General features: G+C 49.9%; 3 protein-coding genes and 2 long non-coding RNA genes across 16 annotated transcripts; 3 read left to right on the top strand and 2 right to left on the bottom strand.

Moving 5' to 3' along the window:
• Positions 1–634: 634 nt before the first annotated feature.
• CARHSP1 (calcium regulated heat stable protein 1) lies at positions 635–11974 on the bottom strand. 5 transcript variants are annotated; one of them, XM_081559314.1, is made up of 4 exons: positions 11932–11974; positions 3900–4064; positions 3116–3238; positions 635–1057 (listed from the first exon to the last, which is right to left on the bottom strand). In XM_081559314.1, the coding sequence occupies exons 2-4, from the start codon at positions 4055–4057 to the stop codon at positions 895–897; spliced, it is 444 nt and encodes a 147-aa protein (XP_081415440.1). In that variant the 5' UTR covers positions 4058–4064; positions 11932–11974; the 3' UTR covers positions 635–894. The 5 variants fall into 5 exon arrangements, with proteins under 5 accessions (XP_081415440.1, XP_081415442.1, XP_081415438.1 ...); XM_081559316.1 differs by lacking the exon at positions 11932–11974 and adding an exon at positions 5732–5960; XM_081559312.1 differs by lacking the exon at positions 11932–11974 and adding an exon at positions 5792–5960.
• LOC145533001 (uncharacterized) lies at positions 6027–8675 on the top strand. Its single transcript, XR_014073753.1, has 3 exons — positions 6027–6077; positions 6201–6297; positions 7000–8675. It is a non-coding gene; the product is annotated as an uncharacterized LOC145533001 (long non-coding RNA).
• Positions 11975–22676: 10702 nt separating the features above from the next.
• Positions 22677–29944, top strand: LITAFD (LITAF domain containing). Of its 3 annotated transcripts, none has more exons than XM_081559294.1 (4): positions 22677–22881; positions 24932–25009; positions 26994–27135; positions 27341–27469. In XM_081559294.1, exons 1-4 carry the CDS (start codon positions 22770–22772, stop codon positions 27447–27449), a joined length of 441 nt encoding a protein of 146 aa, XP_081415420.1. In that variant the 5' UTR covers positions 22677–22769; the 3' UTR covers positions 27450–27469. The 3 variants fall into 3 exon arrangements, with proteins under 3 accessions (XP_081415420.1, XP_081415421.1, XP_081415419.1); XM_081559295.1 differs by lacking the exon at positions 27341–27469 and adding an exon at positions 29803–29944 and having other exon boundaries at positions 22679–22881; XM_081559293.1 differs by having other exon boundaries at positions 22679–22881; positions 27334–27469.
• A 5428-nt stretch (positions 29945–35372) lies between these two features.
• Positions 35373–88334, bottom strand: USP7 (ubiquitin specific peptidase 7). 6 transcript variants are annotated; one of them, XM_081559287.1, is made up of 31 exons: positions 88069–88334; positions 63363–63467; positions 58296–58494; positions 56652–56790; positions 55890–55978; positions 53942–54050; positions 52999–53129; positions 52515–52569; positions 51559–51639; positions 51368–51458; positions 49125–49207; positions 47335–47444; positions 45832–45988; positions 44982–45126; positions 44606–44736; positions 43840–43974; positions 43497–43598; positions 43222–43327; positions 42376–42468; positions 42219–42286; positions 41827–41927; positions 40791–40944; positions 40124–40191; positions 39574–39682; positions 39406–39483; positions 38364–38464; positions 37450–37549; positions 36700–36819; positions 36501–36572; positions 36283–36373; positions 35373–35946 (listed from the first exon to the last, which is right to left on the bottom strand). In XM_081559287.1, exons 1-31 carry the CDS (start codon positions 88151–88153, stop codon positions 35840–35842), a joined length of 3315 nt encoding a protein of 1104 aa, XP_081415413.1. In that variant the 5' UTR covers positions 88154–88334; the 3' UTR covers positions 35373–35839. The 6 variants fall into 6 exon arrangements, with proteins under 6 accessions (XP_081415413.1, XP_081415415.1, XP_081415414.1 ...); XM_081559289.1 differs by lacking the exon at positions 88069–88334 and adding an exon at positions 67386–67430 and having other exon boundaries at positions 55890–55974; positions 56648–56790; XM_081559288.1 differs by lacking the exon at positions 88069–88334 and adding an exon at positions 67386–67430.
• Positions 66839–75039, top strand: LOC145532994 (uncharacterized). The gene is made up of 5 exons (XR_014073746.1): positions 66839–67188; positions 67676–67778; positions 68448–68538; positions 69635–70432; positions 74258–75039. It is a non-coding gene; the product is annotated as an uncharacterized LOC145532994 (long non-coding RNA).
• Positions 88335–130010: the final 41676 nt, after the last annotated feature.

Below are 130010 nucleotides of genomic sequence, written 5' to 3'. Positions count from 1 at the left end.
ACACTAGTTTTCCAGAAAATTCCACCAAAGGCATATTCTCCTTCAACTTGTGACTTCGCCAGGCTCCCAGGAAGCAAACCACCTGCTCTTTTCTAGATGGATCCTGAGAAAGGTCCGTTTGGAAACAAAGACCCTCCCCCTCTCCACCGCTCCCCACCACCTCCCGGATGGGTTGCTGAGCCAGGATCGCTCAACCAAAGGCAGACAGACAGGGCCAGGCTTCAGTGAGGACGAGGACTTGCCTCTGAGCACATGGAGGGCTCAGGGCTCCCAGACGCCCAGCTGTTTCACCTCCTGCTGCAGAGGCGCCAAGACCCCAGCCCTACCCGCCCCCAACCCCTTGGAACAACCAGCTGAGAACGGGAAAAGTCTGCTCTGCCCAGGGCCAAGGAGAGACTCACCTCACACGTGAGGGGGGCAGGGTGGTGCACACACTTGGGTGGGAATTCCCCCTGGGAAATCATGCAGGGTCCATGTCACTACCCAGAGGACCAATCTGGGGATTCTCAGCCTTCAATTCCGGGGCAAGGGTGTGGGTGGGGTTGTGGGAGGGACTGCGGGCCAGGGAAGATGCCCAACCCAGCCCCAGGGAGGGGCTCAGACCCTCCACTCAGCCACCAGGGAGCGCCTGTCCTTTTTCAATGCTTTTAATGTTTTTCAGATGGTGAGATGTTGGTTGCGGTGGTCGGAGGCTGTGCTGGTAGCCGAGGGCACCCCCGGGTCTGCCCCCGTCTCCAACCCCTTCCTCCAGGAGACACTTGACAGGGGTCACGCTCCCCCCCCTTTCGGACGCCCCATCTCAAGCGGTACAGTTGTCCTCTCCCGCCTGGTCCTGCATCCTCCTGCCCCGGGGGTCTCCCCAGAGCCCGGGAGCCGGGGTGCCTCCAGCCGCTCCTAGGAACTGACGACGTGGCCGGACCAGGTCTCGTGCTTGGTGCCCGGCGCCAGATGGGTGATGACCACCTCCACGGCCTGCAGCTTCTCGTTCTTGGGCGGGATGGAGCACATCTTATAGGTGACCTCGTCGCCTTCCATGGGGACGTACTCCCCTTCCACGCTGTGGGGCGAGGAGAGACACTGAGGGCTGGCCCTGGGAGAAGCTGGGACACCGGCCCTGGGGGAGGAGTTACCCCACCCACCCACCCACACACACACATACACACACCGACCAGGCGGAGACACCGGAGCCCTCGGTCGTGACTGAGGGTCCCCTGACCCAATCAGCTCCTTTCCTGGGACCTCCGCTGCGGAGACAGAGATGGAGCCCCGCCCCCGGGGATGCTCACAGGGCAGTTACACGTGGGCACTCTGGAACTTATGGATGGAAGAGTCAGGAGAGACAGTCTTGAGCCCGGAGAATCTGAGTTGGGGGATGGCCCCTGCGGGGGTTTCCTGAGCTGCACCCCACCCCACCCCGCCCGGTCCAGGAGTCCTGGAAACCAGGCTGCACCTCTGCTGTTCAGCTCCTCAGAATCCCAAGGAGCCTTCCAGAAAGTCCTTTTCCCTCTCTTTCTACAGGACATGAGTCACCATCTCACTGGGGATGAAGAGGTCCCCATCTTGATGACCCCTTGGCTTTACCCCCCACCCCCCACCAAGGGGAATATCCCCTTCAGATCCTGAAGGCCAAGTCCAGTCAAGTCTCCCCTGGGACTATATGGTCTTGATTGAAGAATCACATTGCAAATCGCGCTACCCTCTTTGCTGTGGCCACCAGGAAGCTCAGGAGTAAAGGTGCAGCCCACTACTAGCAGTGAAACCGAAAGTCAGCTTTCTTCTCTGCCCCAACCCCCTGCTTTCCTTACTAATTGGCACATTGTGTGTTTCCTTGTCAACCACTACAACTTCTTCCGGAATAAGAGACAATACAGATACATATTTCTACATCCAAGTATGATTCATACGTACATCAAAAGGCGTTGCTTTAGCACCGTCCTCATGTCTACACTGTATAGGGGGTCTATGAAGACCAGGCTTGTAGGAATGTTAGAGAAGAGTAAGAAAGGGTAACTCTCCCATCTCAGCAGACATTTGCAAAAGGAGCCAAATTTCAAAACATGGTTTCTACATATTGTCAGCCCTGCTGTGTGGGGTACTTTGCCTGCCACCAACAAAAAGATTGGGGGTGGGTGTTGCTCAGGTCAAAGATGGGGATGGGGTAGGGGGGCCGATCAAGTCCCCACAAATCTGCAGGCTGCTTAGAAGACCAGAGGTGGAGCCCAGCCTGCAGGGCGCCCTCCAGCCCCAAGGCCGAGGATGTGTGGGCTCCACCCTGGGCGCCCCCTCCCTCCTCTCCCCACCAGGGTTTCCAGACACTCAGGAAGGAAGGACATCAGTAAGCAAGTGGCAGGAGAGAGGGTCCAGCCCCACACTTCCTTCCTGGAGCAGAGTTCAGTCAGCCCCCAGCCTTACCAGGACAGGGCCCCCGGGGAAGTGCAGGCACCCACCCCCAGGCCAAACACAGGCTCACAGGACTCACAGGGACACCCAGACCTGCCCACCAGACACACACAGGCACTCAGACCCACCCCAAAGTGAAAGTGAAAGTCGCTCAGTCGTGTCTGACTCTTTGCAACCCCATGGACTATACAGTCCATGGAATTCTCCAGGTCAGAATACTGGAGTGGGTAGCTGTTCTCTTCTCCAGGGGATCTTCCCAACCCAGGACTCGAACCCAGGTCTCCCACATTGCAGGCAGATTCTTTACCAGCTGAGCCACCAGGGAAGCCCAAAGGAGGTTCTCAACTCACACGCACGTACACACAGAGACATACACATGCGCATACACACACATACAGAGACACATGTGCACAGACATATACACACAGAGAGACACACACATAGAGACACATGTGCACAGACATATACACACACACAGAGACACACACATATGCACACACACAGACACACACACAGAGTCACCTGCAGTGTCTCACACACTGCCACCACCATGTACAGGCTCATACCTCCAGCCCTGAACACTGTCACACAAGCCTGGCCCCACAACATCATCACACTTGGCACCCACCCAGCAGAGTTCACACACTCCCCCTGCCTCCTCCAGGCCACGGTGCCCACCCCAGCCCCAGAGCACCCAGATCAGCCGCTCACTCACTCGGAGATATGCAGGAAGATGTCGGGGCCACCGTCAGCTGGGGTGATGAAGCCGTGGCCCTTGGACCGACAGAAGCATTTGCAGACTCCTTTGTAGACCGGGCCCTGGGAAGCCCGCACCGTCCTGACAGAGGGTGGGGAGAGCATGAGGGGCTCCCACCAGCCCTCCAGGACAGTCCCCCGCCCTCAGGGGCACACCCAGCTCATCCCAGTTCCCACCCACAGCTGTGCCCCAGGGCGTTCTGGGCAGGGCCACCATGTACAGTTGTGCAGGTTGTGCACTGCACAACTCTGGGAGCCATTCACAGAGGCCCTGGTGACAGTGACTCTCTGAATGATGCTGGCAAACTTTTCTCAGGCCTCAGTTTCCCTGTCTGAGTAAAACCCCCCTGAGCATCCCTCCCTCTGAAGGCTAACTTAGAATCAGCCTTCACGTGTTGGCCTGAGCTCTACACCTGCCAGGCACTGTGTGGGTCCCCTGCAGCACAGTGGCCACCCTGCTACTGTCCCCGTTTTGCAGCTGATGAGGTCAGGGGTTCCTGAGGAAAAGGGGCTTATGTGTGGTTAAAGCCTGATGATCTAAGACCCCAGCGATCGCCCATCCCTGGCCACCCTCATCCCTCACCCGCAGCTCACGACAGGCTCAAGGGGACCTGGGGGCAGCACGGTGCAGAGTTTACGAGGCGCCTGCCCAGCTTCCCACCATCAGCCCTTTCCCAGTCCAAGTTTCCCATGTGATAGACAGGGACGCGGAGGCAACCTGTCTGGGGAAGCCCGAGACTCACGCTGAGAAGGTCCTGGTGCGGCGAGTGGGCAGTGGGCTTGGCACCACGTTGCCCCGAAGCGGGGATGGCGAGCGATCCCGGGCCTGTTGGGTGTCCAGCAGCCCAGCCGAAGACTGGTGGGTGGGGGGCTGGGATGGAGGAGGAGGCTCAGATGACATGGCTGACCTGGAGAGAGATGGGGGGCTCTCAGGGGCTCGCGCCTTGCTAGCGGGGCTCTCCAGATGCCTGCCCACGCTCACGCTGGACAGTCTGCCATCTGAGGCTCGAATATTCCTCTGGCTGTGGAATGCAGGCTCCAGGCTCACTCAGCGTGGATGTCACCAGCTCCAGAAACGCACCCGCTCGTCCCCGTCAGCGCAGGTGTCTGGTCTGGGCTCCTGTTGCAGCCGTGCACCTCCCTCTATGACAGCTCCGCACAGAAACACCACGAGGACACCACTGGCCCCCTCTGTATCCCCAGGACCCACAGCACAGGCTCTGGCACACTCGGCGTGCATGCGAGCTAAGCTGCTTCAGTTGTGCCCGACTCTTTGCAACCCTATGGACTATAGCCCACCTGGCTCCTTTGTCCATGGGATTCTCCAGGCAAGAATACTGGAGTGGGTAGCTATTCCCTTTTCCAAGGGATCTTCCCGACCCAGGGAACCAACCCGAGTCTCTTATATCTCCTGCATCGGCAGGCGAGTTCTTTACCACCAGCGCCACCTGGGAAGCCCTGGCACACTCAGGCACTTGATAAATTCTTGTGAAAGGGAGGGAGGGAGAGAGAGAAAAAGGAAGGAGAGAGGGAGGGAGGCAGACAGGACAGGCAGGAATGCTTCAATGCCAACCGCCTGGATGAGGACTCCAGCCACTCATCAAACATTTCCTGACCCTGCTGAGTGCTGGGCACTATGGGGAAGGGGAAGCAAAAAAGGGACAAACACTCCGTGCTCCTTCAGGAAACTCGGGGACACAAATCAAAAAGGGCTCGGACCCCAAGTCAAGTCTGCATCCAGGAGGAACCCCGGGGGGCAGGGGGAGTGAGCCGGGGCATTTCAAAGGCAGCATCTCCATCCACTAGGCCCCTGACTCAGATCCAGGACTTGAAGTTCATTTCCACCCAGCCCGAGTCTCCGATCGCTGCTGAGAAATGGAATTCCCTCTGTGACCCCTAACACACATCCGAGGCCAGGGGCAGACCCAGCTGGACAGAGAGGACTCTAGAGCAGCACATGGCCGCTGAACCCAACTCGCTGGTGGCCTTGGCTCAAGGCCATGAAGAAAGAGCAAAAGACCAGGAGCCAAAGGACCTTGGCTGAGTCCTTTCTGCTGTCTGGGATCAACTGTGCACATTGGTACCGCTGGGTGGGCCTCACGCAGCATCTGCTCAGGGCTGGTGGTGGGGGCTCAGCTGGGGCAGGTGCAGGCCCCCTGGCCCTGGGAAGGAGAGGAGCCTGACTCAAATATCACCTCCCCTTCATTCCCAGGATGTCACCCCCCCATTCACAGGGCATGGTGGGGCAGGAGTAGCCCAGCTGGGTTCTGCGAGGTTCACAGGAGGTTTTCACATTTAAAACATGAGTTATCTTTTAAACATCCCGAGGTTTGCACCCCCTCCAAGCGAGGTTTCCAGCTAGGTTTGAGAAAACTAGCAGCTCTGACAACCAGAGCCTCCAGTCCACCTCCCCACCACCACCCCTATCCCCCGCCAGTGCCCTGGCTTTCCTGGTCTGCAGGCATTTATGCGGCCCAGGTCACTAGTTTTCAACTTGCATCGCCCAGCAATGCCCCTCTGCCCCCAACCCAAACCATCTGAGAGCCAGGCCTGATTCCTCGGGGGACAGGCCCACCTCTGCCCCCCAAGAGGATGAATTGGCTCCCTCCATGTGGCCCCGCAGCCCCCTACACACTCCCCTTTCAGGACTCAGCTCCATCTGGCTGGGAGGGGAGACAGCCAGCTGGCTTCCTGGAGGAAGTGACATAGTACCTCCTGACCCTTCTCTCAGCTGCGGCCGGGGCCAGGGAGGACCGCGAGTCCCGGGAGCCCCCACCTCAGAAAGGCCCTGGCAGCTGGGGGTCAAGACTCCAGCATGACCTACCCGCACAGGTCATAGAGTCCTAGAATGTTCCAATGCCTGGGGTTCTGGGAAGGGGGCCAGTCCAGAAAAAGGGAGGGCCTCACACCCAGGACAGCAGGTAGGAGCCACTGAGGCCTGGGGACACCAGGGTGAGATGGGCAACAGCCCTCCCCACCCCACCCAAAATCTCCCTCTTTCCCCTGCTGTCAGGCACTTCTGACTTTAAATCCCACCCTTCCAGCTGTGTGATCTTGGGCAAGTTTCTTGACCTCTCTGGACCTTGGTTTCTGTATCTGGAACCTGGAGGTGTTTTTTAACAGTCCTGACTTCACACCAGCGTAAGTTGAAATGACATAATACATGTTTTAAGCATGTTGCACACCCTCCGCCCAGAACAAGTGAGCATTTAAGGATCAGCTATGATTGTTGTTATAACCGTCATCATAAAGTCATTTAAAAAACACGCGCCTGATGGCAGGCCCTGTTTATGGCAGTAGAGACACAGACAGTGGGGTTCCCTCGTGGTCCAGTGGTTAAGAATCCACCTGCCAGTGCAGGAGACACGGGTTCGATCCCTGGTCCGGGAAGATTCCACATGCTGTGGGGCAACCAAGCCCATGAGCCACAGCTACTGAGCCCATGCTCTGAAACAAGAGAAGCCAATGCAACAAGAAGCCCATGCACTACAAAAATAATAAACAAACAAAAAAGAGTGGGCCATTTGTAAAACAGAGGGAGGCTCTTCCAGTGTGATAAACAGCCTGTGCAAAGGCCCTGAGGTTGGCAGGGGCAGGTGTGACCAAAGGCCAGCAAGGAGACTGGGGGTGGGGGTGGGGGTCACTGGGGAAGGAAGGGTAAGAGGCAGGAGATGGGTGGGCAGAGGGGCAGGCCAGCTCAGGAATTAGGGCATCATTATCATCCCCACGGGTCTCCACTCTTCTTGCCCAAGTCCATTTGTCTGACTGTCCCCACATCCCCTGCCATGCCCGCCTTCCCCTAAAGCAGGCCTCAACTGGGGCCCCCTTCTCTCTCCTCCCCAGCCCCTTTGACTCTCCCAGGTCACCCAGTCCCCAGGAGATGCCAGTGGAAGCCCCCGACTTGGGGACGGAGCAACCTGAGGGCAACACGGGGTCCCTCCACGTCCTGGGCCCCAACACTGGGGCTGGGACAGAGCAGGGTCTCCCTGACCAGCCTCGGGACTGGGAGCCCCCAACTGGCGTTCAGGTGCACTCGCGTCCTAGGCGCCCGGCACAGTCGCGCTGCAGGTGGGGCTGTGTGCATGCGCAATTGGCAGTGGGAGAAACTGAGGCACGGAGGGCCACAGAGCCTCCAGGAGGGAGTCAGGGAAGGGAGCTGCCGGCCTGGGAGACACAGGGGCTTCAACCACCACCCTGCCCGCCTCCATAGGGCCTCCATAGGCCCATCCGTGCAGAGCACAGCTAAGGCGGGGCTAGACCTGGACAGGAGCCAGCCACCCCCAAAGGCCTGTGGGAGTGGGGGGCGGGGACAGGGAGAAGGAGTGACGGGGCTCTGTGTGGGGAGGCCTGGGTTAAAGTCCAGCTGTAAGGAAACCAGCTGGCGGAGGGGGGAGCCAGTCACCCAGAAGCCAGCTCTGGGGTCGGCTGCTGCCCCCAACTCCCCCACAAACACAGATGCGGGGTGCTGGGTGTGCGGCAGCTCCTCCACACACACACTCTCACACTTCCAACCAGCAACTGCTCTCCCAGCAATGCCAGGGGGGCCTTGAAGCTGGCCCTGGAGGAGGCAGGGCCCACCCTCTGCCACTGGCCCCTGCTCCGGGACCTCTCACCTCCCTACAGCTTCATCAACTCCCTACAGCTTCGGGCAGTGTGGAGAGGGTCGCCTGAGGCTGAGGCTCTAGGCCAGACCTGAGATGGGCTTCAGGCCTGCAGCAAATTCAGACCAGGTGTCATGCCCAAGGCCTGTCACCGCTGCTGAGCTGTGCGCACACATGTCTGCATGAGAGCATGCACATGTGTATATGTGTGTGGCTGTGTGTGTGGTGCATGTGTATGTGTGCACATACACATGTGTGTGTGAAGCCAGGCACACAAGTGCATGCATACATGTGAACACCAATGGACTGGGCAGGGAGGGGTGGAGGGAGCCACCCCGCCCCCGGCACCAGCAAGGCCTTTACCCTGGGAAAGGGCAGGAAGGGGGCCTCAGCCCAAAATAGCCTGGAAATTTTCCACAGGCCCTGTGGGTCCTCCAGGAAGGTTCACAGAGCTCAGCTGGGCACCAGGCTCTGGTCTTCCCAACCCCTCTTCCACCAACCCACACATCCAGAGACTAGACACCCACCCAGTCATGCAGAGCCCCTGCCTTCCTGCCCTCTAGGCCTCAAGCCTCACCAGTCATATCAAGGGCTCAGTGGATAAGAGTCTGCCTGCCAGTGCAGGAGACACAGGTTCGATGCCTGGTCCAGAGGAGCAACTAAGCCCGTGCACCAGAACTATTGAGCCTGTGCTCTAGAGCCCAGGAGCCACAACCTCTGAAGCTCCAGTCCCCTAGAGCCTGTGCTCCACAACAAGAGAAGCTAAGCAACAATGAGAATGAGAATTCCTTGCACCACAACCAAAGAGTAGCCCCCTCTCACCTCAATGAGAGAAAAGCCCGTGCAGCAACCAAGACACAACACAGCCAAAATAAAAGAAATAAATAAGGACAAGTCTGTCTTAAGCCACATAACCAATTGCTGACTCCAGGAAGCGATCCTTGGCAGTGCTAACGATCATTTACACTTTAGTGAGACCTTAGCAGTTCATTTCACAAGCCTCCTCCATTCTTGGTAGCTTTCAGGCCCTTGAAGGCAGGAAGATAGGGGTGGGAGAAAGAATCCAGCTTCATTCTCAGCCTGGCAGCAAAGCCAGATCTCATCAAGCCTACTCTGAAAAATGGGGTGTGGAGGCTTCCCTGGGTTTCTGGATGGGGGAGGCCAGGGCAGGGTACCATGTTCAGATACCTCCTAGCCAGGGGGCCAGGCCCCTGCTGGCAGGTGGGAATGAGTTCCAACCCACACCATGGGAACAGGACAGAACACTTTCTTAAGACAGGTATGGGGTCCCACATTCTGCATTTCTAAGGAGCTCCCCCCAGCAAGGCAAGACTGACACCGAGTAGTACTGGTTATGGGGTTACTGGCCCGGTCTCCCTCTCAGCCAGCATAAGAGGGCCACCAGATGAGTCACAAAGTCACCCTAGTCCACCCAGGTGCCTCACCTGTAAACTGAGGCAGAGACACCGCCCTTTCCCTCTCCACCTCCAGCCCCACTGAGCCCCAATCCCGCAGACTGGGGGCAATTGGGCCGAGGGGCCGGACGGGTCAGCGGGACAGCGAGGTCCCAGGAATCAGGAAGAGGTTCACGAAAAAAGCCCCGAGGCGGGCTTGGGTCGCATTCTCCTCGCATTCCCCTCCGCATTCCCCTCGCTGCGCGGGGGAGAGCGGGGGTTCAGATCGGGGAGAGAGGGGCCAGGAGGGAGGGGGAAAGAGAGAAGGGAAGGGGCGCGGCCAGGGAGAAGAGCAGTGCCAGGGAGAGGGGCGGGGGGGCTCGAGGCCAGGAAGGGCGGGGCCAGGGAGAGGGGCGGGGCCAGGGAGAGAGGTGGGGAGTTGGGAGGGGGCAGCGGAGCCTGGCAACGAGAGGTGGGGGGGTCGAGGGGAGGTGGGGGTGCTCAGGGCAGGGAGCGCGAGGGAGAGGTGGCCTGGCTGGAGCTGGCCGCGCCCGCAGCAGACAAGGCTCGGAGGTGCATCTGAGATGGCCGTGCCCGGGGTGGGGGTGGGGGGCGAGCCCAGCCGGGAACGGCTCGGCCGCCCCGGAGTGCTGGGAAGAGGCCGGAAACCCGAGGACCAGCGACCGGGAAGCCGAGGCGCCCCTCCGGCACAGCCCCGCCGTTAGCGCGCCCGGCCCGGCCCGGCCGGCTCCCGGCCTGGGAGGCGCCCAAGCCCGTGTGGAGTTCTGCATCCCCATCCCATCGCCCCCACTTCCAGCCTTCCTGTATTCCATCCTCGCCTCCATCCGGGGCTTCGATCAGATCTGAGTCTCCGGCCTAATTGTGCTCTCCGCTCCCTCTGTGACCCCCCTGGCAAGCGACCTCCCCGCTCCCTGCCTCAGTCTCCCCATCTGTCAAATGGGACGGTCCTTGTGTAGCCTCCCAGCCCGGCGGACGGAGGGTGTTGTACAGGAGGGTGCCAGATACAACGGCTTCGGGAAACAATAGTCGAGCCGCTAATGGTAGCACTGCCAGCCTCTGGCCGTCTAGAATAATCCCTCCCACGTCCGTCTCTGCTGATGGGACACAAACCGAATGCCCTGACTTTGCCACTCGGTGAGACAAAGACCGTTCCCCTCCGAGGGGGCCTCCCTCTTCCCCGCCCAGGCCCCAGAGCCCGGCGATGGGCCTGGCCTAGCTCTTTCTGAGCCTCTACTCGGGCCGGGCTTCGCGATGCTACAGGCCCTGTTTCTGCTATGTTGGGGCTCCGGGGAGGGGGTGATAGAGACCGCAGCATTGAGAACCCACGGTCATCAAGGCCGCCCGGGAAAGGGGAGCATAGAGGGGGTTTGGAGAAGGTCCCTGGCCCCGAGGAAGGGGCGCCTGCTTCAAGCCCTACAGGGGCCGTGGGGAAGTCATTCCTGGCAGAGGAGTCTGCAGGGGCAAAGGCTCAGGGACAGGGAGGGAGGGCGGGTGCCAGAAAGAGGCTGGGACGGTCTGGCTGGGGGAGGGAGATAACAGAAAACTCTGGTGAAAAGTTTGGGACTTAAACAACAACGAGGACATCAATAGGCGATTTTAAGCCCAGGGTTGATTTGAACCTGTTTTTACAAGTTCCCGCTTCGTTCAGGGTAGAGAAAAATATTGGAGGGGCAAGACTGGGAAGGAAGAGACCAAGAAATATTAAAAAAAAAAAAAAAAAAGCAAGTAAAAAATGTAACAGTAGCTAAAGCTCCCCCACCCCAGTCCTGGGTCAGCTATCTCCTTTTATTCCCATACACCCCGTTATGGTAGGGAAACTTACATCCCCAGCCTACGGATGGGGAAGCGGAGGCTCAGAGAAGCCTTCTATGTTGCAGTGAGACCCTCCCGCCTGTGGGAACGGAGATCGTGCCTGGTGGGGGCTGAAATGCGGCCCTCCACCTCACTTCCAATACATACATCCACTCCAACCCCAGATAAGCTGTTGGGGGCTTCCTTTTTAGAAATCAAAACAAAAAACCGTTGCATTTCCGGCCTGAAAACTTGGGCTGCCAATGAGGCCGGCAGGGAGGGAGCCCGTGAGCGCGGGTGAAGTTTTTCTGCACGGCCTCGGGGGCCCCCCCCATCCAGACGCAAACACCCCGGGTGAGCGCCCGGCGGCTCCTCCTCCCTAGAGGCGGCCAATCGCAAGGCGCCAGGATGTCCCTGTTCCCTCCCCAACCTCCTCGCCAGGCCTGGCAGCGGTCCCACCGCCGAGCCCGTAGCTGGCGCGGCAAGGCCTGGCTGGGGGCTGGCTCCACCTCCCAGAGCGGCGCCCCCGCCCCGCGCGCCTTGCACCAGCGCCTCGAGAGTCACACCATCCAGCTCCATCCAGCGAAAGCAAGGGGAGAGTATAAGGGGTGGGAGGGGGTCCTGGAGGAGGAGAAGAGGTGTTTTTTTTTTCTGCACCAAGAAAACAGGTGGCCAGGCGGGAAATGCAACCAGACGTCTGTCCCAAATCCCTCGGGCTGCTGCCACACCCACCATCCTCCAGGCGGGGATGAGTAACCCGCGCTGCCCAAACAGGCCACTGCCGCCCGGCCATTTCCAAGGGGCCCAGAGACCCAGCCGGCGAGCTGGAAGACCCTCCAGAGTGGGGGTGAATGGGGGGCAGCGGGGGCAGAAGAGGCCGAGGTCCCATGCCGGAGGTTCTTGGGCCTCCCTCGGGGCGAGGGCACCCCCACCACGCCCTTTCTGGGGTCCCCAGAGAAGCTCCCTACCTGGCTATCCGCTCCGCTCCACCAGGCGCTCAGCTCCAACTGCGGGGAATTGAGCTGGGGAGGGGGCGTGGTTCGCGGGGCGGGCTCGCCGCGCCCCGCCCCTGACCCCACCCCCTGGGGCTCTCGGCCAATGGGGCCGCGGCCTCGAAGAGGGGCGGGGCGGGCGGGACCAGTCCCTACGGGACCTTTGTGTCCGCGCGCGGGACTGGCGGGAGCGCGGGGCGCATGGCCTGCGGCGAGTGGGTGGGTAGGGGGTGGCCCGGGCCCTCGTCTGTGCTGCACACCCCCGGCCGGAAGTCTCCCGTGAAAAAAGGAGAGCATCTGGTCGTCGCGCCCGAGCGAATCCCTCCCCAAGCCGACGGCGTCGGATTTGGTCCCCAACTTGACCTTCGCTCCAGAATCCGGATGGGCCCCGGGCACCTCCTCCGTTTTAGCAGAAAGAAAAAGATACAGAAATGACGAGAAGGGATGAAGAGAGTGGCCGAAGGGAGAAAAAGCAAACTAAAAAAATGCAAAGAAAGAAAGAACAACAAGAAAACGGGGAGACCTGATTTCGTTCCTTTTTAGTTTCTGCTCCTTGAGTCCTCTGTGTCTGCAGGTAAATGAACTTAACTCCCATCTTACAGGAGAGAAAACCGAGTCACAGACCGATGACCCACCTCCTCACACCCAGCAAATCAGAGCAGCCGCTGAAAGGAAGGTCAACCCTGGATGGAGGCTCCGGCTGGTAGTTGAGGGGCGGGATGCGGGGAGGGATACTCTTAAGTGTCTAAGACAACAGGGCCCAGGAACTGGAGTGGCACAGGGGTCCTTTCTGGAACCCACCAACTCTCCCTGCCTCTCTTGTATGGTCAAGTTAGGGGTTCCCTGGAGAAGAACACAGGCATGGCTTCCTTGACATAAAGAGAAGCCAGTTTTGGCCTAAGCTGTTTTGTGATCTGAAGCCTAGCCACAGTGTCCTTGAACCCGGCTCGGTAATTAATGATTTTAAGGGAAGTGAGGGAACACAGGAACGAGGGAAAAAACGGTCAAGAAACAATAGTTAAGCCATAAAACAGAGCCCTCCTCAGAGATATGAAGATGTTGCCTTTTCTGATATCTATCAACTAAAACATGGCTTCTGTTGACCTTTGCCTGAATTCGATGCAGTACTCTCCTCTGCTCAAGCCCCTTCATGAATAGGCACGTACCCTTAGCTTAAAATTTCCCCAGGACTTCCCAGGTTGTCCAGTGATTACGACTCCAATCTTCCAGAAGGTCAGGAATTGATGAGAGCATGTGCAAAGTCCCTGAGGTGCGAAGCAGTGTGGTGGGGCTGAGAGAGAGAAAAGGGAGCATGGGGTCAGAATGCACTAAATTCAAGGGTCTTGATTAGGGACTGATGGCACCCAGGAAAGAGCTTAAGGCAGGTGTGAATGGAGACTCCTCCCTCCAAAGTGTGCCTCATGTCCGCCCACTTGTACCTATTTCTTCCCCCCATGACTTGAGCCTCTCCCATCTCACCAGGAGCAGCAGCCTCCACCCAATTGCTCTACCTTCCCCCTAACATCCATGCCCACGCTCCAATTTTCTTTGCAGCAGGCAGAATGAGCTTTCTAAAGCATTTATAAAGCCATCCATTGTTAAAGAAAAGATCACTCATCGTGACACTTGTTAAAACGGTAAGGCAGGCTTTGTTCAGGACTATCGGGATAAGTTAGGGACCACCAAAAAGCGAGGATGGTTTTGGCACAGATTGGGTTCAACTCCAAATGCAACAAGGAAAAGTGGAAAGTTATAGCCAAAGTGGGTTGGAAGCACTATGGATGGAAAATTACTAAAGAGAAAAAAACATCACGGGTCAAGGACAGTTCTGGATAAACTAGCTAGCTAGGATTCTTGCTGAAGGCAGGTCAAGGTGATCAGAAATCTACCCCCACACAGCCACATCTCCCCCACTAGCAACATCTGCTCTAGTGACATTTACTGGTTACAACTGACAACTGACATATCATTATCACCTCCAGCCATGGGAGGGCCCACCAGCTCCACGTGGTCAAATTCAGCGAAATTTTTTTTTGCTGCTTCTGGGGATTTTGCCCAGCTGATAAGGTTACACAAATATTCTGTGGCATTTCCTGTTTCCTTCTAATTCTTCCATCATTTGGAAGAGCCACTTTATATCTTCGGGATGTTTTGGTGAGTGGGGCAAGTGACCCCAGCCAGCTGTGCTGGGCTAGGATTGCAGTCTCTGGGGCCAGATGGTGGGTGAACTTAGCTCCACCAGCATCTGGATCTGGGGACACTTTCTTCCCCTGCATCTTCTGAGGCTGCCTCATTGTGGTCATTACAGCTCTCTGAAGGGACCGTCCACCCACCCTGAACTAAGTGCATGCCCCCCACCAGTCTGTCCCATCACCCATGGTTACCATTCACCCTTCACCCCATGTGAATGTTGTTAACTACAAATTGGCAGCAGCCATCTAGCTATCTCATGTCTGATTCAATGGACTTGAGTTTGAGCAAGCTCCGGGAGTTGGTGATAGGGAAGCCTGGCGTGCTGCAGCCCATGAGGTCAGAAAGAGTTGGACACAACTGAGCGACTGAACTGAACTGATCTACCTATCTACCCCTACAACGAGTTAAATCACATGCTGCCACAGCTGCTGACCTTCAAGACCCCCTAAAAGGAGCTCAGGGTGGAGAGCAGGAAGGAGGTGCACTATGCTCTGGGAAAAAGTGGCAGAACAGGTCTTCAGATAATTAAATATTTTCAGGAGCTGATTTTAGAAGCCCAATTCTTGCATCTCCTTGTATCTAGAAAAGCACTAAAATCCTTTATGGTGAGGACTGATCCTTGTGACTACCAAAAGCCTTAGGAGACCAGTAGAAAGTTTTTGGAAACATATGTGTTTGATTGCATGTATTCCCCCTTCACCAAAATCGCATATATCCTGACCTTCCCCCCTGCTTCTTTGGAGCAGTTTCTCAGAGCTCTCTCTCAGGCTTCAGTCCTCATTTTGCCCCAGATAAAACTTAACTTACAGCTCTCACGTTCTGCACTTTTTTAAGTCGACAACGAGGTATTGATGCACACACACACACACACACACCACACACAACACCCATATCCCCTCCCCCCACACACACACATGTCACCCATGCAAACACACACAGATGAAAACATGCAAAACTTCACACTCTCCCACCACATAGTTTTCTGGGTTCTCCCCAAACTCCAGACCCCAAAGGTTTTCTGGATCTAGAGACAGTCCCCCTTCCTCCTCCTCCAGGCAGACCTCAGGGTTCAGTCTCAGAGTTCTGAGGGCAAAGAATGGAAAGTAGTCATTAGGAAGAAGTCACCCCTATCTGGGATACCCTCTCTTCAGAGAGTGGGCCTCTAGTGGTGCCCAGGGGACAAGAATTCCTCCCTCTCAACCCCCTGCCCAGGAAGCGATGGAACTTGGAGTGGAAGCACCTACAGCGGACTTCCCATGTGGCGCCAGTGGTAAACAGCCTGCCAGGCAATGCAGGTGACATAAGAGATGTGGGTTCGATCCCTGTGTTGGGAAATCCCCTGGAGGAGGGACTGACAACCCACTCCAGTATTCTTGCCTGGAGAATCCCACAGACAGAGGAGCCTGGCGGGCTACAGTACATGGGGTCACAAAGAGTCGGACACGACTGAAGCAACTTGGCAAGCATGCACCTACAGCAGCCCGTCTACCTCCCATGCCTCTTGCCCCCAGCTCACCACAAGCTGGGAGGAAGAGAAAGCAGACATGGGCTGGAAGTGCAGCCCAGACACATTAGGTGACATCCCAGTATAACCCAGCATATCCCACCCAGGGCTCCGGGCTCTCCTTGCTGACCGATGACCCCTCTGATGGGCAGGAGGAGACGGACAAGAGGACTAGGCGAAGCACAACCCCTCCCTAGACTAGAGCTTCTCCAGCTGCCCCCTGCCCCCACCCACACCCCCCAGCCCCTTGGGAACCCAGCCCGGCTTCCATCAATTGCACAATAATTACAGTCACCACTCCTTCCTCCGGATTCCTTCTTCCTTATCTCATCACTTCCCTGCAAGAGCTGGGCCCTTCTGGGAAGAAAATGAGCAGGAAGGAAAAACAGGTCCCATCTCCCTTTCCCCTTGAGCAACCCTGGCTGTCAGAGTCTTTCTGCAGAGCGCAGAGAGGGTGAGTGAGGTGTCGAGGGTCACAAGCAGGAGAGGACCAGGGCCCCCCCAGGAGTCCCAGCTGCCAGAACTCCAGGCTCACTCCATTCCCAGGACAGCCTGTCCACCCCCCGCCCCCGTCTTGGCTTTTGGGACTCTGCTTATTTCATGTATTATTGTCCTGATCTTTGTTGTTCAGTCGCTCAGTCATGTCTGAGTCTTTGCAACTCCGTGAACTGCAGCACACCAGGCTTCCCTGTCCTTCACTGTCTCCCAGAGTTTGCTCAAACTCATGTCCATTGCAGAGAAGACAATGGCACCCCACTCCAGTACTTTTGCCTGGAAAGTCCCATGGACAGAGGAGCCTGAAAGGCTGCAGTCCATGGGGTCGAGATGAGTCGGACACGACTGAGCGACTTCACTTTCACGCATTGGAGAAGGAAATGGCAACCCACTCCAGTGTTCTTGCCTGGAGAATCCCAGGGATGGGGGAGCCTGGTGGGCTGCCGACTATGGGGTCGCACAGAGTCAGACATGACTGAAGCGACTTAGCAGCAGCAGCAGCAGCATGTCCATTGAGTCAGTGATGCCATCCAACTATCTTATCCTCTGTTGTCTCCTTCTCCTTCTGCCCTCAATCTTTCCCAGCATCAGGGTCTTTTCCAATGAATCAACTCTTCACATCAGATGGCCAAAGTAATGGAATAGAAGGTAGGCATGGATGAAGGGTCAGCCAGCAAGGTAAAACTGTCTCCTTGAATCTTCTTAAGACCCTTGTGTGCATGCTAAGTCGCTTCAGTCGTGTCCAACTCTATGCAATCCCATGGACTGTAGCCGGCCAGGCTCCTCTGTCCATGGGATTCTCCAGCAAGAATACTGGAGTGGATTGCCCTCCTCTAGAGAATCTTTCCAACCCGGGGATCAAACCCACATCTCCTATGTCTCCTGAATTGGCAGGCAGGGTCTTTACCACCTGTGCCACATGGGAAGCCCTCCTAAGACTCTTAGCAATAAGTAATTATTATTATTACTTTTGATGCTTTTGAACTGTAGTGTTGGAGAAGACTCTTGAGAGTGCCTTGGACTGCAAGGAACTCAAACCAGTCAATCCTAAAGGAAATCAGTCCTGAATATTCATTGGAAGGACTGATGCTGAAGCTGAAACTCCAGTCCTTTGGCCACCTGATGGGAAAAATTGACTCCTTGGAAAAGACTCTGATGCTGGGAAAGATTGAAGGCAGGAGGAGAAGGGGATGACAGAGGATGAGATGGTTGGATGGCATCACCGACTCGATGGACATAAGTTTGAGCAAGCTCCAGGAGTTGGTGATGGACAGGGAAGTCTGGTGTGCTGCAGTCTGTGGGGTTGCAAAGAGTTGGACACGACTGAGCGACTGAACTGAACTGAACTGATACCCATTTTACAGAGGAGGAATCTGAGGCTCAGAGAAGTGAAGACTCCTGCCCTGAGTCACACAGCTGAGAAAGACAGAGCCCATGCTTTAACTATCTTCTTCCTCCTCCCTGCCAGATCTTATAAAGGGGAAGCAAAGGTAAAATAACAAACAACAACAGCAATAAAAGGGCTCCTCCAGGAGCCCTGAACTTGCCCTCACAGAGCTGAAGTTTTAGGGTCAACAATGACCAAGCCAACTAAACAGGAATGAGACAAGCCCAGGCAGAGGTAAGTGCTGTCAAAACTGAAACAAGCGGCCTAATGCAGAGTGGCTGGGTGATCACAGAGAACTCATCCTCAAGAAAAAGGCCCAGGAGGAGCTCAGCCAGGCCTCAGGCCCGCCCCCTGCGGCCCCAGATCTGGGTGCGGAGGGACTGGGGTCTAAGGGGCCACATGGCCTGGGGCTGGCCTCAAGCCCTCTTGCAGGCCTCTTTGCTCGTTGCAGCTTGGCCTGAGGGGGGACGAGGTGGGACGGAAGTCTTCAACCTCATGGCGATATAAAAGCACCAGGCCAGCCCTAAAGGGACGGTGGCAGGGGCGGCTTGGCATCCTGGGCTTCCCTGCGCGGGACGGGGGACCTTCCGCCGGCGGAGCCCCGAGGGAGGAAGCGAGGCTAGCTCGCGCAGCCTGGTGCTGCCCCCTCGTGGCGATGACTGGGATGGCCAGTCATCGAGAGCAAGGCGCATCTTCATTTCCCTCTCAAGAGTGTCCGAGCTCAGATGCACCAGCCCGGGGTCTCAACCCTGCTTTATGGGGACCATCGTCCCCAAAATCCCCAGAGAAGGAGGCAGTCCTCAACTCCATCCCGAGATGTATAACCTCAAGCTTATGCAAAGCCCCCTGCTCCCTGGGCCGTAAAATCGGAAGGATTTTAAGCTAAATGGGGTGGGCAGCTCATTCACTCATTCATTCATTCACACAATCTTTATTAGTGCAGCTCCTACTCTAGATGCGAACTGGGGCATGCAGAGGGCAGAAAGCAGGCATCAAACCGCAGACCGCAATGCACACAGAGATATAACGCGGTCCAAAGGAGACGGGGGCGGGGGGCGGGGCGGAGCAGGGGACGGAGTGAAAAGAGGGAGTGGCAACGCATCACCACGTGGCAGCAGAAAGGCCTGAGCAGGAACCCCTCGCTGGCTGTTTCAAGACTCTCCGGTGTGAAAACCATGGAATCGGTAAAACAGCTACAGAGAGAGGGGGTCAGAGGGTCCCCCATAGGGGAGGGGGTGCTGGAAGAGGCGCTCCAGACCACAAAGGAGATACCTTTTTTCCAGGAAGACAACATCTCTGTGGGAATCAGGAAAGGGCTTCCTTAAGACGCTTTTTCTCCATCAGCTGAATAACGTTTGTAACAAGTCACAAATCTAACGTGTCTGTGATGTAAGTGGCTCTGATATGCCAGGCACAACTACCTTGATGCCCATATTCTCTGCCTTCGCAGGCGGCACCTCCACGTTTACTGCCTCTCACAGCTTGGCCTGTTTCAGAACTTCAAATATATAGGCTCATAGGAGACACGCTCTTCTGAGTCAGGCTTCTTGTGCTCAAAATCATTTTTTGAGACACATTCATCTTGCTGAGTATACCAATAGTTCATTCCTTTCACTGCTGTGCAGAATTCCTTGGAATAAATATACATGACGTGATGATCCACCCACCTGTTGACAAATATTTGGTTGTTTCTAGATTTTTGGCTATTAAGAATCAAGTTACTATGAATTTTCTCATACAGGCCTTTTTTCTTTTTTTTTTGAACATGGGTTTTGTATTTCTCCTGGGTAAAAACCTGGGAGTGGAGGGAATTCCCTGGCGGTCCAGTAGTTAGGACTCTGCACTTTCACTGCTGAGGACCAGGGTTCAATTCCTGGCCAAGGAACTAAGATCACACAAGCCATGCAGCATGGCCAAAAGAAAAATAAAGACCTAGGAGTGGAATTCCTGGTCCCAGGTGTGTGGATGTTTGCCTTCAGGAGAAACTGCTGGTTTTTTCAAAATGATGAAGCATTTTACACTCACACTAGCAGCGCAGGAGAGCTCTAGTTATCCTGCGTGCTTGTCAACACTGACGATTGTCTGTTTTTAAAATTTTAACCAGTGAAGGGACTTCCCTGGTGGTCCAGTAGTTAAGACTCCGTGCTTCCACTGCAGAGGGAGCAGGTTCAATCCCTGATAGGTAACTAAGATCCTGTATGATGCACGGCCAAAAATCAACCGATCAATCAATAACTAAGTAAAAAGACTCCACTTCCCTCCAACGTATTTATAAATAAAAAATAAATCTTACCCATTGGTAACTCTGCCTTTTAACTTGCATCTCCTAGATGAATAGGGATGCTGAGAATCTTTTAATGTGTATGTTGGTCATTTCTTTATCTTCTTTTGTGAAGTGTCTGTTCAGGTCTTTTGCCCACTTTTAGTATTGTGAGTTTTTTTTAGTTATTGAGTTGAAGGAGTTCTTTTATACTCTGTGTACTTGTCCTTTGCCCTGTAAATATTTTCTCCTGACCTGTAGCTTGCCTTTTTATTGTATCTACAGATGGTATCTTTTAGAAGCAGGTGCTTTGATGAACTAGTCTTTCAAGTTTTTCTTTTATAGCATGTGCTTCATGCCTCATGGTGTGTAAGAAATCTTGATACATGATCACATTTGTTAGCTTTCAGTTGCTTTCCGTTTTTTGGTGTTGCTTTTTTCTTTTTGATGTACTTCCTTTTTAATTATTAAAAATAATGATGTGGTTCCAAAGTCAAACCGATGAACAAGGTATATTTAGTGAGAACTGGCTTCCATTTTTAACATTAACCATTTTAGTTCTTAATTAATCCTTCTTTTATTTCTTCTTGGAAATTATTTATCTCCCTCTCCGTTTGCTTACATTGAAAGTAGTGCTATATATAGGGAATTCCCTGGTGGCCCAGTGGTTAGGACTCAACACTTTCACTGCTGTTGCCTTGGTTTAATCCCTGGTTGGGAAACTAAGATCCCACAAGCCACATGGCAATGACCAAAAAAAAAAGGAGTACTATATATACATAAAAACACATATCTTCTTGTTTGTTTTTGGACAAGATATCCTGGAGAGATTGCTCCATAGTAATATATAAAGATTTTCCTCTTTTTTCTCTCTTTTCCCCTTTCTCTCCTTCCTCTCCCTTTATTTTGGGTAGCTGAAGAGTCGCTATATGGATGGACATTTGGGTTACTTCTAGTTTTTTGTTGCTACCCTGAATAGCCTGGTACCTACCTCACTTGATATTTTTGCTAGTCTATCTTTAGCAGTCCATTGGGGTCACAAAGAGTCAGACGCGACTGAGCGACTGAACAAAACAACAAATCTTTAGGATGGATTTCTAGAAATAGTATTGCATGGTCAAAGGGTCACCCATCTGTAATTCTATTATGTACATGTGCTCAGTTGCTCAGTCGCATCCAAAATATTTGCCACCCCATGAACTGTAGCCTGCCGGGCTCCTCTGCCCATGGAATTCTCCAAGCAAGAATACTGGAGTGAGTGGCCATTCTCTTCTCCAGGGGATCTTTCTGACCCAGAGATCAAATCTGAGTCTCTTATGTCTCTTCTGCTTTGGCAGGTGGATTCTTTACCACTGTGCCACCTGGGCATGCTGTTGGATATCATCAATACCCCCTTCTAGTTCTTGTATGGGAAAACTTGTTACCCGCCCCTTCCCATTCACCACAACTTTTGGTTTCTGCCAATCAGATAGAAGCAGGGCTATCTTAGACTATCTTGGACATCCTGGAGGCGTAATGAGAGGCCGTGGAGTATACAGGTCAAGCACAGCGTCATCAATTCGTGCCTTAACCTCAGCTATGAGCTTCCTGGCTGTGACCCTAGGTGGAGCTCGGAGCCAGCCCCAGTGTGGAGATTGCCCTCTACAGTCAGGACCATCTCTTCCAGCTGTTTCATGTCACTGATCATCTCCCAATAAAAATGCTGGCTTTACTCCCTGCGCCGAACCTGTTACCTGGGTTACGGCATTTGATCCCATAACAACCCCATGAGGTAGCTATCTTACCCCCATTTTACAGATAGGGAAGGCGCGGGATAGAGGGTTAGAGAGAGTTAGGGTTTTGCCCAAACTGACAGCTAAACAAGCAGGAGAGGTAGCTAGACTGTGAGGTGTCATATAGGCTGACACGTCTGTGTGCATATATACCTGCGTGTTTACCCACACAACTGTTTGCCTGTATTCATACACACGTGTATGTGTGTACTTGGGTCTCTGTGTGTATATACATATGTGTGTGTATTCCCAGGTGGCGCTAGTGATAAAGACCCCACCTGCCAGGGCAGGAGAAAGAGACGCAGGTTCGATCCCTGGGTAGGGAATTTTCCCTAGAGAAGGAAATGGCAACCCACTCCAGTATTCTTGCCTGGAGAATCCCACGGAGAGAGGAGCCTAGCGAGCTGCAGTCCACAGGGTTGCAAAGAGTTGGACACAACTGAAGTGACTCAGCACACACACACACACACACATACACACACATACACACACACACACATATATATATATACACACATACACGTGTGTGCTTGTGTACATACACATACCTGCATTTCTAAAGAAGACGTGAACATCCTCACAGCTACATCTCTGTGTCCATGGGATGAATGAATGAATTGCTCACGACATAATAACTAGCTCTTTCTTCTTTGATGGTGCCATGCACCATCAAACCAAAGAACAAAACTGCCACCCTCCAATAGAAGCACGAGTCTTAACCACTGGACCACCAGGGGAGTTCCCGGATTTATATTTTTTAAAAATATTTATTTATTTGGCTGCATTGGGTCTTAATTGTGGTGCACGGGCTCAGAAGTTTCACGGCATGTGGGGTCTTAGTTCCTTGATCAGGGATTGAACTCATGTCCCCTGCATTAGAAGGCAGATTCTTAACCACTGGACCACCAGGGGAGTCCCCCGGATTCTCATTTTTAAGGCTCCCACCCTGCCCTCTGACCCTGGCCAGTTTCTGATGGGCCTGCAGTGTGGGAAGGGGGCGTCATCTGATCTCTAAAGATTTCTCAAGCTGGGCCTGTGGAGACTCCGCCCCCTCCCACAGGGAATGGGGACAAAGCCCCCCCGCCCCACCCCCGGCCACTGTAAGGACACACATCACAATGGCTGTTCCACCTGAGCCAAGTCCAGCAAGAGGCCCTGGGGGTGACCTGCCCTCCCGCCCCCTGCGGACAGCCAGGCCGCAGGATGGGGGCCTCCCCAGGCCAGTACCGGGCCGCTCCGAGCTTGGAACCCAAAGCTGCCCCGACACCACTGCTGGAACAGACCTCCTGGGCCCCAGGAGGGTACTACGCCCAGGGTGAGGGTCTCTTCATTCAGGTGACGCGCTGACTGCAGGGCCCCCAGGCAGGGGCAGGGAGGCTATGGGTCCCCTTGCTGAACTGGGCCTGATTCGCATCCTCACCCCACAAGTCACATTGCCCCTGCCCACCCAGGGACCACAACACCTGATGGGGACAAGGTGGGGCCCCCACGGCCTGTACCCTCAAACTATCCATAGACTGATGACGCCCCCATATCAGGTATGACGTGCCCCTCCACCCACAGCCCACCCAGGGGCCAGAGGCAACCTAGAATGCCCTGGGGGCGGGGGAGCGAGGGAGGAGGGTCCTGGCCACGCTGCCATGGCCTCAGGTAAGTCCCCCAACCTCTTTTCTCATCTGAGAAAGGGTTGGAAGTGTTAAAAGAGATGATGGATGTTGGGCCAGACAGTCGGTAACCAGGTCTAAGCTCAGAAGGACTTTCCAGCCAGTGGTCCTTGGCCAGGTATTTAATTCCTGACCTTTAGTTTCTACATCTGTAAAATGGGTACAAGTTCCAGCCCAGGCAGGGCTGCAGGGACCAGATGGGCGGGAAACCACCCCCAGTCCCACAGAGCCTAGACTGAGTGGTGGGAAGTGAGGAGGGGCTTCCTGTTCTCCGGTTGCCCCCACTCTGGCAGGAGGCATGGGTGCAGAACAGCCCAGGTGCCCTCCTCAAGCATTGAGACTCCTTTCCCAAGAGGACCAGGTCCCCACGCAAAGCCCTGGAGAGGTTTTCAGTAAAAACACACAGGGTCCCCACCCATCGCCCACACTGGTTAAGATTCGGGGGCTCCCCTCCTCCCCTCCAGACCCCCCTCTGGATATCAGGGATGCCAGAATTTCCTCCCCCAAACAGCCTCACACCTGCTTCCCGGGCCTGGGCGAGGAGGCTTCCCAAGGTCCCCAGGGTAGGCCGAGGGGCGACTCCTAGGAGGTGAGGGGCTGAGCCTCCTGTAGGTCAGGAGGGAGACAAGGCTGAAGAACGGAGGCCGGCCTGGGGCCCAGACAGTTCTTCTTGGAAGGAGCAGATGGAATGCTGCATCTTCTGGAGCCGTCCTGACCAGAGGCAAGGGACATGGCACTTAGGATCCTGTGCTCAGGAAGCAGAACTTCAGTTCCATCCTTGACTCTGACGTTTGTGCTGGGTGACCTCAGGCAAGCTGCTTAACCTCTCTGAGCCTAGCTTCCACATCTGCAACATTGGAATAATGCCACAATCTATCTTATTGGTATTTCGGTGAGAGTAAACGAAGTAAGACATGTGAAGTGTTCAGCACAGAGTCTGGCACATAATAAAGGCTTGTGAAAGTGTGTTAGTCACTCAGTCATGTCTGACTCTTTGCAGCCCCCATGGACTGTAGCCAGCCAAGCTCCTCTGTCCATGAGATTCTCCAGGCAAGAATACTGGAGTGGGTTGCCATTTCCTTCTCCTGCTGCTGCTGCTGCTAAGTCGCTTCAGTCATGTCCGACTCTGTGCGACCCCACAGATGGCAGCCCACCAGGCTCCACCGTCCCTGGGATTCTCCAGGCAAGAATACTGGAGTGGGTTGCCATTTCCTTCTGCAATGCGTGAAAATGAAAAGTGAAAGTGAAGTCGCTCAGTCATCCGACTCTTAGCGACCCCATGGACTGTAGCCTACCAGGCTCCTCCGTCCATGGGATTTTCCAGGCAAAAGTACTGGAGTGGGGTGCCATTGCCTTCTCCGACTTCCTTCTCCAGGGATCACAAAAAGAAGGAAGGAAAGGGTAGATTATGGGGTCTGTGTTATTTCTGCAGCCTTAAGCCCCTGGCATTGCCTCCAAGAAGAGCTTGCATCTTAGGACACCCAGAGCACAATGGAGTCAGAAATGCTTGGGTTCAAATCCAAGCTCTTCCATCTGCTGGCTGAAATACCGCTGGCAACTTGATCCATCCTTCCAGGCCTCAGCTTCCTCTCCTGTAAAATGGGTCCCTGCCTCAGACCAGCCAAGTTTTCAGCTCAGCACCTGGCACACAGTCAGCCTTCTAAGGGTCTAAGGGTGTTTTTCCTTCTTTTGTCCTCCAAGGGCCTCCTCCTCCTTATTCTCCTTCGCCTCCAGGACTTGGAGCACCTCCGCCTCCTCCCCCGAAGTCTGTTTACCCAGGTGAGTGTTCCAGCTGTACCCCCATCGCCTTCCCCAGGCTTTCCCTGTCTCACACTCAGCACTGCCCTGACCAAGACTGTCCAAACACCACCTCCTCTGGGAAGCCCGACGTCCTGCTCCCAGAGAGGTGTGACCCCTCCCTCCACAGCTGTGACCCCCACCCTGCCCACGGCCAGGAGCCCTTCTCTCTAATGTGCAGTCATTGGTGGAGGGGGCTGGGACACAGTAGGTACTCAGGAAATGTCTGTAAAAAGAAGCCCTGTTCTCGACTCTGCGAATCCATCGCTCTTGAAACCAAAGAGGAGAGGAATTCAGACCCCACCCACCCACCCAACCCTATAGGGTCTGGGCTTTAGGGAGATTTTTTTTTTTTTTTTTGCTGCACTGCGCAGAGGCTTGTGGGATCTTAGTTCCCTGACCAAGGATCGAACCTGTGCCCCTAGCAATGGAGGCGTGGAGTCCCAACCACTGGACCACCAGGGAAATCCAGAGGTAGGGGAGGGATGTTTAAATAAAGAAAAAGCTTGAGAGCTGCTGGGCTGGGTTGTCAAGCGCAGTGGGGGAGAGTGAGCTTTAAACCATGGGTCACCCCCATCTAGCCAAACGTGGTTCTTTCCCTTGATTTCCTGACAAACTAGGGGTGGGAGTGGCACCCCCACATTAGATCCCAGCTCTCCAAACCCCAGCATCTCCTCCCCTCGGCCCCACGGGAACCCAAAGTCTGTAACAGTCATGGGCCACTTCTCACACCTCGACAGTCCACCCAGACCAGATGCAGAGCCTTCCGTCTAGAGCATGAAAACTCCCCGGAATCCTAGTTTCTTAACAAAATATTGAACCACCACCAAAGGCCTCACCTCTCTGCACACCCAAGATTGCGCAAATGGTTGTTGTGTTTAAAAAAGCTAAATACAGTTCAGCTTTTTTTTTTTTTTCTGGAACTCCCACCGCAGAAAAACGCTGTGCCTGGGTAAGAAGAAGAGGCAAGCATACCAAAAGGAAGGGTTTGGGGGGGGGTTGTTGTTGTCTTCAAGCTACTGTTTCCCCAAGGGTGTCACTTAGAGTTGTTGCTTTTTTTTTTTAATTGGAGTATAGTTGCTTTTGTGGCAGCTTCCTAGGTAGCCCACGTGGTAAAGAACCTGCCTGCCAAGTAAGAGATGCGGGTTCGATCCCCAGGACTGGAAGATCCCCTGGAGGAGGGCATGGCAACCCACTCCAGTATTCTTGCCAAGTCTTGCATGGACAGAGGAGCCTGGCAGGCTACAGTCCATGGGGTCCCAAAGAGTCGGACATGACTGAGTGACTGAGTGTGCCTGCACGCTTTATCGTGATCATTGTTTCATGCCCGCACACAGAGCTGCTTTACAACGCTTGTTTCAGATGCACAGCAAAGCGAATCAGTCATACGTGCACTCTTTTGATTTACATTCTCTTCCCATATAAACCATCACAGAGTATTTGAATAGAGTTCCCTGTGCTGCACAGGAGGTCCCTATGAATTATTTTATACAGAGTAGAGTGTATATGTCAAGCCCCCTCTCCCAGTTTATCCCTCCCCCAACTTAGAGCTTGCAGAGTCAAAAGCACAATTGAACTTAGAACAATTTAGAACAAACTGCGAACAATTGCAGAGTCAGAAGCAGACACTGGCTAACTTAAATGAATGCACCCAAAGGGGAATATATGGGTGGGAACTCACAGAGCTGAAGGGCCTCGGTTCAGACCCAGAGACACCCCCAAATTCCCCAGTGCTTAGGGGTGGGAGGGCTGGAGGTCTTAACTGAGTGAGGCCCCAGAGCCCTGGAGGCTGGAGGGTAGGGGGTGGTGCAAGGGGGAAGCTGGGCCCTTCGGGATGGCCTGGGGGGTTCAGGGGAGCACAGAGAACTGCAGGTGGGGGCGGGCCCCCCCATGGTGGATACAACATGAGGGGGAACAGGGGTGGGGCATGGGGTCTGACAGGTCCCTTCCCTCCCCCTGCCCCAAGAACTGTTCAGGGTGCCGAGGCTGCTGTCCCCAGATCCGGTACAGTTCACGTGTCCATACTGTATGAACCATATTGTCACTGTGACCACACCGGTCCCGGGCGTGCTCACCTGGCTCCTGTGCACTGGCATCTTTGTGGCTGGGTGAGTGGCCCCCACTCGCCTCCACTGGGGCCCTGGGCATCCGTGCTGGGAGCCTGCTGGTTTGGGGCGGGGGGCTGGCATGGGGCGCGGAGGGAGGGGTGGTTTCCTAGCCCACCTTGCTGGCCGAGCAGCCCCAGGGACAGGGTGGGGGGCTCGCAGGCTTGGCTTGGCCCCTGGTGAGTCCCCGCTGCTTCCGAGGCTTCAGGTGCTTCTTGGGCTGCTGCCTCGTCCCCTTCTGTGTGGACAGCTTGATGGACGTGAGGCACACGTGCCCCGTGTGTCAGCAGGAGCTCTTCCTCTACAAACGCCTGTGAAATAAATGCTGACTAAGTGACTGTTATCTGCCCACGTCTGTCTGCAGGGGGAGGCTGGGTGAGCGCTGGCACACAGAAGGTGCCCGGTGCTGACTGAGCACTGGGGGGCTGACCGATGGTGCGAAGTGGCCCTCCCTTCTTGGGCTCCACCCTCTTCTTTCCTTCCTGACTCTTTCCCATCAGACTTCCCTGGTGGCTCAGATGGTAAAGAATCTGCCTGCAGTGTGGGAGACCTGGGCTCGATCCCTGGGTTGGGGAGATTCCCCTGGAGAAGGGAATGGCGATCCACTCCAGTATTTTTGCCTGGAGCATTCCATGGACAGAGAAGCCTGGTTCGGGCTACACTCCATGGGGTCGTGAAGAGTTGGACACGATTGAGCGACTAACACTTCTTCCATCAGTCAAGCTTTGTCGTCTTTTCGACAATGTCTCTGCAACTCCCGCCAGGGAACCTACAGGGCCACACCTGCCCTCCATGCTGGCAGAGAGCCTGTGAGCTCCCGCGGCTAAATCCCTCATCCTCCGGGCACTTTGCCCTCTTCCCTACCTGCCTGGGTACCCTTGGGGCTCAGGGCTTCCCTTGTGGCTCAGCGGTAAACTATCTGGATACATTGCAGGAGACCTGGGTTCAATAACTGGATTGGGAAGCTCCACTAGAGAAGGGAATGGCTACCCACTTCATTATTCTTGGGCTTCCCTTGTGGTTCAGCTGGTAAAGAATCCACTTGCAATGCAGGAGACCAGGGTTGGATCCCTGGGTTGGGAAGATCCCCTGGAGAAGGGAACGGCTACCCACTCTAGTATTCTGGCCTGGAGAATTCTGTGGACTGTAGTCCATGGGGTTGCAAAGAGTTGGACACGACTGAGCGACTTTCACTTCCCATCCTGCCTGGACCCTCCCTGCCATCTCCCCTGTCTGGCAGTGATGCTCTGGCCACGTCTTGTGCATCCTCTCAGCACACCCTGTTGGCCTGCTGCCCCCCTGTCCAGGGTCCTGTCTTGAGCCCTTTCCCTACTCAAGCCATTCCTGAGGTTGCCATTCTCACCTCCTCTACCCCACAGCCCTCCCCGGATGCCCAGGGCCCCCGAAACCCATCAGGTCTCCAGGTCACTCCTCTTCCCACCTCCTCAGCTGCCCCTGGTGGCTGCAGCTGGCACGGCCACCTCTCTGCTTCACCTCCCCTTATCCCAGAGCCCTCAGCCCCTCTGCACAAGCCCTGGGTCCTGTCCCTTCTGCCCTGCCATGTTTTCTTTACCTCCCCGCTCCCCTACCCCTCTCTTCCTTAAAGGAGGTGAGAGCCTCAGATGGCATCTCCCAGCTCCCAAGCCTTGACCACTCCTTCAAGTCCTCACCTGTGACGGGTGGCTGGCACAGAGTAATGATCACAAGCAAGAGAATTCCCTCGAGGCTACAGAAGAGCAGCTTTTCTGTCCTTCGAGGAAGCTATCTATGCAGGAATCTGGCAAATGCTTAGGATGTAAAAAGGTCCCAAGTTGGCTTCTGAGCGGGACCCCTCCTGGGTACCGTGTTGCTGGCCTAGGGGGCAAGGCCAAGTGAGGGATGGGCTGAACGTCACAATGAAGGGATTTTTTTCAAAAGGAATTTCTATCGTAGCATGGAAACATATACATCGCGCATGCATGCGTGCTCAGTCGATTCAGTCGTATCCGACTCTGTGCGACCCCATGGATTGTAGCCTGCCAGGCACCTCTGTCCATGGAATTCTCCAGGCAAGAATACTGGAGTGTGGGTTGCCATGCCCTCCTCCAGGGGATCTTCCCGACTCAGGAACAGATAGCCAGTGGGAAATTGCTGCATGACTCAGGGAGCTCAAACCGGTGCTCTGTGACAATGAAGAAGGGTGGGATGGGGTGGGAGGTGGGAGGGAGGTTCAAGAGGGAGGGGACATATATATACCCATGGCTGATTCATGGTGATGTATGGCAGAATATTGTAAAGAATATTGTAAATATTGTGTACAACAAAATATTGTAAAGCAATTATCCTTCAATTAAAAATAAATTTAAAAAACAATTTGTATCATAGGGCATCTCCCCTCTGTCTTTATTATTATTACTCTAAAATTTTTGGCCACATAGCACAGCTTATGAGATTTTTAGTTCCCTAACCGGGGATCGAACCAGGGCCTCCAGCCCTGAGAGCTCAGAATCCTAAACAAATCCCCTGAAGGGATATTTTCAGTTTTGCAAAATGTAACAAATATTACTTCTCTTTTCAATTAAAAGGAATTTGCTAGAGAAGGGGCAGACGTGGGAGAATTAAGAGGCAGAGGAGGATGAGTAGTTGGTGGGATGGTCGCTGAGCTCTGGTTTATTCACCGAAATGTGGCAGCTACTTCCGTCTCTGCTCAGCACCGTCTGGGAAGGCAGATGCAGAAGCTGAGGCCGAGAGATGGCCAGTCTGGATCCAGTGACCAGACGGGCAGCTGGAACCTCGGCTCTGCCAGCCCGAGGCTCCTGCACAGGCAGAAAAGGTACGAGGGTGGGATGGCATGTGTGGAGAGCGGAGACGTGGCAGGGGAGTTGGTGTGGAAGCACCACGCGTCCTTCAGGTGGTTGGCCCTGCTGGGATGGCACTGGCGGTGTCACACCAGCAGGGGGAAAGGACCAGTAGGGGGATGGATCTGGGTGTCAGCCTCCCCAGAGATGCTGGCGACCGCCCCTCTGCCCTCTCCCCTCAAGATGCCCCAGAAGACCCAGGAGAGCACTGAACTCCGGGGGTGGCACCAGCTGCCGGACGGGAAGCCGGTTTCCATACCCAATGGGGACCCATCTTTTTACGAGCACTTTCCCGACCGGGGATGGAACCCGTGACCCCGGCCCCGCAGAGGAAGCACAGAGTCTTAACCACTGGACCGCCAGGGAAGCCCCTGGGACTTAAGATGTTTAGGGTTAGAAGATGAAGCATCTGGGCTTCCCTGGTGGCTCAGTGATGAAGAATGCACCTGCCTATGCAGGAGACACAGGGGATCCCTGATCCGAGAAGACCCCACGTGCTGAGGAGCAGCTAAGCCCAAGCGTCTGCCTCAACTACTGAGCCTATGCCCTGAAGTCTGGGGGCCACAACTGCTGAGCCCACGTGCTGCAGATACGGAAGCTCACTCGCCCCAGAGCCTACACTCTGCAACAAGAGAAGCCGTTGCAACTAGAAGCCCACACATCCCAGCTGGAGAGTAGCCCCCTCCTCACTGCAACTAGAGAAAAGCCTGTGTAGCAATGAAGACACAATGCAGCCAAAAAATAAACAAATAAATAAAAGTATATATACATGAAAAGATGAAGATGAAGCATCTGCCACAAACTAGGCATCCAGCCCTGAGAACCAACTTCTCATTCGTAATAAATCAGGACAGGGGGCACCAAGGGGACCACCTGTGTGTACTGAGCACTGGGGAGGCCAGGCTGGCTCATGGCCACCATGACCCCGAGGAAGGGGTGTGGACCTGGGACTTGGTCAGTCTGTGGTTTGGAGGCCCACAGCCCCACCGAGGCACCTAGGCCAGGCGGGCCAGAGTCACCGGGCCTGCCTGGCTCTCCCAGAACCGGGCCAGGACCCGGACCCGTCTGCAGAGCTCCAGCCGGCGGTCTGATCCTGCGCCCATCAGGCAACCTGCCAGGTTTTGTTCGGATCTTCAGAGAGGTCCATGGGCAGGAGCGTTCGGCCTCACGGCCAACACAGTGCCAGCTGTGGGTGGTGTCCCGGACCCTTCTCTATCTGCCTGCTTCAGTCGCCACGGCCCACCCGCGAGGCTCTGCCTAGCTCCCCAGCAGTGCTCTGTGAGCCCAGGGAGCCACTCCAGGCCTCTCTGACTCAGACTGCCCAGTGTCAACTTAAAAAAAAAATCCATATTTTTTGGCTTCAAAATCTGCACAGGATGTGGGTTCAGCGGGTTTCAAGCTGTCCCCTTGGCCCAGACCCTGAAGTCCTCATCATCCTAGGACCTCCTCACTTGCTGCCTTGAACGACTTGACCTAGACCACCATTCTCACTTCTTAGTCTTTTTTTTTTTTTTGCTTTTTAAAGAATATTTATTTGGCTGCGTTGGGTCTTAGTTGCAGTGTGTGGGCTTATCTGCTCCAAGGAATGTGGCATCTTAGTCCCCAAACCAGGAATCGAACCTGCATCCTCAGCACTGCAAGGTGGATTCCTGACCACTGGACCACCAGGGAAGTCCCACCCCTTGATGTCCAAGGCCTCGGTTCTGACCTCACTGTAGACCCAGGCTGGGAGGCATAGGACCCCATTCTCTCCCTGAGGCTTCCCCAGACTCCTTCTTCAACTGAACCGACCTCCGGGGCTGGCCAGGAGGGGCCAGGGCTCGGGCCGGGGGAGGGGGCGGCCTTGCGCCTCTTTCTCCCAAAGCTCTCATCTTAAAGTAGGGACCCCTTCTTCCCGCAGGGAGGCCGGCACTCAGAAAGGGGTGGCAGTGAGTGTGGCCCTGCGTGCCCAGCCCGGAGGCTTCCCTCACTCCCTGTCCTGGTCACTCGGGGCGGCCAGACGTCTCCCTGCTGGCCAGTTGCACATGTGTGCTCAGTGGTGACAGCCGTTATCAGGACCCTTACTCCGGTTTTCCCAGCCACATGGCCCCCAGGGACGAGACAAAGAACACCCCCACCCCAACACAGGGGCAGACTGAGGGACACAGTGTGGCTTGAGGGGTGGGGGGCGCTGGGGACACCTTCTGCAGCTTCCTGCCAGAGGCAGGAGATGCCAGAGGCGCCGCAGGGTCAGGAGAGCCAAGCGCGGCCACACCGTCATCCCTTATATCCACTGCCTGCCCAGCACGGGGTGGAACGAACCAGCCCAACAGCAGCCCCAACCCGCGCGGCACTGGGTCTGAACGGACAAGGGGCCTCCTCTCTGCCGTGGGGCAGGGGCAGGGCGAGGCTCCACGGGGCTCTGAGTGCGGGTTCTCTCCCACAGTGTCTCATGAACTCCGCATGTGAGCTGACTTGCTTCAGTTGGGCCTGACTCTTCGCGACCCTGTGGAGCCCGCCAGGCTCCTCTATCTATGGGATTCTCTAGGGAAGGATACTGAAGTGGGCACACATATCAAATTGGCTCTATCTTGCTGAGAACGGGGCTTCCCAGGTGGCACTAGTGGTAAAGAATCCCCCTGCCAATGCAGGAGACCTGAGATGCAGGTTCAGTCCCTGGGTGGGGAAGATCCCCTGGAGGAGGGCATGGCAACCCACTCCAGCATTCTTGCCTGGAGAACCCCATGGACAGAGGACCCTGGAGGACTACAGTCCATAGTGTCAGAATTGGACATGACTGAAAAGACAGCACACACACCATCCGGGATCCCTCCATTGATGGTGCCTGCCCGCCTCCCTCCAACCCCAGCGGGTCAGCAGCAGCCTCTCAGAGCTCTGCCGAGAAGGGACCTTGCCTCTGAATGTGCCGACACCAGGACCCTGCTTCCAGGCCTCATTAGAAGTTAACAGAGGGCACGAGGTGCTGAAGGAGGACCTTGGGGAACTGGATCCTTATTTCATTTGGTTCCCACCCTGCCCCGGGACGCCCCCATGGCTTCTAATGAGGAGGTCAAGAAAACTCTCAAGCACTCATGAGGGTTTTGTGTATTAACTCAAGACGGCTCAAGGGAGCTCATCACCGTTAACACCACACAAGGCGAGGATGATGTGGTCAGCTCGCCTCAAGTCACATGTGGCAATTTACAACTAACCCAGGGACTTCCCTGGTGGTCCAGTGGTCAAGAAACCACCTTGCAGCACCAGGGGCTCTGGCCTGATCGTTCCCTGGTGGCTCAGTGGGTAAAGTATCTGCCTGCAATGCAGTAAGACCAAGGTTCAATCTCTGGGTTGGGAAGATCCCCTGGAGAAGGGAATGGCAACCCACTCCAGTATTCTTGCCTGGGATATCCCATGGACAGAGGAGCCTGGCAATGTACAGTCTATGGGGTAGAAGAGTTGGACATGCCTTACCGACTAAACCACCACCACCACCGGGAAAATAAGCCCATGCCACGTTGAGAGATCCTACATGGCACAGGTAAGACCTGACTCAGCCAAGTAAATTTAAAAAAAAATTAAATCACCGATAAAAATTCACTCTCTGCTACTTCAGCCACATTTCAGATCCTCAGTGGGCACCTGGGGTGTGTGGCTCTCTCCCTGGGCAGGGGCACGGAGCATCGCCACCCCCACCACTTAGGTCATTCTACTGGGCAGTGAGTGGTCAGGATGCCAAGCCCTAGACTGGCAGAAATGCCAGCACACGCTCAGTTGCTCAAGAACTGACTCTTTGAGACCCCATGGACTGTAGCCTGCCACGCTCCTCTGTCCACAGAATTTTGCAGACAAGAATCCTGGAGTTGGTTGCCATTTCCTTTTCCAGGAAAATGCCAGTATCACCCACCCCACAACAGGGATCTATGGTTCAACCTTGACATTTGAAATGGATGTTTGCAAACAGTTTGCTCCTCTAATCAAGGAGACCCTTTCTCCCACTGTACTGCTTCTGGTAGTTAATGGTAACCTCAAGCTCCTCGGGAACATTGCACTGTGGTTCTGGGGTCCCCAAGCTAGGGGTTATTTTCAGGTTCAGCCCCATCCCCACCGCCCCCATCGGTTTTACAAACTTGGGACGCACTCAAGGCTGTGGCTGGGAGGGAATGGAAGAGAATCGCATGCAGTATGTGCTGACCGCCCACACTGTGAAATGGCCTTTGAGAAAAGCCTTTTAGTAACTTGGGAGTAAGTTTCAGTAACCCAAGGCTATGATCTACCATCGGCAAAAACCTAAAAAACAAAAAAAACCCCAACACTTTAATAAACATTCAAAGTTGCGCACCTGGGGAGTGACTTTCTGCAGGAAGACAGCGCTGTCTATGGTCACTGTGGGCACCCGGGCAGGAAGGCCCTCCTCCAGGTGGAGAGCAGCCCGCGGACACGCTGCATCAGGTGGGGGACGCAGGGCCACCTCCCCCGGACCACGCCTTCGGCCAGTGCCGTGTTTACAGTCATCTTAGTGTACTCGACTCCTCCCTGGAAAACCTTCACCTATTAAGCTTCAACAGGAGGAGGAAGAGGAGGCAAGAACCCCCAAAACCCTGCCGTCAAGCAATAAAAGGTTCCCCGGGCCTACCTGCAGGGAGAGCCGATGGCTCCCTCAACTTCCACGTCAACTCACTGAATTCTCATTTTTATAGAAAATTTTATTCAACATACAACATTTTCCAGCAAAAAGGCAATATACAGGAAGAGTTGGTGTACACTGCTGCTACAGAAACAAACAAACAAAATACTGGAAAAGGGTGAAAACTAAGTGTGATCTGCGGATTCTATCTTACTGCACTCAAAACTAGACACGCGGTTGGCGTCTGCTCCAAAGGAAACGGCCGGACTGAAAGAAAACCACACACGATGAACGTCGACATCAGTGGGGGCCACTCAGAGTCACCTGACAAAAGCAACCACTTCCTCCTCGTGGTCAATTGTACATGTTCATCCATTAAATATACAATCTCATTTTTCCTTTTTTTTTTTGCTTTTTTTATTATTATTATTTTTTTATACAAAGTCAACAGCTTGTGAACACCAGTGGGCATACCCTCTTAGCTAAAAGGCCCTCCTTTCTTGGTTCCGTCTGTCCCATTTGAAGGAGACAAGTCTATTTATAATTTTTTCACCTGCTCGAATGAACTCGTGAGATCATTAGGTTTGCCCAGAGGCAGCATAGTACACCTTAATTGGATTTGACTAGTGTTTTGTTTTTTCAATTGAATAAAAAGACCCCAAAGTGTCTGGTCAAGCCTGTATTCAGTGCATCCGCTCTGCAAACGGGCTGTGGGACGCGGGGGCTGGCGGAAGGGAGACGAGTTTATTAAAAAGACCCAGGCAGCCGGGGAGACCCAGGAAGGGGCAACAGGACACCAGTGAAGGAAAGAGCGCTATTTATTAGGTTGTGAGTTTCTCTGTTTCGCCTTTACAGATGCACAAAAGGTCATTGAAAGTATAACTGAGGGAAAGACATGAGACGAGCCTGAACAGAAGACTTCCTAGCTGCGGGTTGGCGGCCGGGCCCCGGGGAGGGGGCAGCCGCGCCCACCCAGCGCCGCGCCCGCCGGCCGCTCCCCGACACGCTGACAGCGCCTGGCATTGTGGTCACCATAAAATAACTCTCATTGGCATCCAAGCTTTATAAAAACACCTTCATTTTTCTCAAAAAGGGCAATCAATAGATACAGAGAAGCCAAACTGAACAGCCTCAACAAAATAAAATTAACACCAGCAGCAAATCCTCTTGCTGAAGACGTGGGGTGGTGCTCGCGCACCAGAGTTCTCGGCTGTTGGTAAGGGGCACGCCCACCGCGGTCCGCCTCGCCCGCCCACTGGGGAGGAAGTCAGTTATGGATTTTGATGGCCTTTTCAAGGTATGTGTAGCGACTCCTCTTCGGGGCTTTGTTGAAGTGGTCGAGCCCAAGCCACGGCCGAGGGTGAGACATGTTACCTGGTAGGGAAAGGAGAGGAGACGGTCAGACCACGGAGCCAGTGCTCGGGCCCTGGGGTCAGGAGAGGCTGAGGGGCCTCCTGGGCAGCACAGGACCTGCACCCCACCAAGGTCACGGGCTCCCCGCGCAGCACCGTGGCGAGCTCTCGCCACCGCCCCCCCCCATCATGTGACGCCCGCCAAGGTCACCGGAGGCAGGCTGCTGTCCCTCCCTGCTCTGCAGAGGATGAAAATGAGACTCACTCCCCAGCCAGGAATGGGAAGCCTGGCCCTCGAACCCGGGGCCACCTGCCTCCTGGCCCCTGACGACCTGCGTCTCTGCGGGAGGGCTCTTACCAGGCTGAGGTTCAAAGTCTTTCAAGTTTACTTCATACTCATCTTCGTTTATGTACTGATGTCGGCCCATCATCACAATTGCAAATTTAAACTGACAGACAAAAATGGAAAACTCCATTAATTCCAAATACTGGTGAAACTCACGCCTCTGGCAAAACAAGTCAGGACTTGGGCATCCCACCCGACAAATGACTTGCCGGTATCCTAGAAGCGTGTACCTTTTCAAACTCCTTTTCCTGGATGTCCAGCAAACTCTGAATCCGCTTCATCACTTCTCTGAAATGCTCGCCCTGCGGATGACAAAGGGTGCGCATGCTCACACAGCTCACGCCCGCCTGTGCAGCCGCCCGGGGCAGGATCCCAGGCTGAGCAGGGCTGACCCAGAGCATCCGGCCGGCTGGCAGAAGGACGCCTCACCTGGTGTATCCTCAGCAAGAACGGGATCCCGAACGTCCCGAACACCTCCTTGTGGAAGTGAGCCACCGTGATGAGCATCTCGTTCTCCTTGTCGATGTCTACCTGGTCCAAAGGTATTTCCTGGGGACACACGGAGTGGACAGACATTCGGTTAAGGCCAACACAGAACTGCACGTTTTAATTCCGAACTCTGACTCACTCCTCCAGCAAGGAAGTGAGGGCAGATTTTTGCCACAAGGTCACATTAGGGGCTCGTGAGAATGATGAGGGTTTAGAGTCAGAAGAAAGATCTAAACCTCAAAAAAAACGCCGGGTTTTAAGAGACCAAATGATGAACTCCAGCTACTGCGGCAATCTCAGCCACTTTACAATTAACAGGGCCTGGGTTTCTGACTAGACGCACTTGATGATCCACTACTGAAATCAATTTCTAAGGACAAACAAGCAAGGCATTCGGAGTGGGGGGCGGGGGGCGGGGGCCTCGGGGGCAGATGGACAGTGGTGACGACTGTCCAACAATGTGGACGCGCTCATGTCACCAAATGAAGGGACACTTCAAACAGTAGCTTTTACGTCAGGTCTACTGTATCAACATTTAAATTTTCAAAATCTGGGAGAATTAACCCCAGGGATGGCAGCATGTTCTGGGAGTCGCTGTGCTAACTGAACAAGTCAAGGCCCCCACCTCCTGCCAGGTCACAGCAACCCCCTCCCAACTCCTGCCCTCCGCTGCAGTCAGAGGACACTCACCTCTATTCGAAACGTTCGACTCGTCGCAGGAGATAAACATTCTAATAGTTCATCTTCTTGATGCACACCAATAATTTTGTAGCTTACAATTTCTAGCAGCCTGTGCAAAGCAAGGAAGAAAATCAACTATACAAACTTATGGGGAAAAAAACAACGAATGGTTTTCTATAAGGGTTTTATTGCAAAGTTATGCAGATCTGCTTGTCCTTATGAAGATCTGAAGTGTCAAAAGCAGGTATCCGTGGGGAGCAGACAGAACACTGGCCGGGGGTCCCCTCAGAAAGCGTGGTGAGGACAGTCTGAAGGGGACCCTCGGGCCAGGGCAAAGGCCTGGGGAGGCAGCTGCGCAGACCCTTCCCACAAGTCTTAGTTCCAGACTAAGCAGGGTTTGTGATATCCTTCTCACTCCTTAGATAATAAAGGCCTCATTCTTCTGTTAATTTTGCAAAGAAAACATTCTGGGGACCAACAGCCCAAAGGACTGTTTCATCCTCTGTGCTGCCTGGAAGACAAGGTGGCAAGAACAGCACCCAACTCTCGGAAATAAAAACTGATCATCAAATCTGGTGCTTCTTCCCTCGGCCCCAACACGAGAGAAACGGAGGAGAAGCGACCCGATTTCCCAGGCAAAAGCGAGACCCGAGTTTTCCAGTTTCAGCTGATCATTTTGCTTGAGTTCACTCTTCCGCTGCTTTGTTTGTTCTGCCTGAATCTCCTGTTGCACTGCTGCTAATTAGCACCAAGAGTTGGGGAGGGAATATGGGCGAAAAGCCGTGAAATATTTAAATAAACTGCTGCCAAGGACAGACAGAAAAGCTGAGTATGGTGATGATGCGTCTGGGGGAGAGGGGGTGGGTAGCAATGGTGGGGTCCGGCTGGGGCCGCCCCCACCTCCACCTTCAGGAAATACTCACCTAAGTTTCCCTGATGCCTTCTCGCCGAGCTCCACAGCCTTTTTACATTCTTCTAACAGGTCCCGGACACACCCATGCTTGTCTGGATATAGTGTTATTTCCTAAGAAATGACAAGATCAAGGCTTTAGGGGGGCCACGACACACGCAGGGCCTGTGCACTCAGCTCCGACACCTCCCCATCGACCTTCACGCAGACCACCCACCCAGTTTGGAACCCACCCTGCACTGCTGGTGCGTCTATGAAAGGCCATGTTGAGGCAAAAAGTTCGCGGTTCACAGGACAGCTCCTCAGGAATTTCTCCCCCTGAACGGTCACTAAGAGCCTGCCCAGTTCTCAACACCGAGACAGAGGACAAGGCCCAGGGTGGACCTAGTCTCCTCAACCCAACAGCGGTGCACGAGTGACAACACTGATGGCATGTGGTCCAGGTTCCTCCCCACCCAGTGGGGCCAGAGAGGTCAACGGCTAGGGGTCTCACTTTCCAGAAGAGCCACCTAACACGGAGCGGGGCGCCTGCAAGGTGCCCAGAGGAGAGGCTGCCGGCTCCAAGGCCGAGCAGCCAGGTCCCTGTGACAACAGCCCTCGACACTGTCACACCGTCACCCTGCTGCAGCCCCGGGGCGGGCTGGACAGAGCTCACCCCACCTCCCATCCAGTTCTCAGACGCTGGGGACAGGGTCTCTAACAGACGCTGTGCCTTATTGAGCTTGCTTTAGTTGTTTTAGTTATCAAGGTCTTGTTTAGTCGCTTCAGTCGTGTCCGACTCTTTGTGACCCTACGGACTGTAGCCCACCAGGCTCCTCTGTCCGTGCGATTCTCCAGGCAAGAATGCTGGAGCGGGGTTGCTATTCCCTTCTCCAGGGCATCTTCCTGACACAGGGATAAAACCCACATCTCCTGCATTGCAGGCAGATTCCTTTCCTGCTGAGCCACCAGAGAAGCCCTTTGACCCTGTTACCAGGAGTTTTTCACGGCCTAAGGAAGAGAAACAATAAACAAGCTGCAATAAAAATAAAATCTCATACTATGAAAATACTTACCTCTTCCCTAAATTGGCTGTTTAACCATATACACTTAAAACTTCGTCTGTTCTCAAAGTCTGTGATTTTCATCTTAAGCTGTTAAGAAAACAGAAAGGCATTTTAGACCTGTCCCAACAGAAACCCAGTCTTCTCTTTATGACCCGTGGTACGTTAACTTGGGCTCACCTGCTGATAGTACAGTTTCTTAGGTTGTCTAGGCTTGAAGAACTGTAGCAGATCTCTTAAAGTACCTTCATAATTATGTCTAAGAGGATTACCTGGGCCGTCCCTGTAACTACACAAGAAAACAGCACATCAATACAAGGCTTGTTTATTTGCCTAAAACAAATACCCGTGAGTGAGCATCAAAGCAAACCTCTGCCCTGGCCCCTTCCCCTGACATGTGGACTCCCATCCCCAGGTCCTCAGTCCCTGCATCTGTCGCACGTGAATGTTCTCTACACGGTACACGGAGGCTGGCACAGGCCCAGCCAGACACACGGGAGGGGAGGCGTGTGGTCTCGAGAGTAAGGCTGGCTTTAGACGAGGCTGCCAGGTACTCTGACACCTTGGAGCAGTGTGGTCAAGGTGTGAGTGGTGACAATTCTGTGTCTGAAACCAGGCAAGGTGAGGTGTCCGGCTGTGAGCTACGTTAGTCAGGGGCTCTAACTAATGGACGAGCTACAGAAAGCATGCAGTCAGGGCCAGACAGCAGGCGCCTGCGCGTGTGGCTCACCCTTGAGACTTGAAGAACTGGAGCAGCATCGGGTCGGTGTTGAGCCTCTGAGCGACTGTCTTTGCCACCTGGGGGGAAGCAGAGAGTGAGACTTCCATCCGCGGGGCAGACTGAGCCCGGCCCATGCACTCAGCACTGACTAACTGCTTAATGTTCTTAAAGAAACGGGGCATAAGCTGCCGGAATTTAAATGCCCCAGACATTTACTATTTAACAGGAATAAACTAGATTTCTTAGTATGTCTCCATGGGAATAGCGTATCTGAGGAAGAAAACCTTTTAAAAGCACTTTTCACTTTTAATAAGGTCTATAGATTTATTTTCTTTAGACTGTTATTTTAATAAGCTTACACTTGGCACATTATAACTGAAGCAAAGTTGCTGTTAAAATTATGATATCTGAAACCAACTTATCCCAGGGGTAGAGAGGATCTTAAAGAGGACATGGCCGTGGCTGGGGGCGGAGGAGTCAGTGGGAATCTGCTTCTGGTTCCCAGGCACCCGTCAACACCAACCAGCCTGGAGTAGGAACTTCCTCAGACAGTGGACAGTAACCCCTCCTCCAGAACCGAACCCATTACACACCCTCATTGGCAAGATAGTTTTAACGTAAGAACCTGGTCTTCCTGGTATGGAATCTAAAGGGAAAAGAGTGTTTGATCAAATACCTGGAAATAATTCATCCTATTTGACAGTGTCACCACGAATCCAGGATCGTTGGGGATCGTTTTATCACAGAAAATCACATCGACACGGTGGTAGAGGTCTCGGAAGTATTCCTTTGCAGTGGGTAATTCACTATTATCGTTTTCGGGGTCATCCCTAGGGAAGGGGGAGAAACACAGACGATCGAAGTCCAGGTTCACTGTTCATTTGTTTTAAAAAGGCCTCGTCTCCCAAGCAACAGTGGCACCCAGCACTGTGGATCTGAACTCAGGCCAGCGTTTCCCAAAGCTGGGAGCCTGCCTGGCCTCCAGGAAAAAGGGACCGTGGACAGAAGGTGTGCCCTGAATGGCACAGGGTGGCTGCTTTCCGCTCCTGATCTCACTCCCGAAATAGAATGGTGCCCTCTGGACAAGGGGGAGGACTCAGGACGCACGGTGGGGCCCACCCTGCTGGCTGTGTAGGGTCCCCTCCCTGACCAGGGCTGGGTGGGCTAGCACTTTCCTTCGAAGGGAGCAGGTCATCACTAAACCTACAATCCTCACTGCCTGGCCCTTAAAGAGAAGTCTGCCGCCCAACTCCTGGCCCCCGTCTTCTGCGGCCTCCCCGTGGCCAATGTCCAGGACTGTCCTGCCCAGCCAGATGGCCTCAGGAGCCTGGCTGTGTCACCAGGCTGCCTTCAGACCACACACCTGCTGGCTTTCACGCAGACAGATTCAAGTGATTACCCGAGTAGGTGCATGCTAAGGAATTTCATGTTTTCAGGAAAAGACAACACTTTTGCTAGCTATTCCATAAAGATCTCTGTCCCCCTGGCTCCCCTCCATGCTCACTGTTGCCATCTTTAGGATCTAAAAGCATCCAGTGAGGAAAAAGCTCACCACCCCTGACTCCTAAACTCAAGAGGCCAGCTGCGGTCAACCCGCTGCCAACATCAAACAAAGCGTGACTCAGACTCAGGGTCTAGAGGTGATCTGCTTTCTGGTTCCAGGATTTCAGATCTTCGTGCAAAGAGAGAAAAACCCTTCAAAGGGTACGTACTTCTGAAACACTATAATGTCACCATCCATTAGCTCATCGAGGGCTTTGTCAAGAGACACGTCATAGTCCTGAATTCTCTCTGTTAAATTCGGTTTAACTTCCTGCAGTGAAAGAAGTGGTACAGTTATAACACAACACCGGTCCAATGTTTAATATGGCCACACACTGTATGGACTTTTTCTACACCCAATGCCATAGGCTCTACACTTTTAACAGTCATCAGGGACTCCACAGAGGGGAGAGTCAGAAGTGGACAGAGAGAATCCTGACTTGACACCACCCCACTTGGCTGTGGTCTTCACACCGCAAATTCAGGGGGAGCCACGCAGACAGGAGCTGTCCTTCCCAAACCACCACTGACGTGAGGATTACAGAAAAATAAGGATCCAAACCTCATAGAGGATAAGGCTAGTATCCTGGATAAATCCTGCTCTGTCACACATAACCGGGAGCAAGTCACCTAGGTTCAAGAAAAATAAAGAATCCAAGGCTGCGACTCGTGGCAACTTGAGCGAAACCTGCTCGGAGGGAGACTGCAGCCGGACTTACGTATTTTACAGGATATTGGTGTGTAGATATGCCCACAGTAATTCAAGCTCCGTGTTTTGGGATCGTACATCTTCAAAAATAACATCACATCATCTGCAAGGTTAATAAACAGGCTTTGTTGGGATCTTCCAGTCAATGCAATGTTAACGAATATCCACCGTAAGCTTTAGTAACAGCTACAGCGACAGCGTGGAGCACCTGACAATTACTGCGTGCCATGAGGTTTCTTAGAGGTTGAGCCCAGGACTGTAGCATCATTTCAAATATCAAACCCACGGGAAGCGCTGCATTTGAAGCAGCGAAGATGAGAGTTAAGTGCAGAGAACGTAGGAAATCTAGTTTTGAGAACTGATACTCACTAGCTATCAAGGGATACCCGTTCAGGGTTGTGTCTGCATTTTTGCCAGAGAAGTGACCACTTGAAGCAACACAAAAGAGCACACTCGGACCCACCTGTTTTGTAAATAAAGTTGTGCTGCAGCAGGGTTCTCTTGCCTCACCTCTGTGGCCACTTGGCTGCTTCAATGGCAGACAGAGGGTCATGGCCCACAAAGTGCCAAGTATTTACTGCCGGCCCTTGACAGCGACCCTGCTCCATCCCCTCTGTCATGTGCAGAGCAGCAGAGCAGGGAACACGACCGATGGCACGTGGCTGCCACCTTCTCACCTGCCAGCTACAGCCCACAGTCAGTCTGACCTGACTTGACCACAGAGACGTTAACAAGCATTCTGCGGACTAGTGAGATTTCTTTGCGAGAAAACACTTAGCCCTGTGTCTAGAATGATGGTCCAGGACTCTTAACTCCGCCGTCTGGGGGTGCCAGGCTGGGCGAGGGGGGCACTTACGATCTTTATCAAACTTGGGTAGCGTGGCTCCACTAGCAGCTAGCTCCGGATCAACTGTTTCCAGGAATATCGTCCAGGGGTTTTCATTATCACTGAGCTCAATCATCTATTTCCAAGAGAGAGGCCGGGTTTAGGAGACTCAAATGGCTGAGAGTGACAGACTCGAGTAACTGACGACAAGTCCAACCCCATGCCACCGGACCACAGGCCAGACGGCAGGGCACGCAGCGCGCACCGTGCACGCCCAGCCCAGCCCAGCCGCTGGCGGCGCTCACCGTCTTGTTGCCGTCGGCCTCGTTGTCCAGCATGGCCGGCCGCTTGGTGCCGTTGCTCCTCGCCTGCATGGGCCACAACCGAATCTGATCTTGCGGGAATCCCTGGAAATATTTACAGTTCTATTAATCGAAGCACAATCCGTTTGTAGTTTAATTTGGTATCAGCGTGATGGTGCTATGATTAGGAGGGTGTGGGTGGCGGTGTGCTGGCGGCAGGGGAGCCGCCAAGAGCACGACCGGAAGGGAAGGAGCCCAGCAGGCCTGGCGCCGGCCCAGGGAATGACCGCCCACACCTGGGGGTGGAGGAGGGGAGAGGACCACCCGCAGGGGGACGCGCGCTCACCATGGTCTGAGAGAGGTTCTGGACAAACTCTGAAAGCGAGGAGTTTTTCAGCACTTTGAACACAGTGTATCTCACTTTTTCTTCATCGTACATATCATTCCCTTGATGGCCACAAAACTGGTCCTCCGCGACGATCTGCCAAGAGGTGTGAAAACACAGGCCAGGGTTTACACCCAAATGGCAGAACAGAACCAGGCCACACAGGCGGAAGCCAAGGTTCCAACGCTAAGAGCAAGAATGACTCGTCTTTTGCCTTCTTCAGAAGACCCACGCAGAGAAACCCCAAATGACCAAGCATGAAAGCAGATATTCATTTATTTAGAAAAGACCAAACCCACATTTCCATGTAGCCATTCTAAACTCATCTGCAACCTTCAACTAGTTCGCCTGGATGAGAATTCCCAAATATTATAAAGGCAGGATGCACACACGTACCTTTCAACTTTTGCCTGTTTTCTAATTGCAACTAAATCATGAACCAAAATCAGCCCTGGCCTTCCCCCGACAGCACTCTCCTGGCCTGGCCTCATCCAGGCCCGCTCACCCACCATTCTGCAGTCCCCTGCCCGTTTCATGAACACTCACATACCGCTGCCCTGTCTGCTAGCTTGAGTACTTCTCCCATCTAAGCCGTCCCCCGAACTGGAAAGAAGACTCCGAACGGTCAGGAACTGGCCCGAGTGTCCCCTCGGCTGCGTGCTCACGGGGCCCTGTACTCGGGAGGGAGCCCAGGTCCGTGGAGCCACCGCGCTGGCCGGAGGCTGACCTGCACTTGCATGTAGAGATGGGCCTCCTGTCGCTCCTTCCGCTTCTGCGCCTCGATCCTCTTCTCCTCCTGCAATCGTTCCACCAACTGCTGAGGGATGTCCTGGTCGGTGACAGCTTGTAAAACCTCACCTGGGGGACAAAGGCATCTGCCTTCACCTCTGTGCGTTACGCCAGCATGAACAAAGCCATCCTTTAGGGTAACGTCGCTCTCCACCCTCGGTCCACATCCAAACCCACGGGCCCATGCCGGCTGCTCCCAGGCGATGCCGGGAGGGAGGCAGGGCAAGCCGCACGTGTGTGGACAGGCGGCTCCAGCTCAGGCCCGTGGTCAGGCGGGGAGCTGGCCTGACGAGGCAGGTGCCCGGTGCACTCACTGAGCTTGGACTCGCGGATATAGACCAGCATGTAGGCGTTGGTGCAGTGCCGCACGGACAGGTCGTCGTCGTGGCCCCCATAGTTGTGCTCTATGGCCTCCTCCTTCGTGCACCTGGACACCACGTCGTCGTCAAACTTACACCACTGTGATGAGAACGACAGGGGTAAGGCACACAAAGGGGGAGGTGGTGTTTCCCTAAAACACCTCCTCTGCCGTGGCGACCCTCAGAAACTCGCCAGCGCTCTCGCCTTCCTCATCCCAAACTCTGGGGAAATTGCTGACATCCACCCCACGGGCAGTTTTTATAAGGTGTTCAGATATCAGCCCAACTTCAGCTCGGGCTCCATTTCAGTCCACCGGGCACTAACGCCTATGGCTGCAGGTTCTGCACCTGGCCGTGGGGGTCCCTCCATCAAATTCCCCCTGCGTGAACTAGCAGGGATCAACCTGTTCTATTCCTCGCTGGACCTGGACACAGACCCCCAGACCCTCATCTGCTCCTTCTGGTGAAGATCACGTGATGGGATCCACGTGAAGCAGGCAAAGACAGAGCATTCATTATACATGGCACTCGTGGAACAGGCATCGGTCGCCGCCCCACCCTCAAGGGCCACAGATGGTAAGTGTTAGACGTAAAGGGATCCTGTCAGGTCCAACGTCCAATACTATAAAGGACGATCACAACTTATCATCCACTTTGAAAGTATCAGCAGTTAACACAGATCAGAACGTGCAGACACGTCAGAGGCCAAGAAGGAATCCTTGGCCGCCAAGGCCAAGTCTGAAGCTAGCGTCACTGAGTTCCCACACAGCCTCCCGACCACTCCACCCCCCTGACCCATACTCACCTTGCCATCCCCTTTGGGGTTGAGATAAACCACATAATGTCCACCATGATTATCTCCACTATGAACCAGGACCGCATGAAGAATGTAATTTGCAGGGTCTTTAGGATCAGTCTTTTGCAAAAATTCATCAAGTGGTAACTGTTCAGGGAATTCAAACCTATTATTAAAAAAAAAAAAAAAAAGAACATTTTATGAACAGAAATCCAGGTTTCACTTACCGGTAAGACACTTCACCTTAAGGTTTTATTTGCTACCAAGCCCTCCAATTCACTGGCTCCTTGTTATGTGGAGAGGGCAAGGAATTTGACATGCAAGGTGCCCAGAACTCCTTCAGATGACTTGCACATCGACAAAATCTGAGGCTTGATTTGAGGAAAATGCCTGCAGAGTACTGATACACCTATCGGAATTCCCCAATTCCAGGATATTAAGACAAAACACTCAGACTTTTCTAGGAGGCGGGTATCTCTGGGAGGACTGCAGTGTGAGGCAGAGCCAGCCCCACGCCGCCCTCAGGGACATGGGGCCAGCATCACACAATGTCCTGCCCATCAGAGGCCAGAAAGCAGAACTTCCATATGACAGCTCACGATGTGAAAAAACGTCAGCAACTGATTCCAATAAAAACAGGGAGAAAACCAAGGTGAGGGCCCAACAAAGCTCCTCAGCATGCTGGACGGGTCTGCAAGCTCCGCCATCTCGGGGCCCGTGGTGAGGGGCAAGGACAGACTAGCAGGCCCGGCTGCTGCAGGCAATGTGGTCGAGCTGCGCCCTCCCCCGAGTCTGGGGGTGACTAGCCAACGTGTAGGAGCCCAGTTATTGTCAGGCTGTACCCTCTGACCAAGGGGTACAAAGTTACCATTCCAAGTTCTGCCTGCTCAACCAGACGAAGCGGTGTGGGGTACCAATTTTTTACACCTGCTTTAAGGGCCTAGGAAACACATGGAGCGATGGGGGGAGCACACCCACCTACACCAGCACTCTGACAATTCTAGCACACTCTGCAAGTCGATACGAACCCAGAGATAATAACAAACCACTGGAGAATCCTGGGTAAAGCAACAGAGGGATATCAAGCCCCACTTCTAAGGCAAGCAGAGCCTGAGAAGCAGAAAGCACCCTCCCCGGGGCATCATCTGCCTGAGGGTAGACAGAGGGTCTCCCTGAGCAGGAGACATGGGTTCGCAGCCCCTGAAGTCATCCCTTCAAAAGTGTAGATTAGACTTCCCTGGCGGCCCGGTGGTTGGGACTCCACACTCTTAATGCAGGGCGCATGGGTTCGCTCCCTGGTCAGGGAAGATCCCACGTGCTGTGAGGCTCACCCCCCTCCACCGCAAAAAAACTTTGTCCCGAGGTGTCTGTCTTGGAACACCTCGGCAGAGGGGAAAACTAAACAAATGAGAGATGAGACCGAGAATAGAAAGACTTTAACAAGACACCGAGACTAACCCCCTGCATCAGGATGCTGGGTAAATCTTAACTCCACAGCCCACTCTAGATTACCTATCATTAATCTTGATGTTTTGGTCCGTCTGAGGATCATACATAAATCGCATCAGTTGCAGATGTAACACTGGTGGCAATGTCAGGAATTTTACTCCTTTTTCTGCCTCCTGAACAATGAAAAAGAAATGCCAGGTTTAGTTTGCCTCTGGTTACTTCTCCCAGCCACCAAAGCGACAGCATTTCACAGCAGGATGGGGACACGTGGGACATCTGCTGGGGAGACAGGTACAGGGGCCCTTAAACGCTCTACGTGTGAGATCTCTGTCTGCATCACACTATCTTATTGCCCAGTGATGGGAACGGGGAAGGAAACCGAGGTTCATCCCTTGCTGCCCTAGCAACACAGTCATTAGACACCGACATTCTGGAGAAGTGTGAGAAAATCAAACGGAAGAGAACCGCGCGGTCGGGGCTCAGAACTGCCTGTGAGCGCCGTCCTTCCCCAGGGCGGTCAGGGCTGACTGTTCACTCCCACTTCTGAAAACACTACCTCTTGCCAACAGCAAGGTCCCCTGCCCGCTGGCATGGCCTCTGCCCAGCCCCTGCTTCACTCTCCACCTCCACTCCGCCTCAGCCAGCTCTTTCCTCACTAAAAGCAGCCTTGGCCAAATCCAGCCGCCACCAGGCAGGCCATCAGCCCTTCCTTCTGAGCTGTGAACCTTACTTCCAAGGCCGGTGAGGAAACGCCTGCCCGGAGGAACCGGTATCCATGAGCAGCCACACCTCTGTGGCAAGGTTCTCTGAGGTACAATCTCGTATTTAGAGAACAGGGCAGTTCTGGGAAGAAAACCAAAAACCCAGGAACCTACTGCCACGCAAAGGAATGGCACGGTTTTAGTACCACTCAGGAGAGTAACAGAAGGATCCTGTTTTTTGGCCACTGTCTCCAGAGACTCTAATATATAAATTGCTCACTCAGACCCCAAAACATTCAGTGTGGGTAAGGGTGGTTCTTATGACTCGTGTTTCCTAAGCATATCCAGCAGCATGTTCCCTAAGAGGCTTACTGATCTACACCCCAGCACCCCAAGCGGCCTGACCCGGCAGGACAGCAGGTCTGTGACCCACTGCAGCACGGGTTCGCGCGCGTGCACACACTGAATTAACAAGCTTGGTAAACACAGGACGGTCTGACACACTCATGAATTAGCTGAGCCAGTCGGTCGAGATTACGAGGCCGGATGGTTGGACCCCTGTGGAAGCTGCTGATCCACCAAGCAGCCTGACGGGCAGCCTGCACAGGTCACAGGCCACGCCCTGTGACCGCAGACTGTGGCTGGGTCACACCCTCAGTGCTCCGCAGAGTTCCTGCAAGGCCCTGCGGCAAAGAGGCAGGGACACTGAGCGCTTGTGCAACAAAGAGAAATGCACTCCTCATGCTGGAGTCAGGATTCTCAGAAAACTAGCAAAAAAGAAAGGCAAAGCACCATCGCCAGCAGCCACCAAAACTGGAGTCCCAGTGACTGAGCGGCTCTCCCTGTGCCCCAGGAAAAACAGAGGACGTGGTGAGGTCAGGGGCGGAGTAGGATGGAGTGAGAGGGGCAGGGGAGTCAGGTGATGGTCCCGCCTCCGATCCACAGGAGGCTCAGCCACCTCCTGCCCACGGCCTCCCCAGCCCTGCACCAGTGACATGACCAGCTCTCTGCTGTCACGTCCAGACTGAGAAACACGACCCTTCCACGCGCTCCACATCAGAGGTGTGTGGACAGACTCTAGCGGGTCTCCAGCTCTTGGTCTGAACACGGAGTGCAAGGACAGGAGGGGACCCAGCCCATAGTCTCAGTTACCTGCAGGCCGTGCTCCCCGGCGTCGTATTTATTGTCACCATCCAGCTGTTCTACTGCCACGTAATCCACAAACGATTCAAATACTTTCAGGAGAGAGAGAGGAAAGTCAGCCAAAGTTATCACTGAAGCTTCGATTATAACATAACCAACCGCTCAATTCAGGCGCCAGAGAAGAAGGAAAGTTATCAACCACTGCAGCTGTGAACACCAACTCCCAGGTCTGCACCTTCACTGACCCAAGGAGAGGTGTATACTCTTAAGCATACTGAGGCTGCTGCTGAGTTGGCCAGAAAGTGTGTTTGGGTTTTTCATAATATCTTACAATATTATCTTGTCTTATGATAACATGGAGTGGATGTTTTATTAATAGCAACATTAGAAACAGCCGAGAACTCGGCCACGTGTAACTCTCAACAGTAGAACCTAAATGTGCTCACCTCCTAAATTTAAAACATAAATGGTAGTGAAATAATGGACGAGTTCACTGACTAGATGGGGCAGTAATTCTCTCACAATATCCATACCACCATAAAGCTGAAAAGGAAGAACACACAATTCATCCAAGGATGGTAGCCAATGGACCAGCAGAGAAGTCTAGAAACAGGCCTACACGGATATGCAGGGCTCACCGCTGACAGAGGGGCAGGCAGAGCACCTCGGGTCCACACTGACCCCAGGTAGAAAGGAACTGCTCTGGGTGGGTTGGAGATCAACAGAAAAGATAAAAGAATTGTCTGATGACTTCAGGGAAGGCATTCTTAGGCACAAAAAGCAAAGAGTGAAACACTGGATTTCACAATCATGAAATTCTGTTAAACAAATGGCTAGATGGCAAGAGCAAAAAAAGTGAGCCCCAGATGCGGGAAGAGTCCCAAAACCCAGCGCAGCGTCCAGAGCCCATGAGGAACTAGTCACACGGTGGTCGTAATGGGAAACAAGCAGTGCCCCCACCCCACCCCACCCCGCACTGGACTTCATTACAAGGGCAACGACCATTTTCATACGCTGAGTGATGGCAGTGCAGGACCCCCAAGAGCCCTCCAAGGCCCCAGCTCACTGCCTGGACCTTCCAGGCAGCAGCGCTGGGGAGGGAAACACCAGAATCTGAGTGAGTGTGGGGACTATAGGGGCCTCAGGCAGCTGGCATCTGCAGGATGGAGAGCCCAGGCGATGTGCTGAGGCTTCTCCGAGAGCCTTACTGAGCACTGACCAGGGAGGGACAGTCCCCACAGCTCACAGTGGCCTGGAACAGCCCTGCTCCCTGCAGGCACAGTGAGAAAGCCCCACGGGGATGGGACCTCAGCCAGTAAACCCGCCAGATGCTGCCTTGGTTGTGGGGACAACTGAACCCCATGGTTGCAGCAAGAGACCTCGCTTAAATAGGCCTCGAAAGCATCAACTATCTCCATATAACTGAAATGTGCCCCAGAACAGAGGTGAAGAACAGCCAACACTCGACAAGATAAAAATCACAACAGCTGGCAACTGATGAAAGATGACTGGACAAGCAACGGGGCTGGAACTCACAGCCCGTGATGAAACACAAAGTCGACGGAGACAGATCCAGAAATCACAGGATTAGCAGACACGGACATCAAGTTACCGTGAACTACATTCCGCATGTTCCGGAAGATATTTAAATTACCAACGAGCTTTTGAAAAGGTGAACTCTCCCTGACTTCCAAGCAAATGCAAATTAAACCCAAGATAGCACCATCTTCCACCATCCTGATGACTACTAACTGCTCTGCAGTGGATGTGGAACAAGCGCTCGCACCTCGCTGGGGGGTGGCAGGGATAAACGGCTGTATCTGCTAAGCTCGAAAAGAATGGTTTCCAAAGACCCATGTTATATCCCCAAAGTGGAATACTACACAGCAATGAAAATGATCAGATAACTGAGGCCACAAGGGCATGGAGGCCATGTTGACAAAAAGCAAACCGAGAATTAGAAGACTATGTCCTACGTGCTCCCGTCCCTGTAAAATAATCCAGCAAAGGATGTTAGAAGCCCAGAGTTTCCCAGGAGGAGAGGTAGGCAATGACAGGAAAGGGCCAACGTCTTACTTAATTAGCAAACGTTTTAGTTTCTTGACCTGAGTAGGATTACCTGCCTGTGTTCATGAGGTACATTCATCGTTTGGGCCATTTTCTCTATAGTGTATTTCAATAAAAACCGCTCGCATCAATGAAGCATTATAATGAATTATGAAAAGGTCGTGCTATATGTACACAGAACTTACTATTTTTCTTTCCTTTTATACTTAGCTGGATATCATAATAATCTTCTCTTCTATCAGATCGGTAGTCTACTTCTTTACACTGGATATAAGACTACAAATAAGGAAAATAAGGCGGCTTAAGCATTAAGTGTCAAAATATGAGCCCTGAAAAATTTTTTACAAATCATTCTTTAAAACTGGTAATCACATACCACCATCTTGCCTCTGAATAATTTAGGTATGGTGCCTTCTACACATGTGCCTTTCATCTTGTTTTCCACATTATCAAGCAACTGGAAGAGAAAGTTTGGCTTTCAGAAAATGTTACACTTAAGCATTATGCAGTAATTTGAAACATGACTAGGAAATTTCAATAGTCAAAGAAATTCTAGACTATAAATATTATGACCTTGAGCATGCAATTATCAAAAACATACAAATCTTCTTTCTTGGTTGGATATTTACAAAAATAACTACATGCAACAGTTGAGATTAACCCTCTATACAGCCTTTGGAATGAATTAGTAATTTGTAGTGCCTTTAGAAGCATTTTTTTATATTCATTTTTACCTCTGTGGAAAAGCATGTAAATTGAGCACTAAACTTAACTCGTATTGGTCCACACCAAGAGATTAATGAGGTTGAGCCTGTCAACAGGATTGACTGGTTTGTCCATGGATATTTAATGAACTGGATTCAATCCAGCTAGTGCTGCAAAAAAGAAAACACACCTTGCCCAGCCAATCACCTTGAATTGCCATTTCATGTGTGTGTGTGTGTGTGTTTTGCATCACGACTGGAAGAGTGGGCACCTGCTAGTGACTAGAGACGGTCTGGGGGAGAATCACCCACACGGAGGTCTGCCTCCACCAGGACTGGTTTCTTGGGTCACTAACTGGTAGATTATGCCAATTTCACAAATTAACAGTCTAACTACCTATACTGTTTCCCCTCACACTTTCCTACCAAATCATTTTTCAGTCTTTCTGGCCTTTAAATGAGATACGTGCCATCTTTTCTTACTAGCCTAGTCCTAGTCCTGAACAAAGATGGGCATAACTGGAATTACAGTGACTGAAGTAGGCCTGAGGTTTTGTTTGGTAACAACTTCTGACAGTGCTTCCAGATATGAAATGTAAGAGGAAAAAAATTACGGCGGGAAACTCACCACTCGACAGAGTTCTTGAACATCGTGTTGCATGAAGCTATCTAACGTTTCCCACCTTAGAAAGATAAAATGAACATACATTTAAACTACTAAATTTCACACAAGTTAACAAACTAAACCGTATCACCAGTCATCATTCTTAAACTAACTTAGAGGATTATTTTGGGGGGTTATAACTCAAAGCCAAGTTGAATTTTATCTGGACACCAAAAACGGTCACAACTTTCTCTTGTTCTGAACGTCTTACTGCATGGGGAGGTCGTGTTTGCAAGTAAACGCACAGAAGCTTGAAGACCGTATCTATCCTTTTCCTGACAGGCAAACCCAAGTGGTGCATTAGTTCTCAAGCAAAATTCTAAAAGGCTCCATTTACAAAGAGGTCCAACAAAGAACACTGGTAAAATGTCTTGACATCACTGCGTTCCTGTGGTCTGCTCTCAACCCCTCTGCGTCCACTAGCTGGGAAAGGTCTCCCCACACGCACCCGAATGACTTGGTCAGCTTCTTTGTTCCTACGGGCTTATCACTGTGCTGTAACTCGTAGAACACTCTTTGCAATGCTAAAGGGACACTTTTGGATGAATCGTCGCCCTCTGTTGGCATCATGTACACAGCCTAAAAGAAGCAATTCAGAAGTAAAAATGGAATCTTATGTGAAAGTATCATTTCTAACATCACAACGACTAAGGTAAGATGGGTAGGGCTTCTCACTATCCCCTCAAAGAGCCAGAATATTCTTCCAACAATCATGGATGTCTTTAGAGACAATCTAGAAGTTACAAGAAAGTGTAAAAAGAATTTTAAACATTACTCATAGCTTACCATCCAATGAGAATCACTTCTATTTCATACTTCTTAGAGCAACATTTTTTAACTTAACTTGACATGTCAACAAAAAAAGTTGATGAAACCTTCAAAGCTACTATCCACACTCAGCCTCTGATCTAATCCTATCAAGGTAATTACTGCTTCCTGGAAGACTAGTGCAATGCAAACAGGAAGTGCCAGCAGATCCGCCAATGGGTCTGTGCTATTCTCTCGACCTTCCTAAAGTACAAGTAACTATCCTGTTAGATTTTACGTTTTATCTATAAAAAGTGAAAAACCAGATTACTGGCCAGTAGTCTTTCAACTCATCAACTTCCATATAAAACTTTTCATATCTTGCTCCTCCTGACTTTCATATTTAAAAAAAAAAGCTTGATTATTTGTAGCCTAATAAAGTTAGGTTTGCTGGCTGTACTAAGCTTTTCATCACACCACTTGGCTTCACAAGTGTCTGAACACCGAGGAATGAAGCTACGTGTTAAGCGTGAGGCAGGGCCCTCCCTGGAGACAAGCCTGGGGCTGGGCTGTTCTTGCCCCAGAATTCTGCAGAGAGAAGGAAAGCTAGAGAAGGTTGAGGAAGAGAAACACCATCTATTTACCTTGCGTAGCTGGTTTGTGAAAAATAAAGTCTGCAGCAGGCTGTTCATGTAGCAAGTCGCTCCCTGATTCTTTAAGCCGACGTAGCCCGTGTGCTTCTTTGAGTCCCACCTACGAGATCAGTTTGAGGTTCAGGGAAGGCTGCGCCCCCATGCTTTTGCCATGTGTATGGGCGACGTGGCTGGGGCCGGCTGCTCTGTGCAACCACCTCCGGCCCCCTCCTGACACGGGGTGACATCCGAGCACCCGCTTCCAAGGGCGTAACTTGTCGCCAAGCCAGGAGTCCTGCTCACCCAGCTCTCTCCAACGTCACCTGTGTGGTTCACTCAAGTGTGGGGACTAGTGGGAACTCAGTCTGACTGGGGCGGCTGCGTGGCCATCGTGTACCCAGAGCACAGCTCCCACATACGAGCTAAAGTCTACTGCTATCAGGCTGGTTCCCTCGCACACGTGTAACACACACGTGTAAGTCCATGCAAGGTGGAAACCACCGAAACCCTCTTTTCTGTAGTGTCACATACATGGGTGAGGACAGGTATGCCGACAGGGTCAGACCTCAACTCCCAGAGCCTCTCCTCTTGAGTCTGTTGTATCACTGGCTGCTTAGGACAGTGAACAGTCTGCAGCACCCCCACAACCCCCCACAGTAACAGGAAGCAGAGGAGCCCTCTCTCTCTGCACAATGCGAACATGTGGCCAATGCTAGACGTTTCCTGTGAGGTCAGCGTCGGCAAAGACTCTGACGCTGGGGGGTATTAGGTTTTCTTGAGTAAGACAGTTTTGACTGCTAAGTCTGAAAAACCCAATCTGCTTTGTTTTTTTTTAGTTAAAAGACATAAGTATAGGGGAACACGGTTTTAAAACGAGGGCAAAAAAAAAAACCCACAAAAAATTTAACTAGAAATACCACCTTGTTGCCCACCCTTGACCCCGGATATCTGAATATGATTCAAGTATACAGCTCAAGTGTGTGTTTCAAAAAGAAGAGTCTGATTTCTCTGAGAGTAGCCCAATTAATACGAAAACCAACAAATCTCATTTGTTTTTTAAAATTCCCAGTGCCACCAAGCCACCCAGGTTAGCCTATGCGCTCCTGCCAGAGGAGGGCCACGTGGGAGGAGAAACACGCATGAGCAGCCAGGGCACCTGAACGTGCCCCGTTCCTAGACCGCACTGTGCTTCTTCAGTTCTTGGCCTCAGGACACCCGTTCAGCTCCAACCTGATCCCAACGCACCAGCTCAGCCTCCGGTGCGCCCCCTGCACACTCCCCTGACGCCCTGCCCATCCCTCTCCCTTCTTACAGATGAAGGACCCAAAGCTATATACTCTTCAAGGCCGAAACCTTGCTCTTGCACACAGCCCTCCCAGACCCGGGACAGAAGGCCATCCTCCCAGCTCCCCACCCCCTCCCCACCACCACACGTATCATGGCGCTGCCCACCCTGCCAACAAAATAACAATCACATATGCTGCCGTAGTTACTGTTATTAACTCCTCTGCCCGACCGGTCCCTAAGTTCTTTGAGGATGTAAAACCATGGCTGCCTCATTCACCACAGTTATAGTCCCAGAGCCCAGCAGTGTGTCTGGCTTATAGAAGTGTGTTACTCGCTCAGTCGTGTCCGACTCTGTGACCCCATGGACTGTAGCCCGCCAGATTCTTCTGTCCGTGGGATTCTCCAGAAAAGAATACTGGAGTGGGTTGCCATGCCCTCCTCCAGGGGAGCTTCCTGACCCAGGGATCGAACCCAGATCTCCTGCATTACAGGTGGATTCTTTACCATCTGAGCCACCAGGAAAGCCCAGGCTCATAGAAACTGCTCAATAAATGTGCCACACAAAGGCACCAACATGAAGCTGACACACATGTCTGTGTGCCACAGGGCGAGCAGAGAGGGTGCACCTCTGCTCGCTCCTTTCACTACAGCACCCAATCAAAGAAAAACTTACGCAACTCCATGGGGGGCATCCGCCTGTACAAAGACTTCAAAAGTAACTTTGTCATCATCGATAAATCCTTTCTCAGGATCAGTCACTTCCTGTTTTTTTAAAAAAAAGAATATCCAACTTGCATGAGAACACATGAATGCTCGCTTCATTTCAAACAATCACCCTAGTGCCCTGTACTTAACAGATTAAAACACTACTTTTTCAAAACACCGAAGTTGTGCTTTCTAGTTCTACAGTGCTCTGGCCTGTTTTCAACAATGTTGTCCTCTGAATGAAATTAGCCAAAGTGTGGATGCCTCCGGGAGGAGCGGGGGGCGGGGGGGAGGGGAAGACCACATCTCAGACCCGAGACCTCCATGTCCACTCAGCAGGCAGGGTCCAGGGAGGCCACTGAGAACACTCCAGAGAGCCGAGCAGGGCGTTCTTATGTCCTAACTGGCTTCTGCTCCTGCAGAAGCAACCCCAATGCGCTGACATGAGAATCTGGAATCTCCCTGCACCGTGCCTGCCTCGGTATTATTTTTCTTAAAGGAAATCTAGCCTATCCAAAAAGCAGTAGGCTACCTAACAACGTCTGATCAAAACACTGGCTGCTGATAACCTCGGCAAGGAATTGGGAGGAAACCCATTTTCAGTTACCTATCCAACTCACAAAGCAAATGTTTCTGACTCCGAAATGAATGGATAGAGGAGCTGAAGAATCAAGAATCAGGGAGTGAGGATCGAGGCTCAGATGATTCAGTCTGAGTAACTGTTACTTACGCTCCAGGCCATGAAATTGGAAAATCCCCAGTCGTTCTCTTTATGGAAGAACAAGTGACTGATGCGCCGGCTGAACGATTTCTCATCATCTCTGTAGTTGATGATCTTCAGCACCGCCTGCGCGTGACAGGACCAAGACCTGTGCGAGGAGGGCGACCTGAGCCTCAGTCCACAGTCTGACCCACACCGACCCCGTTTTTTAAGAGCACACAAAATCGCCCGTATCATTTCCATTTTTTTTTTTAGATGGAATAAAGGGCACACATGTCCATGTTTAATGAAGAAAGAAGTTAAGGGGGTCCCGGGGTGCCCCTGTGTAGTCTGGAGGGATTTCAATCTACGTTTTATGTCTTTGATTTCTAAAAGGTTTCAAGTTTTTTATTGATATCTATAAAACACAAGCGTTTGAACTTCAAATAGTGTCCTGAGATTTGACAAGAGACGATAGCTTTTTGGTCAGATAGTAGTTCTAGTATCAAATATGGTGGGACTGCTTGAAAAGCACAGAAGAATGATAAAGCTGTTTGGTTGTTAGACGAATAGACCTGAAGCTCCAGGATCTACAAGTGTCACTCCTGCCCCTCCCCCCAGTGCTGCGAGGCTCCTGGGTCGGGCTGCACAGGGGCTCCGAGAAGGACCCCCCTCCGACCTGGGAACGACTGCAGGGGCCGACGTCCGGGGCAGACTGCACGTTAAATGCTTGAGACCCAGCTCAGAGCTCACAGAAGGACAGTTCCAAATGAACTCTGACATGACCGCAGACTCGTGAGCACAGGGGCAGGGGCTGCTGCCTGCTCGGGTCCCCTGTGCGGGCTGCACCCCGAACCGCCTGCTGCTCAGGCTGAGGCTGTCTGCCGGACTAAGCAAACCCAGCCCAGAGGCTCGTCCGATCAGGTCAAATCATAATGTGAACTGAACACAGAAGTAAAAACGCAGCCAAGGCCCTGACTGCTCCTTAAAACTGGCTTCTGAAACACTCAGGTAAAGAGGAAAAATGGAAGGAGCTGGGTCCCCTGGGGCCTCGGCAGACCACTGGCGCCAGTGCGGGGAACTGTTCGGGTAACACCTGCATCAAGGTGCCAAGGGCCACCACCTGGGGGCAGCAGGGAGATGTGGGCCAGGGAGGCGGCCTTCTCCTGGGCTGGTCAATGTAGAATGAGAAAAGGAAAAGTGAGCTGGGATCCCCTCAAACAATTGCTCAACTATGCTGCTGGGAAACAATGGGCAGCAAGAGTTTGGTCTTTAACTTTACCTTTTTGAATAACCCACAGAATCAGTTAACATACAGTGTGGATGTCTGCCTGGAGAGTTTTCCTTAACTACCATCTTCCCCTCTGGCAGTTATTGGTAGAATAAGAATTAAGGTAGTCCAGAGAGGCCCTAATTTCATGTTCCACAGGCAGATAGATTCTCACATACACAAAGTTTAGTGTTCTATTTGCAGGAAAAATATACACCTTTTCTAGTTTGGAGATAATACCTACCAGTGAGTTTTTAAAGAGGGAAATGTATTGAATCTAATTGAAAATCAAATTGCTATGTAGAGGCAGCAAGGAAATTCACAGAGAAATCCAAAATTCAAAGAGGCCAATCTGGCTTATAACTAATTGTGGATTTGTAATTGCATCATTTAAACTGTCTTACGTGGAATCAGATTCAGCATTGCACTGGAGAAAGAATCCTACGCTTTTTTGGTGTGGTCTGTCTGGATAAAAGCGTGGCATCACCATAATCTTCCACGGCAGATTTCGCACAAAACACGGAGGGCTAAGGACCGACTCACTCAGTCTGCTGAAGCGCTCGACAGTGAACTGAAAGGTTGCCTCGGAGCGCCAACTCGTGTCTGCAAGAGAACGCTTTGTCAATCACAGGGCCCGGGCACCGTCGGACAACACTGAAAGCAGGACAAACCTGGGATAAACATTCGCTACAACAGCAATTCAACCACTGAAGCCTAACCCTCTGGGGAAAGGAGAACATCATCTCCAATTTAATAACAATCTGAATTGTGAGATGACATACAGTTTGTGTGAATGAAACCCCAGACTCAGAGGGCCAGCAACAGGCACCTGCCTTCCCACCAGACTGGCTCAGTGTGATTAAGAACGTCTACTCTACTCTGTCTTAATTCCCAAGTAATCTGCAGTGAGTGGAGAGGCTGGAGGAAAGGAATAAACTTCTCCCGTCACATCTGTTTAAGGACAGGGCTTGAGGAAGGAAAAGAAAAGGGCTTGAGACCTGGGCTGAGGGTAGAGAAGAGACATGGATTTGCAGGCAAACAGGGCCTTCCGAGGAGTGGGGACAGCCATTCCTGGGAAGCGCAGCACTGTTTAGAGATGAGACCATTCCTAAGAAGTTAGCTAAAAATAAACGTTAACTTCATCCATTCACTATTTTGGTGAAATACCACACTAGATTCTCTAAGGGGAAATATTTGGGGCGGGGGGTGGGGGTAGAACGAAGAAACTAGTATTCCTTTGGACATGAACAGAATGAACTGTTAAATTTACTCAGCAAGACCAAAGGCCAACTTAAGAAATCAAGGTTTCCTCCAATAAAAAGCAAAGCACTGATAAGAATTAAACTAAAAAGTCACATTTTGAATTCTAGCCTTTTCTGCTGGTGACTACTCATTTCAAGTGACCCCAGGCTGTCATAATTAGCGCCGACAACCCATCAGCTTTCTCCAGCTGCCCACCTCCTCCCCCCAAAAAAACCTGTTACTGGCCAGCACATAAGAAAACTGCAGCGGGAAGGACAAATTGCAGCGGGAAGGACAAATTGCCACTTTCCAAGCACTTCCCTGCTTTTTATGAGCCTGTCTCGTGGCAGGAGGGGACAGTTCACAGGCCCCCAGGGACTGAGGGCCACAGGTGACCTACAGAGTAACAGGAGGGCCTTTTCTGACTAAGCAGCAGGGGCTACTTTGTCACCCCCGTACCCAGGCACAAGTAGGGTTCTCAGGCCTAGGGAGAGCGTGCCGAGAACACGTCCAGGCCCTGCACGCTCCACTCGGGGCACCGCGGTGCTGACTTCTCAGCACACACCAACTACCTCCACTGTGGCTGAATTTGTTCTTATGAAAACATGTCCATCAGTCCTCATGAGAGGGTAGTATTCTTTACCAAAGAAAGAAAACCCCAAAGGATGTGCTAACAGCACTTTTCCCTCCATTTAAAGGTTCTGTCCTCACTTGTTTTACTACTCGTAACCCAGCTCTTTGCAGAGGCCCTCAAAGGAAGAGCAGCTGCACGGCGTGCGATGCATTCGGGCCTCTGCAGGAGTCACCCTCATCCCTTCCCGAGATAAAGAGTCCACGGAAAAGGCAAGATGCCTGTTGCAGAGAATGTGGTCTAGAGTGCTGGGGAAAGAAGCGGGCCGCTCCTCCACAGCCACACACGTCATATTTGAGCAGCGTCCAAACCCCGCAGCCAGGCAAGGCAGGTGCGACTCAGCTCCCATGCTACAGGTGGGGACACTGAGGCTTGCTGAGGTTAAACAGCTTGTCTCATCCAAGGTGTCACAGGGAGGTCTCAGGACCCAAGATCCGTGGACACTAAACACAGTGACCAACGCCATCTTAAAGAGTTTAGGGGACCAAACCCAGAGCCCGATTAAACCAGCCGCTATCCGGTGATGACAGGAGACATTCCGGGGACCCAAAGACATGACGTCACAAGCTCCCACCTACGTGACTTTCAGTTACCATTCAACTTTTCGTAGGATGAGTTGTATACAGACAAAAAAATGCCTTTTTGCTCTTCCTCCCCACACTTCATAGTCAAAATCCTCAATTAATCTTAAACAGGACCACACGCGCCTGACACGGGTCGGGGACCAGCCAGCCCTCCGGCGCTCCCCGCCCTGGCCCGCCTCCTCCCCTCCCCTCCCCCACGAAGTTCACGCTTGCTGAATCACACACCAGATGTGAGATGCTGCCCAAGGCACAAGATTATCTTCCACAATATGCTAATCAGGAGGTTTGATGTGGGACTTCATGTGAATAAACATGTTGCCTCCCCCTGCCTTCGAGCCCTTCGGACCTGTGGCACTGGTGGCCGAGACCAGAGCACGGCTGCCCGCCGAGCTCGTGCCACTGACGGAGCAGCTGAGAACCTGCACTAGTACCAGCAGGCCCAGACAGGTGGGGGTGCAGGAGAGCAGCAGGCAGGAAGCCCCTCTCTGGTGGACAGCGCTGGCCTGGAGACCGTCTTCTGAGGAGTTAGAGGGGGAAATGGGTGCAAGATCTGGGATTCCACAGACTACTTATGCAGCTTTACCTGCAATTGCTTCAAAATGAAACCCTTCTGGGTAAAAGTGGTACACTTGGGATTACGAAGGCCACCTCCTACCCTCCCGGATTACTGCCTCATCCAAATAGACTCTGACCTGCCTGAGCACCATGGGACACTGACTGACCATGCCAGCGTCTGGTCGGCGAGCCTGTGCCGCCTGTTGCCCTCACACACCCTGGCAGAAAACCTGGTCCTCCAAAAGGCAGGCCTGAAGTTCCCCCAAAGGGCACTCTGGCAGAAGCTGTATCAAACCTCAATTATTCGTTCTAATACAAGTCTTTGCACATCCCAGTTAATCCCCAGGAAAAAAAATTAAGAACTATTGCTTCACAGGCACCAACCACCTAGATCTACAACAATCACTACCTCAACTGGACATTTCTCCCACCACTGCTGTCAGCCACTTAACTGCCGTGTAAGAGCCTCCCCCACCACGAAGGCTTCTCGGTAAGACTGAGGATCCTAACCCATGGTTCCCCACACTGGGTACCCTCCCTACATTACGATGTCAAGGACATTCAGTAAAAAGAAGTTCTGGCGTTTCAGAGGCTTGGGGAATCATCAACAACAACAAAAAAGGCTTTCGGAGAAAGATGTTAGGAGGCTGACAGCTCAGAAGTACTCAGTAAAGAAACACGCTTAACCCAGCACTCCTCTAACGTTCTGCAGATTTCTGAACACTTTTCGCACACACAGATTCTGCCATTAAGTGGTTCAAAATAACTATCATCGTGGCCCCCCACCCCACAGTCACCGTCTTTTCATGCTCCTGCCCCTGGGCCTTTCAGAAGACCAGGAACAAAGGGTACTGAAGACCACTGCTACTTTGTCCTGTAAAGTGCTTTTTCCAGCTGATAATTAGCAGTAGGACCATTTCTGCTTTTAGGTTCCATAACACCATCACTGACTACTAATAATTTAGTACAACTGGCCTCAAAAGGAAAGGGGTGTTGTGTACACTGTGATCTCCTCACAATGGTTCTCAGGTGAGGCAATCTGGGGCCCCCGGGAGACTTCTAGCCACTTTGAGAGACATTTGGAACTGTCACGACTTGGGGAGGGCGGGGGGGGGCAGGGAGGGGAGGAGGGGATAACACGGCATCCTACAAGTACAGGACGGCCCTTTCTGACCAAGAAGGATCCAGCAAAAGGCCTTGGAGGCCTCGGAAGCCTGCTCCTGAGTCCACATCTGCGCCTCCTCCCGAGACCCCCCACCCCAAGAACACCTGGGGCGACGCCAGGACGAGCCTGCTCTGTGGCACCAGCTGTGTGCAGGGCTCTGGCCGGCTGGGGCGGGTCCCTGCTCTGGGAGAGGCTACCATCGACCCCTGCCTTGGGCCTTCCCTGCGGCGCTCTCTGAACCACTGCTGGCGTCTGCAGGGTCTGCGATGGAACCAAAGGGCCCCCGCAGCCGGGGGGCCACCCCCACACCGTCGCCCTCTCGTCTGTGGTGGAAAGCGCACTCCACAGGTAACAAAGCAGCGGGTCAGACCACGCCTCTTTACCTTCCTCAGATATGGCCTCAGCCCGCTGCCAGGGGTAAAGCGCACTGTGAGAGAACTCTCAACTACGGCTGCAGTTTCTCATGGAGGCTGAACTTTTGGCAGGAGGTCTGAACAGCAGTCCTTCTGGTGGTGCAGCCCGTGACTGACGGTTTCTTTCAACTGCCCCGTTACACCCCTGGGAAGGACACAACCCTCATGAGGATTGATGGACACGCTTTTGACAGAACACGGTTTCATATCACACTGCAAGACTCCGGGGGGCCGCATAAAGTGACTATTGGCTGCTACCTTCTCGTGGGGTCGACCTGGCAAACGCACAGGTCACACCAGTCTGGTAAGGCATAATGAAGAAATAGCCTCGAGAGAAAGTGCTTCCCTAGGCCCAAAATGCCCATGCACGTACAAACGTGTGTACTTTGCACAGAGAAGATAAAAGACCAAAAGTCAGTCTGGGGGATGAAGCCCAAAGCTTGATTTTGGTTTCGAACCTAACCGGAGGGGGGAGGAGTTATCAGCTACAGACAACTGATACACTTGCTACAATAGGAAGGCAACGGGAAGCCCGTTCCAGTGTCTAGAAGTATCGTGCTGCAGACGAAAAGGAAAGGACAGTAAGGTACTTGTTCTGTATACTAGGAGTGGCTGGAAAATTAACTGCAGGCCTGAGCAAATACCCGTCAATTACAGGCTAATGTATTTCAACCTTCTCGCCTAGGCTGGGGAGAATCAACTTACCTTGAAATTTGCAGGCAATCATGAAATTCAAAACCGAACCAGGCTCCTAAATTTTGCTCAGATACAACCTCCTGAAAACTAGCTACTCTTAAAGAGACTCAGCAGTCCTCACGGAAGAAGTGTCTGCTTCCGACAGCTTTCTGCCCAACACCAGGAGACGAAGCCCGGGTACTCACCGTCCTCCATGTCCTCCTCTGTGTTGCTGTGCCCGTCACTCATGGCCACGTTCCCGTTGATAACAGGGTTTTGGGTAATTCTCGGTGGGTCATCTGTATCTCCAGCTTTAAAGGAAGCAAAGAAATTCCATGATTTTTACCTTCCTGGCTTGGATCAAGTAAACAAAAACATATCTGTACTTTGGACAATTTCTAGTCACTAATAAGTTCCAACAGTGCCAAATAATTACACTCTAACCCAAAAGATACTTACTGGTATGTTTGCTAAAACAAACTTTTTGTCCCTTTCAAAATGCTAAGTGGGATCTGAACACACAATAATCTGCTGAATTTGCAATGAAATTTATTTTGAAAAAGGTTTCTACTCATTAAAACTCAATCCTAGAGAAAATATTGTTGGGGAGGGGTTACTACAACAGTGTACATTAGAATCTTCCATCATGGATACACGTGCCTTAAAACAGCAAGCTCATTCTCAAACTGTTACTGGACACTTCAATTATATGAAGTATGAATCCATACCAAAGAACAGCAATGGCATTTTGGGGTGTGGGGAACTTGAAAAGGGGGTCCCTGGGAGGATGTGAATGAACAAAGATTCTAGAAAGGATCACTAGCAAAATGCTTGCTGAAGTCTGGCCTGGAAAACATTTATATAAAATCAGAAGTGAGGATTTAAAACTTTTAACCAAGGACTGGCAAATATGAAGTGCAAATTCCAACTGTAACACTCCCATCCCTCTTCATTCATTAAGTATAATCTTCTTCGAGACATGGGGCCATGGTTTAAAAGAAAAAAAATTTTTTAAATTTCTGGCAGGACTTAGGATTTAAACAGCCTCTACTGGTCAAAATGGCCATACTTCGCATTTAAATCCTGTCCTTCTGGCATATAGAACGGTTTACTGCAACTAATGATGTTCTGTGTTTCCTTGTACGGTCAGCTTTCCCTGGCAATTCAGACACTCCAACAGAAATTAAGAATATCAGCTACAAACAGGAGATGTGGTTTTTAAAGTAGCTACATAGCTGTGTCCTTGGACTCCAATATTTCAGAGCCTTTACACCACTCCAACAAGCAGTGGGTCTGATTCAGCACCAAGGACAGCACCCTTTCCTTCCCCCTCTAGGCAAGTTCCAAACCCAACTGGCAGGTTGTATTTCTCAAATAATTCCTGAATATAAACCGTTCTTTTTTTCTTAAGTATCTCAAAACACACCTTAGAGTTCCTTGGAAGCCAAGAAACAGGTATTACCACCCAAATTTAGACAACTGCCAATCTTGATGTTTCAGTTCTATTAAATATCAATAAACCAGCAAAGTTGCTCAGCGTCCAACTCTTTGTGACCCCATGGACTGGAGCCTACCAGGCTCCTCCATCCATGGAATTTTCCAGGCAAGAATACTGGAGTGGGTTGCCATTTCCTTCTCCAGGGTACCTTCCCAACCCAGGGATCGAACCCACGTCTCCCACATTACAGGTAGATACTTTACCGTCTGAGCCACCAGGGAAGCCCAAAGCGAAAGTTGCTCAGTCATGTGGGACTCTTTGTGACCCATGTATAGTCCATGGAATTCTCCAGGCCAGAATACTGGAGTGGGTAGCCTTTCCCTTCCCCAGGGGATCTTCCCAACCCAGGGATCAAACCCAAGTCTCCCACATTGAAGGCAGATTCTTTACCAGCTGAGCTACTAAATATCAATATATACATTTAATTAATTTTTTGTCAGGGTGTCATAAAAGCTGTTTATGAAAACACAATTTTTAAACTGGCTGCCTCAATCATGACACCCTGACAAAAAAACAGGGAAAGCAGTAAGGAAAGCAGAAATTCCTTCTCCTGTTGCTTATCTAGCTTGAACCATATATGCTAAAAAAGTACTTTGAAATTTCCACATTTACCCTCCTAAATTAATTACCTCAAACCACCAAAAAATATTTTGAGGAAAAATCCTACAAAGGCCTATGAAATAAACAGCACATTCCACCAACGGAGTATTATACAGCAGTTTTTTTTTTTTAAGGTTCTTAGGGAATTCCCTGGCAGAGTGGTTAGCACTCACACTTTCGCTGCCCAAGGCCCAGGTTCAATCGCTGATCAGGGAACTAAAGGTTCTCAGTGAACCTATTTGATGTTCTGAGTTAATAATATTAAGTTTTTAAAAATGAAGATGCCATATCTATCATCATATGCAATCTTTGCTATAAAAGAGATGAGTTTTGTTGGAGTAAGACTATGTAAATTCTTATTGCCCTTTACACCAATAAACAAACATGGACTAGAACACAAACTAGCACGAAGTTCTGAAGCAGCAGTGATTCTTCACTGCAGACACACACACGTCACATGAATGCACTAGAAATCTTGAAGCCATTTGCTCGACATGTGCTTGGTACTTTGACTATAGTCCCTCGGGTCTGTAGAAGAGTTTTAAAGCATGGTTGGTAGGGCACACATGCAAAAATGACCAAAGTTTCTCTGAAGTTGGCTCCCAAAGGCAAGGCGGGTAGGGTTCCATGGTTAGAATGAGGGTCTCCTGAGCACCGCCCCATCTTTTACATAGTACACATTCCTGCTGGGGTGACCAATTTCCCACCCTTCAACAGGCATGGTGACAGTGGTCCAGGCCAGTGGCTGTGAAACTGCAGAAAAGGCCCCTGGCTGGCCCATGACGTACATGGGCAAACTGTCAGCAACAGGCCCTCCCAACCAACTGGCATGGGACCCTTGGAGAAAAGGTCGGCAACTCAAGTCTAGCTCCTAAGGGACTGAATATCCAGTTAAAATAAGCTCCTCATGAATGACTTAGTTCAACAAAAGGATTAAAAATTTAATTAAGACACAGTAAATCCCTGGACCAGAATTAAATGATGGAAGTGCCTGATATCAAAATCTGAACTAGGCTTCCAGAAATATCCTAAATGATAAGGCTGTTTTTATCATCAAGGAAGAAGTGCAACACTAGCATTTATGTTTATTTATCACCATATAAACTGATCCTATTCTGAATTTCATATCTGGCCCAGCTGGAATTTTCCCAGATATGTTAACTCTCATTCAGCCAAATATGAACGATGACACAATGATTACAAACACCAGTGACAATACAGAATGCCTCAAATATACAGACCAAGTCTCTGGTACACTTAAATGTCAGGGAGGGGGGGAGGAGTTGATTATAATTCTGAAATATGCACGTGATGCCCAGAAATACAACAGATCATTTCCATTACTCATGATTAGTAGGCCTTTTGACAACAGCATTGTGATAGTATCAGTGGCAAATTTTAACATATACATATGGCACAAAATACCTTTTTAAAAGAGTGACTTCAGAAACACAAAAGCCTCCCCTGTTTAGTTACAAAGCCTGTATTTCCTCCTTTTTTACTGGGGCTCCCTGTGCCTATATCCAGCTTTACTCTTCCCAGACCTCTATGATGTCACAACCCAGAGCCACTGACCCAAAGAACACTGGCCAATTGCTATGGAAATGAGGTGGTCCCAATTTAGCACCTGAATCTCACTCCTGGAGGAGAAAAACAGAAAATTCCACTTTGATGGCCTTGATGTGTTCCATCACTTCACAAACTTCTCCCAAAAAGGTTGGGGAGAGGGGACCAAACAACCTCAATAAAACCTCACGGCCTTCCAACTAAGTCTGTATGCTGCCCCCAGGAGGTAGCTGGACCACGAGGGTCCAGCCACGACAGAGTCACTCTCCACTCAGAACTCACTCTGCCTCCTGCAATTCTCAAAATCCCCAACGAGTGATACAGCCCTGTGAGCAAAACCCACAACTTGGTTTAAAAGGGCAGAAAGGGTAAGTGGAGGGCCACAGACACCACGCGACCTTGACATGAGTGGGTCCTTGAATGGGTCAAGCAGAACCTTACCAGTCCAGCTTAAGCCCCACCCCACCAGTCCACCCTGACTTCCAGGTCAGAGCCCCCAGGCTTCTGCTTGGTCCCCCTCCTCTCCTCTTGGTGTCATGAGGCCCCCACTGGGCTCGCGAGTCACCTTCTGGTCCAAGTGCACAGTTCCCCGCCATATCTGCATGGCTCTGCAGCAGAATCTGCTGGGGGTCGGGGGAGGGGAGGGCAGGGTTCTCTCAGCCACATCAGCGTGACTGCATAGAACCTCCAGAGCTCTCGCTCAGCATTCTCTTTTTAAAGCTGCTCACAGTATCAGGCCCAGACACATAATCAAGCAACCACCAACTGAGATGATCACCTTCAAAAGGCAAAGTGATCCAGAAACAGAGTTTTGTACAGGTCCAAACGGAGATGTGCATATATATCCTGTTTCAGCTCCATCACTTCCTCTCAAGGATTCAGATACACTCGATTTCCCAAGGTTCTGATCCACAAAACCCCTGGCTCTGAGCTCAAAGAAGCAACTGATAACTCAATGGTGAGAGACAGAAGATGTACCACTCCTGCTTGGCCCGGCTGAGAGGCTGGGCTGGTTAGAGGAAGGCGGGGTGGGGAGTGGGGGCAAGGTAGGGTGGGGGCGGTGGGGAGGCAGGCAGCAGCTGGGGCCCTGCCCTCAGCAGAGAACGGGGAGGAGGGGGTCTGAGAAGGCTTCCACAAAAGCAGGGACCCACAGGTGTCGGCTGTCACACTCCCCAAGAAGCCAGAACCTCCTGGGTGTTGGGAAACAATTCCGGACGCCCCTACAAAGCCCACGATTCTGTGGGAGAACTCTGCTCGGTGTCAACTCTGGTCCCCCTAGGGGAGTCTCAGGGCGAGCCAGGCCTCGCACAGACAGGGAAGAGACAGAGGACACATCCCTGGGGTGGAATGGCCAGTCTGAGCTGTCGGCTCTCACCAGGTTAAGTTAATCACCCCAGCACCGCTGGGCAGGAAGGAGCCGGTGCCGACCAGGCAGCAGGGCCCACAGGCTCTGCCAACAAGCTCAGCCCCATCCCGGCCCAGTTGGGCAAGGACCACAGCACCTGTGGGCTGTGAGGACACGTCCAAAAGCTTCCTGGCCATCCCTCCCTCTGTGAAACCTCTTAGAAATGGAAAACTTCGACTATGCTTCAAAAAAGTCATTTTGAACCCATTATCACATTACCAGGCTCTCCATCTCCTCAAGGGGTGGACTCCCTTCCGGACACTGGTCTTCTGCAGACACAACCCACCTAGCGGGCTGCCCTCCTCTCACAGAGGTTAGTCCCCCTCTTAGCAAGCGTTGAGATGTGTCAAGAGCAGGCTGGGCCCGGGCAGTGGGAAGAAGTGATAAGCAGCCCCTGGACACAAGGGCTAAGGCGACAGAAGGGCAGACAGACACACAGGCCTGGACCAGAGGTGGGTGGGCGGCCAGGCAGTGGTCCTGAGAAGCACCTGCCAGGCTGCTCCACAGTGAACAGGAACCAGGCAGTGGGCGGTGAGGCTCGGGCAGAGGGTGGGCAGGGCCTTGAAAACCCCTGAGTGCACACAAGCACCCATCCCCAAGAGGAACCACCTGTGGCCCGGAAGCACGTGACACTGGGAACAGGGGTCAGGACTGAGAGGTCCGGGTCTGGACCTGGCTGCCAGCCCCAGGCAGCCATCTGACCGAGCCTGTCCACCTACCGCGGGCCCAGGCGTCCATCCGAAGCTGGTCCTGGGAGGAAGTGTGAGTGTGTGTGAGTGTGAGAGAGAGTGTGTGTGTGCGCACGCGCGCGTGCCCGCGCTTCTGTGCTCTCGTACCCCTGGCCTCTGGGCAGGGCAGCCTCCAGTGATTCTAGACTTCCTTTGGTCATATTAACAATGAGACCATGACTTAATCAACATTAAGTGGTGTTAACACATGTTAACATGTGTTCTGGGTTTGATTTTTATATGCACTGGCTCCGTGAAGGGAGCTGGAAGCCCACTTGTGGGTGGTGTCTGCCCTGCTAAACCGGGGGTTCTCAGCTCCTGAAAGTTCCAAGCAGACACAGTGTGCTGAAGCCTGACAGTGGGCTCCAAACTCTTAAATAATTCAGATTTACGTCAGTTATAGGAAAATAACGCCCCAAGGAAGGCCCCGGATAATCTTGTGTTCCTTAAATAAGACTATTTGTTTGCGGCTCTCCGTTTGGCTTCATTATGCAAAAATCGTCTGTCCTCTGGAGGACCGTGCTAACCCGCCATCATGTCTGCCCCACAAACCACGACTGCTGACTGGTGTGGACACCGACCGGGCTCAAAGAGGGGTGTGCACCCAGCACAACTGAGGAGCTTATAATTACGTCCCAGCTGCTTTCTTACACGTCCGGTCTCATCTGCTCTACTGTGTAGGGGTGTCCGGTTGCCGGAGAGGAAAACAAGCCCCAGCAAGCCCAGCAGAGGGGGGACGACATGGACGCTCCAGGACGGAGGGAGAGTATGAGCAGCCCGCAACAGCCAAAGGATTCACGAGATGCTGAAGTCAAGACGACACAAGCCAACTACAGCCAAGGAGAGGTCCCTAAGAAATACAAGTAACAAGTATGCCCAACATCCCTAATTAACAGGACACCCCTTTTCATCCACCAGATCAACAGTGAAAAATACTGGAGATGCCCACAGATGCGGAGGGTCTCACATCACAAAGTGGGTGCCAAGTGGCTAGAGTCAAAACTTACAGTCAAATCATTCTCCCCAAAGGCGATATTTATGAAAGCCAAAGTCATGACTTAGAATGTCATTTCTAGATGTCTATATTCTCAGAAAACTAGCACACATGCCCCTAACTGTACACAAGCATGTTTCTTACACTTACACATGTTTCACAAAGAAAAACTTTATAAAACACAAACGCTCATTAATTCTAAGGGCCATATGTGGTATGGCTCCATTCGTTTGTATCAGGTGTCCAGAAGAGTGATTTCCACAGAGTTAGAAGGCAGACCAGCCTCTGGTTGCCCAGAGCTGAGAGGGAGACTGGAAGGGTGATGGCTGAGGGGCACAGGGGTTTCTCTTAGGCGTGATAAACTGACTGCAGTGATGGGTGAATATGTTTATTAAAAACTGCTGAATTGCAGGGTATATGGAATATCTCAATAAAGCTGCATTCTTGGGGGGAGTGGACAAGAATGAAAAAAAACAAGCCATTCTGCATGGGAACAAACCAGCTTCACAGAGCACGGCCATCCCGAGGGCTCTGCATGGAAGTGCTGTGTGCACTGAACACCTGAAAGTAAAAGTGAAGGTCGCGTCCGACTCTTTGTGACCCCATGGACTATACAGTCCATGGGATTCTCCAGGCCAGAATACTGGAGTGGGTAGCCATTCCCTTCTCCAGGGGATCTTCCCAACCCAGGGAATCCAACCCAGGTCTCCCACATTGCGAGCAGATTCTTTACCAGCTGAGCCACAAGGGAAGCCCAAGAATACTGGAGTGGGTAGCCTATCCCTTCTCCAGTGGATCTTCCTGATCCAGGAATCAATCTGGGGTCTCCTGCACTGCAGGTGGATTCTTTACCAACTGAAGCTGAACACCTGAGGCAGGTGTAAAAGCTTTACTTTCTGCACTATTTCTCTATAAATAAACATTCTGGGGCTTCCCTGGTGGTTCAGTGGTAAAGAATCCACCTGCCAATGCAGGAGACATGGGTTCCATCTCTGGTTGGGGAAAACCCCACATGTCGGGGAGCAACTAAGCCCATGCGCCTCAACTACTGAGCCCACGAGGCCTAGAGCCTGGGAGCTCTGCAACAAGAGAGGCCGCCACAGTGAGAAGCCCATGACCACAACTAGTGAGCAGCCCCTGTCCACCACAGCTAGAGAAAAGCCCGTGCAGCAACAAAGACCCAGCACAGCCAAAAATAAATCAATTAAAAAAACAAAAAACAAATCCATGGTGGTGTCTTGAAAAACACACAATGTTTATAAATAAAACACTGTTTGTGTGTATGAATTCACCCCATCTTCGTGCAGTTTTAAAGAAAGCAAGACTGTTAACGGAGAAGGTCCACCCAGAGAGGACTCAGTGAGCAGGAAGTCCTTAGGGAACAAAGCGGTGCATGTGGGCAGGACAACACCCCTCATGCATTAAGTACACAGTGTTCACCCCTTGGATGGAGTCTTGCTTGCCCTCCTGTTGCCTCAGCAAGTACACATGCCTTTACAGAAAAGGTAAAACCACCCATCAGTTCAGTTCAGTTGCTCAGTCTTGTCCAAGACTCTCTGCAACCCCACAGTGCAGAGAAAGGCACAGTGGAAGACAGCCTGAGGCCTGAGAGCGCCCAGCCAGGTTGCAGCAGGGACGGAGGAGGGGGCAGAGCCGCCCCGCTGAGCAGGGGGCAGCAGGACTCCTCCAGCAGACCCCACACAAAGGACTGCCTCCATTGTCTGTGACCGTGAAGGTCGTCCCTGTACACCTGGGCAGCCAACACCCACCCTTAAACGCCCGCACTGTCTACTCACAGACACAAGGAAACCCGGGGCTGAGGAATGGGGTCAGAAGCAGATGAAGAGATTTTAAAATGCATACTCTGACTGTGCTAATTAAAACTTTAACAAACCAGTCAAGCACAACCCATGTCAGGGGAGTTCCTTTATTTGTATAAAGCCACAAACAGAAGAGCCTGGGACAGAGGACCAAGCCGTTTCTGGTTGATGTTTTTTCTTCTCCCCACAGTGGTGCCACTGGACTATCACTCAGGGCTGACTCTCCTTTTTGGGGAGCCCACCCAGACTATCAAGGAACACTTACATCCAAGACATTCTAAAAAAACTAGTGGCGAAAGCAAGTGGGAGGAAGACCAGTTTCCCAGGTAAAGTCACCAGAGCAGGAGACAGACCATGTCCAAGGGGTGAAGACCTCAGTTCTCCCCAAATTGATCGGTATGTTGATACACGATTCCAGTCAAATTCTCAGCACTTAGGGAAACAATTCCGAAAGGAGCAGTTGAGCTGCTCCAGCAGCTGAGACAGAGCTGTGTTAGCAAAGGGGTGGACACAGAACAGAACAGGAGAGCCCACAAAAAGGTCCGCGTCAACATTACTGCCTGATTCTTGACAAAGGTGCAATAATTCAGAGGAAAAGAGTCTTTTCAACAAACAGTAAAAAACAGTTGGACGTTCATAGGCAAAAATAAATAAACTGCAACCTTGCACCTTACACAAATACTAACTCATAATGGACCTTAGGTGAACAAACATTTAAACTTTAAAAAGTAATCATGTGATACCCAGCAAAGAATTGTCAGACATAACAACAAAAGCAAGATCCATAAAAGAGAATTTTGATAAAATGGACTTCTCTGTAAAGACACCATTAAGGGAAAAAAAAGACAAGCTACAGGCTGGGAGAAAATATTTTCAGATCACCTGACAAAGGACTTACACTAAATATATAAAGAGCTCTCCAAACTTGACAGTAATAAGAATTTTAAAAAGCCCAATACTTAAGCAGACACGTGAGAGAGGGTACAAGGATGGCAAATAAACAAACAGAAAGATGTGTGCCTGAGCTATTAGATATCTGTGAATTAAAACGCCCACCACCTATAAGATGACTGAGGTGAAACCACTGGCAAGGCTGAGGAGGGGGTGGCGAGGACCCAGGCACGTGGACAGCAAGCAGGTGGGCAGTTCCCCACGGAGCACGCCTCACCCAACAACTCGACACCTTCCTCTAGAGAAATGAAGACTCATGTTCACACAAAAGCCTGAACATGGGTATTTATAGTGGCTTCATTTGTAACTGCCAAAAACTGGAGACAACCCAGATGTCCCTCCGTGGAATTGAGCCCAGCAATAAAAAGCAACGAACTACTGATCAGGTTACAAGCTGTACGATTCTGCAAGATGACAAGACTGCACGGAGACATACGAGCAGCTCGGCGTGAGGGGCTGCTCTGGGTCCCGCTGGGCCAGGGGGCACACACAGATCTGCACCCGAACTGCAACGAGCCGCTGACCACACAACCAAATTCACTGTATGTAAAACCAAAGGGAAAAAACACCTGCAGGGCAAGGAGAAGAATATGATTTACCAACTCTTTAAATAAAGACCGCCTTGGGTTACGAGTTCAGAACTTTATCCACATGGAAAAAGAAAACAGACAGCATAAAAGAGGCAGGTCTGAGTCTTTCTACCCCAAGACCTGCGGGCGGTCGTGTACATCAATGACTGCAGCACAGCTCGTTTTCTCTAGGGGGAGAGGGAGTCAGGAACGTCAGGAAGCCAGGAAAACAGGAGGTCAGATACACACTCTGCTCCAGTGAACTCGGGTACATAAATAAGGTGTGATGTTTCAAAAGCTATGTTTAAATTCAGATCAATTCAGAGTTCCTCCAACTGCTCCACACAAGCTACTGGAAAATGGAGAAAGTGAGGGGAAAGACCCAAAGAGGACAGGAAGTTGAATTCTGGCCATGATGAAGGAGCAGAAAGCAAAATAATCAAAATCACAAATTATTTCTACTTAATTGTCCTCTCCTTGAATTCTCACAGAGTATCTGTTCATCTTAATGGAGCCTATACATTTTTATGCATACATAAAATACATTCTATACATTTTTAAGTGTGTGTGTGGGACCACAGGACAATGTCCCACTACGGGGGACCACCCAATGCTGCCTGAACCTGGAATTAGCTGCTGTGGACAACTTGGCTGCCAGTTGCTAATTATCATCCAACCATCTTCACCTGCAAGGCTTCCCCAGTGGCTGATTTGGGAAAGAAACGCAGCAGCAGCAGCAGCAGCAATGCAGGAGACCCCGGTTCGATTCCTGAGTCGAGAAGATCCCCTGGAGAAGGGATAGGCTACCCACTCCAGTATTCTTGGGCTTCCCTGGTGGCTCAGCTGGTATAAAGAATCCGCCTGCAATGCAGGAGACCTCGGTTCGATCCCTGGGTCAGAAGATCCCCTGGAGGAGGGAACAGCTACCCAGTCCAGTATTCTGGCCTGGAGAATTCCATGGACTGTATAGTCCATGGGGTTGCAAAGAGTCGGACATGACTGAATGACTTTCACTTTCATTTTCACCTGCCAAGTAGTGGTGACTCTAACGTACAGATCGAAAACACCGCTCTCTTTGTGCCATGAGCTTTCTGGAGATTTAACTACAACTCTGTTCCCAATTAGGTAACAGCGATGGGCTGAATGAAAATGTAATGTTTTAAGGGATTTTTAATGTAACTGTACAATGAAATATGCCAACATTTAAAAGGTCTGTAAACTGTGAATTGAAACTTTCAAATGACAAACGAATAGTATTAGAAATGCAGCATTCAAAGTTCAAGACAAACCAGTAAGTTTTAATGTAATAGAACATGAAAAGTTAATTCATAGGGTTTTCAAATTGCATGTTGCAATTAACCTAAGAAGCTACCAAATTGTGGTGTAGTATGAACTGCTACAATGACCTGACAAGGCTCTATCTCTGTAAGTACTATGTACCTCTGTAAAACTGGGTTTCTTTATATCTCCAGTAAAATTTGCATCGCAACTGACAGCAAAAGCAGATGTGAGAATCCAGCGGTCTCCTATCAAGTCTGACAATAAATCTGCAAAATGTATAAAGAATGCCATTCCTCAGTAAACTTTTGTTTTAGAAAATATCTGCTGCACATGTGGGTATCCCCTGGCAATCCGGTGGTTAGTACTCTGCTTACACTGCCAGAGGCTCTGGTTGGGGAACTAATATCCCACAGCTGTGCTGCATGGCCAAAAAACCTCACTGTATTAAATGTGCTACCACATATTGGTTTATTTACTTTTAAATGAGTGACTAATTTTTAATTTCTAACCTGGCAAATAATGAGAGGCATAACCCACCTACCCAGCAGCTCAGCAATGACAGTCCAGAGACCAAGCTACCTGGTGGATGTGTGCCACGTGAGCTACCCTGCAACCCAGGCCCCTCCCCGCGGAGCTCCTGCAGGAGACGGTCTGCCAGCAATGAGGAGGGTGCAGCAAAGGAGCCCCGCGTTCCTCGATGCCTGGGGGCTTGTCTGCCTCCTGGCCCCTTTGCTTTGTGAAGATGGCACCAGCACGCGGGGAGAAGCCCACAGGGACGTGCTCCAGCCTCGCTCACCCACCTGCCACCGTCTTCCTTCGCAGCCCATGGGCCAGGTGGCCTTCCGTGCCAGCGCCAGCGGACTGTCAGCAAGTCGCAGAGTTGTGCATGGGAGAAACCTAATAAGTGCCTCCATGTGTCTCTACTGCTGCTAACAACCCTCCACTGACACTGATACACCCTCACCCCGCACCACCCAGCTGATTAGATTTGGCGGTGAATCACATCCTCAACAAAGTTCCAAGTCCCTTTTAAAAATACTGAAAAAAACCTCTTACAGAGGACAGAATCATGAGAGCCTGCACATCTTTCTGATCCCATACAAATCACGGCAAGGCTCCACAAGACGGAATACTATTGAGCAATAAAAAAGGATGGAGCGCTGATCCTTCCCTCTTGTGCTGCAGAAAGGAGCCAGACGCCAGAGGCTACACAAAGTGTGAGGCAGTTACACAATATCCACAACAGGCACGGAGAGGGTCGACTGGGGGCTGCCTGGGGCTGAATATAGAACTGCTTTGGGGGTAACAAAAATGTTCAAAATTTGACTGTTGATGGTCACAATAAAGTGGATGCTTTAAATGGGTGGTTTAAATTGTGACGATAGGAATCATCAATATAAGTCGTTATTTTAAAATCTGTGGTGACTACTGACATTTTTTCAGAGACTTTCAACAGGCAGATGAAAATCTAACCTTTATAATGGTTGCCAAAGCAAGTAAAATGAAGGTTAACTGGCACTGTGAATGGTGGCCTGTTCCCGGCCTACTAAAACTCAAATATGAAAATGCAGTGCATTCAGTTACCTGGTAGAAACGGCTGTTCACGGTGGAGGGAACGGAATGCCGCTGGCCTCAGAGACTAACGGGAGGAGAGCAGAGAAACACAGCTCAGGTCTGACTGCGATCCACATGCCCGGGGAAGGAAGCAAAGAGGGCTCTGCCTCCATCCACCCAAAGCCAGACCTCTGCCACTCTCACCTCGAGTCCCCAGAACTCAAATCCTAGCCCCTCGCTCAGGCCTGGCCTGTGCAAGTCAGCAACCTCCCTGCAACCTGCAGCCAGACGCGACGGCTCTTCCCGCCTCAGAGGCCAGTCTCTGCACCTCTGTGGCGGTGGTCCCTTTCTCTCCCCCATTAACTGTATGTTCCCAGGCCCATCTAGATCCTGCGGACTCCTCTCCAGCTGACACCTGATCCTCTCTTCCTCTGTGCCAACTGCCTGGGCCAGAGCCTGAAGTGGAGATCTGAGGCGAAGGGCAAGCAGGCACTCTGGGGAGTCAGCTTGTGGATCCCTCTTCCTGGGTTTTCTACAGAAAAAAATGCTTGGTTTTCTGTTACACTGAGCAATCCGCTCCAAGGCAGTCTCCCCAAAACCAGTTCACAAGCTGGATCCAGAGCAGCAACTGGCCACTAGAACTGTCTGTGACGATGGAGACCATCCACCGCTGCGAAGCGGCGAGCCACAGGTCCTACGTGCCCCTGAACAGATCTGGTGAGACTGGGAAGCTGAGTCTTGACTTCAATCACTTCACCCTCCCGGAGACTTGGGTCTCTTGGCCTCTAGAGTAGGGGGTGTAACAATCACAGTCTGCTCTGAGTCACATGACCACGAGCCCTCCAACAACACAGCCATAATGAAAGCAGTATTTTAAGAACAACAGCCCTTAAAAAGTATAGGACTGAATAAAAAAAAAAAAAAAAAGTATAGGACTGAACTTCATCAAAAGAGAAATTAAGATTTTAAATAATAACCTCTGATTCCCAAGAAAATATTGGCTATCACAGAAGACTTTCGCATCTGTAATCCTTCCTCCTTCCCGGAGCCCTCGGCGTGATCAATGACCACCTGGAGAAGAATTCTGAAGACTGTTAACAGCTCCGGGGACTCTACTTGTAACGTCACCATGCCCACGACCTGGGCGACCGGCAGGAGCCACGGCTAGTCCAGACCCCGAGGGGCGGTGTCTGCGTCACTACCAGCCGCACACCTTGAGGCACAACAGTGTGTCATTTGCGTTCTGGGTCCTAACGAGGATCCCCGTGAGTTACCTAGCTTATCTGCATCTTCTCCAGACGCCCCCAAGCCACGTGCTTGAAGGTCGCAATTTGGCCAACCCAGCGGTGCACATATTAGCAGTGGGTTTTAAACCTTTAAAACTGTCAGGAAAAGAGGCCCAGGAGGAGGACATTCAGGATACACCCCCATGCTGCTGGCTGGAGGTCAGTGGAGTGAGGGGACTGGCTGGCCTCTCAGCCCCTGCCCCGCCGAGGAACCCGGCTCTGGCCCCTCCGACCCTGTGTTCTTTCCACCTGGTGAAAGCTGCTGCCTTAAGAAACAGATGGTTCAGGCTGCACTGAGGAGATGAATGCAGGTGGCTAGGGCTTGGAGACAGAGCGGGGACACAGCCAGGCTGGTACCACCTGCGTGGCTGGAGGAGCCTCAGTCTGCTCACGAACGGATGCAGGGCTGTGTGGGTGAGCTGACCAGAGGACCAGGGTGGACGAGGGGCCTCGGGGTCTCCAACCTGCGGCTCCACAGAGCTGGGGTTTGCGCCCTGAGCCCTGGTGGACAAGGCTCCCCGCCTTCTCAAGTTTAAATCTCTCCAGACGCCCAGAGCCCTGAATGGTTTGTTTAGGGTGATTCACTTTGGCTCAGGCTCACGTTACTGAGGACCTGATTCAGTGAGACAGGCAGGTATCTACCTTCAGAAAGACCTCGAGTTTCCCTCTGCCACCCACCATACTCCACACGCTCAAGCTCAAGCGGAAGGCGGCCCTGGCTGACTCTGCAGTGAGCTGCCTTCTACATTCAAAGCATGTGGTGAACCACACAAAACCCTTCCGACTACGGAGCCCACCTGCAGCCTGCCACTTCAGGCGGGGCGACAGGAACCGTTGGAGAGGGCAGCAGGGGGCAACCATGACGTCATGACCAGGTGTCTGCTGAATGTGACGAGACGCAAATTTCTGTGCAGCCGGCTGGCTTGATTCAAAGCCCGCCACTGCCACCAAGCCCTGGTAGGCTGTGGAGCGTACTCAGCACCTCTGTTTTGCTCAGGGGTAAATGGGGATGCTGCTGCCTCTACGTCAGAGCTGTGGGAAGAAGCCAACGAGTTGACACAGGCACAGCCCTGGCATCCAGCAGTCTGGTCCCGGGAGGGGCGGCCTCGTTCTCCCAGCCTCTGTGCAGCTTCCCAGACGCCCGCCTGCCACTTCTCATCCACTCCCTGGACCCTGATCTGTCTCCCGGTGGCTCAACACATCACCACAGACTCACTGGCTTAAACACACACTTATCCTTTCAGCTTTGGAGGTCAGAAGTCCAAAATGGGTCTTCCTGGGCTCAAATCAATGTATCAGCAGGGCGGGGCTCCTTCTGGAGGGGGGGTATCTGCTTCCTGGCCTTTTCCTGCTTCTCCTGGGTTCCTCGTCCATCCTCAAAGCCAGCAGTGGCCTCTCACATCACGTCACATCGAGCCTCTTTCTCAGGGGAAGGAGGGCCCTGTGATTACGCTGGGGCCACCTGGGTAACACTGGATCACCTCCCCATCCAGTCAACACTAAAGGAAATCAACCCTGAATATTCACTGGAATGACTGATGCTGAAGCTCCAACACTTAGACCACCTCATGCGAAGAATCGAGTCACTGGGAAAAACCCTGATGCCGGGAAAGAAACGTGGCAGGAAGAGAAGGGGGTGACAGAGGATGAGATGGTTGGATGGCCTCACGGACTCAATGGACATGAGTTTGCACAAACTCCAGGAGATGGTGATGGACAGGCAGGCCTGGCATGCTGCAGTCCATGGGGTCGCAAAGAGTCGGACACGACTCAGTGACTGAACAACATCTCCCCAGGCAGGGATCCTGAACTTAACCACACCTGTGAAGCATCCTGTCAGGTAATGGCAGTCACAGCTTCCAGGGGATCAGGACAGATCTCTGTGAGCCAGGATTCTGGCGCCACAGATGCTCTCCCGTTCAAGGCCACGGTGCTGTTCGGCACCTCCCGCCTCGCAGCACAACACCCTCACTCTTGCACTGATCCACCCCTTTAGGTCAGTCCTCCCACCCCCAAACACAGCCCGCCCTGCACATGTTCACCAGGAGCCCTCACTGAAGCGCAGGGGGCAGCCAGCACAGCACCCTCCCGTCGGGAGGGTCCTCTATCTGAGGACAGAAGCCCTGCAGCAGGATCAGGGTGCGGTGGAGTCAGGAGCAGGCCTGGTGCTTGGAGAGACCCAAAAAGAAGACGGGGTGAAGAGGACCAAGGGCGCCTTCGCAGGGCCCTGTGGGCTGGCGCTGTCTTTGGGCCTCACTGAAACCAAGAGCAAGGGAGGAGACTTTTCAGCGACCTGACTTTCCCGCCACATCCGAGCACGGGCCAGTTTACCCGCTGTTAAACTGGAGCTTGGCGTCATGCGTCCCTCATGGCTCCCAAAGCACACCTCTGCAGCCCTGGACTCACGTGCATACAAAACAGACATCAAGATGGCCTGAATCAACACACTCCACGAGGAGCAAGCAGGAGCAAGATTACTTGTTACTTTGAAAACTAGTCAGTGGGCTTCCCTGGTGGTTCAACGGTCAAGAATCCGCCTGCCAACGCAGGAGACACAGGTTAGATTCCTGGTCCGGGAAGATCCCACACGTGGATGAGCAACTAAGGCCATGTGCCACAACTACTGAGTCTGTGCTCTCGAGTCTACAAGTCCCAACTGAGCCCACGTGCTGCAACTACTGAAGTCCAAGCGCCCTAGACCTGTGCTCCCCAACAGAAGCCACTGCAGTGAGAATCCCGAAAACTTGCAACTAGAGAGCAGCCCCCACACACCACAATCAGAGAAAAGCCTGTACAGCAAGGAAAATGGAGACCAAGCACAGCCAAAAATTATCAAAAACAAAACAAACAAAGACCAGTAGTATATGTGGCATTCCTTCCAAGTGTGCAAGTAAGCTTTTAATATGGGGAACTGCTATTTCACACAAAACTGTTTAGTTACCATAGGGGCATGACAAAGTCACAGGGGCAATGGCACATTTCCTCATAGTAATGGCCTCTACACACTTTCAGTGAACATATATAACTTCTGCCAATCTTTCTTCCTATGTGTTTGTTCTAAGTGATAACTGTTGAAATGTGACTTTAATGTAATAATAATGTGGGGTGTGCATTCTGTATGTGCATTTTTATTTCATTTCTTAAATAATTTGTTTAGCCTGTATTGCTTAGAAAACACAGAAAGAAACTGTCCACAAGCCGGCTGGAAATAAAAAAAAGACAAACAAACTGGATCTTCACCACAAATAACCGAAGAAAGCCTGCTCTGTAGCGTTTGCCCAGGAACTATTTATTCACTCATTTTAATTTAGCTTTTCCAGGACACACTGTATCTTTCCAACACCCAACGTGACACTAATGCTACCAGAAACACACGCTAGCTAAGGCTCCAACCAGACTGTTTAGGTGAACTCTGGCCACGAACACTTTCTGCACGACGGACACATGCTGTATCTGCTCGTCCCGGGTGGTGGCGTTGGCCACGGGCGGCAGCTGCACCCCTGCAGCACGGCTGGTTGGTGAAGGACTGCGATCGCCACCTGCCCACACAGTGCACGCTACACCCTGAGCGGCCTTCTCCAGCAGTACGGGTCTCGGGAAGAACGCAGGTTTAATCTGTCCTCATCAGTAGCAGCAGGAGGCTTGGAGTGCTTCAGAAAGAGGAGGAGCCCTCTGGCTAGCGCGGACTGGACATCACACAGAGCTGTGTGAAGAGGGGGACTGCTCAAAGCGCGGGGCTCAGTTCCACAACCTCACCCACCAGCTTCTTGGGGGACATCCTGCAGGCCAGGCACGCCAGGCCCATCTGCTCTGCCTCTGCCCTCACAAGCTAAAGACAGAGGAGGGACAGGCTGAGATTCGTAGGGGAAAACTCTTACCGGTCCATCTATGATGGTTATAGAAGAGGAACTGAGCTTAGGGATTGAGGAATGTCTTTAACCAATTCACACCCAATTTGTCTGACTGAATAATTTCTCCTCCAAGCTGACAAACTACCAACTCTAAGAAGCAAGCACTTCCAAATTACCTACTGCCAACTACACTTCAATTACAAAAAGAAAACTACCTGCCCTTCACTATTTCAGAGGAGGAGCTGGATATCTAACCATGTAAACAGGCTAAAGAGTATTACAGGTGCTTGTTTGAAAACCACAATTGCACCGGGTCAATTAAGAGCCTTGAAATGTAATTTATTCCCCAAAGTCATATTGATGAAATGTACTTGCAATTCTAGGTGCATAAGCCTAGTTTGCTCAGCCTATATACCCTAGAGAAAAGCCCCCTCAAGTACTTCTGAAAGTACCATAAAGGGGGTCGTGGGAGCCAAGAGGTCAGACTGCCACCCAGGCACCTGGGGTCACACCCTGGGTGTGATCACACTCTGCATCACAGATCACCTCAACAATCTCACACATCCCCTCTCCAAAGCACAGGCCAGTTTAACAACTTACTGCACGAGTCAGACCTTCCCCTGGTCGATATTCCGGGACTGGCACCTAGCACGGGACGCTGCCCTCCCAGTAGCAGGATGTCAGGGAAACCAGTCACTGGCATCCCTCGCCCAGGGAGGGCAGGCAGGCGGGCCTGGGTTTCGAATATCCTATGCCAGGCGGGAGAAGCTCGTGGAACTGTTGCGGTTGCACAAGGAAGGGAACTTCCCTCTCTTTATCGTTTAGGTTCCCAAATGACACAGAAAGAAGGGCGAACCACCCACCGCCCTGACACTCAGACATGGCGCTCGCTCACATTTGGTAAGATAAAGCCCCAGTCGATCAGATGACCGGCACTCCCTGGAAGGACACCTGGGCATCTCTGTGAACATTAACAGCTGTGCCCCCATTAACAGGGGTCCCAGTCAAGGGGGTGGCAATGCAGCACCAGCTCCGGCCAGCGCACACAGGCAGTGCACCTTCCAGTCGGCGGTCTTCCCTGCCCAACACCAATGACGACAACACTCCTCCTCAAGGTGTGACCCCCCCTGGAAGCCCCTTCCTCTCATCCCCCTGGCTCTTTCTAGTTCACACAAGAGTCTTCTTTAAGTTCTGGAAGCAGTCACTCTCATCCAGGTCGGTGTATTCCCCTACACAACAAACTTTCCAGTTACCTCCACCGCCAACTTCCAAGTCTACACCACCAACGCTCAGAAGTAGGCCTGCTTCTCTTCAAGAGGGTTTCAACACATGTGACTTCTCATTAGCCGAGTCGTGTGTTAACTTACTACCAAAATGGCATAACTGACTTTCTTGCCTACGCCTGACACTTAAAAATCCTGCTTCCTCCAACTTTTCTAAGTCCAAATTAGTTCAGAACAAGAAGTCTGTGAAGCAGGTGACATTTTAACATTTAACTGTGATAGTACATGTCAAGAAATACCTTGTTACAACTCAGTCTCCAAAGTTCCTTTGCCTTGGAAATCAAGGAGAAGCACTCAGGCTATGAACTACTCAGGCAAAAAACCAGAAACAATAATAAACTTAAAAATACTCAAAAGGAAACATCACTAAGGTCCATTGATGTCCTGTGTGTGGAAAAGGACCTTTTCCTGGCAAAAGGATCAAAAATGCCAATCGAAGCAACTGAACGTTAAAAGCAATAAAACTGAATTAGCAGCTATCAAAGCGAAATTGGTTTATGGCTTCGGCATTCTCTTTCACACCGACTTGGCCAGTCAGCCACCTCCGGTACTAGTGTTTTGCCTTCGGGGTGCCGTTTCCTGAATGAGTGTCTCCCACAGAAACACTTAACAGAAAAGCAACAGTCTCAGGGTGAGGACGATGAGGATACAGTGGCAATCCCACAGGTCAAAGACACAGCTCTTATTCAAAGCTAGTGCCTGAAACCACCAGACAATGAATGAATGAATGGCTTCTGAGCCTCTTTCCTGGGGTCTCTGTCCTGTCTGCAGAGGCAGACACTATGCGAATAGGGCCTGAAAGCCGTGGCTGTACCCTGTGCAGTGCAAGTGTGTGTGCTCCCTCGGAGCCTGAAGCACAAAGCGGGTCAGGGATCCATCAGGTAGGCCTGGGCAACTAGTCATCTACCTGCCCGAGGAAGGCAGCCCACCTGAGTCCTTTAAGCAGGGTGGGGACAAGGCAGCCGCGTGGGGAAGAGAGGAAGCAGGGAACAGTAACAGGCCTATTGCAAAGTCCCGGCATGAGGCAACAGGGGCCTGGCGGGTGGAACACCAAAAGGGCTTGGTAACAGGATGTGGGATTTAGAGACAAGAATTCAGGGCCAACTCCCAGGTTGGGACACTCCTGTGACCTGGCCTCCCTGCTACAAACCTGATTGGCAACCATGTCAATTTTGGATACTGGATAATCGTCAGATAATACCCTCAGCAGAAGGCCCCCAAGCTGACCAGGTGTCACCAGCAGTGTCCTGCCGCACCAAATCCACCATCCTCTACTCCAGCGCCCACTGCATTTTTCTGAAAATATTTTGTCATTAACCTTAAATATCTACTTAGGCACATCAAGCCCAGGGGTTCCTAAACAATGCTGCTTGGACTGAGGCTGGTCAGTTTACTTCCTAATCCATGTTAGGATATAATTACTGCGGAACCAGGAAAACCAACCGGCCCCCTGTGCGCAGCACGCCTGATTAACCTGCGCCTGTCCCTGCCCCAGGGGCAACCCTGCCACCATCACAACACTGTGACTGAACACCACAGCACCCCACTCCATGCCCAGCACTGCACACGGGCTCTGTGCCTCCACCCTCACGACCACCTTGCAGGTACCACCGACCTCTTTTTCCAGGATGCAACAGCTGAGAGCTTAAGCAACGTGCTGAGGTCACACAACAATTAAATGGCAAAGTCCACGCTCAGACTCGGGCCTGGCGCTAAGCCTGTCCTCGCTCTTGCTACACTTGGCTTCCTTGAGTGAACTCAATGGTTTCTTTCTTCCTTTCCACAAAACTGACTGCGCCCCCACCCCCCAAAAAGCCAAAATGAAGGTATAATTTTTTTCCCAATGTGTGATAAAACTTGATCAATCTTTTGTTAATAGATAAGGTCAGCAGTCTGGAAGAATCAGGAGGGTAAATGCCTGTGGAGAGTAACTTCCAAACCCATCAAAACTTGACAGACTCACATCAGAGTCAGATGTTTCTAGGTTTGGCCTAAATTCTTCCTTTTTTTTTTTTTCCTGGATTCTCCAAGTTGATGCTCACTTTGTAGGGTTCGTTAACCAACCAACGCTACTGTGAGAGGATAACCTATATTCTCATATTATTTGACTTTTGCCTTGTTACGGCGTTATTTGAAAAGGAAACATGCTTTAGATAGACTAAAATGCCCAGGTATGGTCTATTTGGATGCACGTGTACAAGACAATTCACTTTCTATTCCTAAACCTGCTTTGGCAGAAAAGTAACTTGAAACTGTGAAATCTACCCACACAGGTTTGAAAGAAAAAGAAATCCACCACTGGCGCATCCCAAACAAAAAGACACAGAAGTCAGTGACGAATTCTTTTCAGAAACGGTGAACCACACTCATTGATTTGCTCCCAGCTTGGTGTCCTGATAGCAATGGTCTGTGCTCGCTTCGGCAGCACATATACTGATAGCAATGGTCTGAGTGTTGTACAAAAGTTTTGTACAGAAATACAAAATGAAACTGTCTGCCCCCATTAGTCTCCAAGATGACACTCGGAAACAGACCGGTCACACAGGCATCAGAATCATACCCGGGAACAAACATCAAGGTACTGACACTGGTGCCAGCCAGCCCAGAGCAAAAGAAGGGAGGCCTTGGGAAAACTTCCTGTTGACTCCAAGGGGGCATTAACAGCCCTGATTATCACCTCTCAAGTACCCCAGAGGGCAGAGGCCAGTGCATATCCCTCCCGCAGCCCCCTGGCCTGCACTGCCTCCTAGTTAGAGGATAAATAAACTACCGAGCAAGTTCATTCCTGGCCAGGCCCCGATGGAGGCCACACCTCGATGATGCTATTTCCCTCCCAACCTGAAAACGTGCATAGGCCTCACAGGAAGGAAGCATGTGGTCTCGACCCCAATGAACTGCCACCATACCCGCCCCATCTTTTCCCTCGCTGCCCTTCCGAACTTTCCCAACTGCTCAAAACAAGACATTTTAAAAATAACTTGGCCTGAGCAGTTATTCTCCAGCAGACATACAAAGGCTGTGCAGAGTCAGTCAAGAAAAAAATAAATAAATGTGACCCCTTTACAGCAGAGCAGAAGAGTGAATTAACCTGTTGATAGGGGAAAAGCGCCAACCTAACTAGCCTCTCCGGCTCCTTTGAAACCACCCTGCCTAGGAGCAGTGGGCAAGCGATGCTCCTCAAGGGCAGAGCTCCTCAATCTGATCAGAGCCCTGACAGCTTTCAGCTGCTGAGTCTACGGGAACCAAGGCGAACACCAAACAGGTGCGAGTCACTCGCAGAGCCTGGCTTATGAAGCCATGCACAGTGGACCACCACACCACCACCCTTCTCACCTTTTAATAGGAAGGATTCTTTCGCTCTTCCCGACCCTAAAGTACAATATATACACCGAGCGCCACGTTTGAGGAGTAGGAAGGCTAAGAAAGGCTGACAGAGATTGCCTGAGACGCGGGCGGCTTTTTAAATCGCACACCTGTAGGTGTTCTCAGGGTGTCGACAGCCATAAGCCTACAAGGACAAGGTGACGACCGTAAGCCCTACAAAGACAAGGTACCTTCTGGAAAATAAATCCAGGACAGAGACCCACTTGAAAGAAACAAGACTTGTAAGTTTATGGAATCAGTAGTAACAAACTACAACTTCTGCGATCCAGTTTGAAATGGCAGTAAATCTGCAGATTAGTGATTTTATGGTCGACTTTTCCAACGCAAACTTGGATATGAGAACCAAAAACTCCTTGAGAAAATAGTCTTAAAAGCAGGCATGGCTTCTGAAAATTCTTCCCCCACTCAACACTCTCTGGTCTTAGAGAAAAGCCCTTGAAACTTGTGGACATGACTACTTCCCCAGAGATGCAGCTCTACACCAGAAATCCGCCCTGCAGCGGGGGCCATGCTGATCAGCTCTCGCTGGTGTTCAAAACACTTTAAAAAGTGCTAAGACAACCTAACTACTGGGTTTTTGTCTTGACTGGCTGATACTTAAAAAGGACACTGAAAAGCAACTCATTTTTTAATATTCAAAATCCTCCCAGGCAATGTACTCCTCTGGCTAGTTGGCTTAATGACACATGACAAAAGCTCTATGAAGTTATTGCCTTGCTGGGGTCAGAAGACACAGCCCCAGCCTGGCCGTGGGTGGGCTGCCCTGTCCCCCATTAGTGGCCACTGAAATCCCAGTGGGAAGTGCTTTCTGCCGGCATCTCCACCACTCTGCCTTTTACCATCCTGCAGGCCAATTTTTTTCAGGGCACATCCAATTGCTGGCCGCCCCTTGTTATTCACTGGGAAGTACCAGACACGCAAGGGTTCCCACCAACCAGGGTGCAGCACCCCACGGCAGGAACGCTTCCTTAGCGCCCCTGTTCATTTCCACAGCCCAAAATCTCTGGCTAGAAGCAACGTAAGTACAGCTCATTCAATACCCCCTTCATTCAGAAGCCCTCTTTTGACTGCTGCCTGTCTGTCCCCCTCTCGAAATAGCTAAGGACCCTCTCTGAAGACTTCTTACACTTTGCCCTTTCAAGCACTTGGGCCACGAGCCTTCGAACCACCAGCACTGATTGCGCTATGTAAGCCCAAGCAAGACCCTTTCCTGTCCAGACCCTCTACATCAAACGTCTATTACCAAGCCCTTGTTATCATCTCAGAGCTGGGTAGTCTGAAAAACTGCCGGCACCTAGGCAGAAAATTAAGTAACCTTTGAAGTCAGGTTGAATTCGGAGGTAAGGAGTCGTAGGCTGGCGGGGGGCGGCTTTCACGGAGTTTCAAACGCACACCTGGCCGGAGGCACCGCACACAGCCAGGTTACCTAACTCCCCGCAAAACGGCTTAACTCGGAAACGAAGAGAGCGCCCGGTTCCGAATCCTGGGCCCGTCCAGAGGCTGCGAACCTCTGCGCCCCTTGCAGGTGTTTCCAAACCAAGCCCGAGGCCAGCAAGTGTTGCTACGAAGTGATCAAGGTGGTGGTGGGGGTGGGGTCGGGGGGAGCCCCGCTTCGAAGCCCCTGGTGGACTCTCAGCGGGGGAGAGAACGCGCGCGAGCAGGTGCGGGCCAAGCCCCAGAGCCCATGGAGGTCTCCGGCTTCCCGAGCGTAAGCGGGGAAACCACGCGACGCCCCACCGGGGCCGTGGGGGACACAGTTCCCCGGAGCCCGGCTCCCACAGCCTGGGCGCACGGCAGAGCCCGCAAGCGCCCGCGGCCGGGCCCCGAGCGCCCTCCTTTACAACTCGGGGGGCTCCGGGCGCTTTGTGCCGGCGAGAAAGGCCGCCGGGGGGCCCCGCGGGCCGGACAATGCAGCGGGCGGGGAGGCGGGGCGCATGCCGCCCGCCCCCCGCCCGCCGGGCCCCCGGCATGACGGTGCAGCCTCGCCCGAGCCGGGCCGGGCCGAGGCCCGCGGGCCGCCCGGGGCCTGCGTAAAGATGGCGAGCCCCTCGCGTGGCTCCCGCAGCTCTCCGCCTCCCCCCCGCCCCGGCCACAATGGAAGGCGCCCCCCGGCCCCCGCCGCGGCCAGCCCGCGGGCCTCACCTTCCATCTCCATGTCCTCGGGCTCGCTGAGCTGCTGCTCGCCCGCTTTCTGCTGCTGCTGCTGCTGCTGCTGCTGGTGGTTCATGTCGGCCGCGGCCTGGGCCTCGCCTGCGGCCGGGAGCCGGGGCTGCGGGCCCGGCGGGGGGGCGGCGGCGGCGGCGAGCCGGGGCGGCGGCGGCGGCGGCGGCGGCGGCGGCGGCGGCGGCGGGGCGGCCTCCTCCTCCTCCTCGCGCGCGTCGTCGGCGGCGGCGGCCCCGGGGCGGCCCACGGCGGGCGGCGGCGGAGGCAGGGAGACGCGCACGTACTTGCTCGCGATTCGCCCAATCTCGGCGCCGAGGCGGGCGGGCGGGCGGCGGGTCGGGCCGGGCGGCCTCGTCGCTCGCTGCTGCGGCCGCCGCCGCCTCAGCCGCCGCTCCCGCCGCCGCCGCCGCCGCCGCCGCCGCGGGGCCCGCCTCCCGCCGCCGGAGCCGGGGCTGCGGGGCCGCGGGCCGGCCGGGGGCGGAGGGCGGCCGGGCGGGGGCCGCGGAGTCAGCCCCGCCTCGGGCCGGGCGCGGCGGGCGGGAGGCCTGGCCGGGCGCGGCGGGCCTGCGGGGCCGGAGGCCGGCGGGAGCGGCGGCGGCGGCGGCGGCGCGGGCGGGCGACGGGCCGGCCGCGCTCGGGGCGCTGCGGCCTCCGCCTCCTCGGCGTCGTCGTCGGGGCTCCGGCAGCGGACGCGGCGCCCGGCGGCTCGGCTCGGCTCGCTCTCAAAATGGCGGCGGCGTGAAATGTCACATCCGCATGGGGGGCCCGAGAGCGAGCTTGCGAGCGACGAGAGCGGGCGGGCGGGCGGCGCAGCGAGCGGGCGGGCGGGCGCCGCGCCGGAGGGCGGAGCGGGAGCGGGAGGCGGAGCGGGAGGCGGAGCGGGGAGGCGGAGCGGGGCGCGGCCCGCCCGCCGCCGCCGCCGCGGCCGCCGCCGCCGCCGCCTGGGTCCGCCCGCTCGCTCGTGGCCCTCAGCGCAGCGGCCCCGCGCCCCGCGCCCCGCGCCGCCCGCCTCGGCCTCTCCCTCACTGCGGGGCCCGCCCCGGAGCCTCGCGGCCCAGCCCCGGTGTGCGCGCCCGCGGGCCCCAGCCCTAGCGGGACGAGTGGACGGACCCGGCAGGTGCCCGGCAGGGCGTGTGGTCAACCCAGGAAGCCCCAGGGCCGTCCGGGGAGAGGGGCGGGGGTGCAGGGGCCGAAACCCTTCCCGGACCCGGTGACCGCGGGAGGGTTGGCTGATGTCTCCCGGGGACTCGGCAGAAGACGGCCCGGATCGGAGCGAGCGGCCGGCGCCGGTCAGCCCTTGCTGGCCCTCATGATGATTATTTTACCTCTTTGAAAAGAGATCTGTAATTCATTCAACCTAGTACCGCGCTGTGCGAGAACTTTTCTCACTGTAGCCCAAACCAGACACCAGGCTTTGGTCTCCTCAAAACCATCCCAAGTACCTTTTGATCTGGCATTAATTTATTCCCTTCACATCAACCGAATCTGGCTAAGATCCTTTCGGGCCTGCCTCCTTCCCGTTCCTTGGGAGACCGGCGATTGGGGTCTCAACTTTCTGATGAGAACCAAGGCAGTGTGGATGAAGAAGGGAGTGGAAAAGGATACACGCATCTCTGCGTCTCTACTGTATCTCTTAGTGACCGTCTCCAGGGAGAATATAATTTTGCCCTCAAATGACCAGGAAGATTTTCTGTCTGCTCATCTCCTGTCCCTGCATTTTTCTCCAGTTTTCTCTACTTGATTCACTGTCCGTCTCCCTACCGGGAAAAGAATACTTTGTTCTCTGTGGTATCCCAAGCGCCTGGAACAGAGCAAGTACTCAGATACATATTTGTTGAATGAATGTATGATTCAAATGTGATGAGATCCCGCCCCCTCCACCCCTCAAGCATTTCCCACCAGTGAATTTCTTGCTGGACCCAAGCAGTGAGCATTCAAGAGGGAAGGAGCCACTTCACGAGGAATCAGTCCAGCCCCTGCATCACCCCCCAGATTAGGAAGAGGTGTTGTTATTCACACAAATGCTAATGAACATTCTCAGATGCAAATGAAGCCTTCTCACTTGGGGGAGGGGCAGACAGGACCGCTCTGGCGGAAGGGTTGGCAGGCAATGATAATGGTGCCTATCGGGTTCCACACTGGCCAACCTTATCACTGGGTTCAGAACCAACCCAGGAATTAAAAAAGGATAAGAGTAAGGAATACCTTGCATGATGGTTAAATTAAATGTGGTACACCCAATACAGTAAAATACTATTTGGCAATGAAGAATGGATTAATATAAATTAAATAAATATAAATCTATTATATTTAAATATTAATTACACCATTCAAGATGCTCCTATTCTTACTTTTTCTGCACTTGATAAAATATTCTCAGAGAAATGTTAATATGTCTCACTATGATTATATATTTTTTCTTTTCCCTTATATTTCTTCTGATTTTTTGCTTTATGTACCTTTGTTTCTTTGTTGTTAAGGTATCTAACGGTTTATGATGTCTATCTTTTTTGTGAATTGTACCTTTTATCGTTAACAATATTCACCGTTTCATTTAAAATAAATTTAATTTTTAAAAAAATTGGATGAGACTTGAAAACACTGTGCTGAGTTAAAGAAGCCAGACAGAAAGTACTTATAGTGTATGATGATTCCAATGACACAGAATGCCCAGAACAGGAAAATCAACCTATAGAGATGAAAGATGGATTAAGGACAGTTAAGGGATGGGGAGTGACTGCTAGAAAGTACAGGGTTTCTTTGGGGGATGATGAAAATCAGATCCAAAATCTGATTCTGGTGATGATTGTCCAACTCGGTGAATATTCTGACAATACTGAATTGTGCACTTTAAATGGGTAAATTATATGATATGGGTCAGATTGCAATAAAATTAATTTAAAAAAAAAGAAAAAGATGAGACTTCTCTGGTGGTCCAGTGGCTAAGACTCCACACTCCCAATGCAGGGGGCCCGGGTTTGATGCCTGATCAGGGAACTAGATCCCACATGCTGCAGCTAAAGATACTGTATGCCACAACTAAGACCAGCGCAGTTAAATAAACAAATAATAAATTTTAAAAATAAAGTAAAAAGATGAGAATGAGAATAAGAGACCAGAGTGAAAGCTGTTCGTAGTCTAGGAGAGTGCTGGAGATGGAGTGGCCTGAGATGGGGGCGGGGGTGGAGATGAAGAAAACAGGTTAGTCTGTTGGCAGGTCAAATTGCTGATAGCCTGGATTTGGGTGGGACAGAAGAGAGAAGAATCAAGTATTGCTCTCAGATTTCTGGTTTGAGCAACTAAGTGAATGACGGTGCCAGTTACCAACATGGGGGAGAAGTCTGGGGAAGGCACAGGTTTGGGAGTAAAATTGAGAGGTTTTTCTGGCTTTGCTTTGGGGAGCTGGGAGGGGGTTGTTGTTTTTATTTGTATGTTTGCCTTTTTTTTTTTTCTTTTTTACTGTATGATGTTTGAAGTGCTTGTTAGATATTATCTATGCATGCCTGCTCAGTCGCTAAGTCATGTCCAACTCTTTGCGAGCCTACGAACTGTAGCCCACCAGACTTCTCTCTCCATGGGATATTCCTGACAAGAATACTGGAAGGGGTTGCTGTTTTCTCCTCGAGGATCTTCCCAACCTAGGGATTGAACCTGCATCTCCTGAGTCTCCTGCATTGGCAGGTGGATTTTTTTTTTTTTAAATCACTGAGTCACCTGGGAAACCCCAGACATTATCCATATGGAGGTGCGAAGAAATTAGTTCAACAGGATTCTGGACGGAGGGGTAGAAATGTGTGGAGGTGGTATGAGAGCCTAGAGGTCACTTAGGGAGGTGGGGATATATTATATATAGCAGATGTGGGCCATAGTCATACGCTGATACAAAGAGGGACCCACAGGGGAGATGATAATTCTGGGAACTGGTTTACTTTTTCATAGTACTTATTAGCATTCTCTTCTATTCCCTACAACCTTCATCTTAGATGGCTTCCCTGGTAGCTCAGGTGGTAAAGAATCTGCCTACAATGCAGGAGACCTGGGTTTGATCCCTGGGTCAGGAAGATCCCCTGGAGAAGGAAATGGCAACCCACTCCAGTATTCTTACCTGGGAAATCCCATGAACAGAGGAGCCTGGTGGGCTCCAAAGAGTCTGACAGCTGAAACAACTTAGCATACACACATTGCACAGCAAAAAGAGAAAAACAAACAAAACGGACATGCGTAAATAGTCTCTGTCCATTCCTAGAAGCATCTTGATGAAAGAAATTATCTTTCTCACAGCTCTGTCCTCAGAACCTAGCACAGTGCCTGACACATAGCAGATGCTCAATAAAGGTTGAATCAATGCTTTCACCCCAGCTGATGCTTACTAACTGCTAGTGAGGAGCAAGGAGCCATCTCAGGCAAAGATGGGAAAGACAGTGCCTGCTTGCTTTCAAGGCATCTCAGATGGATTTTCATACTTCTTTGCTCTTTTCTCCCTTGCCCATCTTTCACAGAGGAGTGGATGGCAGGTGGAGAATTTATCCCTAGGCCCCCATGGCTACTAGGAAAGCAAGACCAGTGCACTTTGAGGCCTACCAAGAAGGCCCAGACTCAGTTATTCCCGAGGGCTGTGCTAGTCTGTTTTCTTCTTGGCCCAGTGGAATTATTAAAGCCCCTTTACATTCAGTAGGGGTTGTTGGGGAAGAACTCCACAGAAGAAGTGAATCAGCTGCGGAAAGCCTGCTTCCTGGGAGTCTTAATGACAAGATGCATCAAAGAAGCTGTTTGGAGAACTCCGTTTGGGCAAGAGGATTGGCACTGTTTCCAATCACTGCCAATTTGTTTTGAATTTCACAACCCCTACCCTGGTTCTGAGAAACCAGGGACCAAAGGAAGAGACAGAAAACCGGGGAGACAGGAACCTCTGGACCAGCTGCCTTGTCAGTAGGTAGAGCCAAGCAGGGAGGGGCCACCCTATCACTACTGTCTGAGCAAAACATATTTTGCCGCTCCCAGGGCCCCAGCCATGACTTGGCATAAACAGCTGGTCAGCTTTTTTTTTCTTGAGACCCACCCAAACTGTTTACCTACCTGGAAGGCAGGTTCTCATCAGGGTCTAAAATAAATTAATGGACATGTCAAAGAAGAAATGGGAGTACCAAGCACATTTTTTCTTTTTTTTTTCAGTGTAAGTGTTATAATCCATAGTTGGAAAGACACAACCTAAACCCCTAACCACAAGGTTAGTGAGGATGTGGGCATAGAGATAAGGCATTCGGTAAAGGTCATGCAGCTGTAAGCAGTTCGGGAGGGTAAGGGGCTTTAGGGTGCGGAACCAGGTGGTCCAAGGGGGTTCCGCAAACTTGAACTGGGGAGACTGACTCAACCTCTCAGAACTCAAGGTTCTTATCAAGGAAATGGGGAGGCCAGTTTCAATCTAAAGGGGCTGTTATGGAAACCAAGTGAAAAGGTAAGACTTTTCTCAGATAGTTTCCCATCCAGAGATTGTGAGATGGTTCTTGTAAAAGAATGAATGAGACCCCAGCCCTGCCCCGTTCCTGACACATCATCCTTTCACTCAAAACTATTCACAGGCCTAACCCTAACCCACTATGTGAAAAGGACGGGCTGCCTGAGTTAAACAAATGGCAAAAATGACCATAGGGTGGCTAATGAAGTCATGTGGCCAACATGCGTCTAGGCTGTGAAACAACAAAACCTTAATGCCTTTATTTCTTTTTTTTTTTTAAGATTTTTTTGAATGTGGACTATTTTTTTAAAGTCTTTTTTGAATTTGTTACAATATTCTTTCTGTGTTGTGTTTTGGTTGTTTGGCTTCTAGGCATGTGGAATCTTAGCTTCCTGACCAGGGATCCAATCTGCACTTCCTGCATTGGAAGGCAAAGTCCTACTTCACCAGTGGACCACCAGGGAAGTTGCAAAACCTTAATGCCCTTAAAGCAAACTCTTTTCTAGAATGACTGTTCACGGTTGGCTGGTGTGCTACAGATATTGGGGTATCATTTACTCAAAGAAAAAAGAAAAACGGCTCACAAAAAGATGCTTTGGTACTATGAATGGGTTGCCTCAAAGTTTAAAAACAAAGATGCCCCGATGAGAGGCAGTGAGACTATGGATTCTTCTTTTCCTGTTTCTGTTTGTTTGTGTTTTAGGAAAATTTGTCAGACTACTACCACCCCTCTTGGTCAGATCTTCTTAAAAGGGTAAGACTATGGAAGTGAAAGTGAAGTCACTCAGTTGCATCTGACTTTGCGACTCCATGGACTGTAGCCTACCAGGCTCCTCTGTCCATGGAATTTTCCAGGCAAGAGTACTGGAGTGGGTTGCCATTTCCTTCTCCAGGGGATCTTCCCGACCCGGAGATCAAACCTGGGTCTCTTGCATTGCGGGCAGGCACTTTACCATTGAGCCACCAGGGAAGCCCAAGACTATGGAACAATGGGATAATTTTAAAAGAAAAAAACAATTTAAGTGCTCCGTTAAATAGCCCTTAGTATGAGGCAGGAACTTGTTGAAGCACTTCACGTGTTACCCAGTTCATTTCATTCTCACTGCAACCCTGTGAGGCAGGCGCTCTGATGCCCGTGTTAAGGAGGAGGTCACTGAGGCTCCTGGTTAAGTAACTGGCTTAAGGTCACACAGCTGGTAATGGAGAAGTCCAAATTTGAACCCAAGCAGCCTGGCTCCAAATTGCCACAGTAAAAAAAAACATTACTTAGCAACTCATTTGATACCTACAATGTGAAATCCCTCCTCCCCCACTGGAATCAGGACCCTCATAATTTTGGGACTGTGTTTACACTATATTCTCATTCTAAAAAGAGATACAGGCCACCTTTCAATGGCACTGCTCATGCCAAATCTTCAGGAACCTTCCTTTCCATGGAGTCTTATAAATTTTATTTATAATTTTATTTTATTTATTTTTTGGCTGTGCTGGGTCTTCGTTGCTGTGCGGCCTTTTCTCAAGTTACAGGGAGCAGGGGCTACTCTCCAGTTGCTGTGCTCAGGTTTCTCAGTGCAGTGGATTTTCTTGTTGTGGAGCATGGGCTCTAGGATGTGAGAACTTCAGTAGCTGCAGCGTGTGGGATCTTCCCAGAGCAAGGGTCGAACTTAAGAAGCCTGAGCACTCGCTCGCCATAGCTAGAGAAAGCCTGCATGCCGCAACGAAAACCCAGTGTGGCCAAAACAAGACTAAATTTAGTTTCTGCCACTTACCAATCAAGTTATCACTGGCTCATCCGTGTCCAACTCTTTGTGGCCCCATGGCCTGTAGCCCTCCAGGCTCCTCTGTCCATGAGATTTCCCAGGCAAGAATACTGGAGTGGGTAGCCATTCCCTTCTCCAGGGGATCTTCCCACCTCAGGGATTGAACCTGAGTCTCCTGCAATGGCAGGCGGATTCTTTACCACTGAGCCACCAGGGAAGGCCTGTTTTATTTTACTTTTATCATTTATTTTTTTTTTTGGCCTCACAGCATGTGGGATATCTTAGTTCCCTTACCAGGGATCGAACCCACACCCCCTGTATTGGAAGCGTGGAGTCTTAACCACTGGGCCACCAGTGAAGTCCCACCATCCCTTGTTTTAAAAGGCAATTAACTCATATTTGACCAGTATCAGCCTAGAAGTTTGTCACATCATGCACATTCTTGACAGAATTTTCTTAGCACGAATTGTAAACCAAATAATAAGTAACTCCTCAAAGAGCCAGGTAACATGCTTTATGTTTGAGCATCCTAATCCCCACAACCAGGTAAGAGCAATAGTAATTGCTCGTGTTTATTGAGTGCTTCCCCATGCCAGGCACTGGGCCAAAGGCTTACAGTAACTCGTTCGTTTAATCCTCTCAACTGCCCTTTGAAATAAAACCACGCACACCTCTTTATAGGAGAGGAAGCCAAGGCGCAAAGAAGGAAAGGGCTAAGAGGTAATTAAAAACAAGGGAAGGGATTCTTAATACAGGTTAAACATAGACTTAGCACGGGATGACCCAGCTATGCCACTCATGGGGATGTACCCAACGGAATGGAAAACAAGGTGTCAAACAAAAACTTGTACACAGATGTCCATTGCAGCAGAAGGCATGATAGCTTCCTATCAAAAGATTGTTTCCATATTTCCAAAAGATGGAAACAACCAAATGTCCATGGACAGATGAACAGACTGACAAAAGGCAATATATACAACAGTGGAATATTACTCAGCCCTTAAAAAGGAAGCATGTATACTTGTTTCAATCGGAGAAGGCAATGGCAACCCACTCCAGTACTTTTGCCTGGAGAATCCCATGGACGGAGGAGCCTTGTGGGCTGCCGTCCATGTGGTTGCAAAGAGTTGGACACGACTGAGCAACTTCACTTTCACTTTCCACTTTCATGCATTAGAGAAGGAAATGGCAACCCACTCCAATGTTCTTGCCTGGAGAATCCCAGGGACGGCGGAGCCTGGTAGGCTGCCATCTATGGGGTCGCAAAGAGTTGGACATGACTGATGCGACTTAGCAGCAGCAGCAGCAGCATACCTGTTTCAATAAACCTTGAAAACACTACACTGAGTAAAAGAAGCTAGCCACAAAAGACCACATACTGTATGATTCCATTTATATGAAATATCCAGAATGGCCAAATCCAGAGAGAGAAAACACACTAATGGCTGCTAGAGGATGGGTATGGGGGTGGAGGGCATGACTACTTAATGGATATGGGGTTTCTGGGAGCAAGGTAATGAAAATGTTCCAGAAATACTGGTAATCATCGCATAACATGGTGAATGGATGAAATGTCATTACTGGTAAATTTTATACTATGTACTTTACTATAATAAAAACAAATAAGGTAAAGATTTCAACCAGGGTGGCTCAGTGGTAAAGAATCCGTCTGCCAATGCAGAAGACAAAGGTTCCATTCATGGGTCCAGAAGGTCCGCTGGAGAAAGAAATGGCAACCCACTCCAGTATTCCTGCCTGGAGAATCCCATGGACAAAGGAGCCTGGAGGGCTGCAGTCCATGGGGTCACAAAGAGTTGGACATGACTGAGCGACTAACACTTCACTTTTTCCCTGTGCACGTAGGATGTTTATCCGAATCCTTGGTCCACCCACTGAATGCCAGTAGCAGCTGTGACAAACACAAATGCCTCCAGACTTGGCATTAGCTTGTTCAATGATTCAACTTACTCTTCTCCTAATTAGCCTAAAAATAAACTGCAGACCTGGAAAATTATTTTCAAAGATATTTGAAAATGAAGGTGGAGAATATCCATGCATTCAAAGTAAAATGTATTTAACCTCACATACAATCATTCACTCATTCAACAAATGCAGAATGCTTCTCCGGCACCCCCATACTCAAGGTCTGGACGGAGGCAGAAAAAAAGGAATGTTGCTTTAAGGCCGTGATGTGGGTCCCCTGGCCAGTGAGGTTGTCACATCCTTGGATCCCTTCTCTTGGGACACTTGGACACAGGGCACAGCTAAGCTATTAATACTAGGCTCTATGGCTGGTCAGGCAATAGGTCTTTCCTTCCATAGTTCTTGCTCAGGAGATTTTTTTTGTTAATGTTTATTTATTTGGTTGCCCTGGGTCATAGTTATGGCATGTGAAGTGAAAGTGTTAGTCGATCAGTCGTGTTCAACTCTTTGCAAACCCACAGACTGTAACCCTCCGGGCTCTTCTGTCCATGGAACTCTCCAGGCAAGAATACTGGAGTGGGTAGCCATTCCCTTCTCCAGGGGAGCTTCCCTACTCAAGGATGAAACCCCGGTCTCCCGCATTGGAGGCAGATTCTTTACCATCTGAGCCACCAGGGAAGCCCTAGCTGTGGCATATGGGAATCTAATGCCCTGACCAGGGATTGAACCCCCTGCATTGGGAATGTGGAGTAATATTTTGATTGACTCAATGAATACACATGCTGGCAACAAGCAGATTTTTTGCACCACTGTTTGGAGTACAGTGACTGTTGCAAGCAACAACTGGATTTTATCTGCCAGATGGGATCTCAGGGAATTTAAATTAATTAAGATAATGGCATTTGATGTCAAGGTTGATAGGGAAAGAGTCTCAGGTTCTGAGGCAACCAACTTGAGAACACCAAGGTCCCTTTTTTAAAGAAAATTACATACAAAATGGACAACTTTTATTAAGCAGTTACTATGTGCCAGGCACTCTGGGGATTGTTCTTTTTTTTTAAGATAATATCCCATATTAATAGTTATTTCTTTAGAGTAGTTTTTCTTCATAAATAATCTCTGCTCCTGCTTCCAACATCAACCAAAGGAAAGTAGAAAGGAAATTCTCGTCAATACTTTATGCTATGCTATGCTAAGTCGCTTCAGTCGTGTCCGACTCTGTGTGACCCCATAGACGGCAGCTCACCAGGCTCCGCCGTCCCTAGGATTCTCCAGGCAAGAATACTGGAGTGGGTTGCCATTTCTTTCTCCAGTGCATGAAAGGGAAAAGTGAAAGTGAAGTCGCTCAGTCGTGTCCGACTCTGTGCAACCCCATGGACTGTAGCCTACCAGGCTCCTCCGTCCATGGGATTTTCCAGGCAAGAGTACTGGAGTGGGGTGCCATTGCCTTCTCCTCGTCAATACTTTAAGAACCTACATTTTGAGAGAGCCTTTTGAATTTCTTTTTTTTTTTTAACAACTATAGTATCTTTTAAATGGCAAGGAACAATGTGTTTCAGGATTTGGTGTTATCAAGATATTTTTTCTTACAATAAAAATGTTCGAGGCCTAGAGAAAGACTGTCCTTGTTAGCTGAGTCCTAAAAACCTTGTTTTTTCCTGGATTAATTCTCCTATTGACTTGAAGCAATGTCCCAAGAAGACAAATGCAAGCAGGCAGTGGTAAATTAATACAGAATTCAGTTCTTAGATACTCTAAGAGTAGAAATTCAAAAGCAGAGGACAAAGAAGATAAATCTGCAATTAATAAATCTACATGGATGCTCAAATGTTGGGTTTAATTAACTGGGCCAAATTTAACTTGAACTGCCCTGATTCTCTAGGAGAATGCTTATCATTCTGGAGTACTTTTTAAAATCAAATGATGCAACACACATTTTTGGAACACCTACTAAGTTACCCTAAAGATAGGAGCCATTTATGTTAGACTGTTTCCATTGTTATTTATCAACTCTGACTTGCTTTATCAATTAAAAAAATACAACATGGGGGGCTTCCCTGCTGGCTCAGTGGTAAAGAATCTGCCTGTCAGTGCAGGAGACACAGGTTCAGTCCCTGATCCGGGAGGATCCCAGATGCTTCAGGATAACTAAGCCTGTGCACCACAACTATTGAGCCTGATCTCTGGAGCCCAGGAACCACCAGTACTGAGCCCACGTGCCCTAGAGCCCATGCTCAACAACAAGAGAAGCCACTGCAATGAGAAGCCCTCGCACCACAACTGGAGAGTAGTGCCCACTCGATGCAACTAGAGAAAGCTCTCACAGCAACGAAAACTCAGCACAGCCAAAAATAAATAAAATAAGTAAAATTATGAAAAAAACAAAAAACAAAAAATTGGATTTCCCTGATGGTCCTGTGGCTAAGACTTTGTGTCCCCTGGGCAGGGGGCCTGGGTTCGATCCCTGGTCAGGGAACTAGCTCCTACATACCACTACTAAGACCCAGCACAGCCAAATAAAAATATATTTTAAAAAAGTATGTTTTTAATCTCTATTACATTCAAGGTATTTAAGGGAGTAAAAAAAATGGTTTGGGCTTTTTGGGTTTCACTTGAAATTATGATGCTACCTGGCTTGTTTTATTTTGCCGTTATATGAAAACTTGACTTTTGTGCTCTTAGCCACAATACTATATGCAAGAAAATTAACAGTGGTTTCCTTGGAGGAATTTGGGGAGAGGAGGAGATTCCATGTGTTTTTTTTACTTTACTTTTCCATGGGAATTAGTAAACTAAGGCCCACTGCCAAAAAAGCAAGTACTTGTTTTTAAAAATAAGTTTTATCGCAAGGAGTCAGAGATAAATTGGGAGATTGGGCTTGACATATATGTATACACTGTGCTATACTTCATCATCCAGTCATGTCCACTCATTGGACTGTGGCCCACCAGCCTCCTCTGTCCATGGGATTTTTAGGCAAGAATACTGGAGTGGGTTGCAATTTCTTCCTCCAGGGGATCTTCCCAACCCAAGAATCGAACCAGAGTCTCGATCTGCTAAGCCACTGGGAAAGCCCCATATACACAATACTGCTATATATAAAGTAGATAATTAATAAGGACCTATTGTATAGCACAGGGAACTCTACTTAATGCTCTGTAATGGCTTCTACAGGAAAAGAATCTAAAAAAGAGTGGATATATCTATATATATTATATTATATATATATAGCTGATTCATTTTGCTAGACACCTGAACTAACACAAATTCTTAAAGAGATGAGAATGCCAGACCACCTTACCTGCCTCCTGAGAAATCTGTGTGCAGGTCAAGAAGCAACAGTTAGAACCAGACATGAAACAACAGACTGGTTCCAAATTGGGAAAGGAGTATATCAAGGCTGTATATTGTCACCTTGCAGTCCCTATATGCAGAGTACATCATGAGAAATGCCGGGCTGGAGGAAGCATAAGCTGGAATCAAGATTGCCAGGAGAAATATCAATAACCTCAGATATGCCGATGACACCACCCTTATGGCAGAAAGCAAAGAAGAACTAAAGTGCCTCTTGATGAAGGTGAAAGAGGAGAATGAAAAAGCTGACTTAAAACTCAACATTCAAAAAACTAAGATCATGGGCATCTGGTCCCATCACTTCATGGCAAATAGATGGGGAAACAATGGAAACAGTGACAGACTTTATTTTCTTGGGCTCCAAAATCACTGCAGATGGTGACTGCAGCCATGAAATCAGAAGACATTTGCTCCTTGGAAGAAAAGCTATGAACAACCTGGACAGCATATTAAAAAGCAGGGACATTACGTTGCTGACAAAGGCCCGTCTAGTCAAAGCTATGGTTTTTTCAGTAGTCATGTATGGATGTGAGAGTTAGGCTATAATGAAAGCTGAGCACTGAAGAATTGTTGCTTTTGAACTGTGGTGTTGGAGAAGACACTTGAGAGTCCCTTGGACTGCAAGGAGATCCAACCAGTCCATCCTAAAGGCAATCAGTCCTGAATGTTCATTGGAAGGACTGATGCTGAAGCTGAAATTCCAATACTTTGGCCACCTGATGAGAAGAACTGACTCATTGGAAAAAGATGCTGATGCTGGGAAAGGTTGAAGGCAGGAGGAGAAGGGGACAACAGAGGATGAGATGGTTGGATGGCCTCACCAACTTGATGGACATGAGTTTGAGCAAGCTCCGGGAGTTGGTGATGAACAGGGAAGCCTGGCTTGCTGCAGTCCATGTGGGAAGATGCCACATGCCTCAGAATACTGGACCCATGTTCCCAAACTATTGAGGCTGTGCTCTAGAGCCAGCCCAAGACACTCGTGCAGGGAAGATAGCCCCTGTTCGCCAAAACTGGAGAAAAGCCCTGGCAGCAATGTAGACCCAGCACATCCAAAGAGAAATATAAATAAATAAATAGAATTATTTTAAAAAATTAAGTTTTATTGGAACACAGCATTCATTCATATGTATGTTATCTATGGCTAATTTCATCAGATGAAGTCAAAATTAATAGCTGCAATAGAGCCCAGAGGTCACATACAGGGCCCGCAAAGCCAAAAGGACTTACCATCTGGCCCTCAATGAAAAGTGTGTCGATTCCTGCTGTACTGTTTGAATTTTTTCTGTATCTTGTGCATATCAGTTCAGTTCAGTTCAGTCCCTCAGTCATGTCCGACTCTTTGTGACCCCATGAATCGCAGCACGCCAGGCCTCCCTGTCCATCACCAACTCCCGGAGTTTACCCAAACCCATGTCCATCGAGTCGGTGATGCCATCAAACCATCTCATCCTCTGTCATCCCATTCTCCTCCTGCCCCAATCCTTCCCCAGCACTAGGGTCTTTTCCAACGAGTCAACTCTTCGCATGAGGTGACCAAAGTATTGGAGTTTTAACTTTAACATCAGTCCTTCCAATGAACAACCAGGACTGATCTCCTTTAGGATGGACTGGTTGGATCTCCTTACAGTCCAAGGGACTCTCAAGAGTCTTCTCCAACACCACAGTTCAAAAGCATCAATTCTTTGGCACTCAGCTTTCTTTATAGTCCAACTCTCACATCCATACATGACCACTGGAAAAACCATAGCTTTGACTAGATGGACCTTTGTTGGCAGAGTAATGCCTCTGCTTTTAAATATGCTATCTATGTTGGTCATAACCTTCCTTCCAAGGAGTAAGCGTCTTTTAATTTCATGGCTGCAATCACCATCTGCAGTGATTTTGGAGCCCCAAAAATAAAGTCTGACACTGTTTCCACTGTTTCCCCAGCTATTTCCCATGAAATGATGGGACCACATGCCATAATCTTAGTTTTCTGAACATTGAGCTTGAAGCCAGCTTTTTCACTCTCCTCTTTCACTTTCATCAAGAGGCTCTTTAGTTCTTCTTCACTTTCTGCCATAAGGGTGGTGTCATCTGCATATCTGAGGTTATTGATATCTCTCCTGGCAATCTTGATTCCAGCTTGTGTTTCTTCCAGCCCAGTGTTTCTCATGATGTACTCTGCATATAAGTTAAATAAGCAGGGTGACAATATACAGCCTTGACGTACTCCTTTTCCTATTTGGAATCAGTCTGTTGTTCCATGTCCAGTTCTAACTGTTGCTTCCTGACCTGCATACTGGTTTCTCAAGAAACCTGTATGGTATTCCCATCTCTTTCAGAATTTTCCAGTTTATTGTGATCCACACAGTCAAAGGCTTTGGCATAGTCAATAAAGCAGAAATAGATGTTTTTCTGGAACTCCCTTGCTTTTTCGCTTGTGCATATAATACTGTAATAATAACATCTGAAGGAAACATAATAATAACATCTGAAGGAAACATACATCAAAACATTAGAGCAGAGCTCCAGAGAACCTGAGATGAGAAGGCTGAGTGAGACCCCAGGGCTCTCAAGTCTTGGTTGGTGGTGGGGGGTCCAGAGGGCCCTTATCTGAGCCCTCCACCCTAGTACCATTTTTCTTGGTTGCCTCCTCCAGGGTGCAATAGGCTCCCAGTTTCAGCCAGGGCTGACACTATGGAAAACCTCTTTTGTCCCCTTTTCCCCTGGGGTCACCAGAACTTCTCTAGCAGTTTCTGATCCACATTATACAAGTCACCCCAAAGCAGGTTCTTAGAGTGTGATCCCATGACCTGCAGTATCACCATCCCAGGAAAGACTTTGTATTTTAAGAACTCCCCTCTTTGAGGTGTGCTGCTGCTGCTGCTAAGTCGCTTCAGTCGTGTCCGACTCTGTGCGACCCCATGGAATGCAGCCTACCAGGCTCCTCCGTCCATGGGATTTTCCAGGCAAGAGTACTGGAGTGGGTTGCCATTGCCTTCTCCCTCTGAGGTGTAGTTCTGCATAAATCTTTTATGTATTTATTGCTGCGCTGGGTCTTTGCTTCTGCACATGGGCTTTCTCTAGCTGTGGTGAGTTGTGGCTACTCTTCATCCTGGTGCTCAGGCTTCTTGCTGCAGAGCACAGGCTCTAGGCTTATGGGCATGGGCTTAGTTGCCCCGCGGCATGTGCAGTTTTCCTGGATCAGGGATGGAACCCATATCCACTGCATTGGCAGGTGGATTCTTAACCACTGGACCACCAGGAAGTCCTCCTAGGTGTATCATTAATTCAGGGGTTTGTAGTGTATTACGAGATTTGTACAACCATCACCATGGCCAATTTTGAATATTTTCATTTCTCCCCCCCAAATCCTCTACCCACTGGGGCTTCCCAGGTGGCACTAAGTGGTAAAGAACCTGCCTGTGAATGCAGGAGACATAAACGACACAGGTTCAATCTCTCCTCCTTGGAGGAGGACATAGCAACCCGCTCCAGTATTCTTGCCTGGAGAATCCCATGGACAGAGGAGCCCGGTGGGCTACGGTCCATAGGGTCGCAAAGGGTTGGACACAGCTGAAATGACTTAGCATGCACTAAGTCCATATTTCCTGTCCCCACAGCCTTTGGCAACCACTAATCTGCTTTCTGTCTCTGCGGATTTACTTATCCTGTACATTTCGCAGAAATGGAATCAGAGAATATGTAGCCTTTTGTGTCTGGCTTATTTCACTCAGCATATTATCTTCAAGGTTCATCAGGATAGTGTGTATCAGTGTATAGGTCCTTTTTCTGGCTGAATAATATTCCATGGTAGGATAGACAACTTTTATTTCTCTATTCATCTGTTCATAGGTATTTTGAGTTGCTTCCAGAGGCTAAACCTTGACCCTTTATTGGGCCAGTTCTTGGACCAGTTAACCTCCTCTTCTGTCTTGGCTTGCTCATCTGTGAAATGGGGTAATGGATCCAGGTTGTAGGCAGGGCCAGGACTCACCTACACACACCCTTTGTTTGAAATAGAAGTGCCTCTCTTAGCAGACACTTGTCTCATCACAGGGCAGTGTGAACAGACAGAACTTTTGTTACCAGAAGCAAGATTGGCCAGAGGTTCTTGGGCTGGGTTTTATACCTCACCCTCCACCTTTTTCAAAAATGTCCCGTGCTTTGATTTTAGCTTTATAGTTTCCATTAAAAATACCATTGTCCAAAGTCATTTAAGTCAGTTCCTATTTTCTCCCACCCCATTCAGTGAGCTTGTGTCCAATACTTGTAGTATAGTTGGATTCATTTGTCTGCATTTTTGTCCTGGGATCCCTCAATATCCCTCTTGACTTTTAACACAATTTGTGTGCATTAAAAGTTCACTCTTGATACTTCCCTCGTGGTCCAGTGGCTAAGACTCCATGCTTCCACTGCTGGGGGGCCCAGATTCCACCCCTGGTCAGGAAACTAGATCCCACATGCCGCAATTAAGACCCAGGGCAGCCATGCTCCAAATAGATGAAGTTCGTTCTTTGTACAGTTCTATTGGTTTTACAAATGCATAGGGTGGAGTATCCCCCTCCCCCACTGTCAAAACGAACATCTTAAAAATTCCTCTGCCTCCCTCCGCCCTGCCCCACAGTCAACTTTCTCCCTTCTCCCTGACCCTCCCTTCTGCCTTCCACCTTCTCCCTTCTCTCTGACCCTGCCCAACTCTGATCTGTTGCCCCACACTTTGTACTATGTATACATTGGACAGCTGCAAGCACGGCTCTGCTCATGGGGTTGTTAGGACATGTAGATGAATTCGTGGGAAGCACTCAGGACAGGCTGGGCATCCCCCGTGGCTCAGCAGTAAAGAATTCGCCTACAATGCAGGAGACGCAGGAGATGCGGGTTCAATGGAGCAACTAAGCCCTTGTGCCAGAATGCCCTAGAGCCTGTGCTCCACAAGAGTGAAGCCGCCGCAACAAGGGAAGCCACTACAAGGAAGAGACACAACTAGAACCCACTTGCAGCAGCGAAGACCCAGCGCAGCCAAAAAATAAAGTAATTAATTAATTATATACCTAGGAGAGTTGTGCAGTATGTAGACTATATCTCACTAAAGCTGTTATTTCAAACAAAACAAGACACAAAAGATTTCCACTGTTGCAGCCTTACCCCACTCCATAGGAAGTCACACCAGCTTGCTCTGACCCAGGCAGGCCTATCAAATTTCAAAACCCACATCCAAGAAATTCTTGGATTAATACTCCGCCACTGAACTAATACAAACACCCATTATTTTGCCTGGCCCACCTCATGCCAGCTACTTTACTTATTTTTTTTAAAAACTTATTTTTCAAATTTTACTTTTTGATTACACACATGTGGGATCTTAGTTCCCAGACCAGGGATCAAACCTGTTAAACGCAGGTCCTTTGCATTGGCCACTGGACCATCAGGGAAGTCCTGCTACGTTTTCTACTTTTAACTCCACTTTTCACACTAGCTGGGTAGGATGGATTCCAGGCTCCCATATTTTCTGGGCAGACTGTGTTCCTGAAGACTTGGCAACATTTATAAAGCTAATCATTCAAGATTACCCTTGACAATGGAAGGCAGGTATTTCTGTTTACCTGCTCAGGTGGGGTCAGAGTATAGATACACTAAGGGTTCTTCAGGCCTCTTGGTCCAATGTGCCTTGAGGTTACTGGAGCCTTAAGTAAATGTGGTGGGGTCTAAGGAATTTGGGCTTCTGTGCTGGCTCAGCGTTAAAGAATCCACCTGCCAGTGCAGGAGACTTGGGTTCAATTCCTGGTCTGGAAAGATCCCCTGGAGAAGGAAATGGCAACCCACTCCAGTATTCTTGCTGGGAAATCTCATGGACAGAGGAAACCGGCCAGCTACTGTCCACAGGGTGGCACAAGATTTGGATACAACTTAGCGACTAAACAACAGCAAGCAATGTGTATTATTTCACGTGAGGACAAAAACTGAGGTTTGACCCCTATGTTTATGGCATTGACTCAGATTTGAAAAATGAGAACCCTAAAAGATGATTGTTTTATGTAGAGATTGGCAGTAGTTTGTCCAAAGTTGAACAGCAAGTAAGTGTTAGGACCAGAATTCTAAGTCTGCCTACACTCTGAAGCTGGGGCTCCACCTCTTCTTGACTTAGTTGCTCCCAATGCAGGGGACTCAGGTTGGATCCCTGCTTAGGGAACTAGATCCCAGAGGACCCAACCAATGATTCTGCAGGCAGCAACTGAAGATTCTGCATGCCACAACTGAGACCCAGCCAAATGAAAAAATAAACATTAAAAAGAAAAACCCACCTGCTGAGTTTAAAGTGGGTAGCCCTGATGGGATCCAGTTTGGCAAGCAAAGTATTCAAATAACTATTCTCAAAGGGACACGGTATTCCTTCTTTGAAGTATTTAGTCGTGGGAGGAATTTGTTAAAACCTTTAATTCATTACAAACTTAAGTTTCTAAAACCTGTAACAGTTTGGATTTGAATAAAAGCTTTTGGCTTCCAATGAATTGTTTGCCATTGGCTTTTCCTTTGAGCGTCTGTGAGCCACGGGGCAGAACCCAATCAGTTCTGTGCCCTCCCCTTCCTGAACCTGCCCCTGCATATGTTGAAAGTGGAGAATCCTGCTTCTGTCAATCTCACTGAGCTACAGTCAAGTTCAAAAGCGATAAAGCAGAAGTTGGCTGATTATAGCCTGTGGGCCACATTTTTCTGGTCTACTTCCTGTTTTTGTATAGCCCAAGAATGAAGAATGGTTTTTACATTTTTTTCAACAGTTGGGGGGAAAAAGATCAGCGAATAGTATTTTGAAAAATTATGAAACTTCACATTTCAGTATCCATTAATAAAGTTTATTGGAACAGGGCCACAGCCATTCATTTATTGCCTCCATTCACTTATTGCCTGTGGCTCTTAGGGTAGCACACTGGAGTGGTTGAGACAGATTGTGTGGTCCAAACTGTTTACTATCTGAACCCTTACCAAAAAAAAAGACCACGGATACAGAATGCTCTGGGTAAAATGGCACTTACCATGTAAATTGTTCTTGTTATTGTTTAGTTGCTAAGTTGTATGCAACCCTATGGGCTATAGCCCACCAGGCTTCTCTGTCCATGGTATTTCCCAGGCAAGAATATCTGAGTGGGCTGTCATTTCCTTCTCCAGGTGATCTTCCCAATCCAGGAATCAAATCTACATCTCTAACATTGGCAGGTGGGTTCTTTACCACTGAGCCACCAGGGAAGCCTGCCATATAAATACCAGCTACTATTTATTCTTCTTTATCAACCATTTTCCCAATACACACACACCAATCTTTTTCTTAACTTGTATTTTAAATTAGATTTATTTGCAAGCATTCATTTTCTTCTAGATTATTTTTCAAAATATTTAGTTGGGAATTCCCTGACAGTCCAGTGGCTAGGACTCTGCACTTTCACTGCCAAAGGCATCGGTTCAATCCCTGGTCAGGGAACTTGGAACCCAAAATCTGAGCAGTGCAGCCAAATTAAAAAAAAAAATCTATTCTTGTTAAGCCAACAAATGACAAATAGGGAAAAAATAGTCATGAAGTAAACAAACAAAAATCATTGTTGTTAAGTCAATGAATGATAGAGAAAAAAGTCATGACATAGACAAAGGATGGCAATCTTTCTTGTAGAAAAGAATATTTTTTGATAAAAACAAAGTTTTATTAATTAATTTCACCATAAAACCAAATAGTAAATAATGAACAAACAGAAGATAGTCAACCTAGTTAATAGCAAAGAAATCCAAATTAAAACAAGGTACTTTTTCACCAAGCAAATTGGCCATAGTTAAAAACTTAAAAGATGAATACCCAGTGATGGAGATGATTCACAAAAATGGGACTTCTATTGCAGATGGGATGTTATCCTGAGTAATAATTTTTTGGCTTTTAGGACCTAAGTTCTGCAACCAAGGACTGAACCCAGGTCCCGGCAGTGAAAATGCCAGGTCCTAATCACTGGAATGCCAGGGAATCCCCATGAATAATAAATTTTAAGTGTTTAAAATTTTTCAATTTAAAATGTCTTTAAGTTTAAAAAACATAGGTTTGAAACAAAAAAAAAAAAGAATTTTTTCCATTATTTTTTCAACAAATATTTCAATGAGCATCAAATGAGTGCCAGGCCATGGGAAAGAATTTACATTTGATATATTTGGAATGGAGAAGCCATTGAAGTGTTTTAGATAGGGAATAGCATGATCAGATTTACACTTTTAAAAATATCTCTGGCTGCTGGAGGAGATTTGGCCCTGGAGCAGGGAGACCGCAGGTGGCAGAGGATGAGATGGTTAGATAGCATCACCGACTCTATGGACATGCTGCTGCTGCTGCTAAGTCGCTTCAGTCGTGTCCGACTCTGTGAGACCCCATAGACGGCAGCCCACCAGGCTCCACCATCCCTGGGATTCTCCAGGCAAGAACACTGGAGTGGGTTGCCATTTCCTTCTCCAATGCATGAAAGGGAAAATTGAAAGTGAAGTAGCTCAGTCGTGTCCGACTCTTAGCGACCCCATGGACTGTAGCCTACCAGGCTCCTCCATCCATGGGATTTTCCAGGCAAGGGTACTGGAGTGGGGTGCCATTGCGTTGAGTTTGAGCGAAATCCGGGAGATAGTGAAGGACTGGGGAGCCTGGCGTGCTGCAGTTCATGGGGCTGCAAAGAGTCAGACACAACTTAGCAACTGAGCAACAGCAATAACAGAGAGACCAGTTAACAGGCTTTGGCAATTATCATTTAAATATTATTTATATTAAATAAATATACTTCATTTAACTCAATTATACCCAAGCTTAATCTTTTTCTTTTTGGCCACAGTATACAGCTTGCAGGATTTTAGTTCCCCAACCAGAGTTTGAACCTGTGTCCCGTCAGTGAAAGTGACAGGAGTCCTAACCACTGAATTGCCTAGGAAGTCCCTCCAAGTTTATCATTTCAATAGATAACTGACATAAAAAATTAATAACGGGACACTTTACATACATCATTTTTTTGATAAACCTTCAAAATCTGGCCTATATTTCACATTTACAACTTATCTCAATTTAGATCTCAAAATTTCATTGGGAAATACTTGATCTCCACTTAGATTTCAAAAAATTTGCCCTTGAAAAAGTAGAGTCAAATGTTACCAAGAACAGTTTAAATGGTATTTCTATGTATTTTCAAATTTTCTTTGAAGATAATATCAATTTTCAAAAGTAGAACTATATAACCAAGTTATTTCAAAAACACTTAAAATTTCTTCAGTAACAGAATCAAGCATCAGTTCTTAAACTTGAATTAATTTAAATTCAATTCAATTAAATGTTTAGCTCCTCAGTTGCACTATTTATATTTCAAAGGCCCAGCTGCCAGTGGGGCTGGTGGCTGCAGTTCTGGGCAGCCCTGATATAGAACATTTCCATCATGGCAGAAAGTTTGGCTCACAGCACAGTGTTTGAGGGTTATTATGAGGATTAATTGAATTCATGGGTTTAGTTGGGTTTCCCTGGTGGCTCAGTGGTAAAGAATCCACCTGCCAATGCAGGAGACATTAGTTCGATCCCTGGGTCAGGAAGATGCCCTGGTGAAGGAAATGGCAACCAACCCACTCCAGTATTCTTGCCCGGGAAACCCCATGGACAGAGGAGCCTGGCGGGCTACAGTCCATGAGGTCACAAAAGAGCAGGAAACGACTTAGCAATTAAATAACAGCAACAACAAAGAGTTTAGTTAGCACTGCGCATGTCCAGCTCTCAAAAGAGTGCTGAGTACCATGCAGGTATTTCACTGGGACAACCTCCAGGTAGCCCAGTCTTCCTAGACAGGTCAAGCTCAAGTCTATCCATCATGCCTTACCCTCTCTTCCCGCCTGGAACTCTATTCTGCCTCCTAAGAGCTCCTAATGAGTCCCCTGCCTCTGTCCATCCCGGCCTGCCCAAGTTCAGGCCAATGTTCCTTCTCACCCTCCTGTTCATCTCTTTGACTCTCTTTCCCCTCTACCCTCCCAGGGTGGCCCCAGTTTCCCAGGTACATTCATCCAGACACTCCCACATCTAAACCACTCCTCCTACCATAAACAGAGTCATCCTTTCAAAATGTGATGGGATAAGAACCTTCTAGATCCCACCTTGCTTTATCTGGACCCTCCCTGCCTGCCTTTCCACCTCATCTTAAATCTGAAGGCCTCAGGGACTTTCTGTAGATGCCCATCCTCTTCCCTCCAATATTTGCTCCAGGTGACATCATTCACTTTCTTTTTTTTTTTTTTTTTAATATTTATTTGGTTGTGCTGGGCCTTAGTTGTGGCATATGGGAACTAGTTCCCTGACCAGGAATCAAACCCAGGTCCCCTGCATTGGGAGCTCAGAGTCTTAGCCACTGGACCACCAGGGAAGTCCCCATTCACTTTCTTTTTAAAAAAAAAACAACAAAGTTTTTATTTCATATTGGCTGGGCGGGAGCGGTGAGGGGGCTTCTCAAATGGAACTAGTGGTAAAGAACCCACTTGCCAATGCAGGAGACACAAGCAACGCAGGTTTGATCCCTGGGTCAGCCAAGATCCCTTGGAGGAAGGCATGGCAACCCACTCCAGAATTCTTGCCTGGAGAATCCCATGGACAGAGGAGCCTGGAGGGCTACAGTAAGGTTGTGAAAGAGTTGGACATGACTGAAACGACTTAGCACCCACACAGGCGTAGCCGATTAACAATGTTGCCATGGTTTCAGGAGAACAGAGAAGGGACTCACCCATACATAAACATGTATCCATTCTCCCCCAAATTCTCCTCCCATCCAGGCTGCCACATAACATTGGGCAGATTCCATGTGCTATAACGTAAGTTCTTGTTGGTTATCCATTTTAAATATAGCGGTGTCTATAGTTCAGTTCAGTTCAGTGGCTCAGTCGTGTCTGATTCCTTGCAACCCCAACAGGGACAGGCCTCCCTGTCCATTGCCAACTCCTGGAGTTTACTCAAACTCATGTCCATTGAGTCAGTGATGCCATCCAACCATCTCATCCTCTGTCATGCCTTCTCCTCCTGCCTTCAATCTTTCCCAGCATCAAGGTCTTTTCAAATGAGTCAGTTCTTCCTTTCAGGTGGCCAAAGTATTGAAGCTGCAGCTTCAGCATCAGTCCTTCCAATGAACCCCCAGGACTGATCTCCTTTAGGATGGACTTGTTGGATCTCCTTGCAATCCAAAAGACTCTCAAGAGTCTTCACCAGCACCACAGTTCAAAAACATCAATTCTTCGGCACTCAGCTTTCTTTATAGTCCAACTCTCACGTCCATACATGACTACTGGAAAAACCATAGCTTTGACTAGATAGGCCTTAGTTGGCAAAGTAATGTCTCTGCTTTTTAATATGCTCTCTAGGTTGGTCATAACTTTTCTTCTAAGGAGCAAGCGTCTTTTAATTTCATGGCTGCAGTCACCATCTGCAGTGAATTTGGAGCCCCCAAAAATAAAATCTGTCACTGTTTCCACTGTTTCCCCATCTATTTGCCATGAAGTGATGGGACCACATGCCATGATCTTAGTTTTCTGAATGTTGAGCTTTAAGCCAACTTTTTCACATTCCTCTTTCACTTTCATCAAGAGGCTCTTAAGTTCTTCTTCACTTTCTGCCATAAGGGTAGTGGCATCTGCATATCTCAGGTTATCGATATTTCTCCTGGCAATCTTTCTAGCTTGTGTTTCTTCCAGCCCAGCGTTTCTCATGATGTACTCTGCATATAAGTTAAATAAGCAGGGTGACAATATACAGCTTTGACATACTCCTTTCCCTATTTGGAGCTAGTCTGATGTTCCATGTCCAGCTCTAACTGTTGCTTCCTGACCTGCACACAGATTTCTCCAATAGGCGGGTCAGGTGGTCTGGTATTCCCATCTCTTTCAGAATTTTCCAGAGTTTGTTGTGGTCCACACAGTCAAAGGCTTTGGTATAGTCAATAAAGCAGAAGTAGATGTTTTTCTGGAACTCTCTTGCTTTTTCGATGATCCAACAGATGTTGGCAATTTGATCTCTGGTTCCACTGTCTTTTCTAAATCCAGCTTGAACATCTGGAAGTTCATGGTTCACGTATTGCTGAAGCCTGGCTTGGAGAATTTTGAGCATTACTTTACTAGCATGAGAGATGAATGCAATTGTGCAGTAGTTTGAGCATTCTTTGGCATTGACTTTCTTTGGGATTGGAATGAAAACTGACCTTTTCCAGTCCTGTGGCCACTGCTGAGTTTTCCAAATTTGTTGGCATATTGAGTGCAGCACCTTCACAGCATCATCTTTTAGGATTTGAAATAGCTCAACTAGAATTCCATCACCTTCACTAGCTTTGTTCATAGTGATGTTCATAGTGATGCTTCCTAAGGCCCACTTGACTTCGCATTCCAGGATGTCTTGCCCTAGGTGAATGATTGTGATTGTCTGGGTCATGAAGATCTTTTTTGTATAGCTCTTCTGTATATTCTTGCCACCTCTTCTTAATATGAAGACCTACAAGCCCTTCTAGAACTAACATCCCCCCCCCAAAAAATGTCCTTTTCATTATAGGGGACTGGAATGCAAAAGTAGGAAGTCAAGAAACACCTGGCGTAACAGGCAAACTTGGCCTTGGAGTACAGAATGAAGCAGGGCAAAGGCTAATAGAGTTTTGCCAAGAGAACGCACTGGTCATAGCAAACACCCTCTTCCAACAACACTAGAGAAGACTCTACACACGGACAACACCAAAATCAGATTGATCATATTCTTTGCAGCCAAAGATGGAGAAACTCTATACAGTCAGCAAAAACAAGACTGGGAGCTGACTGTGGCTCAGATCATAAACTCCTTACTGCCAAATTCATACTTAAATTGAAGAAAGTAGGGAAAAACCACTAGACCATTCAGGTATGACCTAAATCAAACCCCTTACAATTAAACAGTGGAAGTGACAAATAGATTCAAGGGATTAGATCTGATAGACAGAGTGACTGAAGAACTATGGATGGAGGTTCCTGACATTGTACAGGAGGCAGGGATCAAGACCATCCCCAAGAAAAAGAAATGCAAAAAGGCAAAATGGTTGTCTGAGGAGGACTTACAAATAGCTGAGAAAAGAGGAGAAGGGAAAGGCAAAGGAGAAAAGCAAAGATATATCTATCTGAATGCAGAGTTCCGAAGAATAGCAAGGAGAGATAAGAAAGCCTTCCTCAGCGATCAATGCAAAGAAATAGAGGAAAACAACAGAATGGGAAAGTCTAGATATCTCTTCAAGAAAATTAGAGGTACCAAGGGAATATTTCATGCAAAGATGGGCACAATAAAGGACAGAAAAGATATGGACCTAACAGAAGCAGAAGATACTAAGAAGAGGTGTGTACATGTCCATCTCAAACTCCCTAACTATCACTTCACCCTAGCAACCCATAAATATACCATAGTTATGTGAAATATATACCAGATTTCAAAGATTTACTAAGCGAAATGATGCAAAATGTTTCCTTCAGTTTCTTAAGGTCCTCTGTAGCACCCCATCACTGAACCTGATATTTTTTACAGCTGTTGTTACAGTTGATTAAAAGGACTGATGACTTAATACTTGTTGTTATGCGTTTTGCCTTTTTTCTTTCACTTTTTGGCTGTGCCGCATGGCATGTAGGACCTTAGTTCCCCGATCAGGGATCGAACCCACACCCCCTGCCTTGGAAGTGCAGAGTCTTAACCACTGGATTGTCAGTGGTGCTTTGCCCCAAATACCTGTGTTTCACCCTTTCCCTACTAGATGGGAGTTTCTTCAGTGAAGCAGAACCCCATTCCCCAGGACCAGGTACACATAGGTGCTCAACGTGAGCTGACAATTTGCTAAATATAGATTAAAAAACAAAAAACCTCTCTCTCCTCCAGCAGAATGTATCCATTCTTCTTAAGGTAGTAGCTGCCTTTATCTCATTCTAGTTAGAATCCACAGGAAAGACTCAAATATCACCTAAAGGAATAAACCGATACGTTTGCAGCGTTTGTAGGTTTCTCAGAGCCAGGATGTCTGTGGCAGCTGTGGGAACTAGCAGAGCTTTGCATGCACACCACTTACTAAGGGATAGCCCCCACACTTTCCTCCAACATCCCCAACTCCAACCTCACCCTCGGGCACACAACCCTCTCCCTGTCTGTGGGGTTCCAAAGGCTGAATTCCCCATGCAGGTAAAGCTAAGTCACTTCAGTCGTGTCAAGTCTTTGCGATAATATGGACTGAAGACCCTAAGCTCTTCCGTCCATCAGGATTCTCCAGGCAAGAATACTGGAGTGGGTTGCTATGTCCTACTCCAGGGGATCTTCCTGGCCCAGGGATCGAAATGAGTCTCCTGTGTCTCCTGCATTCGCAGATGGGTGTTTTTTTGTTTTTGTTTTTTTTAACCACTGTGCCACCTGGGAAGCCCATTCAGTGCATGGGGAACAACAACAACAACAACAACAAATGCAGAAGGAAGCTGAAGATGGTGTTTACGTGAGGCCCAGAATGTCAGTTTCAAAGGGACGGGAGTAAGGGCCTTGAGCCTCAGATGAAACCAAGGGAGGAAAAAGATCTTACAAGTTTTATGGAGATAGAAAAAATGCTCAGTATTTTCATGTTAACTTATACAACATCAGCTCTGGACTGGGGTGATTCCAGATTTGAAGTTTGTTTTTTTTTTTGAAGGAGGGAAAAGTAATGACATTTCTAAACACAACAGTCAATTCAGCTGTACTCAATTAGGTAATCTTGTTCTTACCTTGGAAGATAATTGGATTTTAAAAAGGTAACAAAAGGGACTTAAGGGATTTTCAAGAGTGATTTTGACTGCTCTTGGGCATCTGTGCACGTCACATGTTGGAGCCTGGTGCTGTGGAGGAGCGCTTTTAGCCATGATCCTGGTTCAACTGATAAACCACCCCACCTGCCTTTCCTCTCCACCCAGCCACTAACCTCTGTGCCCACCCCTCTCCTTCCACTAGCTGCTCAAAGACCCAACCCCAGTTTGGTCAATTCAAGTTCCAAAGAAATACCATCAAATGCAAGAGAACGAGAGACAGAGGTTCAACTGCAAAGGAAAAGACTTATTTGCAAATCACACATGTGCAGACCTATACCCTTCCCAAAGAAACAAACCAGCTCTGGAAAGCAAAGTTAAGATTTCCGTAAGGTGACCCACGGTGACATCTACTTCTATGAAACCACATATACACAATGGAATATTACTCAGCCATTAAAAAAAATACATTTGAATCGGTTCTACTGAGATGGATGAAACTGGAGCCCATTATACAGAGTGAAGTAAGCCAGAAAGAAAAACAACAATACAGTATACTAATGCATATATATGGAATTTGAAAGATGGTAATGATAACCCTATATGCGAGACAGAATAAGAGACACAGATGCATAGAACAATTTTATGGACTCTGAGGGAAACCAACAGCTTTCTTGTGAACCAGCAATCGACTTGGAAATTGTCATTGCAAAGAGCATACCTTGTCTCGTGTCCCTCCGGGCTTCCAGGAGCCGCCTGCAGGCTAAGCTGGTGCTGGGGGTGTTAGTGGAGAGCTGTCTCAGGAATTGGGGGCCATATGACCCTTTGGTCCTCCGGCCATACGCAGGCTTCCGTTTCCGTTTCTGAGGTGTTCTTGACTTTGACAGCATGGTGAATCTCAAGACAGTGAGTTGTCTGGGAGCATAAAGAAGGCCCTGCATCTGGGAGAGCCAGCAGTAAAGGAAAAGAGTTCTGGTCCTACCTTTCTCAGCCTCCACTTATTATAGGCTCCCTCCCACCACCCTTCCTCCCCACCCCAGCTCTTCCGAAGGCAGGGTCTAGAATCCTTGCTCATTTGCATAGCTTAAAGGTTTACTCCAGGTGTGGTTCCAGATCCACAAGGACTGCAGCTAGAGAAATTCAGAGTCTCTACCTTTGATTGAATTACTGTGCAAAACCCACCTCGTACTCGGACTTTCACTCCAAATATTCGCTATGATATTTTCCTGGATAGGTAGATAAGATAGATGATAGATGGTCCAAATCAGTGTCTACCATTTCAACACTGTGCGCCTCATGAATGGGCTTATCTATGAAACGGAAACAAATTGAGAACAGACTTGTGGTTGTCAAGGGGGAGGTGGGAAGGGGAGGAGTGGATTCGGAGTATGGGATTAGTTGTTGTTGTTGTTTAGTCTCCAAGTCGTGTCTGACTCTTTGAGACCCCATGGACTGTAGCCCTCCAGGCTCCTCTGTCCATGGGATTTCCCAGGCAAGAATACTAGAGTGGGTTGCCATTTCCTTCTCCAGGGGCTCTTCCTGACTCGGATTGAACCCGTGTCCCCTGCATTGGCAGGCGGATTCTATACTGCTGAACCAACCACCTGGTAGTTGTTCAGCCGCTAAGTCGTGTCTGACTCTTTGCAACCCCACGAACTGCAGCACTCCAGGCTTCCCTGTCCTTCACTATCTCCCTGAGTTTGCTCAAACTCATGTCCATTGAGTCAGTGATGTCATCCAATCATTTCATCCTCTGCCTGCTTCCCCTCTTGCCCTCAGTCTTTTCCAGCATCAGGGTCTTTTCCAATGAGTCTGCTCTTCACAACAGGTGGCCAAAATATTGGAGCTTCATCATCAGTCCTTCCAAAGAATAAAGAAAGAAAGAAAGAAAGTGTTAGTTGTTCAGTTGTGTCCGACTCTCTGTGACCCCTTGGACTGTAGCCCACCAGGCTTCTCTGTCCAAGGGATTTTCCAGGCAAGAATACTGGAGTGGGTTGCCATTTCCTTCTCCAGGGGATCTTTCCATTTAGGATTGACTGTTTTGATCTCCTTGCTGTCCAAGGGGCTCTCAAGAGTCTTCTCCAGCACCATAGTTCAAAAGCATCAATTCTTTGATGCTCAGCCTTTTTTATGGTCTAGCTCTCAGATCCATACATGACTATTGAAAAAACCATAGCTTTGACTATGCGTACATTTGTTGGCAAAGTCATGCCTCTTCTTTTTAATACGCTGTCTAGGTTTGTCATAACTTTTCTTCCAAGGAGCAAGTGTCTTTTAATTTCGTGGCTGCAGTCACCATCCAAATTGATTTTGGAACCCAAGGGAAAAAAAAGACGTCCTTTTCATTATAGGGGACTGGAATGCAAAAGTAGGAAGTCAAGAAACACCTGGAGTAACAGGCGAGTTTGGCCTTGGAGTACAGAATGAAGCAGGGCAAAGGCTAACAGAGTTTTGCCAAGAGAATGCACTGGTCATAGCAAATGCCTTCTTCCAACAACACAAGAGAAGACTCTACACATGGACATCACCAGATGGTCAATACTGAAATCAGATTAATTATATTCTTTGCAGCTGAAGATGGAAGAGCTCTATACAGTCAGCAAAAATAAGACTAGGAGCTGACTGTGGCTCAGATCATCAGCTCCTTATTGCAAAATTCAGGCTCAAATTGAAGAAAGTAGGGAAAACCACTAGGTATGACCTAAATTAAATCTCTTATGATTGTACAATGCAGGTGACAAATAGATTCAAGGGATTAGATCCAGCAGACAGAGTGCCTGAAGAACTACGGACGGAGGTTCTTAACATTGTACAGAAAGGAAATGACCAAAACCATCCCCAAGAAAAAGAAATGCAAGAAGGCAAAGTGGTTGTCTGAGAAGGCCTTACCAACAGCTGAGAAAAAAAGAGAAGTGAAGGGCAAAGGAGAAAGGGAAAGTTATACTCACCTGAATGCAGAGTTTCAAAGAACAGTAAGGAGAGATAAGAAAGTCTTCTTAAGGGAACAATGCAAAGAAATAGAGGAAAACAATAGAATGGGAAAGGCTAGAGACCCAGTAGTAGAAGTAATGGCAGGAGGAGAAGGGGACGACAGAGGATGAGATGGTTGGATGCATCACCGACTCGATGGACATGAGTTTGGGTAAGCTCTGGGGGTTGGTGATGGACAGGGAGGCCTAGCGTGCTGCGGTTCATGGGGTCGAAAAGAGTCAGACACGACTGAGCGACTGAACTGAACTGATTATATTTAGACTGGATAAACAACAATGCTACTGTATAGCACATGGAATTATATCAATATCCTGTGATAAACACTAACGCAAAAGAGTTTGAAAAAGAATGTGTATACCTATATAATTGAGTTACTTTGCTGTCCAGCAGAAATTAACACAACACTGTACAGCAATTATACTTAAATAAAATAAATTTTAAAAAATAAATGCTGTTCATTTCATCTCACCCATTCTTTCCCTGAAGACTTACCCTTTCATAGGTTCCAGAGTTGGCTGGGTGTGTTGGTGGCTATGAAACCAGCTCCACTTTAGATATTTTCCTTATAACCTTAACACATTATTTCATTGTTTAACCATGTTACAGTACAAGTTCATTGCATAAAGGAAACATAATTTTATATAACATGATTACTTGCTATACATACTGTACCATATTGATACCCACTTCACAAAGATCCCATTAACAAATTCACTGCTGTGAAATAATCAGGTAATTTTAAAAGCTTTATATTTTGAATAAATCCTTACCAGGTTGTCATACAGGTGTTTGAGAATGTTTTGGGAACATACTATTTAGGTGGGAATACATTATTCTTTTTCTAATTAAAAAAATTTTTTTAAATGTTCTTTTAAAATTTTTGTCTGCACTGGGTCTTTGCTGTTGCGTGGGCTTTCTCTGGTTGCAGCAAGCAGGAACTACTCTCTATTTGCTGTGCCTGGGCTTCTCCTTGAAGTGGCTTCTCTTGTTGCAAAGCATGGGCTCTAGGCTTCAGTAGTTGTGGGGCTCCAGCTTCACTGTCCCATGGCATGTGGACAGGGGATGACACCCATGTTTCCTGCATTGGCAGGTGGATTCCTATTGGACCTCTAGGGAAGTCCGAATTATTCTTTTTTTTTTTTTTTTTAAGTAATAGGATATACTAATAACAATAGCAACAGCAAAAACCTTAGAAATAGCTCAAGTGTCCATCAACAGGAGAATGGTTAAATTATTTTTAGCATAATCATAGTGTGGAATACTCTAGAGCAAAGAAAAGTGAAAGTTAGTCGCACAGTCTTGTCGACTCTTTGTGACCCCATGGACTGAAGCCTGCCAGGCTCCTCTGTCCATCAAATTCTCCAGGCAAGAATACTGAAGTGGTTTGCCATTTCCTTCTCCAGGGCTCTACAGTAATAAAAAAAAAAAACAAATTATTGAGACGTGACAGCATGACAAACATGTATCATTTTATTTACATGAACTACAGGAAAGGGTAAAACTAATCAGTGGTGCTAGAACTTGGCATCATGGTTACCACTGGACAGGGAGTGGAGAAGGGGTATGGTGAGGGGAAATTTGGGGTGCTGAAAATATTCTGTTAGTTGGTGTTGGTTTGTATGGTGGTTGCAGGATACGTCTACATGTAAAAAGTCATCAAAAAAAAAAAAGAATAAAGTCATCAAGCCACTACACTTAAGATTAGGGCACTGTTTCCAGTAGTCTGTACCTATGTGAGAGCTGGACCATAAAGAAAGCTGAGCGCCAAAGAATTCATGGTTTTGAATTGTGGTGCTGGAAAAGACTCTTGAGAGTCCCTTGGACTGCAAGGAGATCCAACCAGTCCATCCTAAAGGAGATCAGTCCTGAATATTCATTGGAGGGACTGATGCTGAAGCTGAAACTCCAATACTTTGGCCACCTGATGCAAAGAACTGACTCATTTGAAAAGACCCTGATGCTGGGAAAGATTGAAGGCAGGAGAAGGGGATGACGGAGGATGAGACGGTTGGATGGCATCACCAACTCAGTGCACATGAGTTTGAGTAAACTCCAGGAGTTGGCGATGGACAGGGAAGCCTGGTGTGCTGCAGTCCTTGGGGTCACAAAGAGTCAGACACGACTGAGTGACTGAACTAACTGACTGACCATCCAACCTGCCAGTTCACTCCTGGGTATTTATCCAAAAGACATGAAAATAGGCGGGCATAAAGACCTTCTGGTCAACATTTCTTCAGTCTATGCTGTGCTTAGTTGCTCAGTTGTGTCCGACTCTTTGCGACCCTAAGGGCTGTAGCCCTCTGTGCATGGGGATTCTCCAGGCAAGAATACCAGAGTGGGTTGCCGTTCCCTTCTCCAGGGGATCTTCCCGACCCAGGGGTCGAACCTGAGTCTCCTGCAGTGCGGGCAGATTCTTTACCACGGAGCCACTGGAAAAGCCCTCAGTGAAAGAAGCCAGATGCAAAAGACCACATGGAGTAGGATTCCAATTATATGAAATGTCCAGAATAAGCAAATGCATTGAGACAGAGAGTGGATTAGTGGTTGCCCGGGGCTGGTGGAGCAAATGGGATTAACTGTAAATGGACCCAAGGGATCCTTTGAGAGTGATGGAAAGTTTCTAAAATTAGATTATAATGGAAGTGCATGTCTGGTAAACTTACTAAAAATCATTGGATTGTACACTTTAAATGGGTTAATTTTATGATGTGTAAATTATACCTCAATAAAGGTAAAAAATAAAACCCTTCTAGTGCTGATGCAAAATCTGCTGCAGATATAACCATTAGTTAAATATGCAGCCACTTGAGTCATAAGTATTTTAAGAAGGACTTGCTGGCCTGACAAAGTGCCACTCCCTACAAAACCCCTCATGCTTGCTACCCTGGGTACTTGGAGTTCTTCTAATGTCAGTCACTGCTTTTTTATTTCTTTTTTGCATTTTAGTTTCTTGTTAGATTTTTAAAAAATTGCATACAACTTGAAAGGATACTTTCCACTTACAGTTATTATAAAATATGGGCTTGGACTTCCCTGGTGGTCTACTGGTTAAAAATCCACCTTAGAATGCAGGGGACAAGGTGCTGATCCCTGGTCAGGGCACTAAGATCCCACATGCTATAGAGCAACTCATTCCTCATGCCTCAACTACTGAGTTGAGTAAACTCCGGGAGTTGAGTTGACTTTGAGTAAACTCCGGGAGCTGGTGATGGACAGGGAGGCCTGGCGTGCCGCAGTCCATGGGGTCACAAAGAGTCGGACACGACTGAGTGACTGAACTGAACAACTACTGAGCCCAAGCACCACAACTAGAGAGTCCGTGCACCAAAACCCAAGATCCCACAAAATGCAGCAAAGATTCCATGTGCCACAACTAAGACCCAGTGAAGCCAAATAAATAAACAAATACAAAAAAATTGGCTCTATCACTTGTGTTGTGCAACATCTCATCCTTTAGCCTATCTTACACACAATACTTTGTACCTCCCGCTCCCCCCATGGGGCTTCCCAGGTGGCACTAGTGGTAAAGAACCCACCTGCCAATGCAGGAGACATAGGAGATGTGGGTTTGATCCCTGGGTGGGGAAGATCCCCTGGAGGAGGGCATGGCAACCCACTCCAGTATCTTTGCTTAGAGAATCCCATGGACAGAGGAGCCTGGTGGGCTCTAGTCCATGAGGTTGCGAAGAGTCAGACATGACTGAAGTGACTTAGCTCCCCCCACAGGCCCTCCCCCACCCCATCCCCCAGTGGTAACCACTAGTTTGTTGTATCCCTGAGTCTGCCACTTTTTTGTCATATTCACTAGTTCATTGTATTTTTGAGAGTTTTTAAAATTTTTTTTATTTTTTATTAATTGATTTATTTTAGTTGGAGGCTAATTACTTCACAATATTGTAGTGGGTTTTGCCATACATTGATATGAATCAGCCATAGGTTTACATGTGTTCCCCATCCTGAACCCCCCTCCCACCTCCCTCCCCATCCCATCCCTCTGGGTCATCCCATTGCACCAGTCCTGAGCACTTGTCTCATGCATTGAACCTGGACTGGCGTTCTGTTTCACATATGATAATATACATGTTTCAATGCTATTCTCTCAGATCGTCCCACCCTCACCTTCTCCCACAGAGTCCATAAGACTGTTCTATACATCTGTGTCTCTTTTTCTGTCTTGCATATAGGGTTATCATTACCATCATTCTAAATTCCATATATGTGCATTAGTATACTGTATTGGTGTTTTTCTTTCTGGCTTACTTCACTCTGTGTAATGGGCTCCAGTTTCATGCACCACATTAGAACTGATTCAAATGTATTCTTTTTAATGGCTGAGTAATATTCCATTGTGTATATGTATCACAGCTTTTTTATCCATTCGTCTGTTGATGAACATCTAGGTTGCTTCCATGTCCTGGCTATTATAAACATTGCTGCGATGAACATTGGGGTACACGTGTCTCTTTCAATTCTGGTTTCCTTGGTGTGTATGCCCAGCAGTGGGATTGCTGGGTCATATGGCAGTTCTATTTCCAGTTGTATTTTTAAAATTTGACATATAAGTAATATTATACAGTATTTGTCTCTCTCTACCGCCACACTTTTGTTCCAGCAGTTTCCATGGCCCAAAGGAGATGAAATTTTGGACCTTTTTCAGAGTCTTTCTCAGACTTCTGCCCTTTCAGAAGGCTTCTCCAGTGGCCCCACTCTCCATACTCTACCCCCACCTCACTCCGCAAAGAATGGATTAGTCCCCGCTCCAGCTTTGGTCTAACTCCACAAAGAGAAAATTCCAGAGACCTGCTGTACAACCTAGGTCCTGTGATTAACACCATGGTGTCATGAACTTGGGCTTCTGGGGTGGTTCAGTGGTCAAGAACCCACCTGCCAGTGCAGGAGATGCACGAAACTTGGGTTCGATCCCTGAGTCAGGAAGAACCCTTGGAGAAGGAAACGGCAGCCCACTCCAGTATTCTTGCCTGGGAAATCCTATGGACAGAGGAGCCTGGTGGGCTACAGTCCATGGGGTTGCAAAGTCAGACATGACTGAGCGACTGAGCACGCACGCATGTCACTCACTTAAAAACTTGTGAAGAGGGTAGATCTCAGGGTAAGTGTTTTTACTACAAAAGAAGAAAAAGAAAAAAAAAAAAACAAGGGACACAAGAAATCTTTGGGAGGTAATGAATATGCTTGTTCCCTTCACTGTGGCAGTGGTATTGTGTGTGTGTGTCCAAACTCCCAAAATAAATACGTTAAAGATGCACAATTTTGGAGACTTCCCTGGTGGTCCAGTGACTAAGACTTCTCACTTCCAAAGCAGGGGGCTCAGGTTTGATCCCTGGTCAGGGAACTAGATCCCACAAACCACAGCCAAGACCCAGTGAAGACAAATACATAAACAATATATTTTTTAAAAAGTACAATTTTTGTATATTAAGTATGAGTGCATGGTCAGTGTCAGAGTCGGATGTCCAGCTCTTTGCGACCGCATGGACAGTAGCCCGCCAGGCTCCTCTGTCCATGGGTTTCTTCAGGCAAGAATACTGGAGTGGGTTGCCATTTCCTTCTCCAGGGGATATTCCTGACCCTGGGATGGAACCTGCGCCTCCTGCATTGGCAGGTGGATTCTTTACCACTGAGCCACCTGGGAAGCCCATATTACGTACACCAAAGCTGAAAAAAGAAGCAAGGGATGGAAAAATAATTACATAAAATAAGGTTGAAGATTCCCTGGAAGAGGGCATGGCAACCCACACACCAGTATTCTTGCCTGGAGAATCCCCATGGACAGAGGATCCTGGCAGGCTACAGTCCATGGGGTTGCAAAGAGTCAGACATGACTGAGTAACTAAGCACAACACAGCACGTTATCTCAAAGGGATTTTTTTTTTTTTTTTTTTGGCCATGCCAACACAGCTTGGGGACCCCTGCAGCGAAAGCGCCAAGTCTGAACCACTGGACCTCCACTGAATTCCATTAAAGGAAATTAAAAAAAATGATTCTATTGACCCCACTATTGTGAGCTTTGTGTTTCTTTTAGTCTGTTATCAGAGGCTCTGCATAAGAGCATGACACAGAATAGGGTTTCAAAAGTTGCAGAGATCAAGAAGGAATGGGGGAAGGAGAGAAGAGGAACAGGTGGACCGTGGGGGTATAATTGAGCAGAGAAAGGAAAGTCCCCAGTGGTTTCACTCATCCATTTCCTCACCAAGTCTTTACTGAGCACCTACGATGTGCCCGGTATCGCGCTCAGCCTTAGGAACAAGAATGTGAGCCCAGCCAAGTCTAGCAAGGGTTTCTGTCAATAGGAGTGCTCCCAGAATGGTTATGATTTTAAAGGGCTAATCAAAGTCAACTGAACTCGTTTCTTTCCAAATCCAATTATTTTCGGGTGTGTGCAGCAGCAGGGGATGAGTCATCAGCAAGTTTCCTTTGGCCCTACATTCTCCTGGAGGAGTCGGATTAAAAAATAGATACATCTCCAAGTGCCAGGAAGAGAAGCAAGGCAGGCTGAGGGGAAGAGAGGGTGGTCCAGGAAGGCCTTGTAAGGAGGGGTGGTGGGAGGTAAGCTTCCAGCAGCCCTGGTATCTCTGCCCGCCAGCCCTGCTCTTGGTCGGGGGGCAGGGGAGGGGTTGCTCCCTGTGCCTCGGTGTTCAGATTCTCAGCACTGGAGACAGGCATGCTGGCCCCGGCATTACTCTGCAGATAGAACAGAACAGTGCTCAGAGAACCTGGGCCCTGGCTGGGCGGGGAGCCCTGTGTTTCCAGAATGTCTCCTTCAGACTCTGACCTGCAGTGAGGTCACTTCACCCTTATACAGACTATTCAAAATAATAATAATTGTTGTTGTTGAGTCAATCAGTTGTGTCCTATTCTTTGTGATCCCATGGATGGTAGCCTACCAGGCTCCTCTGTCCATGGGGTTTCCCAGGCAAGAATACTGGAGTGGGTTGCCATTCCCTTCTCCAGGGGATCTTCCTGACCCAGGGATCAAACCCGGATCTCCTGCATTGCAGGCAGATTCTTTACCACCTGAGCCATCAGGGAAGTCCCCAGTAGTAGTAGTAATAATCATAATACTTTGTTCTGATAGTTAATATCAATCTCCCTGCTATCGATCGTCAGTTCCACGAAGTAGAAAGAATTTCTTCTGTCTCCTTTTTGTCTCCCCAAAGTCTGCATATGACTGGGGGTAAAGAATCTGCCTGCAATGCAGGAGACCCGGGTTTGTTCCCTGGGTCAGGAAGATCCCTGGAGGAGGAAAGAGAACCCACTCCAGTATTCTTGCCTGGAGAATCCCATGGAGGGAGGAGCCTGGAAGGCTATGGTCCATAGGGTCAAAAAGAGTTTTACACGATTGAGCAACTAACACACACGACAGCAGTTTGGTGAATGAATGAATCCAAAGAACTCTTGTGGTTTGACCTTAGAATCACACTGGCTTTTCTCCACTCCCTTCCCCTCGGCCCCTCCCGTTCTCTGGCCTCCAGTACTTCTGTGAGGGCTTGACTTTGAAGCTAAGCCTTGAAGCTAGACCAGGAGGGAGGCGAAGCGGAGGCTCTGCCTTAAGGAGTGAAAGACCTGGAGGGCAAACATATGGAGGCTGGCTTCCGGCTCTGTGCGAGCTGTGGGAAGACAAGAGGGGTCCAGGACGGGTCTGCGTGTTGGGTGCGATCAGATATGTCCTGCTGGGTGGAGATGGATTAGACTTCTAATCTCAGTCCCGCTCTCACACCCAGGTTGACCTTGGGCCTTGTCCAATCAGGAAAACTGTCCTCTCCTGGGCCAAGACACCTTCAGAAGCTTTTCGTGGACTGCTCCCACCACTGTGGAATGTTCCTGTTTTTCTGTTTCCCTGGTGGCTCAGATGGCAAAGAATCTGTCTGTCATGCAGGAGACCTGGGTTCTCTCTCTAGGTTGAGAAGATTCCCTGGAGAAGGAAATGGCAACCCATTCCAGTATTATTAACCTGGAGCATTCCATGGACAGAGGAGCCTGGTGGGCTACAGTTCATGGGGTCGCAAAGAGTCGGACACGACTGAGTGACTAACACTTTCACTTTCTGCAGCCCAAGCATCAGTGCCCTCATTCAGAATCCCACAGCAGATCCTTACCTGGCCCCCTACTCTTTTTTTAATTTTAATTTTATTTATTTTTGGCTGCACGGGCTTTCTCAAGTTGTAGTGTGCAGGCTTCTCATTGCAGTGGCTTCTCTTGCTGCAGAGCACGGGTTCTAGGTGCAAGGGCTTCAGTAGTTGTGGCGCTCAGGTTTAGTTGCTCTGCAGCACATGGAATCTTGCCATACCAGGGATCGAACCTGTGTCCCCTGCATTGGCAGGTGGACTCCTAAGCACTGGACCACCAGGGAAGTTCTGGCCCCTCACTTTTGTCCCCTTGCCACCTGCATGAGGCATTAGGACTCCTTTCAACGGTTGGGTGCCTGATAACTGAGCGCCTACTGGATGCTCAGCCATGTTTGGGGGCACCAGGAACACAAAGTCTTTGGCCTTGAGGAACTTTCATTCTACAGGAAGAGACAAGCTGAGAAGTAAGATACACAGAGTCCCAGGGGTCTCTGGAGAGGAATAAAGCAGGGAGGAGGGCAGGCTGGGGGAGGGTACAGGTAGAGGGCTGAGGGGCAGGTGAGGCGTGGTGGTGAGGGGGATGAGGGCAAGGAGGGGTCTTGCAGGAGGACTGCCGGCCCTCCTCATTGTTGCTGGTGGGACGTCAAGACTGGGAAGAGGTGGGCTCTCCTGAGGGTGGCGAAATAGGTTATGTTTCCTGGCTTCAACCCCTGAAAGACCCCTATTACACCCCTATTACAAAGGCAAAGCTTCCCCAGGGGCAGCCTGCATGGTCCTCTCTGCCCTTGGCTTCCTCTGTCTCTTCCATGCTCTCTCACTGGCCACATGGGCCCCAGGGCCTTTGCACGAGTAGCTGCTTCCTCTGCTAGGTCCATTCTTCTCCTCTCACCTCCCTACGGGGACTCCTAGCATCTTTCACCCCGGACTCTGTCACTTCCTCCATGATGCTGTCCCCCAGCTCCCCTGACTTGTTCAAACCAGTTGTCATCTCCTCCCCTGGCACCTTTCTTCTCAGCACCAGCCCAGAGGGTAAGTGTACGTTCCTTTGGGCAAGTGTTTGAGGATCGTCTCTCTTGCTGTCAGTTGAATCCCCAGCATCTCATAAAGGACCTGGCACATAGTAGGGGTACAACTCATGGATGTCAAATGAAAGAATAAAAGGAGGGCGGGACAAGGGGACAGAAACATAGCCCAGTGGGTCTTTGTGTTCACAGTAGTGCGGAGCATGTTGGGATAAAATCCAGGCTGAGCCACTCCCAGCCCTGGGACCCTGGAGCAGGCACAGGGGCTCTTTGACCTCAGTTTCTCTCCTTTGTAATAAAGGAATGATCGCAATAGCTCCTACCCTAGTGGACTTTGGGTGTGTGTTGGGGGGGGGGGATGTGAAATATACATAACGTAAAAATGTATCACTTTCCCATTTTAAAGTGCACCTTGCACAAGTTGCTGGCAGTAAGCACATTCACAATGTGGGGCAGCCATCACCACTCTCCAGTTGTTTCAGAACCTATTGGGTTTTTATTTTATTTCTTTTTTGGCCACACCATGCAGCATGTGGGGTCTTAGTTCCCTGACCAGGGATCGAACCTGTGCCCCCTGCATTGGAAGCCTGGAGTCTTAATCACTGAGCCACCAGGGAAGTCCCCCTATTGGGTTTTTATGAAGATTATAACATGCATCTAAAGCTTTCACACTGGTTCATGGATTTGAGAAGAGCTTGGGCTTCCTTGGTGGCTCAGATGGTAAAGAATCTGCCTGCAATGCGGGAGACCTGGAGGAGTGAAGATCCCCTGGAAGAAAGGATGGCAACCCACTCCAGTATTCTTGCCTGGAGAATCCCCATGGACAGAGGAGCTTGGCAGGCCACAGTCCATGGGATCACAGAGTTGAACATGACTGAGCGACTAAGCACACACACATACACGGAGAACATTAATAATTATTTTCAATATTAGTACTGACGACAGTACCAAGAAACACTTCTTCCTCATTTTCTGTATCACAGGCATCAGATGCACCGGGTCCCTGACATACATTAACTCATTCAGTTCTCCCTCTGACGCCTGAGGGGCAGGCCTCTGTGAGACTGAGGGAGCAGAGCGGTTCAGTAACTTGCCAACATCACACAGAGAATCAGGGATTGAACCCGGCTCCGCAAGCTACACTCTTGACCTCCGTGCAATGCCAGGCTCAGGTGATGCCAGAAGAATTGGTGTTTTCCCAGAAGGAGGGTGGGGCAAGGGATAAAAGTTCCCCAGGGAAACAACTGGGGCAGGGTTATCCCTCACTCCAGGTGCCACCTGTAGGGGACACAGCCTACCGCTTGCAGGAAAGCTGGGCGGAGGCTTGCTCCTCCTGCTCGCCTTCTCTCTCTTTGTTTTTTTCTTAATATATATATGTTATTGAAGTGCAGTTGACTTGGGCTTCCCTGGTGGCTCAGACGGTAAAGAATCTGCCTGCAATACCGGAGACCTGGCTTCAGTTCCTGGGTTGGGAAGACGCCCTGGAGGAGGGCATGGCGACCCTCTCCCGTATTCTAGCCTGGAGAATCCCCATGGACAGAGGAGCCTGGCGGGCTGCAGTCCATGGGGTCGCCAAGAGTTGGACATGACTGAGCGACTAAGCACAGCTGACTTATAACACTTCAGGTGCACAGCAAGGTGATTTGGTTATACATATATACATATATTATTTGGGGAATTATTTTCCATTATAGGTTATTACAAGATATTAATTCATAGTTCCCTGCGCTATACAATAAGCTTTTGTCACTTGTTGCATATCTATTTTTTATTAGTAATTTAGTGTTCTATTCAAACAAGTGAAATCAATATGTCATAAATTTTTTAGGCAAAAATTTATGTTTTCTAAAATATATATTATACATAGTATTTATATATGTGTACACAAAAACTTTTCTACTCTGCTTGATAAAGCCTTGAGAAAGAACATAGAAAAAAAAAAGAGATGGCAACGTTGGAAAACATAAACTAAATGAAATGGGACCACTGAATATGAAATAGAAAAAGTGAAACAAACTAGATAAAAGTAACCTGATGCTTCTTCTTCCATAGCTGTCATCTTGTTAGGCTGGCAGCAGGTGAGCCTTTATCCCTGGGTGCCAGAGGGCCAGCTCTGACTCTGACGGACTGAACTGCCAGACTAGAAACCAAGAAACACTCATTGACTCCTGGGCAGTCCAAGAGCTGATTCACACCCAGGGCTCAGCCTCTGCTCTGCACATCTGCTATCAGAGGGGCGCCAGCCTGCAGCGGGGGCAGAAAGGAGACAGAGTGGGCATGTCTGTCCTTACCACTGATCTGCCTTATGCTAAGATGCTCAGGACATCCCAAACAAAGAGGGCAATTTTCTTCTCCCTCCAGAGGCTTGCTACAAAGAGAGAGCAGTTTTCAACTAATAAGCACAAGAATGCCTGGGGTGTTTTTTTTTTTTATAAATGCAGATGACTAGGTCTCCCTTTTTTAAAAAATTATTTTTACTTATTTGGCTGCACCAGGTCTTAGTTGCGGCACAATGGATCTTCTCTCTACCTTGTGGAAGCAGGATCTTTTTTTC

Source organism: Giraffa tippelskirchi, chromosome 13 (genome assembly GCF_054371585.1).
Source record: "Giraffa tippelskirchi isolate mGirTip1 chromosome 13, T2T-mGirTip1v1.2.pri, whole genome shotgun sequence".
Classification (NCBI taxonomy): Eukaryota; Metazoa; Chordata; class Mammalia; order Artiodactyla; family Giraffidae; genus Giraffa; species Giraffa tippelskirchi.
The sequence above is the reverse complement of the archived record's forward strand: the minus strand, read 5'-3'. Positions and strand labels throughout refer to the sequence as shown.

What these genes read in the sequence shown, in the direction of transcription:
- USP7 (XM_081559286.1), bottom strand. Translation starts at nt 63,405, where the DNA reads ATGAGTGACGGGCACAGCAACACAGAGGAGGACATGGAGGACG. An exon ending in ACAGCCAATTTAGGGAAGAG is followed by an intron (nt 38,465 to 39,405) that starts GTAAGTATTTTC and finishes GTCATTTCTTAG; the next exon opens with GAAATAACACTATATCCAGA. An exon ending in CTCCCGCAGAGACGCAGGTC is followed by an intron (nt 36,043 to 36,253) that starts GTCAGGGGCCAG and finishes GGTGGGGTGCAG; the next exon opens with GTCCTGTGCTGCCCAGGAGG.
- CARHSP1 (XM_081559314.1), bottom strand. Translation starts at nt 4,057, where the DNA reads ATGTCATCTGAGCCTCCTCCTCCATCCCAGCCCCCCACCCACCAGTCT. An exon ending in CGCACCAGGACCTTCTCAGC is followed by an intron (nt 3,239 to 3,899) that starts GTGAGTCTCGGG and finishes ACCCTCTGTCAG; the next exon opens with GACGGTGCGGGCTTCCCAGG. An exon ending in ATCTTCCTGCATATCTCCGA is followed by an intron (nt 1,058 to 3,115) that starts GTGAGTGAGCGG and finishes CTCGCCCCACAG; the next exon opens with CGTGGAAGGGGAGTACGTCC.
- LITAFD (XM_081559293.1), top strand. Translation starts at nt 22,770, where the DNA reads ATGGGGGCCTCCCCAGGCCAGTACCGGGCCGCTCCGAGCTTGGAACCC. An exon ending in AGGAGGGTACTACGCCCAGG is followed by an intron (nt 22,882 to 24,931) that starts GTGAGGGTCTCT and finishes TTGTCCTCCAAG; the next exon opens with GGCCTCCTCCTCCTTATTCT. An exon ending in CCCGAAGTCTGTTTACCCAG is followed by an intron (nt 25,010 to 26,993) that starts GTGAGTGTTCCA and finishes CCCTGCCCCAAG; the next exon opens with AACTGTTCAGGGTGCCGAGG.